Source organism: Mesoplodon densirostris, chromosome 11 (genome assembly GCF_025265405.1).
Source record: "Mesoplodon densirostris isolate mMesDen1 chromosome 11, mMesDen1 primary haplotype, whole genome shotgun sequence".
NCBI lineage: Eukaryota > Metazoa > Chordata > Mammalia > Artiodactyla > Ziphiidae > Mesoplodon > Mesoplodon densirostris.
The window spans coordinates 69,598,343-69,739,687 of NC_082671.1; the positions used below are offsets into that span (position 1 = coordinate 69,598,343).

The 141,345-nt window shown below is 48.9% G+C and overlaps 3 protein-coding genes and 2 pseudogenes across 9 annotated transcripts; 2 read left to right on the forward strand and 3 right to left on the reverse strand.

Annotated features, from left to right (window-relative positions):
* The first annotated feature begins 29,842 nt into the window (after positions 1–29,842).
* On the forward strand, positions 29,843–47,209 carry CBX7 (chromobox 7). Of its 3 annotated transcripts, none has more exons than XM_060113131.1 (6): positions 29,843–29,961; positions 32,196–32,239; positions 39,699–39,764; positions 43,830–43,896; positions 46,261–46,612; positions 47,006–47,209. In XM_060113131.1, exons 1-6 carry the CDS (start codon positions 29,893–29,895, stop codon positions 47,161–47,163), a joined length of 756 nt encoding a protein of 251 aa, XP_059969114.1. In that variant the 5' UTR covers positions 29,843–29,892; the 3' UTR covers positions 47,164–47,209. The 3 variants fall into 3 exon arrangements, with proteins under 3 accessions (XP_059969114.1, XP_059969116.1, XP_059969117.1); XM_060113133.1 differs by having other exon boundaries at positions 47,009–47,209; XM_060113134.1 differs by having other exon boundaries at positions 46,540–46,612.
* Positions 47,210–59,918: 12,709 nt separating this feature from the next.
* Positions 59,919–72,056, reverse strand: LOC132498571 (DNA dC->dU-editing enzyme APOBEC-3H-like). Of its 5 annotated transcripts, XM_060112395.1 has the most exons (9): positions 71,907–72,056; positions 70,396–70,552; positions 68,179–68,458; positions 67,849–67,960; positions 67,374–67,472; positions 62,261–62,417; positions 61,281–61,548; positions 60,868–60,983; positions 59,919–60,149 (listed from the first exon to the last, which is right to left on the reverse strand). In XM_060112395.1, the coding sequence occupies exons 1-9, from the start codon at positions 71,984–71,986 to the stop codon at positions 60,060–60,062; spliced, it is 1,359 nt and encodes a 452-aa protein (XP_059968378.1). In that variant the 5' UTR covers positions 71,987–72,056; the 3' UTR covers positions 59,919–60,059. The 5 variants fall into 5 exon arrangements, 4 of the variants coding, with proteins under 4 accessions (XP_059968378.1, XP_059968376.1, XP_059968375.1 ...); XM_060112393.1 differs by lacking the exon at positions 67,374–67,472 and having other exon boundaries at positions 67,846–67,960; positions 70,456–70,552; XM_060112392.1 differs by lacking the exon at positions 67,374–67,472 and having other exon boundaries at positions 67,846–67,960.
* Positions 72,057–77,303: 5,247 nt separating this feature from the next.
* LOC132498570 (activating signal cointegrator 1 complex subunit 2-like) lies at positions 77,304–79,640 on the forward strand (annotated as a pseudogene).
* A 12,544-nt stretch (positions 79,641–92,184) lies between these two features.
* APOBEC3A (apolipoprotein B mRNA editing enzyme catalytic subunit 3A) lies at positions 92,185–102,503 on the reverse strand. The gene is made up of 5 exons (XM_060114215.1): positions 102,340–102,503; positions 101,478–101,622; positions 100,083–100,362; positions 99,533–99,648; positions 92,185–92,388 (listed from the first exon to the last, which is right to left on the reverse strand). Exons 1-5 carry the CDS (start codon positions 102,501–102,503, stop codon positions 92,185–92,187), a joined length of 909 nt encoding a protein of 302 aa, XP_059970198.1.
* On the reverse strand, positions 92,527–92,651 carry LOC132499627 (small nucleolar RNA SNORA70; annotated as a pseudogene).
* Positions 102,504–141,345: the final 38,842 nt, after the last annotated feature.

A 141,345-nucleotide genomic window follows, 5' to 3' on the forward strand; every position in this document is an offset into this window, starting at 1 on the left:
TTGGCATTTGTTGATTGTCTTTTTTCATTCAGTTTGAGATCTTCCTGGTTCTTGGCATGATGAGTGATGTTCTACTAAAACCTGGTACTAGGTATTATGTTATAATAACTCTATATCTTATTAAACCTTCTGCTTTAGCTGGTTTCCTCTGATGCTGCTCCAGCAGGGGATGTGGGAATGCTGCCTCACTGCTGCCAGATAGGGTTAGAAGTCTAAGTTCCCCACTTGACCTCTAATGATATACGAGGCAATGGGGCTCCTTATTACTGCTTAGGTCAGGGTGAAAGTCCCAGGTCCCTACTTGGCCTTCACCCCCATGGGGAGATTGGAGCACCTACTGTAACCTTTCGAGGGTGGAAGTCTAATTTCCAAACTTGCTCTTTGCTGGCATGGATGGGGCTACAGGTTTTTCTGAGGTGTTTGGCTGGAATAGAGCAATTAATGTCTAATTTTTTTCCATATTGCTAAGCTGCCTCTTTTTTGTTTTTTTCTTTTTTGACTAGAGAGAATAGGCTTTTTGGGGGGATGGAGGGCTTTTATTGTCTAGGCCTCTTGGCATTTCCAGGTTGCTGTCTTTTTCAGCTCCAAGTCTGGGATGTATGAGACAAATTAAAAGAAAGAAAGGAAACAACAGCAACCAGGAAACTCGCCACTGTGTTGTTCCTTGGGTTCTTTGATCCTGAGCTAATCTGCCTTCTTCTCCCCTCCTTTCAGAGTCTCCTTGTGCTTGTTTTATACATTATGTCTATGGTTTCTAGTTGTACTTAGTGGGAGGAATAGGGAAAAGAGTGTGCCTCCTACATCTTCCCAGAAGATGTAAACTTTTAAAATTTAAATTTTTAATTTTAATTTTACCTCAAGTAGAGATTGTTGAAGTAATTAAAATCCTTGGTTCTTAGTATATTTTCATTGTCCATGCAAGGCTCTCCCTTATTTTATATAAAGTATACACATGCGTGTGCATGTGTGTTTGTGTGTGTGTATGTATAAAAAAATCTCTGCTCATCCCTGAACCAACTTCTATTCCCCTCCCTCCAAAAGCTCTGGTGTGTGTATGTGTTTTATTTTATTTTATTTATTCATTGAAGTATAGTTGATTTACAATGTTGCACCAATGTGCAACAAGTGAATCAGTTATACACAAATAGACATTCTTTTTTTTTTTTTAATATTCTTTTCCGTTATGGTTTATGTATGCATGTGTCTTAAGTTTACAAAAATGGTAACATGTCAGACATCCCATTTGATTTATTTCCCTTTTTACCCAAAATAGGTCTTTTTGGTTTGACCCATGTTGTCCTACAGATGGGCTACTTCTAACCACCATGTGCATCCACCACCACCTTTTACTTACCTATTTCCTTAGTTGGGGAAATCTGAGTTGCCTCTGCTTCACAGCTGCTGCAACAGTGTTGCCAGGGATATGTTGGGTGTGCCCCTATGGACCTGGGTGTGAGGTGCTCCAGGGTTTACACTGAGGTGAGGGTGGTTAGTTCACGTGCACATGCTGTCATAGTTGCTCCAAATCCTGGCATATTGCTTCTAGGAGGGCGGTACTTGTTTATGCAACTGCCAACAGTGTCTGAGAAATCCTGTTGGAAAAACTAATTAAAATAGCTTTGAGAATTCTTTGGTAAAGCATTATTTTGGCAAGGTGAACACTGCCCCCACTAAATCATGTTTGGGCTTGTAAATAACTAGGTAGCATAACCCAAGTTTCCCCTGGATTTCCCCTGGTGACAGGGGAGAGTCCTGCTTGGCCAATGGAGGGGGACTGAGGTTTGAGGTGGAGAAACAATTTGAAGCAGGGAGAGACTTGAACCCCCAGAGATCCCGGAAGTTAAAATAGCCGCTGGGAATTTGGCATCACTGGGAGGCAAAGGGGACTGTCCCTAGTATGGGGCCTGGCACTCAGTTAATATGTATCAACTGAATGAATGAATAAATGAAGGAGTGATTGGCCTGTGTCTCTGTACACTTGCTGGGGGTGGGGTCTATTCTTCTGGGAACCCCAAACTTTATTTCCCACATTGGCTCTGCCAGCTGGAGGTGCACACTTGTGAAAGGATAACCTGTGTCTTTGAGGCCACCAAACCCTTTCCTATGATCGCCCTGCCCGTCTCTTCCAGCCTCCCGTCATTCATTCATTCATTCACAAAAAACTCCCAGACACCTAATGGGCCAGTCCTTGCGCTAAGTGCCTGAATGGCACAGTCCTGACCCCAGGACATTCACAGGTTATTGCTCTCCATTAGCATGGTGCCCTCGGGCTGGATACTCCTCCGGAGTAATCTTGGCCTGGCTTTCCCTTTGTTATCTGGGCTTTCTGCATTGATCATCCAGGGTAAACAGCCCCTCCCACTCCCGCATGCCCTGCATTATTCTCCACTGCTTGTCTGGACTTCCCTTTGGGGGCATTTATTGCAATTTGTCCGTGTCCATTTATTTCTGTAATTATTTAAAAAATTTTTTAAATCTAACCTGCTTATTCACAAGTGTATGTGCCTGGCACATAACAAGTGCTCAGTAAATACTGTGAAATGACTGTCAGATGAATAAGGTCTGAAATGAAGGTAGCTATGGCTTTTTGAGGAGGGAGAAACCACCTCTGTCTGTGGCCAGAAGGGAATGCTTCCTGGTGGTGATGGTGACCCCAGAGCAGAGTGTTTACCAACTGGACACAGGAATTCCAGATGGAGAGAACTACATGGCATGTCCAGGGAACCGAGGATAAGCTGGTGGGAACCACCACAGAGGACTTTGGGCAATATAGGTGGAGGGTTTTGTTTTGTTTTAACTTTTTACTGAAGAGTAATCTATGTAAAGAAAAGTGCTTACACTGTTTAAGCGTCCAGCAGGATGAATTCTCACCAGCTAAACCTGTGTAACCAGTACCTAGATCAAGAGACAAAACATTATTGGCACCCAGGAAATCTCCCTTGTGCCTCCCTTCATTCCTCCTTTTTCCCCAAAGATAATCACTGTCCTGATTTTGGTGCAGTTTCATCTGTTTTTGAAGCTCACATAAATGGAATCACACAGTGTATACTTCTTTGTGTCCAGCTTCTTCCCCTCAACACTGTGTGACACGCATCTAATCCCATCCCATTCCATTGTGACGGACATTCAGGTTATTTCTGGGTTGTGGCTGCTTTGAATAAAACAGAAGAAAAACATCTTGTACATGTCTTTCAGTGGACATATGCATGCATTTCTGTTGGATCTATGCCCAGGAATGGAATTGCCGGAAGTAGGGTAGGCATATGCTCAGCTTCAGTAAGACAATGCCAAACAGTTGTTGTACCAAATATGCTCTCTGCAGCAGCAGTGCTCTGAGAGTTCCAGTTGCTCCACATCCTCACCAACACTTGATATTTTCTATGACTTTTATTTTAACAATTTTGGTAGGTATGTAGTGGTATCTTGTGGTTTTATTTTGCATTCCCCTGATGACTAATAATGTTTTCATGTGTTTATAGGCCACTTGGAGAACCTCTCTTATGACAGGACTGTTCAAATCTCTTGCCCATTTTCTACTGGTTGCCTCCCTTTTTCTTACTGATTTGTAGAAGTTCTTTGTATATGCTGGTTATGAGTCCTTTGTCAGGTACATGGTTTGCAAATATTCACTGAAGGATTCAACACCAGGGGACTGATGTGGTCGAACTGTGTTTCTAAAAGCTCCCCCTGGCCGTGGATGCAGGGCAGACTGTCCGTGAGACGGGGAGGAAGGGGTGCAGTGGTGGAGTTGACCAGGGTAGCGGCTGTGTGGCTGGATGGCAGGGACCAGGGTCTAGAGATACTTCAGAGGCAGCATTGACCAGCAACATCTGTCATGTCATGTCATGACAAAAACAAGATATGCGTGGTGACAGAGAGAGGGGGTGTTAAGGCTGGCTTCCAGGTCTGGCTGGCTGGCTGACAAGCTGACGCACTCTGCCCACCAGCCCGATGGCAGCCAAAGGCGGCTTTGTCCTCCCATGCCCCACCCAGGCCTGCTGGTCAGAGATGCTCTGGGGTCACTGTCGGGACACTGGAGAGAGTGCCCAGTATAGAATCTGGGTCTCCCGTGGCAACTGGGGGATAAACACCCCCCAACACACACACACATGGCTGGGCTGGTCCAAGAAGACTCTGAGCCCCAGAGGAGTTGGCAGCTGCAGGATCTGGGCCCAGCCAGGGTGGACAATGGCCCCCTGTCTGCAGCCTTCTCGCCCCTGCTGAGCCCAGGCTCAGGGGATAAGGGTCCTAGTCCAGTCCCTGGGGAAAGAGTGGAAACAGGTCCTGCAAGGTCTGGGCTTCCGATGAGCAGCAGGGACAGCGCTCTGAGTCCCTCCCAGAAAGCCAGGACTCCCACAGGTGTTGCCCTGGTTAATTTCTTGACAAATGCCCCATCCCCACTCCGTTTCTCAGGGTTTACTTGGGGTAGCCCCCCACCCTCTGCATCTTGCAGCATTGGGCTCAGCGGATCATGGCATTTCTGCGGTTGTATGATAATTAACCCTGACAAACTCTTTCCTTCTGTGATATGAGGCATGGAACATTCACCATGTGCTGCACTGTGTCAATTGCTTTACATATGTGATGTAAAGCAGGCAGATTCTTAAGCACTGCGCCACCAGGGAAGCCCAGTATTCATTACGTTTTGTAAATGAGGACACTGACTTGCCCAAGTTCACACAGCCAGAGTGGCAGAGGCAGGATTTGAAGTTATGCCAACTTGGGCCGATTAGACCCTGCAGCCCCCTTCCTCTATCCCCACGGCCTCTGGGATAGTGGGGGTCATGGGGGGATTTGGATGCCCTCCCAGCCAGTGGCCTCACCATCATGTTACTCTGTGCGTGGGAATAGGCCTGACTCATCTGTGCCATGCAGAGAGGGGGAGTCCTGAGAGTGCTCAGCTTTGTACCCTGGCTTTGCCCTGCTTCTCAGGGTGAGTCACTTTTCTCGGGGCCTTCACCTTCCCATCTGAGACAACGAGGTCATCCCTATGCAGCCTTGCTCCTGGGCTTCTTGGGTGAGCCAGGTAAGGGAGCACCCAGCAGAGCTGAGCCCAAGTGGAAGGGGCTGTTTGTTTCTGTCACATGCTACTTGTTTGGCTCTTTCCTGGTGCCTAAGCTGACCTTTTCTGTTCCCTTTTTTGGTGTTAGGGAAGAGTCAGATCACTTCCCCACCCTAGGCCTCTCCAGCCTGCACTTTTCCAGCTTAATTAGTCTCCAGCTGCCCAAGTGTCCCAGGCAGGCCCTGGGTTCCAGCCAATGGTGGCTGTCCCCATCCCAGGGCTCCAGGCTGGCCAGATGGGCAGCTGGTACTGGAAATAGCCTTGATGGGAGATTCCCCCCCGCCTTTTCCGGTGCTCAACCACTTCCTCTCTGACAGAGCACGCAGTCTCCAGAAGGTTCTGCTGGGTGGACGGAGGGACCTGCGTTGGGCCCTTGTCCGTTGTTCTCCAATGTCCTGTAGTAGCAGACATTGGGGGGCTTCCTCTTGGCACCCAGTCCCTTTCCTCCCTGCTGCCAAGACCCCACATTTTCCAGCCCATGGCTGGTGGGGTAGACAGCATCCCAGCTCCAAGTGGGCCCTGATTGGTTTAAGCCAGTTACTACATTCCATCCCGTGGCTGCTGTGATTGGTTCAAGGATAGACCCATGACTGAAGTCAGGCCAATCACAGCAAACGCCTCTCCCTGAGGTCTTTGGGAGGTAGACTTTCTCTCCACTGGACCTGAAGAGAAACAGGGAGACCCAGATCTGATTGGGGGACATACTGAGACCCCCAGGGGAGAACAGCAAACGTGAGAATGCCGAGCTGAGAGACGGAGGCAGAGAGACCAGGTCCCATCAAGCTGTTTGCATGGCTGGATCAAGCTTTGCCTGAAACCTCCAAAACTCCTATGTTTTTCAGTTACTACACAGCCCATAGATTTTAGTTTTTAAAGCCACCTTAAGTTGGATTTTCTGTTCCTTGGAACCTAGAAATCCTGAACAAGGCCTATAGCATGACAAGGACCAGGCCTCAAGTCCTTTTCCTCATGTCCTGCTCACAGGATGGAACCCAGGGCCCAGCCCAGTGCCTGTTCAAACCGCAGGCAATGCTTGTGTGGAAACAGGACCAAAATGTCCCTGTCCCATCTTTAGTCTCAGAGCCAGAAGACCACTTAGAGGCCTTAAGTCCAAGGCCCCCATTTTTCAGATGGGAGCACTGAGGCTTACCACTCCCCACCCTTTTTCCAGTCTACTGGCCGAGGCCTCAGGCAGATGGAAGGAGCTGAGGATCCAGCCGTACCCAGAGTCTCCAGGCCTTTCCTGCCCCAACTCCAGTTCCTCTGAGGATGGTGGCTGTATTCTATATTACTAAAACCAGAGTGGGCCTGCGTGTGCACAGAATGTAAGTAGCTCTCACTGGGGTACTCTCAGTAGCCTACAGGGTCAAGACCAAATACTTTATCCTGACATCTGAGACCCAATCCCCTCTACCTTTTCTTCTTCATCCTCTTTAGTCCTCCCTTGAGGCAAGGAGAGGAAACTTGCGGCAACTGCGCAGGCTTTGTCCCTGCAAAAAATGTGTTGGATACAGCTGAACGGAAGGGGTGCATCACTTCCGATTCATGACCATGAATTCTGTGGGTCGTGGATTTGGGAGGGGCTCAGCTGGGTTGTTCCGGGTCTCCCAGAGTGGCTGGGGTTGGAGGATCTGAGCCCTGGCCGGGCATCTCTCTCCCTCCATGGACCTCTCTCCTCTCCATGTGGTCTCTTCCTGGGCTAGCTTGGGCTTCCTCACAGAATGGCTGCTCAGGGCTCCAGCATGGGTGTCCTACAAGGTGGAAGATTTCCTTACGTAGCTTCAGAAGTGTTACACTGTCATTTCCATCCATTCTGTTGGTAATGAGTGAGTCACAATCCTGCCCAGGTTCAAGAGGAGGGGAATTAGACTCCACTTCTTAGTGGAGGGGTGGAAGGTTTTAGAAGAGCTTGTGGGGTGGGAGATGTTCCCGTCTTGGGAAAATGCAGTCGGCCAGAGTGTTGATAGGTGACGCTGCCACAGTTCTCTGGTCCACGTGCTTCCCCTTCCACGTGAGAGGGCTCTTTCACACCTTCTCCTTCCTCTGCAAACATCCAGGGCCCTCTTCCCTTATTTATCACCCAGTGCCTTGATGCTTTGTCACTGTAATAACAGAAGGAATCATGGGCGAACTCCCACATGCTCCTACCACTGGGCCCTGCACCCGCTCACACTGATGCCCCCCAGTCTAGTGAGTGCACTATCTGAGAGTCTCCCTAAGACCCACCTGTCACGTGTGCCCTGGATCCCATCCCTCCTGCAATTTGCATCCCCTCCTACACCACCCATTTTCTCTCTCTGGGATCATTCTTCAGGAGAGAATGCTAACTCTTCTCCCACGTTAAAAACAAAACAGAAAATGAGTTAAACCCCAAAACAACCCTGTCCTCACCCCACCACTCAAGTTCTCTACTCCCAGGTCAGCCTTAACATTTGTAGAGCCTGGGACAAGAACACAGAGGGAGGCCCACAGACTCTAAGTCTAAATACCAAAATGGTATAAACACATTAACCAACTGTTAAATCACATATGCCCTCTCTTTCTACTTGAGAAGTAGATCTCAATGAAGGCTTTGGATTCAGAATTCACCCACTCCTGGAACATGGTGGCATGGGGACAGCCAGCCTTGGCCTTGGCCCTGGCCCTGACCCCCCAGCCCAGCCCCCTTCTTTCTCACCCTTGGCTCCATCCACACCTTGAATGGCCTTGAGCACCTGTGTGTGGACACCCAGCCCAGACCAAGCTCTGTCCACTGCCACCCCACCCCCAGCCCTGCATCAGACAGTTGCCCCTTGGTCACCACCTGGGAGGGCAGTGGGCGGAGGCTCCTGTGGGGCTCTCTGAGCCTCTTGCCTGGGTTTCAGGGCAGCACAGCTGCTCCCCTATTCAGCTACACTCCCGGGAAGCATTGTCTCGACTTGCCCTTTTAACTTCCTTTCCCCTATTCTTTCCCAAACCTTCTCTTTCCTAACAGGCTCACTCCCACCGCTCTGCAGGAACTATATCTGTCGTGTCCCCGTCCACCTCCATGCTGCTGAGCACTGCGCACCTTGGCTGAGGCCCCCTGCTTTCCTGGGCCCGCATCTCCGTGGCTGCTCCTCTCAGGCTCCTCTGCTGGTCCCTCCTCATCTCTCTGACTTCTAAATGTTGAGGGAAGCCCAGGGCTCAATCCTTGGATCTCTTCTGTGTCTACACTCATTCCCAGGGTGATCTCATCCTATCTCATGGGTTAATTACCACCCACAAGCCAATAACACCTAAATGTGTGTCCCCAGCTGGAACCTGAACTTCAGGCTCCGGATCTGGTTGCCTGCTCCACTGCTCCCCGTGGATGGCTCGGATTTACCTCTGGGCACCTCAGCCTTAACTTGTCCAAGCTCAGCACCTGCCCTCTCTGCTGCCACCCATCCCAAACCTGCCCCGCCCAGCCAGCCATGCTCCAAGGGCTGGGGCCCAAACCTTGGAATCAGCTTTCCCTTTCCTTTATCCGTCCCCCTTGCATTCTTTCTTCAGGAATGCCCACTTATCTTCAGAGTCTCTCTCAACCTAACACTGCAGGCTTCTAGTGAGTTGCAGCCTGTTTGCCACTCCTGCTCTGTAGTTAAATGATGCTCCAGACAAAGGGCAAGTCCCCTAATCACTACCCTACCGCACTACCCTGCATTACCCCTTGCCCTCCCTGAAGCCCTTCTGTGAGCAATCACCTCCTCCCTGAAGCCCTCCTGATTCACCCATCTCTCTCTTTCTCTGGTGCCCTCCCAAGGGAAGCCACATTCCACCTGTGTCAGCGTTATCTATGGCTGCTGACTGTCCCACCCTCCGGAGGGACAGTGCACTCACCAGGGATGGCTGAGTCTTGGGTGTTTCTGTAATCCCTCACTCCGCCCAGCCTCAGCACACAGTAGGTGCTCACTCAGTGTTTGCTGACTTGAGTTGAACATTTGGCTTAGTTTTATGGTCAATATTTTCCATTAGGCCTTAGTTTCTTTTATTATATTTTAAATCATGTTTATTTATTTTCTAGTTCATCTTTAAACTATTTTTTATTACCTTAATTCTCCTTTTTCTGATTATAAAACCGACACGTGCTTACTGCAGAAAACATTGAAATATGCAAGGGTATAAAGGAAAGACAAGATTACTCATAATTTAGCAATCTAGAGATAAGCATTATTAGCATTTATTAGCTAATAATCCAGAGATAAGCAATATTAGCATTCAACTTTTTCTTCTGGGCACCCATTTTTTTCTTTTACTAAATCTTATATTGTGACCATTTCTTACGTCATCACTATTCTTCAAAGACATCGTATTTAATGGCTGCATAATATTCCACTGTGTCAGTTTATCATAGTTTATTTCACCAAGCATTTCACACACAAATGTTCATGACACACATACTGCCCCCCTGTCTTCTACACACATACACAACCCCTCCCATCCACCCCCACACCCTGAGAGCACACTGTGTGATAAACACTCTGACACACACTCCCGTGGCTCCCGGTCTCCACAATGGAGGTGATTTCCCAGCATGGGGTGAACAGTGCACTGGTCACGTGGACCCAGCAGGGTGGGGTTCCAGCCTTTTCCGCTTACTGTCCCTCAGACAGACAGCTGTCGGGACAGACACAAGACAGGCAGACAGGGAGAGCAGACAGAAGGCAGAAAGGGGTCAGGGGAAGAGGAGACAATGGCTTTGGGGGTGTCCGGGCTTTCAGGGGGATCAGGGGATGGGGAAGGCGGGGTCGTGGGCAGCAGAGCCCTGGCTGCACTCTGATGGGAAAGCCCCAGACAAGAGCAGGTGACAGAACGGGGTTTCCTCTGCTTAAGACTCTCAAGGGTATACAGAGGGAGGTCACAGAACGGAAAACTTGAACCTCAGAATCCTGGGAGCATGGAGGTTCTGCCCTCCAATGGTCAGTGCAGGCGCTGAGGCCCAGTGCTGGGACCTCTCAGGGCTCCTGATCCTGGCAAAGAGCCTTTTCTGCCTCCCCGTGTGGCCTGGACCAGGTTCCCCTGGTCTCTGTCCCCAGAGCCGGAACGAGCTTTTGAACTGCAAGAAGGCACGTGGAGGGCAGACCACTCAGGAGGGTCTCTAGGGCTGAGCAGAAGGGCTTGGGATGGCCCTTGAGCTGCAGGAGAGAGGGAAGGAGTCCAGACACTGGCGCCCCAGGCTTGACCCCAGATGTGTCCACTCCAGCGCAGCCCCTCCTGCCCCTCCTCCACCGAGCACTGCAGGATCCCTCCGGGTCCCCCAAGTGAAGAGGGCAGCTCAGAGAGAGGCGCAGGGGCCAGTGTCTGGGGTCACTTGCTCTTGGGCGTGGTCTCCTGAGGAGAGGAGGTTTCTGAGGCAGACCCCTGGGGAGCTACCATGTCCCGGCTCCTTCCCAGAGAGCTTGGCTCTCACGGGTCTGAAACCAGAGGCTGTTTGCAGAAAAACATGGAAAAGAACGAACTCAGCTCTGGGTGGTTTGGGGGAGGAACAGCGAATGCATGGGGCCCAGAGCCAGCTCAGTGTGGCTGACTGTGGTATCTTGGACAAGTCACTTCCCTCCCAGGACCCCCAAGGCACACCCATGCAGGAGGCTCTGGAGACTGACCACCCTGGGACTGCACTGTTTCCAGCTCTTCTCTGAGTCTCAGAAGTCTGCAGACCATTGCTACAGATGGAGTTGGCCCTAGATAAACAGTGGAAACCGCCATAACCTGCACAAGGGCAGCCTCGGTGCAGAGAAGGGCTGGGTATCTGCCCTTGATCAGGAGAAGAGGCTCTGCAAAGAGGCAATTACTATACTGTGACACCACAGTGTAGCAATGCTGAGATTGCCCAAAGGAGGGAGACAACACTCCCATTTTGCAGATGGAGCAACTGAGTCTCATAAAGGGAAAGCAACTGTCCCAGGTACCAAAGACTAGAATCTAAGAGCCCTCTGCCTCTCCCCGCCCTCTCCCCACCCAGCCACCCCTGTCCCCTGGCCATTCTCCAGAGCTTCCCTGGGTATGGGGAACAGGCTGGGGAGCCCCACAAGGTAGAACTGAAAGCAGAAGCCCCTCCCATTTTGGCTGACCTCCCCTAGACGCCCCAAATCTCTCCTTCCAGGGCCGGCGTTTGTCTGCTTCTGTGATACCCTGGGGTGAGTGGGACTGGTACAAGAGGGGTCCCCATCACCCCAAGTCCAAGGGGCACCCCAAGTGGGATGCTGTTCTGCCATGCCAGGACAGCGTGGTACTGGGCCCGTGCCCTGGGTAGCAGCAGCTCCAGGCAGCTGGATGGGTTGCCGCCAAGAATGCCAGGAATGCGGAGCGGCTGTGTCCTTCCCGCTCCTCTTCCCCCCCCACTCCAAGAACAGGATATTCCCTGTCCAGGGAAGCCCGAGTCCAGCCCCTTTATGGGAAAACCACAGGGCATGTGGTGGGCACTGCTCCTGCCCTGGGATGGACACTCGGTACAGGGGAGCCTGGGGGTCTGGCACCGCTGGGGAGGACACAGCAGGTCTGTGCAGGTTCGGTATGTGTTGAGGACCTACTACGTGCTAAGTGCTTCATGTGTATCAACACACTTAATCTCACAGCAATCCTGGGAGATTCTCTTTCACAGATCAGGAAATCGAGGCTCAGAGTGGCCAGGGAACATGCCGGAGGGTACCAGCTGGCAAATGGCAAAGCCAGACTTGAACCAGGCCAGACTGATCCTGAGGCCCTTGCTCTTAGCCACTAAGCCGGGTGGCCTCATCTCCACTGTGGCCACTGGGGGCCATCTCCTGGGGTCCCCCCATGACACCTGCTGAGGATGGAGGGCATGCTACAGAGAGGCAGCCCCTTCCGGTTGGCAGTTGGTCTGTTTTGCAGCTAGCAAAGGGTCAAGGTGGGAGGTTTGTCTCTGAGCTACAGGGGCTGGAGGCTCAACTCTGGCCCCTCCCTGGCTGTTCTTGTAGGGGCCCAGCATCGGGGAACCCCGAAGTTTGACCAGGTTACAGGCCACCGGCTCCAGGAGGGGCTTTTTCTGGACCCTCTGCGATGGGCAGGCGGGCTGTCACTTGGTGCGGGCGCAGGGATAAGAGGTAGGGTTCGGGAAGGCTGTAGGGAGATGCAGGGGTTGGGGGAGAGCATGAGCTATACCAGACTCCAACACCTGTGATTCTAGAGGTGCCCCCCACCGCCCCCAGGCTGAGCACCCATCTCTCCCTCCTGAGCCCAGCTTTCTCTGGCCCTTTGTCTGGGCTGCTCCTCTGGGGCACCACCCTGCCGGATCAGGTGCAGCCTTCCCATCCCTCGACCTGGACCAGGCCCTGTTGGTGGGTGGGGACAGACCACAGAGCCTTGGGCTGTGCTGCAGAGGCGGCCCAGACTCAGGCCCACCCAGACCCAGGCCCAGGTGATTGGAGCACAAGAGGCCATCTACACAGGGGGTTGACCCATTAGGAATAGAGGAAACCAAGGCTCAGGGGGCCAGGGGGCCTGCTTGAAGTCACAGAGCTGTCACCCAGAAGAGCTCTGGTGTCCACCAGCCTTCCCAAGGGGATCTTGGCTGGAGCCGCCGGCCCCTCACCTTCCCCTGGCCTTCCCCTTGGTCCCCTAGCCCCTGAGGCCTGGCTGGTTCTGTTCCAGTGTGTTGTCCTGCACTAGCTCCTGGTCCCCCGGGGGGCCAGGGTCAGGTAAACAGGATCCCAGCCAGCACCCCTGACCTTGTTTACCTCCCGAAGGAATGTGAGGGCATTCTTCCCCTTCCCAGGCTGTGAGTCACCCCTCAGCGATGCGCCAGGCTCCCGCCACCGCCTGCCCGGTCCCCATTCACCCCCCCTCAAACCCCGGCCCCTTGCCTCCTCACCCGGTGATGTCAACCCTGTCTCCCCCTCCCCACCCCCGTGGAGCCCACCGGGCCTCGAATCGCCATGGCAACAGCTCACAACAGGAAGCAAGGCCCCACGGAGGCCTGAGCTGGGGCAGAAACACAGGAAGCAGCGCTGAGCACCGTGCAGCATTGTCAGTCCCGTAAAAAACAAAACAGGACAAAAAGATTTAATGAGAACAATTAGCCCAAAGAAAAAGGAAAAAAAAAAAAAAGGCCAAAAAAACAAACAAGGCCAAACAGCCTGAAGGCAGGAGGCTGGCTGAGATCCAAGGACCCCGTGTTTCCCCTCCCGACACAATGTCGGTTAAATAATACTTCCTTCTCAGAAGAAGGCTCCTGGGGGGAAGAGGGGTCCTTCCCAGTGGCTCCTCTGTTGAGCCCCCCAACTTCTGAGGACCAGATGGGCTAGTCCCCCACCCCCACCCCAGGTATTATTACTCCCCAGGTCCTTCACGGGGTGGCATCCAGCTCAGGGGAAGAAAGGCCAGAGGCCTGGGCCACTCAGATGGAAACAACTCCTGGCCCCAGTGCCGGGAGGTTCTGTGCAGCGATGATCTCTCTTGAGCCTCAGTTTCCTCCCTCGTTTGCACCCTCGCTGTCCTCACTGTTGTCAGCATCACCCTCCCCCCGTCGCTGAAGTGTCGTGAAGCTTCAGTGAGTTGGCACATCCACAGGCGCACAGTAGGTGATCGATGCGTGTTGAATGAACGAGTGAAGGAATGAATGAATCAGCGGAAGTTCATGGAGTCAATTTCAGCTCAGTACAAGCTACGAGTCAGAGATGGACAAGATGCCCTGTGAGGGACAGAGCTCCCCGTCAGTGGGGGGGGACGAGCAGAGGTTGGGAAGACTTGGTGGATGTTATAGAGGGAACTGAGCCCTGGGGTAGGGGAGGGTGCAGCAGAGGATCCTCAGGGCTCTCTCCCTCCCACCAGCTGAGGGCTCTGGCCCAGCCGCTCTATCTGGATGATACAGTCTAGTCCTGGACCCTGTCCAGGCACCAGGGGGCCACTGGTGGCTTCCGAGCAGGGCGGTGATACGTGCAATTGGATAATTTAGGGAGGTATCTCTGGACAGATTAGGAATGGTGGGGACACACCAGAAAAGAACAGGATGGGAGATGGGGGAATCTGGGGTCGGCTGACTTGGTTTCTTTTCTTTTGAACTCAATAATAATGATGCGTAGTAAGTGTTCAGTCAGTATTTATTGAACGAACGAGTGATAACCCCCTTATACTGAGATATTTGTTTTGCATACATTGTTTTATTAATTCTCATTACAACCCTATGAAGTAAGCCTCATTCTTCCTAGTTTACAAATGAAGGAATGGAGGCTCAGAGAGGTTGAGGAACTTGCCCCAGGCTGCACAGCATGTAATGGAGCTGGATTCCAGCCCAGCTGACTCCACCTGCCATCTCAGACATGCCACACCGCAGTATTGCCCTGTGCTGACTCCATGCTGGGCCTTGGGGACACATAGATGATCAAGCCCCAGCCATGCCTCTGAGGAGCCCCTGAGTTAGTGGCCTCAGTTTTCCCAGCCATAGACTGAGGGGTGATAGGGGAACGCCCAGGCCCCTCCAAGCTCTCCCACCACCATCCCCAGTGAGGCTCCACGGAAGGGGCAGCCAAATGGGCACCAGGGAGGACAGGGAGGCGGCGTCAGGCCCAGCTTGGGGCAGGGAAGACGGAAGAGGGAAGGAGGACGCCTTCGAGGAGATCAGATAACCGTGGGGTGTCCCTCAGGAAAAGGAACAGAGACCAGGGCTTGGTGAGGGGGAAGGAGAAGCAGATGTGGTGAGAGGCAAGGGCAGGTGCACTCAGGGCCGGGAGGAAATGAATCTCAGTCCCGGCGCCTGGCCTTCGGGCCCTGGGCCTGCTCAGCCGGAAGCCGGGCCCCAAACACAGCATCTGGGGTTTGGGGCTGCACCTGAGGGCTTCAGGTGGGACCCGGAAAGGACTTCCCGCCCACACCTGTCCTCCTGCCTCCTCATCCGGGTGCCCCACATGCACCTGCCCCGGGGCCTGCTGGAAATCCTCCTGGGGGCTGTTGAATGGGCTACAGGAAAGGGGATACAGTCTGTGGGTGGCTTGTGCCCGGAGTGAAGGAGGGAGAGGAGGCTGGGCGGTGCAGGGAGGGGCCCCGGGGGCCCCATGGGAATGAGACGGGTCTCCTAGGACAGGAAGCGACAGAGCGTCATCACGGATGGCTGAGGAAGAGTCCTGTTCTACGTTGGGGGTCTCTGTCAAGTTGTTCCCCTCTGGGCCTCAGGTTCCCCACTTGTGAAGTGAGGGCTCTCATTCTCGGGAGATGCAGTAGGCCGGCCTAGTGTTTAAGAGTGTGTCGGTACCTGGACCATCTGGGCTCAGTCCTGGCTCCGACGTCACGCCAGACAGGCCCAAGGGTGCGGGGTTTTAATAACACAGAATCCAATAGGGTCTGCAGTGTGGAAATGTTCTGGCTCCACCACTTGTTAGCTGTGTGACTTGAGCAAGATGCCCAATGTCTCTGTGCTGTTTCCCACCTTCAAGAAGAAGGTTGTAACAACGCGAACGTCCTGGAGGACCCAGAGAGTTAACACACCTACCAAGGCAGAATAACACTAAGTAGGTTGTAAGCACCCAGAGACCATCCTAAGATGCTTTCTAACTGGGAATCACCGAGACAGCTCCACTTCCAGGCTCTGTGCCCAGCCTGGCCCTCAGGACAGAGGGGAACAGGCAGAGAAGCAGGAAGAGAAAGTGGGAAAGTGTCTGGCCCAGAGGTTGAGGCTGTCTCCTTCAGCCTCTGTCCCCTGGCCCTGAGCACAGTCATCGTGGGGGGCGTCAAGCCCTCGGGTCCTGCCCTGTGGGTCTCTCTCCCTGGACTGGGCAGGGGTTTGGCGCACAGCAGGAGCCCCCAGGAGGCACTGGGGCCTGGGGAAGAGTGCACGGCCTGGGTTTCTCAGTGAGTCACTGAAGACCTCAGTGTGCTCCCTGTAAAGTGAGAGATGGAAGCGCATGTTCCAGGCACGTCCCTCACGTGGGGGCCACTGCGCCCAGGAGGTGCCCCCCATGCTGTTCCTCTTCCTTTCCCTTCCCTTCCAGAACCATCAGCTCCTTCCCTTCCACCAGCTGCCCCATCGCTACCAGTACTCCTCTCACAGCCCAGACTCGTCCTCAATTGTCAGCCCTGAAACAGACAAGCCCCTTGACACCCGGCCCCCACCTCACCCTCTCCCTTGTTCCTTGTGTCCACACCACCTCTGCACCTTTGTGGTCACTCTTTTTTTTTTTTTTTTTTTTTTTTGCGGTATGCGGGCCTCTCACTGTTGTGGCCTCCCCCGTTGCGGAGCACAGGCTCCGGACGCGCAGGCTCCGGACGCGCAGGCTCAGCGGCCATGGCTCACGGGCCCAGCCGCTCCGCGGCATATGGGATCCTCCCAGACCGGGGCACGAACCCGTATCCCCTGCATCGGCAGGCGGACTCTCAACCACTTGCGCCACCAGGGAGGCCCTCTTTTTTTTTTTTTTTAATATTTATTTATTTTTAGTTTTTGGATGCGTTGGGTCTTCGTTGCTGCATGGGGGCTTTCTCTAGTTGCGGCAAGCAGGGGCCACTCTTCGTCGTGGTGCGCGGGCTTCTCATTGTGGTGGCTTGTTGCGGAGCACGGGTTCTAGGCTCACGGGCTTCAGTAGTTGTGGCATGTGAGCTCGGTAGTTGTGGCTCAAGGGCTCTAGAGCACAGGCTTAGTAGTTGTGGCACACGGGCTTAGTTGCTCCGTGGCACGTGGGATCTTCCCGGACCAGGGCTCAAACCCGCGTCCCCTGCACTGGAAGGTGGATTCTTAACCACTGGACCACCAGGGAAGTCCCTGTGGTCACTCTTTAGCCTGACACATCTCTCATCAGTCTTCAGCACCTTCCAAGTCTCTCTCTCACTTGGCTCCAAGGTGCCCCCCTGACGTTCTTCTCCGACCCCTTGGCGTCTCCTCCTCAGTCTAGTTGGCTTCCCCTGCCAGCCTGGCCCCTCCGACCTCCTTCCTGTGCCTCTGCGTCCACCCTCTTTTCTTCTCCCAGTCCTAGCCGTTACATCCACGTCCGATCCCTCCCCAGCAGGACCCACCTCCTGGCTGCGTAATCTTTAGCTACTTAGCTTCTCTGTGCCTCAGTCCCCTCATCTGTAAAATGGAACTAACAGTGGTTCCTACATCATAGGGCAGTGGGGGGGATTTATGAGTAACACAAGTGAAGCGCTCAGAATGTGCCTGCACATAAGCCAGACCCAGCCTAGGAGTACCTGTCACATGGCCAGTAAGTGTCAGAGCAGGGACTTGAGCCCAGGGACCCTGGATCCAAGTCCCGTTCTCTTCCACTGTTCTTGTGACACATCCATCATCCAAGGCGTTCCTCAGTGGTGGGGGTGTGGGGGTGTGGGGGTGGCGGAGTGCGTGCAGTTTGCAGCATAGAGCAGGCATCCCATCCCCAGAGGGTGGAATCTCAGGCACAGAAAAGCAGATGGGGCAGGACCCCTTGAAGACCTGAGGTGACGCCAAGGGCTGGCCTAGAGGAACCCTCTTGCGTTGCTGCTGTGGGACATGCAGGTTCTGGTTCTGGGCTCCTTGGGCCTCTATCCTATGAGGGAACATGTGCTGGGCAGCCAGACGCCTGGGAGCCTGGTGCCACCTGGTGGTCAGAGCGCATCCCACTGTGTTCTGGGGCTTAAGACGAGAACTCTGGGCTCCCTGCGTCCTGTAGCCATCCCAATGCAATTATTTTTCAATCGAGGCTGACTCTTTTAACAGCCTTCCCACCTCCTGCTGTGTAGCCCCAATTTAGTGTCCTCTTCCCCTTGCCTTGCTGAAGGCCAGTGTCTCACTGAGCATTTATTTATTCACTCAACAAATGCAAAACCTCTATTGTGTGCCTGGCCCCGGGCAGAGCGCCAGGATGGTGACCTGAATCAAACCTGTTCCCTTTCTTGGAGGAGGTCCCGGTTCTGATGGGGGTGATGCACACAGACTGACAGCAAATTAAGAGCTGTCACTGAGCGAAGCCCAGGAGGTTTTGCTGGGGCAGATTAAACAGTAGCCCAGGAGGCTTCATGGAGGAGGTAGACGTTTGAGATTCATTTGGAAGGATGGAAACAACAGCGACTGATAGAGGCCCTTAGTAATCAGAGTAGGGACAGGGAAAAAAGTCATGAAGGGAACAGCTTATGCAGAGTATGGAGGCCTTGAGCTGAGAGCCACTGAATGGTGGTCCAGTATGTTTTTCCAACACCACCAAACAATCAGTTCTACCTGGGGATGGTGTCAAATCTCATAGGTTAAGGGCTCAGTCCCACAGGGCCAGCCATCCCTGCCCCGTCCCCCACTTTGGAAGCCAACCATAAGTCAAAGTTGTCACCTGTGCTTCTGTGCCACCAGCTACAAATTGGAGATTCCCACAACCCCTTCTTTGGGTTTGATTAAGTTGCTAGAGCAGCTCACAGAACTAAGGAAAACAGCTTACCTACTAGATAATCAGTTTATTGTAAAAGGATATAACTCAGGAACAGCCAGATAGAAGAGATGCATAGGGCAAGGTACGGGGAAGGGGTGTGGAGCTTCCACACTCTCTCTGGGAGTACCATTCTCCCAAGACCTGCAGGTGTTCACCAATCCAGAAGCTCTCTGAACCCCATCCTTTTGGGTTTTTATGGAGGCTTCATTACATAGGCATGATTGGTTAAATCATTTGCCACTGGCTATTGATTCAAACTTCAGCCTTTCTCCTCGCCTTGGAGCTGAAAGCTCCAATGCTCTAAGCATCTGGTTGGTTCCCTTGAACCAGCCCCTACCCTTAGTCGCTTTCCGAAAGTCACCTTATTAACATAAACTCAGATGTGGTTGAAAGGGGTTTGTTATGAATATCAAGACACCTTTATCACTCTTCTCACTTAGGAAATTCCAAGGGTTTTAGGAGTTCTGTGCCAGAAATGGGGAAACCAAATATACATTTCTTATTATAATCACAATATCACAAGTGGTTAGTAGGGAATGACAGGGTCACTCAGGCTACAAGTGCCAGATGGAAGAGGTGGCAGGGACTGAAGTGAGAGGTGCTGGTGGCTTGGTCTGGGAGGGAGGGTGGTGGTGGTGGTGGTGGTGACCATAGGGGTTGGGAGATGGCATTGAGAGATGGGTGGGAGGTGAGTCAGAAGGAGGGTCTGGGACACCCCTCAGGGTCTGAGAATATGCATTTTTTATTAAAAATATAGTTAACTTTATTATTGATTTAAAAATCAAATGTTAATTCACCATATTAATTAACTAAACAAAGAACACCATACGATCATCCCAATAGATGCAGAAAAAGCATTTGACAAAATTCAACAGTTATAATAAAAACTCTCAGCAAACTGGGAATAGAAGAAAACTTTCCCAGTCTAATAAAGGGTGTCTATGAAAAAATCTGTAGCTAATATCATAAAAATCTGAGTGCTTTCTCCCTAAGATCAGGAAAAAGGTAAAGATGTCTGCTCTTAATACTTCTAGTCAACATTGTACTGGATGTCTTAGCCAGTGCAATAAGGCAAGAAAAAAAAGGCATACAGACTGGAAATGAAAGAAAACTGTCTTTATTCACAGACATGAACATCTACATAGAAAATTTGATGGAATTTTTAAAAAGCTAATAGAACTAATAAGTGAGTTTAGCAATGTTGTAGGATACAGGTCAATATAAAAAATCAAATTTAGTTATATATACTAGTCATGCACAGTTGGAAATTTTAAATTTAAAATACCACTTACAGCAGCATGAAACACTTAGGGATAATTCTGACAAAGATAGGTAGCAACTGCACCCGTGAAACTACAGGACATTGTTGACAATTTCAACATTGTTTAAAAAAATCAAATGAGAACTAAGCATTAAATATTTTTAAATGGAGAGTTATAACTTTTTCATGATTGGAAAATTCAATATTGTTAAGATGTCAGTCATTTCCAAATTGAACTACAGATTCAAAATAATCTAAATAAAAATTCTAACAGGTTTTTTTTGGTAGAAATTGACAAGATGGGTAAGCATATGGAAAACAGTGAACCTGATCCTTTCCTCATATCATATACAAAAATTAACTCGTAATGAATCATATACCTAAATATAAAAGCTTTTGTTTTTTGAAAGACATCATTAAGAAAATTAAAAGACAAGCCATAGTCTGGGAGAAAATATTTGCAAAACATATATCTCATGAAGGACTTGGAATATTTAAAGAATTCTTATAACTTGAAAATAAGAAGACAAACAACCTGGTTTTTAAAATGGGCAAAATATTTGAAAACACATTTTACCGAAGAGGATATATGAATGGCAAATAAGCATATGAGGGGACTTCCCTGGTGGTCCAGTGGTTAAGAATCTGTCTTCCAATGTAGGGGACGTGGGTTTGATCCCTGGTCGGAGAACTAAGATCCCACATGCCACAGGGCAACTAAGCCCGCACGCCACAACTACTGAGCCCACGTGCCACAACTAGAGAGGAGCCTGCGTGTTGCAACTAAGACCCAACAGCCAAAAATAAATAAATAAAAATTTTTAAAAAGCACATGAAAAGATGCTCAATATCAATAGTCATTAGAGAAACGCAAATTCTCTACATTCTATCAGTATACATGCAATAAATAGCTAAAATGGAAAAGACTGATGATATCAAGCGTTGGCAGGGATGTGGAGCAACGGAACTCTCGATGTTAATGGGAAGGTAAAATAGTCCAGCCATTGTAGAAAACAGTTTGACAGGTTCTTAAAAAGTTGCCATTTACAACCCAGTGATTCCACTCCTAGGTTTCTACCCACGAGACAGGAAAACTGCTTTCTAGGCTTTCTGCAACAGGTACGTTCCTGAGGTTTCTTTCCAATGGATTTCTGGATAAATCCCTTTGTTTCATTTCCTACATCTTCCTCTTAGTTTCGCCTTGTAAGAGGCTGCAGTTACTCACCAAAGTCCACGAGCTCCTCTGCTTCCTTGGCGCCTGGGTGGATGACCCAATTCTTTGCACCTGTGCTGGGTCACATGCGTAGTTAGTTCTGGCCAATGGAAAGTGCTTGGAAGGTTTGTTACTTCCGTGAAGACGATGTGCCTTCTTTACTCTCTTCCCTTGCCCTCTGGCTGAATGTCCCTGTGGAGAACTCAGATGAAAGGAGTCCGAGTCCTCAATGGATGTGTACAGCAGCCTCCCCTATCCCTTCCCTGGCCTCAGTAACCCTCACTGAACTCCAAGGTGGTCAAGAAATGAACCCTTAATGTACTTAACTACTGAGACTGTGTGTGGGGGGTGTCTGTGTGTGTGTGTGTGTGTGTGTGTTGATCTAATAGCTAGCGTCACTTACCTGAGTAATACCTCGCCATTCTTGCTGAAGTAGATGCTCAAATAATTTCCTAACAAAGAATGTTGAGGAATTAAATTTTCAGAGCTCTTGCATGTCTGACAATTGTCTTTATTTAGCCCTCACATTTGAATTTGGATAGTGAGGCTAATCTGCTAGTTGCCTGCCTGATATCCATTCTCCCACTTATTTCTTGCCCCTTTTCTGTGTATGGGGCAGCAACGTAATTTGGCTGAATACTTGTTTTCTCAGGCTCTTTGGCAACAAGGAGGAGCTATGTGACACATTTCTGGCAACTGAACCATAAGCAGTTTCCCTGGGTAAGCTTTGTTTTCCTGATAAAATCAGGATAAAAGGGAACATAGGTAAGTGGCACCACCTTTCCTCCTCCTTCTCAAAAGGAACATGGGTGTGATGTCTGGAGCTGTAGCAGTCATCTTGTGACCAGGTGGCAACAAATATAAGGTAAAGGCCTGTGGAATCACAAAGATGCTGGCCCTGATGTCTCTGATCTACCTAAAAAGCAAGCAATGCTTCCTCATCTGGTTAGATGAGAAATGTAGCCTCCTATTTGTTTACAGCACTGTAAGTCATACTTTCTGTTGCATGGAACATTTTAAACTGGCCCAGAAGGCATATAATTTTAGGTTCAAAGTAATTTTCCCTTAGAATTTGAAGACCTTTCTCTGCTGTCTTCTGGCCTCTGTTATTGGTAATCCCAGACTGATTCATGTTCTTTTCTTTGCAATTATTTTTTTAAACAGAAAGCGTTTAAATGAATGTTCTTTTTATCTTGATGTTCAGACATTTGTTAGTGTGTTTAGGTGTTAGTCTTTAAAAATCCATTTTGTTCATCACTTGACAAGTCCTTTCAATTTGATGGCTGTATCTCTGCTGATGTCTGGGAAATTCTTTCCTATTTGGTCATTTCCTGCCCTTCGCCTTCCCTGCCTTCTCTTTCTGGAACTCCTGATACAGATGTTGGACCCTGTAGATCCTTTATATCTCTTGTCTTTTCCTTCATATTCTCCATCTTTTTGTTCTATCTTCTAGAATCCACTAAATCTTCTGTTAATTTTTTAAATTTCAGCAATTTTTTTTTTTTTTTTTTTTTTTAGTACGTGGGCCTCTCACTGTTGTGGCCTCTCCCATTGAGGAGCACAGGCTCCAGACGCGCAGGCTCAGCAGCCATGGCTCACGGGCCCAGCCGCTCCGTGGCATGTGGGATCTTCCCGGACCTGGGCACAAACCCACATCCCCTGCATCGGCAGGCTGACTCTCAACCACTGTGCCACCAGGGAAGCCCCTCAGCAATATTTTTAATGTTCAAGAATTCTTATTTTCTGGTTGCTCCCTCCTCAAAGCATCTTGTTCCTGTTTTTCATATGTGGTATCTCCTAAAATATCTCTGAGGAGGTTTCATCCCAACAGATCACTGAGGGAAAATTACAGCTGAATTTAATTCCTCAACATTCTTTCTTAGGAAGTTATTTGAGCATCTACTTCAGCAAAGTTATCTTATATCCTGAATTATTTTATTTTATTTTGAGTCAGTTTTTTCTATTATTCTTAGTATTTCTCTTTCAGCTGTAATTTTCCCTCAGTGATCTGGTACTTTTTAGGACAAAGACAAAAATCCTCAACACAGCCTAAAAGGCCCTGTAGAGTCCCTAACTACAGTTTCAGAAAGATTTCTTTTAAATTTAATTTAATTTAATTTTTGGATTGTGACATGATGCATACATGAATGTATAAAAGATACGAACATTCAAAGACTAATGATAAAGCTGACACTCACATAAACAACTCTCAAATTAGGAAAGGGGACATCACCAGGAACTGTGTGTTCCCCTGCATCCATACTCACCTCTCTCCCCAAAAGGAAGTCACTATTCCAGTCTCTGCAATAATCATTTCCTTGTTTCCTCATGAGTTTTTACCATCTACACCTGCATCCCTGTACAAACTAGTATTTAGCTTTGCCTGGTTTTGAACTCTATGTAAGTGGCACCATATGGTTTATATTCTTATTTCCATTGCTAAACCTTATTTTGAAAGACTCATTTACGCTGATGTGCATCATTATAGTTTGCTCAGTTTCAATGCTGGATAATTATCCAGTGTGTGAATATCCTGGACTTTACTTGCCCAGCCTACTGGAAGTGGGGGCTGTTTCCAGGTTCAAGTTTTTGCAAATATTGTTCCCGTGAGCACTTTAAAACAGGTTTTCTGGTGCACATGTGCAAGAATTGTCCTAACGCGTGTCCCTAGGAGACAAATTACTGGCTTCCAGGTGATGTGCAGGTTTCCATTTACTCAGTAGCACCAAACTGATTTCCAGAGTGGTTGAGTCCACTTTTTTTCTCTTTCTTTCTTTCTTTTTTTTTTTTTTTTTTTTTTTTTTGCTGTATGCGGGCCTCTCACTGTTGTGGCCTCTCCTGTTGCGGAGCACAGGCTCCAGACGCGCAGGCTCAGCGGCCATGGCTCACGGACCTAGGAGCTCTGCGGCATATGGGATCTTCCCAGACCGGGGCACGAACCCATGTCGCCTGCATCGGCAGGCAGACTCTCAACCACTGCGCCACCAGGGAAGCCTGGTTGAGTCCACTTTTGTTCTCACCAGAAATATCTGAGAGTTCCTGCTGTTCCACCTTCTTGTCGGGACTTGCCATTATCAGTCTTTACAATTTTGGCTTATCAGGTGGGAGTGAAGCTGTATCTCATTGGGGGTTTGTATTTGCATCACTTGTGAGGTTGAGCGGCTTTTCATTTTATTGGTCTCTTGTGATTCCTCTTTACAAGTGCCCGTTCCAGTCTTTGGCCCACCTTCTCTGCTCCTGCGTTTTTGTTCTATCCTCCAACTGATTCACAAGAATTCCTGACAAATTTTCCTTTGTCAATTTATGGTGTTTTAAATATTTTCTTTATCTTTTCACTCTCTACATAGTCTTTTGATAAAGAACATTCATAATTTGAATGTAGCTGAAGTTATTGATTGTTTCCTATGTGACCTATGTTCTGTGTTTCTTGTGTAAGAAATTATTCTCTACCTCATGTTAATAAAGATATTTTAAAATACCATCTTCTAAAAGTCTCAGAGTTTTGCCTTTCACATTGAGGCTTAGAGTTAATTTGGGAGATGTAGGAGGTCTAGTTTCATTTTTTTCCACATATGGAGAACTAATAATCCAGCACCATTTATTGAAAAGTTCATACCCACTGACCAGCATCTCAGTCCCTCTCTCCCTCTCTCTAGATAGACCGATCTGTTTGACTGTATCTATATTCCTCTGAGCTTTCATTTTGCTTTCATTGTCCTATTTGTCTGTTCTCATGTCCACAGTTCACTATCTTATTTGCTTTAGCTTTATATTGTCTTGGTATCTGCTAGGGACAATTCCATTACCTCCATCTCCTCTCCCTTCTCCTCCTGCAGGTGTGCCTTGGCTTGCCCTAGCCCTTTGCACTTCCATATAAATTTTACATTCAGCTTATCCAGTTCCAAAAAATACCTGTGGTGATTTTGATTAGGTTTGCCTTGACTCTATAGACCAGTTTGGGGAGAATCGCCATGGTTCCAGGACTGGGTCTTTCAACCCATGAACATGGCTTAACTCTCCATTTTTAGATAGTCTTTAATGTCTCACAATAAAATCTTATGATTTTATTCCATAAGGACCTAGATGTATAAATCAGTAGATTTAGGTACTTTACATATTTTTATTATACTTAAGGGGTATCTTATTTTACTTCATTTTCTAATTATTTACTGCTGGCATAGAGGAACACAAAACACAAGATTTTTGCATATTGACTTTTTTAATCCAACAATTTTGCTAGCTTCTCTTATTAATTCTAATAAACATTTTGAAGAATTTTTGGATTTTTCTACACAAAATCAGAAAATGACAGTTTTGTTTATTTATTTCTAATCCTTTTCCCTTTGTTTCATTTTGTTTTCTTACTGTCTAGGTCAGCATTGTTCAGTAAAATCTAATGTAAGTCATAAATGCAGACCACAGGTATATTTTAAAATTAATAGCCACATTAAAAATTAAAAGAAGCAGATGAAATGAATTTTTATAATACATTTCAAATAACCCAATGTATCAAAATACTATTGCTTCAGTATGTAATAAATATACAATTATTAATGAGACATTTTATGGTGTGGGGTTTTTTTTTGTACTAAGTATTTAAAATCCAACATGTATGTAATTTGACTCTTACATCTCAATTCAGACTAGTCATATTTCAAAATCTCAGTAGTCACAGGTGGCTAGTGGCTACCATATTGGATAACACAGGTCTAGAATATTCTGTGCCCTGTTTAATGAAAATGGGGATTGCAACCATCCTTGCCTTGTTACTGATCTCAAGGGGAATGCTTTCAACATTTCACCATTAATTAGGATATTTGCTGTAGGATTTTTGTATATACTTTTACCAGGATAAAGACATTCCCTTGTATTCCTAATTTGCTACAAGTTTTAAAACATAAACAGTTATTGACTTTCCTGGTATCTTTTGTGCTAACAATATATCTCTCTCCTTTAACTTTTAATGTGGTGAATTACGTTGTTTTTTTGTTGTTGTTGTTTTGTTTTTGCTTTTGCTTTGCAGTGTTTATTGCTAATGAGTGGTAGCATTTTCCCCAAGATTTTTAAATTGAGATATAACTGACATATAACATATTATTTTCAGGGGTACAACATAACGATTTGATATTTGTATACACTGCAAGATGATCCCCACAGTAAATCTAATTACCATCTGCATATTGACTGACTTTCAAATGTTAAGCCAACCTTGCATTTCTGGATGAGATCTGATTTTGTCACAATGCATTATCATTTTTATATACTGCCTGATTTGGTTTGCTAATGTTTTGTTTAGGATTTATGTATTTGTACTCATGAGTGACATTGGCCTATGATTTTCCTTTTTTGTTATATCCTTTTCATAAAAAGAATTGGGAAGAATTCCCTCTTTTTCTATAATGTGGAAAACTTGGGGCAGGACTGAAATTTTTTCTTCTTTAAATAATTCATAGATGAAGACCCATTTTCAGTGAAGCTGTAATTTTCTTTGTGGGAACATTACTGATGATTGGTTCAACTCCTTTAATGGTTGTGCAGAGGTCTGATGTTCACTGGTGCCACGGAACGTCAGACTGCTAAAGTGCTGAAATAGTTTCATACCAGTTGGTACATACCACCACTCCCAACCCTCTAAGTGCAACAACCCCTCCAAGGCTGCCCCAGATTCCCCAGACCTTCTAACAAATAGATCTGCTGACAAATAGATCAAAGAATGAATCCCTGCATAGCCAGGGGGCTCTTGGGCTCTGTTCAGTGTTAGGGTTGGCACCTGTTATGAATGCCCAGTGCCTGGTTGTTAAATCCTGTGGTACTATGACCAGGGATGGTGATCATTCAGGTTTCCTCTTGAGTTAATGCTGGTAAATTATATTTTTCTAGGAATTTGCCCATTTCATTAAAATTTGAAAGCTATTGTAATCAAGTTATTCACAATTATCTTTATCTTTTCTTTTTTTCGGTGTCCACATACTCTTTAGCTTTTCATTCTGGATATTGATTAATTGTGCCTTCTCTCTTCTTTCTTGATCAATTTCACCAGAGGGTTGTCAATACAACTAGTGTTTTCAGAGAAATAATGTCTGCTTTAGCTGATCCTTTTCATTATTTTCTGCTCTTAACTTTACTCTGTCCTTCCTTTTGTTTTCTTTGGTGTACTGTTCTTTTTCTAGCTTCTTGAGATGGGAGCTTACTTATTACTTTCAGCCTTTGCTCTTTTCTAATACAAGCATTAAAGGCCATAAACTCCCCTTTAAGTCGTGCTTTAGCTGTAACCTACAATTTTTAATATGTAATATTTCCATTCTCATTCAGTTAAAATATTTTCTAATTTCCATCATGAGTTCTTTTTTGATCCATCTCTTATTTAGAAACACACTTCTTAACTTCCAAACATATGGGGCTTTTGAAGTTATCTTTTTGTTATTAATCTCTGGCTTATTTGTGCTTTGGTCAGAGAATGTACTCTATATGATTTCAGACTTTAGAAATTTCTTGAGTTTCAAGAAATTTGTTTTTGTAAATATTTCATAAGTCTTGAAAAGGAGAGTATTCTGCAGATGTAGCCATGATGTTCTATAAAAGTCCACTAGCCAAGTTTCTTAATATTATCCTTATTGAATATATTTCTGCTTATTCTGCCAATTACAGAGGGATGTGTTTTTAAATCTCCCCTTATAATTGTGGATTTGTCTATTTCTCTGTGTAGTTCTCTTCTTCATGTTTCTTATATTTTAAGACTATGGTATTCACATACAAATTTGAAATTGTTCTATCTTTCTGGTCAGTTGGACCATTTTCATTTTGAAGTGACCTTCTTTATCTCTAGTGATGTTTTTGTCTGATACTAAAATACCTGCACCAGCCTTCTTTTCGTTAGCCTTTTTTTACCGTACATTTATTTTCACCCTTTCAGTATCCTCATGTTTTGGAAGTGTCTCTTGTGGATGTCTCTTGTAAATTGCATATAGTTGGATTTTTATCCAGTCTGATAATCTTCTTGTTTTAACTACAACATTTAGTCCACTTGCATTTATTGAATTATAGTACATTTGAATTTATAACTGTCATTTATTTGTCCCACCTGTCTTGTATTTCTTTTTCTCTCCATTCTTGCTTGCTTTAGGATTGATTGGATTGATGTTCTCATTCTATTTTCCCCCTCTAATAATTTGGCTAAATATTATACACTGCATTTTCATTCTTTTTGTTTACCCTGGTAATGACAATGTGCAGTCTTAACTCATCAAAGTCTAAGTATATTTGATATCTGTTTTCGTTTTCCTCCTGAGGAATAGAAGGATCTTGGAACACTTTAATCCACTCACCCAAGTTCTGTGCCATTGTTGTTGTGTATTTTAATTCTATTTTTATCCAAAAGACATTGTTATTGTTTTATATTATCAATGTTCTTCATTGTTCTTTATTCCCTATTGCATCAGACCTCTGTCTGTGATCACCTTCCTCCTGCCTTTAGTCCCTCCGTTGGAATTTCCTTTAGGGAGGGTCTGCTAGCGTCAAAGTCTTAGTTTTTGTATTTGTAAATGTTATTTCCCCTCGTTCTGGAAAGACATTTTCATTGGGTACATAAATCTCGAAATAAAATTTCACTAAATTTCTCTCAGGGCTTTGGATATATCATTCTACTGCCTTCGGGCTGGCTTCCGTTGCTCCTGATAAAAAGTCAGTGTAAATCTATCTATCTTTTTTTTTTTTTTTCCACCTGTACGCCCGACAGAGGCGTACAGGGGAATAGGAAGCTGTGGAAGGTTTTCAAGCACTAGGGTGACCCAGTTAGATGTGCATTTTAGAAAGCGCGCTCTGGCACTGTGGACACGGTCTCAGAGGGGATGGCAGTGAGAAGGTTGTTGCTGCGATCAAGAGAAAGGACAAGGGGTGTAGAGGGGAGGAAGTCAGAGAGGCAGGACTTGGGGTCCACGCAGGCAGGCGGTGGGAGCCGGAGGGGCACGGATGACTCGGGTTCCTCCTAGTGAGGATGAATGGTGGCGCGGTAGAGAAGACAGAACGAGGTTGGAGTGGATGGGGAAAATGAGTTGGTCCCGGACCTCAAGATCCATTCATCCCACAAACAGTCGAAAACCTACCAAATGCAGAGCGCCTAGCGCGTGTGACTGGGGACTTGGGGCTGCGTGGCAGCGAAATCTGTCCCGCTGTGCACCTTAGATCCGCCACGGCCACACCTGCCGCCAAGTACTGCCTAGCCGGGGCCCTCGAGGCAGCGGCCGCGCGATCCGGGCGTCTCAGCACGACCGCCTACAGACGGACGGAAGGACGGAAGGATATACGTGGAGGCGCCTGCTCAGGGCTGGCAAACCATGTCGCTCCGGAGCCCGGATCTAGAGAGACCACTGTGCTGAGACGCCCGGACAGCTTGGGAAACCTTAGCCGTCCCCGCCCTCCTGCCGCCCAAGAGTCCGCGCCGCGACCCCGTCTATCCTTTGTGGGAGGTGAAGCAAATGGCCTCCCGCTCTGCCGTGTCCCCATCTGCCCAACCGGGGCCATGCCGTTTCCGGCCCCTCAGAGTCACTGGGAGGACTTTAGGAAACGCGTCTGTGTATTAAGATTTCGTCCCACTCCCGCGCCGACCGGCGCCGGCGCCAAATAAGTCCCGTGGGCTAGCGGATCCCGAGAGCCGCGCGCTACAGACGGCCCAGGCGGGGCGGAGCTCCAGAGAGGGCGGGACCAAGCGGGGGGCGGAGCCGATGAAGGAGGGGCGTGACCTGCCCGGCGAGAGCCGAGCCCCCGCTCCGCCCCCGCCCCGCGCGCTCGCTCGCCGACTTGCGCGCGCCGAGGAAAACGTTGCGCAGGTTCAAAAATGGAACGTCGGCGGCGTGAGGGAGCGCGAGGGGGTGTGCGCGCGTGCGCGTGCGCGTGCGCGCCCGGGCGAGGGTGACTGGGACCCCGCCGGCCCGAGCATCGCGCGCCGCAGCCGCGGCCCCGCAGCTCCGCCCCCGGCCCGGCCCGGCCCGGCCCCGGGCCCGCTCGCCCGCCGCTCCGCATGGAGCTGTCAGCCATCGGCGAGCAGGTGTTCGCCGTAGAGAGCATCCGGAAGAAGCGCGTGCGGAAGGTGAGGCTTCCCGGGGGTGGCTCCCAGGACCCCTGTGGAGTCCCCTCCTGTCCCCAGCACTGTCCCCTCCGCGCTGGAGGCGAGGGAGAAAGTGGAGTGGGGGTGGGGGTGGGCAGGCAGCCCCGCGCTGCCGGGATCGTATCCCCAGCCCGTGCCTCAGTTTCCCCCGCCACCTTGTAGAAAGAGTAGAATAAAAGTTGTCGCCCTAGGATGCTGAGGGCAGCTGAGTCCGCCAGAGCTAGAGGTTAGGATCGGACTGTAGGGGTCCTGAACGCCATCCTTTCTCATCCTCCCCTCATTATAAATATGGGGAGACTGAGGCCCGAGTTGAAGAAACGGCTTGCCTAGTGTGTTCGCGTCGGAGCTGGGTCTCGAACTCAGGACTCTGGACTCTTGGTGCCAAGTCCTTTGAAGTTGGAGGCGGAGCTTTGGAAAAGCGTCCTCCCAACTCTTAAGTCTAACTGCTGGACTTCGATCCCCTCCACGCCCCCACCTCCACGTCTCTCCCCCACTTCCAGTGCACACCCCTCTGTCTTCCCCTCCCCAACTCCCAGCCCCGCCCGGCCGGCTCCGTGGAGCCGCCTACGGCGCTGGGGCATCCTCAAAGCTCCTCCCCCTTTGCCTTCGCCTCCAAAACATACACCCTGAAATTTAAGGAGGCGTCTGTTCTGCTAGGTTCGGTCCCCGCGCCTCGGGCCTGGACTTTGGCCGTGCACATTTCCTGTGCACACGTCTGCAAAGTGGTCTGGCCCCAGACTGGAGGTTGGAGATGGAAGGCTTTGGGGAAAGTTCCTGTCCCGGCACTCACCACTATCCTTTTCCCTTATCTCCTCCCTGCAGCCCCATGGGAGGCTCTAGCGGCAGGGCTGGGAGGGGTCTTAAGAGTTCACCTCCTCCCATTTGACGAAGGCACAAACTGAGGCCCTGGCTGGGGAAGTGACCTGGTCAAGGTCACACAGCAAGTTAGGGATGGGTGTAGAGCAGGAGCTCAAGTTGGCTGTTTGCCAGCTCATCTTTCAAGAGAGAAAACTCAGTCCCGGCATCTTGGGCTAAGGGTGACAGTCAAGGTGGGCCATGACCTTCTTTTCTTCCCCAACTCCAATGGGGTTGAGCTCTGTCTTCAGCTTGGGGCTGCCCCTCCTCCTCCCTTTCCTCAGGGTTTCCTCGATTTGAATTTGTTCCTCAAAGCCCAATGTTTTCCACACAGTGTAGCCTCAGTAGGTACAGTAATTACCCGCTTCTACATGGGGCCTGAGGGGTAGTGCCAGAGAGTGAGAAGTTATCATTCCTTTTGCCATTCATTCAAAATATATTTATTGAGTATCTCTGTGCACCAGGCACCATCCTAAGCCCCGGGGAGGGAGCTCCTTCCCTCGTGGAGCTGCCATTTTGGCAGCGGAGACACACAGTGAAAGAGGAAATAAATACAGATGCTTTCCAAGGGGGCTGTGTGCCACACAGAAAGAGAACTACTGGAAGGCGGGAGGGAGGGTGTTGGGAAGGGTGGGCAGGGCAGGCCTCTTTGAGGAGGTGACATATCTTGGTCTTCAAGTTCCAGTGTGGAGGGGTATCACCCATCAGATGGGGTTGGACTGGGAACTTTTAAAGGCCCCTGTCACCTTTGAGGAAGGGAGGAACCTGGCTCTATTTTCTAGCTACTGGAGGGGCGATCACCCTTTCTCAAGGTGGAGACTTTATCAGCCTTCTCCGGGGTCCTGCCAGGGTCTTTTGACTTGAGAGTGAGTTGAGAGTCTTGGAGTCACTAGCCTGTCACCTCTGGCCCAGAGGCAGCCTCTCACAGGGAGGGGGCTGATGGGGCTAGAGCCATGTGGGACACGCCAGGGAGGAGTATTCTAGGACTTGGAGAGTCTTCTAATCGAAAAAGGAAAGAGAATTATGGTCTTAGCACCGGGACACTGGACACTGGATCTTTGGCCATGCACAGCCCCACGTGGTCTCAGTTTCCCCACACGTGACATGGGCTCCAAGCTTCTGCCACAGGAGCCCCAGAGGTGTTTGGGGCCCAGTGCACTCCTGTGTTCTAGTAGGGAGGACCGTCTGGGGGGGTCAGCTTGAGGATCTCTGGTTGATGGGGATCTTGTGGGGGGCGTCCCTGACAGTGTGTATGTGTTGGGGGACTTCTGTCTGCAGAGGGGATTGGGCCTTATTGTCGTGCAAGTGGTCGTAGGGGCATCTGTGTATCTCACTGTGTCTACTTCTCTCTTTCTTCCCAGGGTAAAGTCGAATATCTGGTGAAGTGGAAAGGATGGCCCCCAAAGTAAGGCTTCTTTGTGTGTGTCTGTCTGCCTACCTGTACATCCTTCCATTCACCTTTTACCCTTTCTCCTGCCTCACTTTTCACTCCAGCTGCTCTGGTAATTGGCCAGCAGACCTTGATTAATCATCCTCTTCTCTGGGCCTCAGTTTCCCCTCTGCCAGCTGAGGGGCTTGGAGCACATGAGGGTGAAGGTGGGCCCCAGCTTCTCTTCTCGTGGGCCCCATTCACCTTCTGGTGGGACCCTCTGCTCCCCTGCTTCTGGCCTTTCCCGGCCCCTAGGAGGTGAAGGCCCAGCATCTTGGCTTCAGAGATGGCTGCCTGCAAGGTGGAGGGGCACTCAAGCTGCAGCAAGTACAGTGCCGGGTGGGGGTTTGTGGGGTTGGGCAAGACAAGTCTAGCCAGTGGGGCACGAGTCCTCCGTGCCATACAGCTAGGGACAGAGCCCGCCTTTGGACAGCACTCTCCAGTCTACAGAGCAGGCTCCTGTACAGCCTTGTGAGGCAGCTGTGGTCCTGATCTATAAAGATGAGGAAACAGGCTCAGAGAAGGTAAGCAGCTTGCCTTAGGTCACACAGCAAGTGGAGGCAGAGTTGAGAGTTGAACTGGGCCTCTCCATCTTCAGGTATCTCTTCTGTGCCTCCTCCATCTCCCAGGTTCCGGCCAGGGAGCTGGGTCTAGGACCTCTCCCAGTTGCCCCACCTCTCCGCTGAGGCCCAATCAGGAACCTTCTCACCAACCAATCACCTCCCAGCAAGGAGTTGTTGGGGGAGGGGAGGGAAGGAGCAGGTCGTGGGGCCTCCCCATTGGTCTGTGGGTGCCCCACCTCCCAGCCCTGCCTCCTAGAGACTGACTCCTGGAATCCCCCTCTGTCCAGAGACCCTGCTGTCTGTGCCAGGGGCTTTCTGCTGTGCTGGTGTTGGGGGCTGACCTGGTATTTGGGTCCTGGGAGTGTCTTGGACACGCGGTGGTGAGAGACAGCAGAGAGGAAGACAGGCCATGCTGCCTCAGCTTCTCTCTCTGCAAAATGGGTTCAGTAGTCCAGGCCCTGCTCTCTTCCCACAGGCTCCTTCACTTTGTGGGGTGAAAGGCCTGGGGGTTTGTTCAGGATGGCCTGCAGGCATCCTGATGATTAGGGTTGGTGGCTGGTTAACCAGGTAATGCATTCATCCATTCCTGCTGCCCCTTCCCAAACCCCCTGGGACTGAAGGATAATCCCCTCCTCCACTGGGCAGATGAAGGTGGGCTTCTGGTCTGGGTGAAGGGGCTGGTAAGAGGAGGTGGAAAGCTAGAAAAGGAAGATGTTCAGGGTGGGCATACTCCCTGGGTACTCACTCCCCTCTTAGCTTCTGCGCCAGAAGGCATTGCGTCCCAGTGAGACACCAGCCTGTTGGCCTTCAAGGCACCATTGGCTATTTTTCCTGCTCTGTAGACTCCCTTCTCTAAACAGAGGTTTTTATCTATTTAAAGTTCCTTCCCCCACTTTTATTAATCCTGAATGAATACGTCGGCCCATCAGAGCTTCAGTCAGGGAAGGACCTGGCATTCCAAGAGCAGTCCCTCCATGGTTCTCTGGCCTGTGCCCCCCCTGAGGCCCACTTGTTTCCTAACATGCTGAGACCACCAGATGGGCCCTCGTGACTGCTTTTTGTGACACGCCCCCTCCAAGGGAGTTCTGGAAGACCTGTTTGGCCAGATGACCTGGGGCATTTCTGGCTCCCCTATACTTTGATCCTGGGTTCCTGGCCTGGCTCACAGCTAGACAGCTAGGAGCCCTTGAGCAAGTCCCCAACATGGCAGGACCTCTGCTTCCATCTCCAAATTGGAATAAATCCTCCAGTACAACAGTGTTGTGAGGATTAGATGATGGATATAGAGTACCTGATGCGTGCTTAGCCCAGACCAAGCACTTAGTGAGCGTTTGCTATTAATAGTAAGTTACACAGCTCAGGCTTCTAGGTCTCCCCCCAGCCGGGAGAAGGGTCTGGGGGCGTCTACTCCTCACAGGAGCCCAAAGTAGCCTTAGCAATCATTGAGATCAGTCCTCTCATTTTTCAAATGGGGAAACTGAGGCCCAGAGAGGGGAGTTATATACAATAATATAACTGCCAACCCGGTGCAGCATGGTGCCCACTTTATGTCATCCACTGTGCCACCCCGCTTCACTTGGGGGAAAACAGGTTCAGTCACAGGGAGAATCAGGAGAACCAGGGCTCCTTTGTAACCCACTTGGTCTTCAGTCTCTCCTCCTCAGGGGGCCTTGCTTGAAGAAGAGGCTGAGAAAGAGGGTGGGGAGTAGGTAGTTGGGCAGGTTGCTCGCTGCAGGCCTGGGAGCCTCGGCTAGGGCAGGGCAGTGATAGCCTGGGTGGGAGGGGAGGCAGATTCTCCTGCTCCCCAGCACCCTCCGCCCCCTGGGCAGGGAAGCTCATGTTAGTAACAGAAGCCATGATTTAAACGGACACTCACTCTGTGCCAGGCCCCTGTTAAACCTTTGGGTGCTTTGCCTCTTTTCTCTCTCCAACAGCAGACAAATGACTGCCCTTCCTCCCCAGCAGATGGGGTAGAGGAGCTACCTTGCTTGTTCTGGAAGGAACAGCAAACGGCGCAGGGAGGGGCTGGGGGCAGAGGATGTTAAATAATCAGCTACATGCCGTCAGCACCACAGAGATACTCAGATACCCCACTCTCACCTCAGCCTGCCCAGGACCCTGCTGCTCCTCTTTGGAAACGCTTTCCTTCCCTCCGTTCTTACCCACTTGTGAATGCTACCCCATTTGTGGGGAGGACCGCCTCCATAGAGCTTCAGTAGTGATATTATCAGTGTATCAGGGTACAGCAATAACCAGGCTGCCTATGACTAAGCCCCTATTAAGATCAGGCATTGGCCCATGTAGTTGCCTAATGGCAACTCATTGTACAGATGGGGAGACAGAAACCCTCAGCAGAGGCGTCCTTGCCCCAGGTCATAAAGGTGGGACGATTTGAACTATGGGCACCTCCTGTAAAATGGGGCCCTAGCCTCACGGAGCCCTGTGGAAGGCTGCCTGAGACAAGAAAGGGTTCGTAACAGTGCCAGACGCAGAGGAGGCTCTTCTTTCTCTTCCAAGGCCAGGTTGAGTAGTGGCAGCACAGAGTCCTCGGTTTGGCCCTGGCAGCTGTGTGTTTGCGCTCTCCAGGCTTTTGATACTGATTTAATAAATGCTTGTTTGCTTTTATTAGGTACCACACTGCTCTAAGTGCTTTATGTGGCTTAACACATCTAATCGTCACATCACCCCTAAAAGACAGGGACTATTGGTAGGTCCGCTTCACGGATGAGGAAACGGAGGCCCGAGCAGCGGAGTCACTTGCTCACCGCCGCCTTCGGGAGCCCGCTGCGCTGCTTCTCATTTGGGCGACTCTAAATCGGAGTCGGGGGCTGGGGCGGGCCTGGCTCTGCAGGGCGCCCCGCCCCCGGCCCGGCGGGGGCCTGCGCGGCTGGGCCCAGGAGGGGCGGCCGCGAGCCTGTTTACCCCGGCTCCAGGGTTGGGGGGGGGTCGGGGGGCGCGGCGGAGGTCACGTGGTCGTGTTTACCTCGGAGTCGGCGCGCGCCGTCCCCGCCCCCGCCCCCCCATCAGTAGGCTGGGTAATCTGGCGCGCACGCCCCCGCGCTGCGTGCGTGCGTGTGCACGCGCGGCTGCCCGATTCCGGGGGGGCGGGGCGCAGGGCGCTGTGCTGTGGAGCCTTCTGTCCGCCACGCTCGGTTCCCGCCCAGCCGGCGGGCCGGAGACCCAGCCCCCGAAGTCTCAGGCCGCGGGCCTCGCCGGCTGCGCCCTCCTGTCTTGCCTGTGCCCGGCTGTTCGCAAAGCGTGTTTGCCCTCGCTATGGCCTCTGGCTCCCCACACTGCGGAGGGCCGCTGATGGCCTCCTGTTTAGGAGGGCCGGAATGTCCGAGAGGCTGAGGCGCCTGTGCAACCACGCCCCCCCCCCCCCCCCCGCCGCCCGCCTTTCCGCAGCACCGAACGGGGCCAGGCCTCCAACTGCCAAGTCTCCCCCTTTCTGTGCACTCGCTGTGTGCCAAGCCCCGGGTCAGACACTGAAGACGTGGCCAATCAGACTGTGCCCCTCTCCTATGGTCGTTACAGCCCGGTGGGGGGCCATTTACCTCGACATGTGAGATATCCAAAGGGAGAGGGTGGCCAAGATTCAACTGAGTTCTGACCACAGATTGGCCACTTACTGGCTTGCTGATCTTGGCAAGATGCTTAACCTCTCTGCCCCAATGTCTTCATTTGTAACATCTGTAACCTACCTCATAAGGGTGTTATAAGGAATGGATGCGTCCTTGCAGTAGTCTGCTCTGGCACCTTGCTGTTATGGTGGTGGTGGTGGTGATTCTTAAGATGAGGAAACTGAACTACAGAGAAGGTTAGGGACTTGCCAGAAACCACAGAGCAGCTACATCAACAAAAAGTGGGCAGGGCAGTGGGGAAGTGGGCAGGGCAGAGAGGACTAGAGCACTGAAGAGAAACTTCCACAGCTAGAGAAAAAGGGAGGGCCAGGCAGAGGACACTGGAGGAACACAAAATTCCCCCTCTTCTTACTAGTTACAGTCGAGGAAATTCAACCTTTGTTAGGGGGAGGGGAGGAAGGTTTGAAGTCTGCCAGCTTCTGGTTGCTTTCAGTTTGGGCTTTACCCAAACTATAAAAAAATCTCAGTTTCACTTTCAGCATTTCTCCAGGGTGAGCAAAACTCTTCAGTGGCTTCTGCAGCCGTTCCCAGAACACCTGGGGGCTGGGGGCTGGGCTGGGCACTCTGGCGAGGCCTTACAACCGGCCAGCCAGGACACCAGCTTGATTCACCAATAAGGATGATTCACCAATAAGGATGGCAGGTGCCAAGTGTGATAGTAAGGCCCTGTAGAGCAGCTGAGGGGAGGGTTCATTCTGCTGGGAGTAGGACGGCTAGGAGAGGATGTCAGGAAAAGCTACAAGGACCTGACTCTTAAAGGATGAGGAGTTCACTGGAGGAAGGGGGCCCTCCAGGAGGAGAGCACAGCACGTGCAAAGGAAAGGAGCTGTGATGGTGCCTTCTCAGGCTGGGCGTGTGGCACTTAGGGGGCCCTGAGTCCACAGGGCCCAACACGAAGTAAGTGTGCAGAAGTGTCAGTGAAAGAAAGGAAAGAAGTGTTTTGTCTTTGGGCAGCTTGTTGTTTAAATATTGATTGGACTACTTTTAGGTTTCACAGTAACCAGGATGGTTGAAGATGAAGGTTTAAACTTGGCTGGTAGAAGGCAGCAGGGGCAGGGGCTCTGCCTGGCCTCTCTCTGCCTCGCAATACCTCCCTAATACCTACTCACCTCCCTCTTTTATTTATTTATTTTTTGGCTGTGCCACGTGACTTGTGGGATCTTAGTTCCCCAACCAGGAATTGAACCCGAGCCCTTGGCAGTGAAAACTCGGTGTCCTAACCACTGGACCACCAGGAAATTCCCTCACCTCCCTTCTTATCCAGCAGTCCTGGGTGCAGTCTTGGCCAGAATCACAGTCCATTGCTTTGGTTTTGTTTATATACACCCATGTACATACATATACATATGTATGTATTTTTATGATTCTATGTGTATTTATATGCATGCATATATATACACCCATACATATATATATATATATATATATATATATATATATATATTTATTTATTTATTTATTTAAAACAGTTCTCAGGACTTGGACTGTTTTTTAATGATTTTCTTTCGTTTTTTAAAATAAATTTATTTATTTATTTTTGGCTGCGTTGAGTTTTTGTTGCTGGGCACGGACTTTCTCTAGTTGCAGCAAGCGGGGGCTACTCTTTGTTGCAGTGCACGGGCTTCTCATTGCGGTGGCTCCTCTTGTTGCAGAGCACAGGCTCTAGGCGCGCAGGCTTCAGTAGTTGTGGCACATGGGCTCAATAGTTGTGGCTCAAGAACGCAGGCTCAGTAGTTGTGGCGCATGGGCTTTGTTGCTCCGCAGCATGTGGGATCTTCCCAGACCAGGGCTCGAACCCGTGTCCCCTGCATTGGCAGGCGGATTCTTAACCACTGCGCCACCAGGGAATCCCCATATATATGTTTTTAAATTAAAATTTTTTTATGTATTAGCATCTGTTTATGATGAGTCATCCTGGTTTTTCCACTTATGGAAGTCATAAAGAGTTTGCTTTTAAAATAAAGTGTTTTTAAAAAGCAAGCTAATTTTTTTAATACATAAATTTATTTATTTATTTATTTTTGGCTGCGTTGGGTCTTCATTGCTGCGTGCGGGCTTTAGTTGTGGAGAGCGGGACTACTCTACGTTGCGGTGCGCAGCCTTCTCATTGTGGTGGCCTCTCCTGTTGCGGAGCATGGGCTCTAGGCGTGCGGGCTTCAGTAGTTGTGGCACTCGGGCTCAGTAGTTGTGGCTCGCGGGCTCTAGAGCACAGGTCCAGTAGTTGTGGCGCACGGGCTTAGTTGCTCAGCAGCATGTGGGATCTTCCTGGACCAGGGCTGGAACCCGTGTCCCTTGCATTGGCAGGCGGATTCTTAACCAATGCACTACCAGGGAATTCCCAAGTGAGCTAATTTAAAGGCAGATACTAAGTAAATAATCGTGCAGGTGGAAGGAGGATGGCTGAGCTCTGGAAATGCCCAGGTCTGTGCCAGCAGGGAATGCTGTCTGGCCTGGGAGTGGTGGAAGATCCCTTGTGGAAAGACCTAGGGGCCTGCTGTAGGATCACTGTACCATTCAGTCGCTGACCATTTGCCAAGCTCCTGCTGTGTGCCAGGCCCCACCTGAGAAGGGAAGTTCAGACCTGGCCTTGATGGTGCAGATGTGTTCCAGGGAGGGAGGGAGCAGCTCAGCCTGGGCAGCGGGCCCACTGGGGCTGGGGCATCAGGGGGGCTAGGGATGGTGACAGTAATAAGCACAGAGCACTTCCTGTGCACCAGGCGCTGCTCTAAACACTTAGATACATGAACATGTTTAATCAGCACAAGAGACCTTTACAGATGGGGAAATCAGCATAGGGACACTGAATAAATTGTTTAAAGTTGTACAACTAGCCAGGGCAGAGCTGGGGTTTGAACCCAGGCAGTCTGGCTCCCGAGCCGCTGCTCTTCACCACATGCTCTTGAATCTCATAGGAAGGGAATCCGGGGACATATGGGGCCTGCCCTCTTCACCTGAAGTGAACATGGGGATCTAGTCCGGAGTTGGACGCAATCACTTACAGGGTGGTGTGATCAGCGCTCAGAATGAGGGGAGTTCTGGTGTCATGCAAGCCCCCAGGAGGCCTCCAACCTACCCTGTTAGCCAGGGACAGTTCATGGGATTAGGCGACAATTCCACTGGATCAGGAAGGGGCCAAGTCCTGCAGGCACGTGGGCCCTGGTGGAGCGGCTGCGGCCTCTGAATGGGGGGGTGGGGGGCACGTCAGCTCTGACCCCTTGTCTCTCTCCCCAGGTACAGCACGTGGGAACCGGAGGAGCACATCCTGGACCCTCGCCTGGTCATGGCCTATGAGGAGAAGTAAGGGGCTCAGCCTGCCAGGGGCCTGGGTGGAAGGCAGGCTCTGAGGTTTCATAGGGAGCTGCTGCTGGCTTGGCTCCGAACAAGGGTCACTGGGGGCAGGGGTCTGGCAGGGACTGCTGGGTCTCGTCCGCATTTGGGGGAAGGTGCTGGGCACCAGGTCCCAGGGCAGCCGAGGGCCCTGTCCCTTTCCTGCTGCTGGGTGATGTCAGCCACTCCGCTAACAGCCCCAGGCCTCTGTCTCTCTGCTGTTGTAGGCCACCCCCAACAGCACCTGCCCCGATTTCCCCAGAAGGCAGGGGGTTCAGTTGCCGTGAAGAAGGTGAGAATGGGTGTAGAGATGCTGTGCGTGCGAGGGGCAGCAGTATCAGTCATGCCCAGTGACGGGCCAGAGGGAGGTTCCCCCCTACAGATCCTCTCACCAAGTTTGATGAAGCTCTCAAGAAAGGCCAGGGGAGGAAGTGTGGCTTTGGAGCCAGGACAGCTGGATTCCGGTCCCTCCTGCTTGGCTGCCTCCTAGCTGGGAGGCCGTGGGCAAAGCTGCCTCCAGGTCTCAGACTGCCGTGTCTGCCAGTGCTCTGCTGCAATTGCTCTTCCAAGGGTTGGTTAGTGATTGGCAGCTCATCCGATGGGCCGTGACGGCACACCTTAGCGGGGAGCTTCTGCCAAAAATGTTGTTTCTCCTGGTAGGAGGGCCTTTTGAGCATAATCTAGCCATTCCCTTCTGCATGAGCCCCAGTGTTACTGGCCTCCCTGCCAGCAGGCTGCCCAGTCTTTCTGCCTCTCCCCAACCCATCGACCCTGTACAGTGCGGGACCGTTTTATAAAATCATTTTTATCTGGTTCCTTTTAGTAACCGCCTGAGACAGGGATGAGGGTCTCATTTGACAGATGAGGAGACCGAGGCTCTGAAGAGCTAAGGGGCTTGTCCAGGATCCTCACAGCTGGGAAGCAGCCCAACGAGGACTTAACCTGGGTGGGGCTCCTGAGTCCCAGTGATGCTGTTCCTCTGCCCCTCCTCGCCCCCTTCTGATCGCTTCTCCCACAGGAGGTCTCCCGCTGCTGATTCAAAGGAAACGTTCCCACTGCTCTTTCCTTTAAAAATCACAGGGTTCCTGTCCCACAGCTTCTTTCTGGTTCCCAAGTGCTGGTGGGGCCTTGATCCAAAAGGGTTTTGACACTGAGAGAGCCCTGTGGAATGTCCTGGACTGTGATAAGGAGAGTATTGGGCAGGTGTCAGAGGCCTGGATCAAATCCTGGCTCTTCCACTCACCAGCTGTGAGGTGCTGCACAGGACCTTTTTCCTCTCTGAGCCTCAGCTTCTCTGTCTGTGAAATGGGGAGAACAGTGCTGACCTCAAGGGCTCTCATGGGGAGGAAAGGCGTGTGAAAGCACTCCGCAAACCATTAGGTGTGGGCACACACGGGCAAATGTCTTCCTGATGGTAATTAGGGGTCAGCTAGTTCATTCTTTCATTTGTTCAACAAATCTTTATTGGGGTCCTACTGTGTGCCAGGCACTGTTACAGGGACTGGGGCACAGCAAGGAACAAAACCAACAAATGTCCCTGCCCTCATGGGGCTTACATTCCAGCGTGGAGACCTGCAGTGAAAAGTACACCAGTAAATGTATAGATGCCAACGTGCTGACTGCTGCACAGACAGGGTCGGGACGGGGCTGCTGCTTTCAGTGGGATGGTTAGGTGGTGGCATTTGACCAGAGACCTGAGCTAAGTGAGGGAAGGACCCCAGTAGGTATTTTAGAGAAGACCATCCAGGTGAAGAGCACCCAAGAAAGTGATGCAGAGGCCCTGGGCTGAGGAACTGCATGGAGGCGAGCGTGGCTCTGAGTGTGGCCAGCTGGAGTGGTGTGAGCTGGGCAGGGGTGGGGCATCTGGGGGAGGGGCAGGGGCAGCTGAAGGAGTGGGCGTGCAGCTCAGGGAGGACCCCGTGAGTCCTGGTAGAGGATTCAGATACTGCTTTCAATGAGTCAGAAAAGTCCGTAGTTAAGGAACAAATGAGGAGCTTGGGGATTTCTACAGACCCACTGTGTGACTTGACTTCCTCTTTCTCTCTGGGTCTTGGTAAGAAGGAGATGGAAGCGGGGTGATGACCATTTTAACACCTGCTTTGCAGGGTTTTTAAGAGACTGAGAAGGAGTCGGGCCAGGGGGCTCTAATGGGGAGTCCCTGCATCCCGGGAGGGGCCAATGGGGCACTGAGGGCTTGTGGGACCACGATCCCCACAGCCCTGGACACTGATGGGCCCTGGGTAGGTAAGGACTGGACAGAATGGAAGCTCCCCTCCCCCCCCCCCCACTCCCATGGTTGCAGGGCAGGAGCAGGGGTGCTACAGATGAGAAGCCAGGTCATGTGGCCTGGGCTAAAGGCCTGCCCCCACGGCCCTGACTGGGCCCCCAGGCCTGACCTCGCCAGGCCTGGAGCCCAGAGCTCAGCATCTTCACCAGTGGCAGAAGTTGTCAGAATTGTGGCATCGGGCAAATGACTTAACCTCTCTGTGCTTTAGCTATAAAATGAGGATAGAAACTGTGCCTCTCTCATAGGGTGGCTGTGAGGGTTAAAGCATTGAGAGCAGTGCCTTGTACAAAGTGTGCAGGACATAATAATAAAAATAATAATAAATAACACTTATACAAATATAATAAAGACATATTATTCTTATTCTTTTCCCTCAAGGCCCTTTCCTTTTTCCCTCTCTCTACTTCCTCCTTCTCTTCCTCTTTTTTTTCCTTCCCTCTCTTCCTCTTTATTATTTTAGTCTTTCTACCCCCCATTTTGAGAAATGCCGGGCACCTCTCTCGCTCCTCCCAGGAGCCCCGGGGACCAGCTGAGAAGGGAAGCTCTTGCTCCAGACTAGAAAACTGAGGGCCAGAGAGGGAAAGCGACCAGCCAAGGTCTCCTGTGGGTCAGGTAGAGCTGGGCCTGGAACAGGGTGTCCTGGCGCCCAGCACCAGGCTCTGAGTTAAGGTTCTCACCCTCCAGGGCTTGGGAGGGCTGTCTTGGTGTGGGTATCCCATGCCCTGGGTGCTTCTCTTGAATGCTGGTTCTAGGGCCCCATGGCAGACCTGCCGAAGCTGACTCCGTGGGGAGGGAGGGAGAGCCCTCCCCACAGCGTCCCTGGAGTCTGATGTCTGGAAGGGGGTGGCAGCCACTGCCTCGAGGAGGGACCAACAGTGGAAACAGGCTCCACGGATGCACTGGCTTAGCTTGGCTCAGACTGAGAGACTGGCCCAAGGCCACAGACAGCATGAGTGGAATGAAGTGAAACAGAATGAAACTACTTTGAATTGTCCCATCACTTCCAGCACATTGTTGGGGTCTCTGGTGTGTTGTCTTGTGTGTTGTGTGTGGCTTTGTCTGCGACCTCAGGTTGTGCCTTGTGTGTTTGTGATGTGAGGAAGGCATCCGGCAGAGAGTCTGGCATCTACTGGGGACTAAATGCAGGCTAGTTTTTCTCCCCTTCCCCAACCAGACGATACCGACAAATGGAAGCCTGTCCTCCCCACCAGGTCCGTGGAGATGCCCAAGTTCTGCCCAGATCCTCCTGGGCAGACCCCCTACGGGGGGAGATCTGGGCAGAACTTCGCATGCAAAAGGACGCGTGGCCATTCTCCTCAGTCCCCCTGGGGCATTTAAGGCAAATTGAATTGACAGGTTTCTATATACGTCTCCTAAGAGTGGAAACTGGAACTACATTGTTTTGGGGGCTGTTCCCAGTGCATGTAGGGAAGAGGTCTGGCGTGACCCTGGGGCCGTGAAGACCCACATATTTTTGGAGATGTCCCCCGAGTCCCACCTCTAGCAACTGGGACCAGTCGCTGTGCCCTCACCTTTAGTCAGGTGGGAAGATGCAGCCCTGGGTGTTGAACACATGACCCCATTGTTATGGTCTAAAGTGAGGAGCCCTACCCCAGGATTGGGGGGTGGCCTGTGGAGGGTGTCCCCCTCCCCCATAGACAGCAGAGAGCTGGGTGGAGCGGATGCCTTACTTTCCCTTAAATGTCAACAGTGTTTCCTTTTGTTCTGCCATCTGCTTTGCACCCCAGGGAGGAGAGAGACCGAGCATCGGGGTATAGGAAGAGAGGTCCGAAACCCAAGCGGCTTCTGCTGCAGGTAACCCCACCAGCTCTGGTGCCCGCCCACAGGGCCCCCTGCTCCTCCCACCAGCCCCTGCCCATCCGTGCATTTGCACTGGATAGTTCTGCGGAACCACTAACCCTCCTCGGCTCCACCCAGGACACTGTGGGGTGGGGTGGGCTGCTTAGTGGGTAAGTTTCAATGGGAGGAGTTGGGAAAAGTCAGAATGTGGGGCTGGTGCCCCTGGAAGACACCGTGGGTGGAAGGTACTGTGGAGGGAGGGAGGGTGGATGTATAGCTTACGGGATCCTAGAATTTTGAAAGCTTAGAATCTTGATGCTCCAAGTCCCCAAAATACAAAATTGTAGTATTTGAGAATCTTAGAAGCATAAACTTTAGAATTGAGGAAACAGGGGAGTCTGGAATTTTAGAATCCAAGAAAAGGAGATCCATAGAATTCTGGAACCATAGCCTTGGAATGGTCTAGAAATGTGTCATTTTTTAAATTATTTAAAAATTTATTTATTATTGTTATTTTTGGCTGCGTTGGGTGTTGGTCGCTGCACGCAGGCTTTCTCTAGTTGCGGCGAGCGGGGGCTACTCTTCGTTGCGTTGCGCGGGCTTCTCATTGCGGTGGCTTCTCTTGTTGCGGAGCACAGGCTCTAGGTGCGTGGGCTTCAGTCGTTGTGGCACACGGGCTCAGTAGCTGTGGCTCAGGGGCTCTAGAGCGCAGACTCAGTAGTTGTGGTGCACAGGCTTAGTTGCTCCGTGGCATGTGGGATCTTCCCAGACCAGGGCTCAAACCCATGTCTCCTGCATTGGCAGGCGGATTCTTAACCACTGTGCCACCAGAGAAGTCCCTAGAAATGTGTCATTTTGAGTGAGAAGAAGCCCTCTGCCACAAGACTGGCAGCCCGTGTTACCCAGGTCTTGGGGGCACTTTGCTCCTTTCACTGGTTCGCACTGAAAAGAGGATGGAGTCTGAAGTGGTGTAGTTATGTGATTTGAGGCAGATCTCTGAGCTTGAGTTTTCTCATCTGTAAAATCGGGATGATAAGAATACCTGCTGTCCTTAATTTAATAAGGCCCACCCGGGAATTTGAAGCCAGAAAATAAGGCTTCTTGGTCCATGTGCAGTGTGAGCCATTTCCAGCCTCCTGTCCATTCCATCCAGAGTCACACAGCTGGATTAAAACCCAGATCTGAGTCCTGATGCTCCTGGACCTGTTAGTTAGTAACTGTAATTCTCTCATGGTGAGGTAGAGAAGGACAGAACTGTATGAGAGTTACTAGGCCTGTGATGGTGTATGAGCCAGGCTAAAGGGGTGGGTTTTGATAAAGCTGCATATGGGATAAGCCCTCTTAGCACTGCAGTATCTTCAGTCTCCTCCCAGTTCAGCTCTCCTCCCATCACCATGACAACCTGCACCCCATGCTGAGTGATGGGGCTTAGCTGGTGGGACTGAGGAATGGAACTTGCACGTGTGATCTCTGCCCCCAGCTGGAGATGTTTGACCTACAGGTCCTATCTGCTGGCCTCACTCTCTTCCTGGGAGCTCTTGGCCTCTGGTGACAGGTAGCAGGGGAAGCTACTGTCCCAGAGTGATCCAGGCCCCCCCAACATCTTAGCACCTAGGATCTTCCTTGGGTTTGTATAAATTTCCCCCAAAAGTCAGTAAGACAAATGCACAAATTATAAAACTTCAGTCTTTGAATGGCAGAAGAATGTGCCCTCCAGCCCATATAAGCAAGAGGGAGGCAGGGCAACAGACGTCTGGCCCCAGAGAGGGCCACCCTGCGGCTCAGAGCCCAGGAGAGTCCTGGGGGAGTCAAGGGGTGTCTGCAGGCTGCTGGCAGACCTTCCTGTGGCTGGGTGACATGGTGCACCCCAGTGCCATGTGTACCCCTGGATAACTTGTCCCAGGAAGCTTCAGAGCCCTGTGCCTCACACCATTTTCCTAGCGAGCTGGCCGTTTCAGCTTTTGGGGGTTCTTTAGAAGCAAAGATTCCTTCCCTGTAATGAAGAATAACTCCTTAATTTATCTGCCTCATCAATGCAGGTGTGTTTTTTGTTGGTCAGTTTTCATTTTGTACCGCTTGTGTGCCTCTGCCATGGACCAAAGGAACGTGCCCTGGGGCCCCGTCCCTGAGCCACTTACAGGGCCCTGGGAGATGAGGCCGCACTGTGAGGCCAAGAGGAAGGCTGAGCTGGGCCAGGCCCCGGGGCTGGGGCTGGTCAGGGGGAGCGCTCTGGGCTGGGGTGAGGGGCGGGATGCTGGCTGGCTCTGAGCCCTGAAACCCGGGGAAGAGGACCCCGGGCAGGAGGACCAGCATGAGCAAAGGCGCGGCAGAGGGTGGGAGGGCAGGGCTGATCCGCCGTGCCCTGGCTTGCCCCCGCAGCGGCTGTACAGCATGGACCTGCGGAGCTCCCACAAGGCCAAGGGCAAGGAGAAGCTCTGCTTCTCCCTGACGCGCCCACTCGGCAGCGGGAGCCCCGAGGGGGTGGTCAAGGCGGGGGCACCCGAGCTGGTGGACAAGGGCCCCTTGGTGCCCACCCTGCCCTTCCCGCTCCGCAAGCCCCGCAAGGCCCACAAGTACCTGCGGCTCTCACGCAAGAAGTTCCCGCCCCGCGGGCCCAACCTGGAGAGTCACAGCCATCGACGGGAGCTCTTCCTGCAGGAGTCACCGGCCCCGGACGTCCTGCAGGCGGCCAGCGAGTGGGAGCCTGCTGAGCAGCCCCCTGAAGAGGAGGGTAAGGCAGCCCAGCCCCGAGGCTCAGACCCAGGGACCCTCAGAGCTGGAAGGGTCCCTTGAGTCATCAGGTGCAGCTGGTCCAGTGCCCAGAGAGGGCCTGGGTGCTCCCGAGGCCACATAGCCTGCAGGGACCCTGGCACCAAGCTCAGAGCTCTTTCCGTGGTCCCACTCAGGATGAGTTCGTGTCCAGCCAGGGAAGGTACATGTAGTGAAGTCTTCCTGTGTGTCCAGCCTTGAACTAGGCCCTGACTTGGCTGGAGACTCAGAAGAAGAGCAGGTGTTGGGGGTGGGGTGGGAGGTGGTCGACAAGCTGCCACCCACGCCCACCTTCCCCACCTTGTTTCCAATGCTGTCCCCCGTCTGTCTGTGTGTCTTTGTCCCGTGGCTACAGCAGATGCAGATCTGGCCGAGGGGCCCCCCTCCTGGACACCCACGCTCCCCTCCAGTGAAGTGACAGTGACCGATATCACCGCCAACTCCATCACCGTCACCTTCCGCGAGGCCCAGGCAGCTGAGGGCTTCTTCCGAGACCGCAGCGGGAAGTTCTGAATCACCATTTTTACTCTTCTTCAACTGTTTTCTTTGGGGCTTGGGGTGGGGACTTCCAGAAATGGGGAGGGGTTGGGGTGGGTAATTATTTTATTTAAAGAAACATTGACGAGGAGAAGGGGGGAAGATCCCAACACTCTCCCAACGCCCCGCCCCTTTCTCTGTGCGGACGTTTACAGGGCAGCCTTGGGTCTGTGTCAGGGCTGGGCCTGGGGTGGCCTGGCACTGCTCTGTCACTTGGGGTACCATCTCCAGGGTAGGATGGGGACAGGACCAGCCTCCCCCAGACACCTCCATCACCATTCTTCTCTAGAGAGACAGCAGCTGGTCCCCAGGACTAAAGGAGGATGGGAAGGCCTGAACCCTCCCCTTTAGCAGCCCACCCCAGCCTTTCTGGTTGGTTTCCCCTTTGCCTTTTTGTGTGTGTGTGTGTTTGGGGAGGGGTCTTTATCTTTAACTTTCCACTCCAGCTTTGCGGGGGGATATGGAGGCTGGCTTTGACCAAAAGTGATTGCGTCACAGAGCTAAGGGGCTGGGAAGGGTTTGAGATTGCTGGGCGCGTCCCACCCCTTCAGAAAGGTCTCTCCTTTCCCCTGGGGGCAGCTGCCAGCTAAGCCCCTTTCGCTGAGAGCTACGCACCCCAGCTCCATCACCTGGCCCGTGCAAACCGCTCACTTGCACACCCAGCCCCACAGGTGTGTGCACACCACCCCTTGCGCCCTCATGACTGCATGCACCGGTCCACAGACGTGTGCAGTGGGTCTTGCAAGCCTCCTGACCAGGTGGACGGGGAGGGGTGGGGGGGGTAGTGATTCACAGCACAGAAGAGCTTGCTGTAGGCAGCCCCGCTCATCCCACCTTGACAGGACCTATCCGAGTCAGCGTGGATAGCTGTCAGTGGAGGGCAAGGCTCCGGCCAGGGGGCAGCTGGATGGCCTCCGACGCTCCAGGCGTGCAGATGCAGTCTTGTGGTGTCACCTGGGCAGCCACAGGCGTGTAAGCGTGTGCATGTGTGCTGCGCACTGGCGCGAGCTCTGAGGCACTTGTGCCCTGTCCCCCCACCCCCGGGGCTCCTGTTCTCTCTGACTCAGGTGACTTTCCAGCCCTTCTGTCCCCTCTTTTTCTGCCCTCCCCTTCAACTCAGCCAACCAGACGTGGGCGTGGGTGGTCAGGGAGGGAGGAAGCGTCCCACCACCTTCTCAGGGCAGCCCTCAACTCCTGACACCCTTCCTCCTTCCATTCTGGGTCTCCCCACCATCCACCCTCAGTGCTGCAGCTGGGGCTAACCTTGTTTCTCTGCGGTGGGACCTCTGCCATGTCTTCCTGTGGTCGGGCTGTAGTGGGTGATGGGTCGGGCTGCGCACGAGCCCCCCACCCTGGCAGGGGCCTGTGTCTGCCAGAAGGGGGCGCTCTGCTTCTGGTTCGCACAGACGTGCCCTGTGGACTAGCGGCTCCCCTGGCAGTAAGGAACGACTGCTCCCCTACCCTGGTCCTGCAGGGGAGAAAAAGCCAGATTGGGGGTGGGCACCAGGGGAGCAAGTGAAAGGCGGGCCCCCTCGCCTCTGCCCATTGTTAGACCAGGCGCTCAGGTCCCTCCTCCAGGGCTGTCTCCATGCTCTGCTTTGTCCTGAGGAAGTTTGCAGAATCCTGCTGAGGCTCGACTAGGGCAGTTCTTCCCCCAGACCCCTTCTTCCCAAGTTCCCAAACCAAAGACAGCCTGCACCCCATTTTTGTTTGGGGTGCCTTGCTGGCAAGATCCCAGATCCCTGAGTGTCTGTCTCCCCTTCCTCCTTAATCCTTTGTTGTCCAGGGTCAATTCAGTGCTTCCATTGGGGGATGGCTTCCTCCCCGCACCCCATGACTTGATTCACCCCCAGGCTAGGGGGTTGTGTCTAGGGGAGTCTGGGGGTGGACCAGGGAAAGGAGGGGCAGCGGGGAACCTGCCCAGCTATGGGACCCTGGGGAGGGGAAGGGCAGCCTGAGTGGGAAGCTGTCCCAGATCAGGGGCTCCCGGCAGAGGGGAGGGTGGTGGGCAGGGGTGTCGCGCTGACAGCTGTGGGCCCTGGCTTTGGACTCGGCTGGCAGCTTCCAAGAGAAGTCGCACGCCCCAGCCCCCAGGGGACATGTGGCCTCCTCCTGCCTCACTTTGAAGAGCTGTTTGTGTAGTTTGCGGGTCTGGGGGCTCTCTTGTGGGATGAGGCAGCTGCCGCAGAGGAGCACTTCTAGCCTCTCTCTCAGCCCTTCACAGCCCGCAGGGCGCCCTGCTCTCTGGAGGGCCGGACCTGGGAGTGGAGGCTCCCTGGGGGAAGGGCTGCAGGGTGTTAGGACCTTCCTGCCCAGGACCCAGGACGGTGACCTCTGTGAGGGGCTGGAAGTGGCCTTGCAGGACTCCTCCAGCCCTGAGCGTCCCAGCGGGCCTTGGGGTGAGAGGGGGCAAGGGGGGCACGACCTCCCACCCTACTGCCACCTGAGAAGGCCAGTACTCACTTGGGGGTGGGCGTTGAAAAAGTTGGACCACCTGCCTTTCCTTCCCCCAGCCCCACCTGTTTTGAATGTAGAGAGACCGGTTGGTACTTTTCTTTTGCTGTGGGGTGGGGCGAGGGGCATATTCTCTGCCCCTGGTAATGCTACGGGCCACTCGGGGATCACCTGCGCTCTTAGGATGGTGGTCCCTCCACCAGCTTCCCCCTGGCTCCTGCCCTGGGGGAGGGCGCTTGGCTTGTCAGGTGGTTTCGCTTTTGCTTTATAACTGGCCAGCCTGGCCTCCGGGTCTCAGCACAAGAACGCTTCCTTTGCACAGAATGAGCGTCGAGCTTTGTTCAGACTAAATGAATGTATTTGGGAGGGGTTGGGGGCGTGAGTCAATTCCAAGCACACGCTGTTTCAGAGTGAGTGTGTGCGGGGAGAGCTAGAGCAGATGCAGAGCGTGGTTTTATTTTTGTACTGATATTGGTAAGAGACTGTATAGCATCTATTTATTTAGATGATTTATCTGGTAAATGAGGCAAAAAAATATTAAAACTACATTAAAGATGATTTTAAAAAAAAGCTCTCGGGCATTCGATCATTGCTTGTGATGGTGTCACAGCTGTGCCGAGAAAAGAGCTGCAGCCCTGGGGGTGAGCCCTCCAGACCTCCCAGACCCCCCAGAGCCATCTTGGCAGTACACAGGGCTGGCGCCAGGTGTCCTTGTCAGCTTGCCAAATCCCGAGACGTGGAGATGCTCTCATGTCCATACATTCTCCCTGTCTGGTTAATTTTCCCCTCGAAGTCGCAAACCCTCATACCCAGCCCCACACGTGTTCTTGACGCTCCTGTTCCTGTGTATCTGTGGGTCTTGCAAGTCTTCCGGTGGGTAAGTTATTTCCTCCTGGGTCAGGAGTGTGCTCCCCTGCCTGGTCAATGCTGGGAAAAGGAGAAGGAGGCGAAGGTGAATTGAGAAGGAAACGTGCGATCTTGAGGAGTATCTGCCTCAGGTGAAGCCCTTACTTGGTCACCAGGTCGTCAGCCGTCTTCTGATGCCAGCCAGAGAGGTCAGGGGATTCTGGTGGTCAAGTTTCTTGGACCCTTTATCCCTAATGTTTTCATCCCAGGGCTTCGAGTTCTGCTTCTTCCCTGTTGGCCCTCAACTTAGCATAAGAGGCCCATGAGGCTGTGTGTTCAGTCTCCTTTGCAGCTCTTTCTCTCTTACAACTAAATATCAGGCCCCACGGCCAGCAGGATATGCCCCGTGGCTGCAGGAGATCAGGGGCTCTTTAAACACTCTCATAAATAAAATACAAAAAAATATATACACTTGATATACATACATGGAATACATACATACATACATACCTTCCAAAACAAAAAAAAACCTAGAAGAGGGCTTCCCTGGTAGCGCAGTGGTTGAGGGTCGGCCTGCCGATGCAGGGGACGCGGGTTCATGCCCCGGTCCGGGAAGATCCCACATGCCGCAGAGTGGCTGGGCCCGTGAGCCATGGCCGCTGAGCCTGCGCGTCCGGAGCCTGTGCTCCTCAACGGGAGAGGCCACAACGGTGAGAGGTCCGCATACCGCAAAAAAACCCCAAAAAACCTAGAAGAGGCCTTCTGGCTTTCACAGCATGGCCTGAGCTGATAGTGGGCTGACCTAGGGCTGCCATTCCCTTTATTTAGGCTTTTACACTGAGCCGACTCTATATTCAGGGCTAGAGCTGTTGTGTGTCCAGTGGTTCATCTGCAGCCCGTCCCAGTGCACAGGTGTGGTGAGGCCGCAGCATGTCAGGGATTATCCCAGGGTCCCTGTTGCTGTCTGGTGGGGGATCGGGTTGCACATCCCACCCTAAAGATCCGTCTCTGAGACCCACGTGCAGGACCTCCGTCTTAGCTTCGCTTTCTCTTATGGGTTGAATTGTGTCTCCAGAGCCAGCCTCACCTCCCAGAATTCATATGTCAAAGTCCTAACCTCCAGTGCTTCAGAATACGACTTCATTTGGAGATTGAGTCTTGACAGAGATAATCAAGTGAAAATGATGCCATTAGGATGAGCCCTAATCCAGTGCAACTGGTGGCAAATTTTGGCCCAGAGACGGACATAGAAGGAAGGTGATAAGAAGAGACATGGGAAGAAGATGGCCATCTACCAGCCAAGGAGAGAGACCTGGAACAGATCCTTCCCTCACAGCCCTCAGAAGGAATCAGCCCTGCCAACACCTTGATCTTGGACTTCCAGCCTCCAGAACTGCGAGAAAATTAGTTCCTGTTGTTTAGGCTGCCCAGTCTTAACTTTGTTACAGCAGTCCCCGCAAACTGCTACCATGTCCATGAGAACAAGAGTCTGGGACTAGGCTTGGGTGCAGGTCTGAGACTTTATTTTGGAGGTGGAGTAAGGACTAGGGACATTATAAGGACTCCGACATTATTTTTCAAATGGAAGCCCGATTGCAACGCGGCACAGCTTGTGTCAGGGTTCTGTTTTCCCCTCCCATCTGCATTGTATCCCCTTGAATGGTTCCTTAAGCTTAGATCAAGGTGAATGGTGGACATTTGAACTCTAAGAAATAACAATCAAAACATGTCGTTAGTAATATATTTTCCTTTCCTTAGAACCTTAGTATATTAGATTTAGGGAGAGCCTTAGTGATCATAAGATAAAGAAATTGAGTTCTGAATGAATATAGTCAGCTGACTCAGTGCTCTTGTTTTACAGATGAAAAAATTGACAGCTGTAGTTGAACTCGTTTTATAAGAGGAAAATATGGCCACATTTTAAATAAAAGTAAAGTTGAAAAAGAAAAAAAAGTCCTTACTCTGCAGGGAGCTGGAGTAAGCACTGGGGAGAGAGGGACAGGGAAGGAGGAAAAGCCAGGATAAGGTGTGTCACTGAGATTGATGCCGTGGGCAACAGGGGCTTGATTCCACTTAGACTTTGTGAGAAGCATTCCAGTGCCCCCCCCCGCCCCCTGCAGATTGTCACCCCGAAGGACCGGAGACGGGAGTGTTTATCTGCAGGCTCCTGTCCCTCAGTGGCAAGGGTCCCGGGGCACTGACTCCCTTGTACCTAGGAGCTGTGTTCTTACAGAGGTCAAGGGCACCAGAGGAGTCCGCGGGGCAGGAAGTGAAGATGGGCCATCTACCCTCCACGGCTAAAATCAGAGAGGAGGGCGAGAGGACAGGAGCTGAGCTGAGCTGAAGGAAGAAAGATGATCCAGTCAGTTTTTCATTCTGAGTTTAAAGTGTTGGTGGACACATAAGTGATAGATAAAGCCACAGGGGTGATGGCAGGGGTCCAAGGTCAGGGTTGGTTGGGAAGAGGCGAGAAGGCAGTGGGTGGGTGAGCTCCTGCTGCCTCTTGGTTCCTGCCCTGGGGAGAGTCTGGCCTCTTGCCTGGCAGCTCCTTGATAACTCCAGTTAGAGACTGGAAGACTTAGCAGGCCTTGCCCTCAGCTCTGAGCCTTGACCCTGATTCTGGGTCCCCAAGAAAAGTCGCATGGGACCCTGGTACAGATGCGCAGCCTGACTCTCAGATGTGTTACCTGAGCACAACCTTCTGCGGTGACACCATTCCTGCGCCCACTTTTATGCGTGGGACAAACAGAGAGGGTGTGGTTAGCTATACACATCCGCACAGCCAGCTCGCAGGGAGCCAGGAATTTGAGCCTGTGTCTCAGTATTAATCTCTCCACAAGCAGTTCTCAAACTTTTTGATGTCAGGACCAGTTTACAGTCTTAAAAATTATGGAGAAGCCCACAGAGCTTTTGTGTACGTGGGTTATATCTTTCAATATTTACCGTATTAGAAATTAACATGAAGAAACATTTTAAATATACATTAAAAAATATTGACCTATTACATATTGATATAAATAAAATTTCATGAAAAATAATTACATTTTCCAAAACAAAAAAAATTAGTGAGAAGAATTGGCATTGTTTTACTTTTTTTTTTCAAATCTCTTTCACATCTGGCTTAACAGAAGATAGCTGGATTCTCGTATCTGCTTCTGTATTGTCTGTTGCAATAGCCCATGGTATGTAGCCTCTAGAAAATTCCACCATACACTTGTGAGCGCATACAGTGGGAAAGACAAACAGTATCTTAAACATTATCATGAAAAGCTTTTGACCTTGAAGACCCCTGAAAGGGCCCTGGGGACACCCAGGGCTCCTTGGTCCATGCCTGAGAGCCGCTGCTCTTCTTGTGAGCTCTGTGGTGGACGTCTGGGCCGAGGTCTGGTTCTGACTCTTCCATGAAGTCATGGGGGCAGCCTCGAGGTTTCTCCTGGTTGGGGCCTTCAGAGAGCTCACTGCGAGTGACTTTTCTAGAGGTCAGCTGTCAGCATCCCACCTTCGTTCCTCGCTGCCTTCTAAAAGGAAAAGCCAAAGAACAAGAAAGAAGGCGAGCCGAGGAGGAAGAGGAAAGATGGACAAGAGAGGAAGGATTTAAGGCAAGTGGGAGGAACAGCAGGGGGGCGGATGGAGCCCGGGAACAGAAGGGGTGGCAGCCAGGGGAGAGGGCGGCTGGGAAGAAAGGAGGCCACCGACCTGGAGAGGCCATGTAGAGAACCACAGGGCCAGCAACTGTGAAAAGGAAGAGAAAAGAAGACCCCCCAGAAGGTGGGGGAAGTGAGAGGGCCCTTGGAGGGGCAGAGGGACACCGCCCTGGCCTGGGACCGGGCAGCCAGTAGCCTTTCTGGCTTTCTGAAGCTTCCCAGCTATCCTTGGAAATGTGAGGGGAAAGGGGAAGAGACACTGGCTCCCAGCGTTGGGGGCTGCAGCCCCACGTGCCCCCGGGTCAGGCCTTCCCCATCCAACCCCAGCACCGCAACCCAGGGCCTTCAGTCTTTTCCTGGATCCCACCCTTTAGTGGAATCAGGCGCATCTGAGCCTGGGTGATCCTAACACCCATACACCCTAGTGCCCTTCCCTGGAAGTTTGATATCTCTTCAGTCTCTCTCCCCGCTGGGCGCATTCTGACTTTGGGAGGCTGGGAGTGGGATGGGAGTCCCTGCCTACCACAGAGAGAGAGGAGTCTTGCCAAGGAAGCCGTGTGGCGGGGTGGCGGGGAAGCCTCAGGGCAGCCAAGGACGGGGCAAGGTCTGGTTGAATAACCAAGCACAGCAGGCAACCTGCCCCCAGGAGCTGTCCGCCCGCCAGCCCTCAGTTGCCGGAGTGAACATTTTTCATCTGCTCAACCATTCGTTCACTTTTCTCTTGATTCTTTCATCTGTCCAATCATTCAGCCAGCACAACCCACACCTCTGGTTCAAGATGGCAAACTGACCCCAGGCATTTATTTTTTCTCCCTCCTAAAATCCCAGGAAAATGACAGTCAAGCAACCAATCAAGCTGAAACTAGAGAAAGATGGATAGCAGGACTGGAAAACAGGAAAGGAGGCATCCAACAAAGGAGAAATGGTGAGGAATTTCCAGAAGGTATCAAAGTGACCGAGGTCAGAGTAGCATGGGGACCAATCAGAGCTGATAGGGCAGCAGGTAGAGGGCGCACTCAGGAGGACAGGTAAGGGGTGGGGACAGGTCTCCCAAGCAACAAAGAGTCTAGTTTTTCAAACAGTCCTCGAGAACACTCCCACTCTGGACATTGTGACATATGAACAGAGTGCTCAGCTTTCTAGAAATGACCAGCCAGGTTGGCTCCTATGGGGGTTGGGGAGGGCTTTCCCAATAGGCTTCTGACGTGGACGTCAGGGTCAGGGCACGCAACAGGGAAGAGGGAATAAAGTGTTTCCAACAGCCATAAAGCACCCTCCCAACCCCTGCTTCTGGAGCTTTGTACCCACTTCTTGCTGAAGAAGGGCCCGGGTGGGCTGACTGTCTCCTGAGTCCTGCCCTCCCCAACCCTGCTCCACACCGAGGTTGGCACTCTTACTTGCTGCATTAGTGTCCTAGGGCCTCCAGAACAGAGGACCACAAATAGAGGGTGGGGCTTGAACAGCAAACATTTATGTCCTCACAGTTCTGGAGGCTAGAAGTTTGAAATCAAGGTGTCAGCAGAGTTGTTTCTCCTGAGGCCTCTCTCTTTGGCTTGTAGATGGCCGTCTTCTCCCCATGTCTTCACGTGGTCTTCCTTCTGTGGGTGTCAGTGTCCTCATCCCCTCTATAAGGACAACACTCATACTGGATTAGGGTTCACCCCAGGACCTCATTTAATTAATCACCTCTTTAAAGGCTCTATCTCCGAATGCAGTCACATTCTAAGGTCCTGGGGATTAGGTCTCCAAAATGAATTTTAAGGGGGGACACAAATCAGCTCATAACAGTTGCCTCCCGACACCCAATTCGTCTTCCTGCTAATAGAACCTTCATCATTCAGGAGGAGAGGAAGTGGCAATTATCCAACGAAACACTCGTTTTCCCCGTTCCCCTCCCCAGCTCCCTTCAGCTAGGAGTGCTATATGACCAATGACAGGTAACTGAGCGGTCTGAAGTGTGCCCCTGAATTTGGGCTCATCTGATGTTGCCTCATGTCGATGAAAATTCAATTAACTATCAAGTTAAGAAGAAAAAGGGGAATTTTATTTGAGCCAAACTGAGGATTATAACCTGGGAAGCAGATTCTCAGAAAGCTCTGAGAACTCTTCTGCTTGTTAATTAGAAGTCAAAGGCACAGTCATATACATTTTCGAGACAAAGGATCATACATTGAAATGACATACTGATATTTTACTTAAAGTTCACCAAGGATACACAGTCCAGGTAAGCCTAGACAAAGCAAGCAGCAAGTCACCATGACCCCCTACAGCGCTGGGAAAGAAAGCTATTCTTTAAAAAGTTACGTTGCTAGCATCAGAAGAAAGGGAAAAGTTGATCTTTATGGCCAAGTAGGCACTCCATCTTTGAGGAGCTCTGGCTAATGTGTAATGCAGATGCACACCGCACACTAGGGAGAGAGGGAGGGAGGAGGCCCAAACGAACACGCAGAGAGAGAATTTTATGTTTAATTTTTCTTGTCCTGCCTTAAAATATAAATTTTATTTCATCACTTGTGATTAGATTCAGGTCATGCATCTTCAGCAGGAATATCACAAAAGTGATGCTGTGTTGTCATGGTACCCCATCCGGGTATGATTACTCATGTTGTCCAGTTTGATTATTTGATTAAGATGGCATCTGCCAGGCTTCTCCACTGTGAAGTTACTCTTTTTGTTTTGAAATTAATAAATATTTTCTGGAGGAGGTATAGGTGTACCTTGGAGATATTGCAGGTTTGGTTTCAGGCTACCACAATAAAGTAAATACTGAAATAAAGCAAGTCACACAAATGTTTTGGTTTCCCAGTGCATATAAAAGTTTTCTTTACACTATGCTGTAGTCTACTAAGTGTGCGATAGCATTATGTCTTTAAAAATGTACATACCTTAATTTAAAAATACAAATTGGGCTTCCCTGGTGGTGCAGTGGTTGAGAATCCACCTGCCAATGCAGGGGACACGGGTTCGATCCCTGGTCCAGGAAGATTTCCACATGCAGTGCAGCAACTAAGCCCGTGCACCACAACTACTGAGCCTGCGTGCCACAACTACTGAAGCCTGCGTGCCTAGAGCCCATGCTTCACAACAAGAGAAGCCACCACGAGTAGCCCCTGTTCACTGCAACTAGAGAAATCCCATGCTCAGCAATGAAGACCCAAGGTAGCCAAAAATAAATAAATAAATAAATTTCTTTATAAAATAAAATAAAAATACAAAACGAAAAAGCCCAATTAGAACAGTAACATCAAAGATCACTGATCAAAGATCACCATAACAAATATAATAACAATGAAAAAGCTTGAAACGTTGAGAGAATTTCCAAGTGACACAGAGACACAAAGTGAGCAAATGTAGGAAAAATGGTGCTAATAGACTTGATCAATGCAGGGTTGGCACAAACCTTCATTTTGTAAAAAGCACAGTGTCAGGGACCTCCCTGGCTAAGACCCCGTGCTCTCAATGCATGGGCCTGGGTTCGATCCCTGCTCAGGGAACGAGATCCCACATGCATGCCACAACTAAGAGTTTGCATGCTGCAACTGAGGAGCCCACGTGCTGCAACTAAGACCTGGCGCAACCAAATAAATAACTAAATAAATATTTTTAAAAGACAAACAAACGGGGCTTCCCTGGTGGCGCAGTGGTTGAGAGTCCGCCTGCCGATGCAGGGGACACAGGTTCGTGCCCTGGTCCGGGAAGATCCCACATGCCACGGAGCGGCTGGACCCATGAGCCATGGCCACTGAGAATGCGCGTCCGGAGCCTGTGCTCCGCAACGGGAGAGGCCACAACAGTGAGAGGCCCGTGTACCGCAAAAAAAAAAAAAAAAAAAAGGTTACTTTCTATTTACAGTTATTACAAAATATTGGCTCTATTCCCCGTGTTGTACAATACATCCTGGAGCCTATCTTACACCTCCGACTCCCCCACTCCTATATTGCCCCTCCCCCTTCCCTCTCCCCACTGGTAACCACTAGTTTGTTTCTATAACTGTGAGTCTGCTTCTTCTTTTTTTTTTTTTTTTTGTGGTACACGGGCCTCCCACTGTTGTGGCCTCTCCGGTTGCGGAGCACAGGCTCCGGACGCACAGGCTCAGTGGCCATGGCTCACAGGCCCAGCCGCTCTGCAGCATGTGGGATCCTCCCAGACCGGGGCACGAACCCATGTCCCCTGCATCGGCAGACGGACTCTCAACCACTGCGCCACCAGGGAAGCCCTCTTTTTTGTTTTATTCACTAGTTTGTTGTATTTTTTAGATTCCACATATAAGTGATATCATATAGTATTTGTTTTGTCTCACTTATTTCACTTAGCATAATGTCCTCTAAGTCCATCCATGTTGCTGCAAAAGACAAAATTTTGTTCCTTTTTAGGGCTGAGTAATATTCCTTTGTATATATATGCCACATCTTCTTTATCCATTCATCTGTTGATGGACACTTATGTTGCTTCCATATCTTGGCAATTGTAAATAATGCTACTATGAACATTGGAATGCATGTATCTTTTCAAATTAGAGTTCTTGTTTTTTTCCACATATATACCCAGGAGTGATATTGCTGGGTCCTATGATAGTTCTATTTTTAGTTTTTTGGGAAACTTCTGTGATCTTTTCCACAGTGGCTGCACCAATTTACATTCCCACCAACAGTGTAGAAGGGTTCCCTTTTCTCCACACCCTCGCTAATGTTTGTTATTTGTGTTTTTTGATACTAGCCATTCTGATAGGTGTGAGGTGATATCTCATTGTGGTTTTGATTTTCATTTCCCTGATGATTAGCGATGTTGAGCATCTTTTCATGTGCCTGTTGGCCATCTGCATTTCCTCTTTGGAAAAATGTCTGTTCAGTTCTTTTGCTCATTTTTATTTTATTTTATTTTTTTATAAATTTATTTTATTTTTATTTATTTCTGGCTGTGTTGGGTCTTTGTTGCTGCACAGGCTTTCTCTAGTTGCCGCCAGCAAGGGATACTGTTTGTCGCAGTGCACGTGCTTCTCATTTTGGTGGCTTCTCTTGTTGCAGAGCACGGGCTCTAGGCACGCGGGCTTCAGTAGTCGCTGCACGCGGGCTTTCTCTGGTTGTGGCGAGTGGGGGCTACTCTTCGTTGTGGTGCGCGGGCTTCTCATTGCAGTGGCTTCTCATTGCAGTGGCTTCTCTTGTTGCAGAGCACAGACTCAAGGTGTGCAGGCTTCATTAGTTATGGCACTGAGGCTCAGTAGTTGTGGCTCATGGGCTCTAGAGCACAGGCTCAGTCGTTGTGGCGCACGGGCTTAGTTGCTCTGCTGCATGTGGGACCTTCCTGGACCAGGGCTCGAACCTGTGTCCCCTGCATTGGCAGGCGGATTTTTAACCACTGCACCACCAGGGATGTCCCTATACTAGGAATTCTTAAGTAAATTTTTCCTTAGTGCTGTAGTATGAAAGTTCTTTATACTCATCTTTTTATTTTATTTTCTTTTTTCTTTTCTTTTTTTTTTTTTTTTGCGGTACGCGGGCCTCTCACTGTCGTGGCCTCTCCTGTTGCGGAGCACAGGCTCCGGACGCGCAGGCTCAGCGGCCATGGCTCACGGGCCTAGCCGCTCCACGGCATGTGGGATCTTCCCGGACCGGGGCACGAACCCGTGTCCCCTGCATCGGCAGGCAGACTCTCAACTACTGCGCCTCCAGGGAAGCCCTACTCATCTTTTTATGAAGGAAAAACCTGATTCTCCTTTCAGAAAGTAACCCAAGTTTTACAGACTTTCAAATTATCTTTATTTTTTCAATTATAAAAATATTTACCCACTTAGAAAAGAAAGGAAAAAAGAAGAATGAAAGAGGAAAGAAAGGTCTCTGGACTTGGGCGAGGGTCAGGGGTGACCGTGGAGCTTGCTACTTGCTCCTAAGAGCCAGCAGTTTATGAAGCAGTGAGATGCCCCAGGACCTGTCATCTTGAGTCACTTCTTAACGATGAAGGGGATGGGGATCCAAGTCTCAAGTCTCTGAAGGAATCCTCTAAATTATTCCAATTCGAGCGCTGTTGAGAGAGAAATGAGAAAGCTTCGGTTGGCAGGAAACTGAGGGAGGAAGGGGAACAGAGGTGAGGCTGAAAATGCCAGGACAAGAAAAAAACTGGGTCAAGGCAGGCCAGGGTTGCCTTAAGAGAAACAGAAAGCTAACAAGAGTCTATGAAGAGGGGCTTTCCTGATGGTGCAGAGGTTGAGAATCCTCTTGCCAATGCAGGGGACACGGGGTCGAGCCCTGGTCCAGGAAGATCCTACATGCCGCGGAGCAACTAAGCCCGTGTGCCACAACTACTGAACCTGCGCTCTAGAGCCTGCGAGCCACAACTACTGAGCCCACGTGCCACAACTACTGAAGCCCGCACGCCGAGAGCCCATGCTCCGCAACAAGAGAAGCCACCGCAATGAGAAGCCAGCTCACCACAACAAAGAGTAGCCCCTGCTCGCCACAACTAGAGAAAGCCCGCGTGCAGCAACAAAGACCCAACACAGCCAAAAATAAATAAGTAAAATAAAATGTATTTTAAAAAAAGTCTATGAAGAGAGAGAGAAGGAACTGGGAGCCCCTGGAAGAGGGGACCTAAAGGGGGTGTCATGAGAAAAGAGGAAGCAGTGGGGGGCAGTGGGGAGAGAGCAAGGAGAGGATTGACAGACAGAAGTGGGGCTGAAGCTGGGAAGGGGGTCGGCGGGGCGTGGAAAGGCCAGGGGCCTGCAGCGGGGAGAGCTTCTCACCGACAGGATCTTCTGGAGCCGACGGCTTATGCTTTCACTGTATTGCTCCAGCTTATCCCAGGACTCGAAGGGCATCCCCTGGTTATCCACAAATTCTTCCCAGCAGTCTTCAAACTCTGAGATGAGAGAGGGAAACGGAGTCAGGCTCCAAGGGCAGGGGAGCAGCAAGCTTGCACCAGCAGGGCCACGGTCCCTCCTTCCTTTCCCCTTCCTTCTCTTCCTCTCCCTGGAATGAGTCTGTCCCTGGAATTTTCCCTTCAGGTGGTATCACACCTTGGGTCTCAGCTGGGCCGCCGTCCTTCCTGTACAGCCTCGCCTCCCCCCAACTCCCACTCAGTGGCTTTCGCTCTTGGAACCGCAGATCCTCCCGTCCGCCGTCCGCCGTCCACCGACAGCTCTGTCTCTCCTCCTACCTGAGCGGGTCATGACAGCCACTGAGACCTGGGCTGCCTGTAGCTGCTGCAGCCCCCTCTGAAACACCTTGATCCAGTGGAAGTACAGGCGGGAGGCAAAGATCTGCAGGCTCAGGTGGTCCTGACCGTTGATGAAATCAACCAGTTCCCTGGCACAGGTAGGGCAGGGGCTCCACGTGACATAGCAGATGATTTTGTAGCTCTGGTTTGGGTCGAGATTCAGCGAGGTGATCTTGTCAATAAAGCGAATTTCTGCATGTCGCTGTTTCTGGAGAGGTTCTCAGAGAGACGGAGGGTTGGTTAGAAGGCAGAGGCCAGAGGTCACACACCAAGGGTGAAGAGCGGGATGAGGGCCTCTGTCCTGTGAACTTTCCAGTATGTGAACTGCCTATAGCACAAGGAAAGAACCTCCTCCTTTCCTTCAATTATTCATTCCTCACTCATCCATTAATTCCACACTCCCCAGGCACCTGTAACTTCATCGGAATCAGATCAGGGTCCCAGTGCCCAGAGGAGACGGGTTGTAGAACAGACACCCCCAGGGCACAATCCTGAATACTCTGTGACCTGGCTTTTGGACATGTCCAGGAGGTTGTCTGGAGATGTTTGAACCTGAGGGTACCAGGGAGGTCAGGGAGGGAGGGAGCGGGGACGGGACAGGTAGGAAGATGGCAGAAAGGCAGAAGTGTGATGGAGATCTTGTAGGTGAGGTTAGGTGCTCAGTCCTTGGAAGAGCGCTTGGCTTCCCCGAAGTGGTGACTGAGCTGAGATCTGGAGGATGAGGAAGCATTAACTTCTCAAAGAGGGGCACCAGGAACATTCTGCTGGAGGGAAGGGCTTGTGTGGTGGCCCGCGGATGGGAAAGAATGTGGAGAGCTCCAGGGAAGTGGAGCTCACTCAGACTCTGCGAAGCCTCAGGATTTTCCCTGCCTGGTGCGGTTGCCCCTGCTTGCCCTTTGCCCAGGGAACCCACTTGGCACCTTGTTTCGGAAGCAGCCTTTGTCAAGCGTGACACCATCGAGCTGCTTCAGCTGGTAGCACAAATAGGTCTTCCTCCGGTAGTGGGGCTGTGGGACACGGTGCTGGTTGCCAAACTGTTGTTTGAATATTTCTTTTTTTAGCAGATTCATTGTGTTTCTGTGCAACAGGAAGGAGAAAATCAAAGATGCAGAGAGTGTTTTCTGGTGTCACCCTAGCCTCTGTCACATTCTGAACCCAGTTCCTTGGGTTCACCTAGGCCCCTAAGGGGAGGTAAGGGAGGGTCTCTTCCTTCTTTGTTGGCCAGGAGTACTGGGAGGGAGAGGGAAGAGGGTGAGCTCCCCGCCACCTCACACATCACCACCCCTCCAGCCCACGCTAGAAGCCATTGCAGGCAGGACGCCTGGGCTGAGTGCGGGGGCCCCCCACCCCGAGAACTGGACACGGCATGTCCTTCCTCGTCTCTCACATCTTTGTCCTGAGCCCCAGACCCCTCTGTTAAGGTCCCACAAGCACCTCAACCCTGTACCTAATGTCAGGACCCTTCTCTTTGGGGAGTGGGAAGGGGGATGGAAGTTAAAGAGCTTCCTTTAACTCTGTGCCGTTGGCCGAGGTGTGTGTATCACAATTTTGTCTGTACAAAGAGCACAGAGGCATGTGCACAGGAAAAACTGTTGTCACCAAGGGAGTGTTGTGACAGAGACTTTTGGCTGAAGGGCTTACATAGCTTTTTCTCCCCCTAATTATGACTGTACTCTATAGAGTATTCCATTTTGTATCTTGCTTTTTTTTCATTTAATATTATATTGCAAAGTGGCCCAGCCCATGTGGGGATGCAGAACCACCAGGTTCTTTTCAATAAGTGCTGTTGGCTGTGCACAGAGCCAGGTAGGTGGATGTAACCAGGAGCCTTCCTGCCGGGCCCCACAGAGGCGCATGAAAGCACCCTCTGGCCGGAGCCACACTGAGCACGCACGTGGACACCCATGACCCAGCAGATGCCAGTCTGAACGAGCTTGGGAGGCTTGATGGCCCCAGCCCATTGCCCTTCTGGACACTCCACCCAAGGTAATGTCACTTGGTTGGCCACCGAGTCAGACTCAGATGACCTCAGAGCCTCAGAATTGGCATCTGGACACAGGAATCAAGCCAAGGGTGCCCTCACGGCCCAGACCACAGGGCACAATACTTTGTTCCTGCAAGGCCAGAGAAGTCTCGCCATATTTCCAGCCAACTCATTGAAACACCACCAGTTCCACCAATGAAAAACCATTTCTGATATGTTATGCTAATTAACAAAGCCACAAACTTCATCAATGGAAACCTATCTCTGACGTCCCTTGTGTTAATTAGTAAAACTTTAGATGGATTTGGGTAACGACTGCTGAAGAGACCATCTCTGGACTGTGGCCTTTGATTACTGGCCAATGATCTCGCCTGAAGTTCATACTCCCCATGAGGGCAACTGGCCACCCTCAGGGTAAGGATTAGAAGGGAAACCCCATTCATAGCACACCTAAGATAACCACTGCCCCGTTTGCCCAGAATCTTCCTGATTTTAGCCCTGAAGTTCCCATGTTCTGGGAAACTCCCCAGTCCTGGGCAAAGCCAGACACTCAAGGCTGAGATATTTCACATTTGAGACAAGAGGACTTATCTTCATAGCACAAATGCTGCACCTTGCCCTTGAATAGCTAAAACTGTGGGTACAACAGAAACAACTTGTAAGAAGTACTTAAAGACCAACTGAATTTTTTATACTTGGTCGTGTCTTCATGGGAAACGAGTTTTCTTCTTGTCTTGGAGAGTTTTCCCTCCACAGAGCAGAAACGAGAATATTCTCTGCAAAACTGTGCCTTGAAAATAAAATTTACAAAAACGCTTTTATAGCTGACTCCAAACATCGTTTCACTCATCCTTGAACCTAAAGTCTAGGACTGAGGGTGCACAGAGAGCTTTAGGAAGACCCAGTGGCTATGCCTATGGGATATGGCCAGGGACACAGAGAGACAAGTTGGGGCAGAGGCAGGGCTGGGAGGCCTGAGGCAAGAGAAGGAGCAGAGAAGGAGCCAGAGAGGGAGGGAACCCAGGGCTGGGCGCAGAGCCCGAGGCAGCGAGGAGGACCGGCACCACCTGGCCCCTGCAGCTGGGCTCCAGCCTCCTTGGCAAACAGTCCCAGCTTGCCCTGGGCACTGGGATCTCTGGCTTCACCTGCCTCTCACAAGGCTGCCCTTGGCCTTGGGAAAGTCCCTTATCTGAGAGCGTTCCCCGACAGCTCTCTGAGCGGTAGATGCCCTTCCTGCCTGGGTAAGCCGAGGTGGGAGGCCTAGTGTGGTTTTTGTCTCTCGGACCCAACCTCTTTCCTCCTCCTGGGCTCTGCACTTACCTGATCCCAGGAGTCCAGATGCAGTCTCCTGGCCTAGGAAGGCTTGTCCAAGCCCAGCCCTTTATCATAGGCACTCTGCCTCGATTTCCTCTCCCAGGACCCTCTCTTTATCTTTAGGACAGCCCCCTATCTGAGAGCGACCTCTCAGGCCTTCTCAGCCGAGGCTCCACCTCCTTCCTGCTTTGGCACCAGGGGTGGGAGGGCCCTGGGGTGGTTTGCTTCCTCAGGCTCTGACCCACCTTCTCTTGGGCCCTCCCTCTTGGCAGAGGTCGGTCTCTGATGCAGCCGGACCCCTCTGTGCAGCAGGACCCGAGGTTATTGCAAAGGGAAAGAGAAAGTAAAGATGCCAGAGAGAGGGGGATGGGACAGACCCTGGTGGAAGAGAGCAGGACAAAGGCCTGCTCCCATTGGGGGAGGGGCGGGCTGGAGCCCTCTCCACCCTACTCCTACTTGGCACTTAGCTTTTATTCAGTACCCTGACAAGACTCTGGGTAGGATGGAAAATGAGGCCTGGGGGTCAGTACTCCAGATCTTCATCTCCAGCCCTGTGTTGAGCAGATCCAGTGCACCATCTGCTACCCCCAGCTCCCCAGTAGCATCAAGCGGGGAGGAGCATTATCCTGACATTTTAGATGAGGTCCCAGCACAGAGAAGTTAAGACACTCTCTTGAGGTCACACAGCAAATAAACGGCAGAACTGGAAAGCTGTCCAGGAAGCCTGGCCTGGTTCCCTCCCCTTGCTTCCTCATTGTTCCATGAAACGGAGTGGGGGAGGGAGCACAAGAGAAGGGGTAAGCTGTCTGCTTATTTTGTCACGTGGCCACCAAGACCTCCAGATGAGACAACAGCCTTGGGGAAAGTTGAAACCTAGGGAGGAGGTCTTAGAGCAGTCACGGCCACCTCCAGTCCAGACCGCACACAAATGCGATTCTCAAATGAACTTTTCCCAGCTTGTCATCCCACTGCTCCCCCCGCCCCCCCTGCACACACCGCCTTCTCCCCCACATGCCCTGGTACAGCCTTGGGGGTAACAAGAGCTTGGGCAGGAGGTTAGAGGATCCACAGGAATGGTGTCCCCTTCACCCCCATCTGTCCTAATGCCCAGGGCCACAGCCAACAAAAGATTCTAAAATGAGCTGGGTCCTTCTGGGAAGAGTGAGCAGATTTTTTTTTTTTTTTTTTTTTTTTTTTTTTTTTTTTTGCCACAGCACGTGGCACGCGGAGCTTGCCCAACCGGGGATTGAACCTGTGCCCCCAGCACTGGAAGCATGGAGTCTTAACCACTGGACCACCAGGGAAGTCCAAAGAGTGATCAGATTTGTACACTGAAGTGTTGGTCAAACTCAGAGAGCTAAGTCACCCCTGGCCTGAGAGGCAGGAAGGATGGACAAGAAGGCTGAAACCCTTTGCTGGCCTTTCCCTAATGAGAGCAATCCTACAGCCCCGGCTTGGAGATTCCTGTGAGCCACCTGAGATGGGCCAAAATGCAGGTGTGCCAGGAGCGGGATATTTTAAGCTGGCCACTGTGGCCCATTTTAATGCCTGAGACAATCAGGAGGTACGTCATCCCCATCCATGTCCCTCTGTGCCTCCCTCCTTGAAGGAAACACCGACAGGGAGAGCATCAAGGCAGAAGAGCCGAAGCAACCAGAGACCCCCCTGGATTCTGCCCAAGAACCCCAGGCAGCAGTGCAAACAGGAAGGGAGAGTAAAGGGACAGGTGTCTGCTTCCACTGACAATTCCCACCCAGACGGCCGAGATCAGTGGGACCCCAGACCTTCTCCACAAGGACTTTAAGGACAGATTCCAAACCAACAGCTTCCCACTTGCCATTCCTTCCTCTGCATCTGCCTGCCCAGAATCCCACCTCATCAGGCTCTTCCTCATTTTTGGCCCTGCCACAATCCCGGCCACCCTTTCTGGAACCTCCACTGAGTTCCTTCCCGGTGCGTTCACATGGCAGCTGGCTCGGTGGACAAAGGGCCAGACGCTCGCTTCCTGATCTACCTTGAGCAACTGAGCTGTGGTCTCTGACCTGACTCTTGGCAGCCCTTCCACTTTCTATTCTGCTTTTTGAAAAAGCTCCAATAATCTCAATCCTCACGTCCCCAATCCTACTTTTTTTTCTAAAAACTTAGTTAAATGTAAACTTAACCATTATTTTTTTTTTTCCTTGCCCATTCTCCATCACCATCCCCAGAGTTTCATCTCTGGCAGCAAGTTGGGAATGGGATGAGGGATGAGCAGAGTGAGGACGGGGTGTGATGATGACAAAGTGGAGGTGGGGTGGCGGTGGGGTTCTAGGGACACCAAGGTCTGGAATGGAAGCAGAGGAGCCAGGGTCAAGGGGGCATAACCAGGAGAGAGACCCACAGGACAAGGGCCCTGCTTTCACTGCAACTGCTCAGCTCAAAAAAGCCTTTGGTCATCGTACGGGCTGAACCGTGTCCCCGCAAATCCATATGCTGAAGTCCCAACCTCCAGTTTCTCAGAACGTGACTATACTTGAGATAGGGCCTTTAAAGAGGTGATGGTGTTAAGGGAAGCTCTTAGGGTGACCCTTAGTCCAATCTGACTGATGTCCTTATGAGAAGAGGAAATTGGGACACACAGAGGGACACCAGGGGCTCCCCAGGGGTCATGCACAGAAGAAAGACCATCTGAGGACAGAGCGAGAAGGCAGCTGTCTGCAGCCAAGGAGGGAGGGTGCAGGAGGAGCCCAACCTACAGACTCCTTGATCTTGGACTTCTAGCCTCCATATCGGTGAGAAAGTAAATACCTGTTGTTAAGTCACCCAGTCTGTGGCGTTTTGTTGCGGATATCCCAGCAAACGAATACCATCATTCCCATCAAGGAACCTCGTTCTCTGATAAGTCAAGTCTGTCTTCAAGGATGTTTTTCAAATCTCATTTTCACACTTATACATATTCACGCCCATTTATGTTCAGTTCAATAACAAGGTCTGGTCAGTGTGTGAGATGGGAGGAGGTGGGGCTCGCTTGCTGGGGGAGAGGGAGATCTCACAGGGGGTTTAGGGGGAGACGCTGGGGGAAGAAAGGAGAGAGGAGCTGAGGGAGGGCAGGGGCAGCCCACGGGCAGTGGCCCTCTGGGGCCAGGGAGGAGAGGAGGCTGAGAAGGGAGGTGGAAGGTACTCGGAGATAAGGAGGAGGTCGGGGAGGGAGGCTAAGGAAGCCCTCACCCGAGAATTTCCTGAAGCTTTGCCACCAGGAACTGATAATTTTTACGCAGTTTCTTCCAAGGCTTGAAGGGCATTCCCTGATTGTACACAAAGTTTTTCCAACAGTATTTAAAGTCTGAGATAAAGAGGAGAGAAAGCCATCAGGTCCGGGCCCTGGGAGGCCTTTCTCTGTTGACCATCCTGTGCCCTGCCCCCTCCTGCCCCCTCCCTGCCATGTGCCCTCAGTCCTGCCTCCTTTCCCAGGTTCTCCGCCCACTCACCCTCCCGGGTGGAGGTCCGCCCCCATCCCTCCCACCGCCCCGCCCACCAGCCCCCAGCCCCCTCTGCTCTCACCTCGGAAGGACATGATGCGCACCCAGGCCCTCTGCTGGTGCATCATGCGCAGCCCGTGCTGGCACTCTGGTTTCCAGAAGTAGTAGAGGCGGGCGGCGAAGATGCTCAGCCTCACGTTCCTGTTCTCCCTCAGGAACGCAGCCACCTGCTCTGCACATGACGAGCAGGGGCTCCAGGATAAGAACCAGGTGATGCGGTACTGTTCATAAGGGGACAGCTTCTTGGCGCAAAACCAAGAGAGGAAGCAGAGTTCCGCGTGGCAGGGAGTCTCGGGATAGACCTGGGAGAGATGGAGGCGGAAAGGGGGCGTTCTTGGCCGCCAGAGCAGGCAGTGAGGCCGGGCTAGGGAGCTGGGGAGGAGGGGTAAGGGGGGTGGGCATCCCAGAGGCAGGTTGTTCATGAGTTATCCCTTCTTTCCATCTCTCCCCTCCTTTCTTTTCTTCTTTAGTCATTGACTTCCCTCATTCATCGACTCACCCATTCATTCTAACGTCCATCCTCCCATTCATTCATTCTACAAGTAACCTGAGTGCCTGCTTTGGGCCAGGCCCTGTGGGGTCCAGGCTTGGTCCCTAGGTGCTGTCTGCTGGGAGGCCCACAGAGCTGCCCTGTCCGTCGGCAGAAACACCAACCACACATGTCTACAGAGCACTTGAGATGCGGCTCGTCTGAAGGGAGGTGTGTGGCAAGTGTAAAAATACACAGTTCATTTCAGTGACTTCGTATGAAGAAAAAAGAAATGTAAACTATCTCATGAAGAAGTTTTATATTAGTTATATATTAGAAAATACATCTAATTGAAATAATAGATTAGGTATACAGTCAGTCCTCTGTATCTGAGAGTTGCTCATCTGCAGATTCAACCAACCACCTATTGAAATTATTCAGGAAAAAAAAAATTCTAGAAAGTTCCAAAGCGCAAAACTTGAGAATTTGCCAGGCTGACAACTACTTACATAACATCCACATTGCATTTACAACTATTTACATAGCATTTACATTGTATCAGGTATTATAAGTAAGCTAGAGATGATCTAAAGTCTATGGGAGGATGTGGGTAGGTTATATGCAAATGCAATGCCATCTTACATAACGGAGTTAGCATCTTCAGATTTTGGTGTTCGTGGGGGTCCTGGAACCAACCTCCCCACCCCCATATCTAGGGATGACTGTGTTGTCTAACACAGTGTCAACATTAATTTCATCAGTTTCTCTTAACTTTTCTTTTTCTTTTCTTTTTTTTCTCTCTTAACTTTTTGAACACTGGGTAGTAGAAAGAGTGAGATGCTACCTGTGACCCAGATTCGGTTTTGATGGGATAACACTGCTACAGTGCACACCCCGCCCCGCCCCTTCAGCACACAGGTTCTGAAAAGGCTGCCCTCTGGGTGGAGGAGGGCAGGCGGGTGGGGGGACATTTCGCCAAGCCCGATGACAAACTCAGAGACCCACCACCAGCAGACTCGCTAAACAAGGCTTGGTGCGATGAAGTCAACTGCCATCATGTATCCGGTGCCAGGACTTAAGAAAATGTGTGGGAAGATGCATCCGCCACTGAGAACCCCCAAATGGCACTGGACTTATTACCATTTTTTCCACATCCTCTGCTGGCTTATGTGAACCTGTGTAACACCTCTGACATGAAGGACACCATTTGGGGGCTAAAATTTCATCCCATTTTTGAAACAGACACCAGATTTGAACTATTACACTGGGTAAGGGCATAGGACAGAGCCTGTCACTGCTATATCCACATTCTTTTTTTGGGGGGGGGGCGGGTGCGGGCGACATGCGGGATCTTAGTTCCCAGCGCCCCCTGCATTGGGAGCACCCAGTCTTAACCACTGGACCGCCAGGGAAGTCCCAATATCCGCATTCTTGATTAAAAACTGGACACACTGCGAAAGGGATTTTCCTAGTACCTGACATAATATACTCTGAAAACCAATGGATTACTATTGTAATTATATCTCCCAATCATAATATTGGGAAAACAACTTGTGCAAGCATCCTAAACCTTCCGCAATTTGCCAATACCTGCCCCCACCCCAGCTTTTTTCCCTTTGGCGGGACACAACGCAGGATACACCTGAATCTGTGCTCCCCGCATTGCAATTCTAAGGCACCAAATAAATGCTTTTGTGTCTTTCGGCTGCACCTCTTTTCTGGGTCGACACTTAGCTCCCGCCTGCGATGAGAGTGTCCTGGGGCCCATACCCGGTTTTGAAAGACCCCCCAGTCGGAGGAGTCAGGTGAGCAGTGCTTCAGTCTTTCCACCTGGTAGCAGAGGTAGGAGCAGTTCCGCCCATTGGCAAATCTCAGGTTGCGAAAGTGGAAGGAGAAGGTTTGGCGATCTAACCACTCCACTGGGTTTCTGGGGCAAAAGAGAGAAAAGGGAAAATGCAGAGAGCGCCCCCTGAAGTTACTCCCGGCTGGTCTCTCTGGAGCGCAGCCCCCTGGACGCCCTAGGCGCTGTGCCTCCCAGCAACCCGCCTGGGCCTTGAGAATTTCCTGCTCCTTTCCAGGCAGGAAGGTTGGGGGAGAGGGAGAGGAGAGGGTGCTGGGACAGCAGGGATGGGTGATGTCTCCCACAGGGGCCCTGGCTCTGCTAATTCCAATAGCACATCCTGCCACCTCCACTCCGGTTTTCCTGCCCACCCATCCCCCCAATCATTAGAAAAATAAAAAAGAGTAACGAAAACCTCTCCACTCCAAAATAACATTTTAGTTATTTTAGTTTAGGTAGTTTAGTTTAACATTTCAGTTCAATTCCTTCCTGACTTTTCACTTGCGCATGTTTGTTTGTTTTGTTTTTTAATGTCGGATTAACACCTAAATTCACAGGCTTGGGCTATGGTTACAAGTGCTTTCTGTATCTGAACTCACCTACTCTCCAAATGCTGCGGCAGCCATGCCCATTTTATAGAGGAGGAAGCGGGGACGCAGAGGGGGACAAGTAGCCTGCCTAAGTCACAGAGCTGGACGTGATAGAGCTGGGTCCCCTGACCAGGCCAGGCCATTTCCAGCTCTTCCATTATGAGACCATGCAGCTGTGTGAAGTCTTGGGTGTGGCTTTCTTTTCTACTTAATTTTAAAATAGGAGCGTCTCTCCTGGTCTTTCCTCCAGTTCCATTATAGCTGTTAGTGGTACAGTTATAAACGTGAAGCATGGTCACCTGGGGTGTGGCTAGGTTTGTGAATGGTGTGCATTTATTTTCCTGCTCAGAGTTGAGATATCCTTGGAAGAGATGATTTATCTTCTTGCCTCAGAGAACTATTCTCACACTGTGTTTACAATGGTGTAAATACTATAGAAAACTGATCAGAGTGCTTTAAAAAAGTCACCAGCTGCGTCAATCATCCTTTCGCCAAATTCTAAGCGTTAACAGAGCACAGATATTTCAGACCAATAGAGGGTGCAGCCCTGCACAGGCAGGGAGGGGACGGCCTAACCCGACAGACTTTCAGACTGAGAGCTGGGCCACGAAGACCCCCAGAGCTGGGTGGAGGTTTGGGAGGGGCCAGTTCAGAAGCAGTAGTGGGGCACCCCCAGAACAGGGCAAAGACCCCAGATGGGAGTGGGCCCTGCAGAGAAGGAGCCCAGAGAGGGAAAGGAACAAGGCTGGGACGGCAGGGACTGCAGGGGAGAAGCAGGCCAAGGACAGAGGCACAGCCCTAGAGAGGGCTGGAGATGGGGCCCAGTGGGACAGAGCGGACAGCAGCGGTACCTGATCCGGGGCCTCTGGCTGCAGCCTCCTTTGCTGGCTAGTCCCATCCCTGCCCTTTGTCTCGGGTGCTGGGGCTCCATTTCCTCTCCCAGGGCTCTTGTGTAGAAAACCCCCTTATCTGTGAGCGACCTCCCAGGCCTTCTCAGCCGAGGCTCCACCTCCTTCCTGCTTTGGCACCAGGGGTGGGAGGGCCCTGGGGTGGTTTGCTTCCTCAGGCTCTGACCCACCTTCTCTTGGGCCCTCCCTCTTGGCAGAGGTCAGTATCTGATGGAGCTGGACCTCCCTGTGCAGCAGGACCCGAGGTTATTGCAAAGGGAAAGAGAAAGTAAAGATGCCAGAGAGAGGGGGATGGGACAGACCCTGGTGGAAGAGAGCAGGACAAAGGCCTGCTCCCATTGGGGGAGGGGCGGGCTGGAGCCCTCTCCACCCCACCCCTGCACCCAGCCCAAATCTGCACGTGGCTCTACACTTGCCTGTTGAATGAATGGAGGCAATGAGAAAGTATGGACCTTGGATCAGGACTCCTTATTTTCTCCTGGCACAGCCAGAAGTGAGGGGACAGATGTGTTTTGAATTCCTACTTCTGTGCTTGGTCCTCAGCAAGAGTCCCCTCAGCCTTCGCGTGGCAGAGAGAGGGCATGCTTGCACGAAGGCTCTCTTTATAAGGACACTAATCCCCTCGTGGGGGTCCCATCCTCATGACCTCATCTAAACCCAATCACCCAAAGGCCCCACCTCCAAATTCCATCACACTGGGGGTTAGGGCTGTAACAGAGTAGAACAAACCTGACTTCGTATTGAATCTATTCCTTTACCTCTAACCTCTGTGCTCTGTTGCCTGTGCTTAGTCATGCTGGCTCTGCACCTTTATAAAAGTGTGTTGCCTAGAACCTCCCATGGATTCAGGCTCTGGGTCCCACTCTTTAGAGCAGGGGTGGCAAATTATGGCGCCAGGCTAACCACCTGATTTTTTGTAAATAAAGTTTTATTGGGACTCAAAAAAAAAGGGGAAGTCAGGGAGTTCCCTGGTGATCTAATGATTAGGGTTCAGCACTTTCATTGCTGTGGCCAGGGTTCAATACCTGGTCGGGGAACTGAGATTCCCACAAACCTTGTGGTGTGGCCAAAAAAAAAAGGGAAGGGGAATCAACCAATAAATATTACTTCAAACACACACACACACACACACACACACAAAAGAATGTTGCCTAGAGCCTGGAATATATGTGATAGCCCATTCTCTAGCCTCTGACCTTTAAAGGCACACTTTTCCATTCATATAGAGATAAAAAGTTGCAGAACAGGGGCTTCCCTGGTGGCAGAGTGGTTGGGAGCCCGATGCAGGGGACACGGGTTTGTGCCCTGGTCCGGGAAGATCCCACATGCTGCGGAGCAGCTAGGCCCGTGAGCCATGGCCGCTGAGCCTGCGTGTCCGGAGCCTGTGCTCCGCAACGGGAGAGGCCACAACAGTGAGAGGCCCACGTACTGCAAAAAATAAAATAAAATAAAATACAAAGTTGCAGAACAGAAAATAACAATTATCTTGTTGGAGGTTTATGGGAACATTGTGACCAGACCTACCTGGACAGCTGCAAGAACAAACGATTCCTGCAACGATCAGCCACACCCCCTCCCATTTTATTTATTTATTTAACTTATGCTTAGTATTCAATGGTAATTTAAATGTAAGTACAATAAAAAGTGAAAACCTGAAAAAAAAAAAGAATTCCATTGTGTATATTTACATAATAATGTATGTTATCTATCACTTCAGGAGCAGATTTAAGCTGTCATCACTCACATCCTTGAGCTAGATCCTAATCCTAATCCTAATCTTTACATCCTAAGTCTTTGAGCACCTACTTCATTGTTTCTCTTTTGTTCTCAATGTCCTGTCTAGGGAATCCTTTGAAACCTATACCCTTAACCACAGTATTAAGATCCTCCAATAGGCAGATAGAATGATGGGACTGGATGTGTAAGAGAATTTGGAGGGAAACACCTCTAAGGGAACAATGGGGAGGGAGCCAGAGCAAAGGGGAGAGCTGGTGATGGTAAAGGAGTGGGGAAGAAAGGAAGTTGCAATAGAAAGCATCTTGGAGTGCAATGCAGTTTAGGGCATTTTCTCTAGGTCAATGGGGAAACCTCAAGCCAAAGTTACCTGTCAGAGGAGTTTCGTGTCTCACAGCAACAGGCCTGCCATACTCCCCAACTCCTCAGTCAGTGGCTGGGAGCAGCCTGGAGGAAATGTGGTGGATTCATAACGCAGCAGTCCAGGCTGTCAGGATTATGCTTGGAGATCTGAGATGCACGTTCTCATGGCTGCCACAAACACCATCTGTGCTTTACAAAAACTTGGTACTATTCATTCCTTGATTCATGACACATCGAGGGCACAAATAGAGTACAATGTGGTGCTTACATTCTAGTAATTGGACTCAGTTTGAGTGGATCATCACAAATAATTTTTTAGAAATTAGAAACAGAAATAGATTTCCAGACTCTTGAGGAAGATCTTCAAGGTATGGCTTCATTATCTTGTTTGAAATTATTTTTCAGGTTCTAAGGTAAATTCAAAGCTACATACTAAATGGGGTTTGAGTTCCTCCTCACTGCGTAGACCCAGTCCTGTATTCATATCACGTGATGCAGATAATCTGGGTGAGTTTTACATAATAAATTAAAGTCTAGAACCTGAAACAATAACTGCCATTTCTAAAAAATGTTTGAGAGCGAGAACACCCCCTCCTCTTTTGGTATTAAAGAAGCCTGAATTCTAACTTGGATAAGATGGTCCTTTGGGACACTAGTCCACCATCTTCTCAGTCTGCTGGCTTTCCAAATAAAGTCACTATTCTTTGCCCCAACACCTCATCTCTCAATTTATTGGCATGTCCTGTGGCGAGCAGTACAATTTTGGACTCGGTAACAGGGCTTCCACATACAAATCTGCACACAAATGTTCATTGTGCACAAGTGACACAGACTTTCAGCCCACAGCAGGCCATGACCAACAGGATTCCTTTGGTTGCCTCCTGGACTGATGATTTATCACTGCTCTCAGCAGCGTCGGTGCTGCCTTACACCCAGAGCTGAAACTCTGGTGCATATGCCTTTCCAGAGGTCGTGTTCACTGCTACCTCACGGGAGGGCCAGAATGTGGGTAATTTTAGCTGGGCTGTTACTGCCCTTAGCAGGATCTAGATCTCCTAGTGGAAATAAAACGACATACTTGGCACTCGCTGCCAAATTGCTTTCTAAAGCTTTTGTGCGAACAGACACCTCCAGGAGAAATAAAAAGTGTTACCATTTCCCATATCTTCACCAATACTGGTATTATGAGAACTCTCATTTCCCAACCTTCTGGAATGTGAAAAGCTATCTCATTGAGGTTTTATTTTATTTTATTTATTTTATTTTATTTTTTTTTTCTTTTTGCGGTATGCGGGCCTCTCACTGTTGTGGCCTCTCCCGTTGCGGAGCACAGGCTCTGGAGGCGCAGGCCCAGCGGCCATGGCTCACGGGCCCAGCCGCTCCGTGGCATATGGGATCCTCCCAGACCGGGGCACGAACCCGTATCCCCTGCATCGGCAGGCGGACTCTCAACCACTGCGCCACCAGGGAGGCCCCGAGGTTTTATTTTATACTTTCCTGATTTCTAGGGAGACCAAGTGTCTTTTCTTTCTTTTCTTTTTCTTTTTTTAAAATATATTTATTTATTTACTTATTTGGCCGCACTGGGTCTTAGTTGCGGCACGTGGGATCTTTGCTGCCGCGTGCAGGATCTTCGCTGTGGCATGCGGGATCTTTTAGTTGCAGCGTGTGGGCTCTTAGTTGTGGCATGCATGTGGGATCTAGTTCCCTGACCAGGGATCAAACCCGGGCCCCCTGCATTGGGAGCTCGGAGTCTTAACCACTGGACCACCAGGGAAGTCCCCCAAGTGTCTTTTCATATTTTTCTGTCCCTTCCATTTTCTTCTTTTATAGAATTGCTGGCTGCATCCTTTGTATATTTTTCTAGTAGGAAGTTTGGCTTTCCTTATGGCTTTATAAGAATTTTTTGATATTCTGCATAGTAATCCTTTGTCAGTTATATACATCTCAAATACTCTCTTCCAATCTGTGATTAGGGTCTTAGTTTGTGAAGTCTTTCCATGTGTAGATGTTTTAATTTTTAATGTTTTCAAATGTAACTATTTTTCCATGTACTTGTTTGATATAACGTAGATATTTAATTTTTAATTTTGTATATGGAAAGCCAATATAAGAACAATTTAATGAATATCTATCCATGTCCTCCTGTCCTATGTGTAATGACGCAAACTTATTTAATGTGTGTGTGTGTATAGGCTGTCTCTGAATTCTCTCATCTGCTCCATTGTCTAAGCCTGTGCTACTACCATATTGTTCTCCTTATGTCTTTCTAGTACTCTTATTATCTGATATGGAGATCCATCTTGCCTTCTTACTCTTTGAAATTGTATTGACCCCTTATAGATCCATATGAATTTATGGACAAAACTTTTCATGTTCCATGAAAAATCCCAATATCAATGGGGAAGGATAGACATCTTTGTGGCATTGAATCTTTCCATCCATTAACATGGTATGTACCTCAATTTATACAGGTCTTCTTTGATGTTTTCCATAAGCCTTATACTTTTTCATAAAGATCTTACACATTTTGTCAGGTTTATTTCTAGTAAACTTTTTTGGCGATATAGTAGACTCCATCTACCTTTATACTTTTGTTTGTTGCCAGTATCTGGGAACACGATTCATTTTTCTAAATTGAACTTGGATCTAACCCAACCTTGCTAAGAACTTGCTTACTATTTCTAGTAGTTTCTGTTCTTTTCCAATCCCTGAAGCTCTTATTTCTAATTGTGGTCCTGGGACACTGGCTTGGACCACAGTACAGCACTGAGCAGCAGCAGTCATAAGGGGCATCCTGTGTCCTTCCAGTTTAAAGAAAATTCTTTTTTTTTTTTTGGCTGCTGCCATGCGGCATGTGGGCTCCTTAGTTCTCTGACCAGGGATCAAACCCACGCCCCCTGCAGTGGAAGCGCGGAGTCTTAATCACTGGACCACCAGGGAAGTCCCAAGAAAATTCTTCTGAGACAGGGAAATAAAAATTACAAGTCCTGTATTCTTTAAGTCTTCCTTGGCTTGAATATTTGTTTGCTAACTGTTTAATTATGATTTTTTGCATCTATGTTTATAATAAATATGGCTATAATTTTTCTTTCTCATGTTCTTTGTATTCAGTTTTAAAATCAAGATTATTGTGGACCCCGGAAGTGCCGGCGCTGTGGGAGCTGTCACCGTGGACCACGGCGGCGGCTGCGGCAGTACAACGCCGGCAGTGGAGCCGCCGGGGAGGGTCAATGCAGCACAATGCCAGCTCTGCCCCTGGACCAACTCCAAATCACCCACAAGGACCTGAAGACAGGGAAGCTGAGGACTTCACCAGCGCTGACCTGGAAGTGGGTGGCTTGTGGTTGACAACAGCTGAGACGCAGCCTGGCCTTCTTCCTGTTATCACCGCCACCCCCCTACCCACCGCCGGAGGAAGCAGCCCTTATGTAGTCAGAGGAGAAAACTGAGCTCATCTTCTGTTCTTGGTGAACAAACACCCCGAGCAGAAGGCAGACCGGTATTCTGTATTATACAAACCGCCCCCTACATTCCCACCCTAGTGGAGGAGTACTTGGAACGCACCACCTTTGTAGCCAGTGACCTCGACTGGCTCCTGGCCCTGCCTCACGATAAATTCTGGTGCCAGGTTGTCTTCGACGAGACCCTGCAGAAGTGCCTGGACTTCTACCTGCACTGTGTCCCCCGAAAGTTCAACCAGTGGGTGGCCTCAGCCCCTGAGGTCATTGACATGGAGAAGTGCCTCCACCGAACTGTTTTTCTCGCCTCCCTTTGTGTGTCCACTCACAAGGAATCCAAAGATCACTTCATTTCCCCCTCTGCTTTTGGAGAACTCCTCTACAACAACTTCCAGTTTGACATCCCAAAGATCCTGGACCTCTGCATGCTCTTTGGAAAAGGCAACTCCCCGCTGCTGCAGAAGATGATAGGAAACATCTTTATCCAACAGACAAGTTACTATAATGACCTGGGTGAAAGCATGCCCACCATCCTTCAGGTCTTCAGCAATATCCTCCAGCACTGTGGTTTGCAAGGGGACGGGGCCTGCGCCACACCCCAGAAGCTTGAGGAGAGGGGCCGGCTGACCCCCAGCGACATGCCTCTCCTGGAATTAAAGGACATCGTTCTCTACCTTTGTGATACCTGCACCACACTCTGGGCCTTTCTGGATATCTTCCCTTTGGCTTGCCCAACCTTCCAGAAACACGACTTCTGTTACAGGCTAGCTTCCCTTTACGAAATAGCAATTCCCTAACTGGAGTCTGCAATTAAGAAGAGGAGGCTTGAAGATAGCGAGCTGCTAGGTGACCTGTGGCAGAGGCTCTCTCATTCCAGGAAGAAGCTACTGGAGATTTTTCACATCCTCCTGAAGCAGATCTGCCTTCTCCCAGTCCTAGAAAGCAGCTGTGACAACATTCAGGGCTTCACTGAAGAGTTCCTTCAGATCTTCAGCTCCTTGTTGCTGCAGAAGAGGTTTCTCCGGGACTATGATGCACTCTTCCCTGTGGCCGATGACGTCAGCCTGTTGCAGCAGACCTCGTCAGCCTTGGACGAGACTCGGAACGCCTACATCCTCCAGGCAGTTGAGAGTGCATGGGAAGGGGTGGACCGAAGGAAAGCCACCGATGCCAAAGACCCACTGGTAGCTGAGAATCCTAACGGGGTCGTGGAGGCGGCGGAGGCGGTCAGGAGACCGTCATCACTTCCCCGAACTCGGAGGAAGAGGAGTGCCTGGGGGCAGCGGCTGCTCCAGTCCCCACTGTGTGCGGCGTGGAGCTGGACTCATTCATCTCCCAGGTGAAGGACCTGCTGCCAGACCTCGGCGAGGGCTTCATCCTGGCCTGCCTGGAGCACTACAGCTATGACCCGGCGCAGGTGATCAACAACATCCTGGAGGGGCGGCTGGCCCCTGCCCTCGGCCAGCTGGACCGCAGCCTAGACAGACAGGTGAAGCCAGACCCGACGCCCCTGCTGACGTCTCGTCACAACATCTCCCAGAATGTTGAGTTGGACGTGTCCAGCAGGGACTCAGTGGACCTGAGCCGGGTACACAAGGGCAGGAGGAAGGAGGAGAGCGCTGAACGGCAAGCGGGAGGTGGCGGCGCTACGAGCAGTACGGCATGCTGGCGGAGGCGGTGCCAGTGCAGCCCGGGGAGGACTCGCCTTACGACCACGAGGATGAGTATGATGCCACATGTGATGGCAGCCAGGTGGGCGCCAGCGACGCAGACTCAGATGATGAGCTCATCAGCCGCAGGCCCTTCACCATCCCTCAGGTGCTGAGAACCAAAGTGCCCAGAGAAGGGCAGGAGGACGAGGCCCCCAAGCCCGACCATTCTGTGCAGGACCCTGCAGTGCTGCGGGAAAAACAGAAGCCAGGCGCATGGCCTTCCTGGCCAGGAAGGCGAACCGGCATGACAGCTCAACGGCAGTGGCTGGCAGCCCCTGGGGCCACGGGCAGAGCCGAGAGACAACACAGAAGCGCAGGAAGAAGGAAGCCAGCAAGCCACACGAGCCAACCACAACCGGAGAGCCATGGCTGACCGCAAAAGAAGCTAAGGCAGGATTCCATCCTGAGGCCGCTGCGCCAGGGCCAGCCGGACCTGCCAGGCTGAGGTACCATAGCTTGGGGCTTCCTCGCCAGTTGGCCCCCTGCCAGGCCCCAAGTTCAAGTCCACCCCTCGACAGCCTCAGCTTCGCAGCCCCTGAGAAGGTCGCCTCGTTGTCTGTCAGCCGGCCGTGAGCGCCTTCCTGCAGAACACAGAGTGCCTTTATCCACGGTGGAGGAACCATGCGGCCAGCGCGCAGGTGCAAGGGACGGGGTTGGAGCCCCAAGGCCAGTCCCCAAACCTCGTGCAGCCAGACACCACGTTCCTTTCTCCCTGGACGGCTGGAAACCTGTGTATTCAAAAACAAAAACAAAAAACACACAAAAAGCCCTGCGAATAAAGTTTTTGACCCTTTCAAAAAAAAAAAATCAAGATTATTGTAACTGCCCAAAATCAGTTGGAGGAGGTTTACGTTCTTCCTATTTCTTGAGAAACTTTAGTTCTGATCCTTATAGGGTTGATTGAACTCAGCATAAAACCTACTGGGCTGGTAACATGATATGGTTGTTTATGTGGACATTTTAACTAATAATTGCATTTCTTTAATGGTTTAGGGTTAACGCATATGTTTTATTTCTTTTTTTTAAAATAAATCTATCTATCTATCTATTTATTTATTTATTTTGGCTACATTGGGTCTTTGTTGCTGCGTGCAGGCTTTCTCTAGTTGTGGTGAGCAGCCGCTACTCTTCATTGCGGCGCGTGGGCTTCTCACTGCTGTGGCTTCTCTTGTTGCGGAGCACGGGCTCTAGGCGCGCGGGCTTCAGTAGCTGTGGTGCGCAGACTTAGTTGCTCTGCGGCATGTGGGATCTTCCCGGACCAGGGCTCGAACCCATGTCCCCTGCATTGGCAGGCTAGGATTCTTAACCACTGAGCCACCAGGGAAGTCCCTGTTCTATTTCTTTTGGTATCATTTCTATTTTTTTTTTCTAGAAAGTTGTTCTTTCTACCTAATTTTTCAGATTTATTGGCATAAGTGTGTTCATAGTATTCTCTTCTGACTTTTTACACCTCTATAAAAGGTATGGAGACTTTTTACAGTGTCTATAGTTATGATCCCATTTTATTCATAATGTATTTTTGCTTTCTCTTTTTTTGCAGAGATTTTTCAGCTTCATCTGCTTCAAAGTACTAGGTTTCGACATTAATCCTTTTGCTATTCCCTTTTCTTGACCTGATCACTTAAGCTTCAAATATCAATTTTTTTCTTTTCTAATACATGCATATGACACAAATTTTCTCTTAAGTACTGTTTTAGTTATATTCCACAAATTTGCTTTCTATTGTTTTAAATAATCAGTGAGTTCTAAATATGCCCAGTTTGCACTACAATTTTGTCTTTAGCACATGAATTATCTGTCAATGTGGTGGTTTAGGTGAAAGCAGGGATCTGATTCAAATCCTGATGACTTAGCTTGAACCCACTGGAAATCAATATCCAACTGTCTGTGGGTATGAGGATCAATCAGGGCTCAGCCTTCATCATATCCCCAAGAAACAAATACATCTCGCACAAAGCAGAAAGAACATTAAAATTTTACTAATATTCTTGGAAAGATGAAGGAGGAGAGTAACACTTCAGGGATGCATTAGTCAGGGTTCAACCAAGAGTCAGAGCATCTACGATATATACATTTCATATAAGGACTTCTCTTTTCTCCAGCTTTATTGTGGTATAATTCACAAATACAATTGTATTTATTTATAATATACAACATGATGACTTGATATACATATACATTGTAAAATGATGACTACAGTCAAGTTAACACATCTGTCACCTCACAGAGTCAACTTTTGAATGGTAAGAACTTTTAAGATCTACTCTTAGCAAATTTCAAGTCTCCAATACAGTATTTTTAACTATAGTCACCATGCTGTATATGAGATCCTCAGAACTTACTCACCTTATAACTGAAAATTTGTACCCAGTGACCAACATCTCCCCATTTCCTCCACCTCCCAGCCCCTGGCAGCCACTATTATACTTTCTGTCTCTGAGTCTGACTTTTAAAAACTTTCACATATAAATGATACCATACTTTGTTTTTGTTTTTCTCTGTCGGGCTTTACTTCCTTTTTAAAAAAATTTTATTTAATTAATCAATTTATTTATTTTTGGCTGTGTCGGGTCTTCATTGCTGCATGCGGGCTTTCTCTAGTTGTGGTGAGTGGGGGCTACTCTTTGTTGTGGTGCATGAGCTTCTCACTGTGGTGGCTTCTCTTGTTGCGGAGCATGGGCTCTAGGTACGTGGGCTTCAGTAGTTGTGGCACGTGGGCTCAGTAGTTGTGGCACACGGGCTTAGTTGCTCTGTGGCATGTGGGATCTTCCTGGACCAGGGCTTGAACCCGTGTCCCCTGCATTGGCAGGTGGATTCTTAACCACTGCGCCACCAGGGAAGTCCTGTCGGGCTTATTTCATGTATCATAATGGCATCCAGCTTGTCACAAACAGCAGGATTTTCTTCTTTTTCATGGCTGAATAATATTTCATTGTGTGTTTATATATATATATATGTATATGTATATGTATATATATATATGCAATATCTTCTTATTCCCCTCATCCATTGATGGGCACTTTGGTTGTTTCCATATCTTGGTCATTGTGAATAATGGTGCACTGAACATGGGACATATCACAAAGCGATCTCTCTCTCTCTGACATTCTGATTTCCTTTCCTTACAATATACACCCAGAGGTAGGATTACTGGATCACACGGTACATATAAGGGTTTCTTACAGGACTCTGACTTTCTGCAGTTGTGGGGGCTAGTTAAGCAGTCTCCGTCAGGTGTTGTCTTATGTCTGATGCTGAAGTCTGCAAGAGAGCAGTTGGGAAGGGAAGATGGATGTAAAGTGTGTGAGAGTAAGAATAAGCTGGAACCCTCAGGACAAGCTGTGGAGCACACGAGGGTAGACAGAAACCCATACAATCATTCTTGCCTCTGACTTTAGTGGTCTGGGTGTCCTGCTGAGGCCCTTCCTCTGGGAGCTAAAGACACAGTATGATGCTGGAGGGGGATGTGGGGAAAGTCCTGGAAGCTGCAGGCCCGGTTGCTGCTTCACACCAGGGTGGTGAGTTGGGACAGCACACCAACAACACTTGAGCACCTAGAAAAGGTGCCGGAGGCCTGGTCTAAAACTACTGGGAAGGGAACTCTGGAAAATGTCGTTCGGCCTGGCCAAGCTCACACATTACAAAGCTACCACAAGGGGGCGGGATCCTGAGAATGTGGTTGGGTTGGCATGGAATCTATAGGATTGACATTTTAACATTAGTGAGCCCTCCGATCCACGAACACGGTACGTCTCTCTATGTATTTAGGTCTTCTTTACCTTCTCTTAGTGGTGTTTTCAGTGTATGGGTCTTACGCACCTTTTCTGAGCTGATGTTTAATGTTCTGTTTTCAGAGACAGATTTCTAGTAATAGATCAGCAAACACTTCTGTACTGCTTACTATGGGTCAGGCACTCTTCATAATACACGTAGATATAAATATAAACAAACTCACTTGAGCCTCACAACCACATATGAGGAAGTTCTACTACTGTTTCCTTTTTACACTATAGGACTGAAGCACAGAGGGGCTAAGTAACTTGCCAAGTGTCATAATCCAGCAGGTGGTGGAGAGAGGATTGGAACCCAGGCAGCTGGCTCCAGAGCCCCGACTCCCACCATTACGCTGTGCTACTTGGTAGTAGCTAGCAAGGTTCACACAAGAGTCCAACAGCAGAGAAAACAAAGCTGACACTCTGAATGGAAGATTCCATCTTATGTTCAGATTTGTTGAACTAGCTCTTTGAACTACTTCTATGACACGGCAAGGTCTCTCTCTCACAACTGCTGTGGGGGGAGGGATGTTTTCATCTCTGTCTTACATTATTCTGTATTTATCAAGATTAGCAAATTTTTCAGAACAAGTCCATGGAACTTCATCTGTAGTGGAAAAGCCAGTCGCAGGTTGGTCGAGTCAACTTTTACAGGAAGAAAGGGAGTGAGAGGTGATAGGATTTCACTTAAAAAAGAGTTTAAAGCAAGCATACTGTTTTCATCTTGTCCCTAGTGTACTGAGCAGGACCATCCCCATACATACACACCAGCCATGTCCTCCACCTGCCTCTTTCTCATCTGTAGAAAATCTTTAGCCTCCTAGGTCTTTCCTGAGTTCCAAAGAATAAATTTAATCAGAGAAGTGAGAAAATGCAGAAACAAAGGAAAACAGTCAAGCAAGATCAAATAATATAATAGTTTAACCATTAAACAAAGTCAAGGACGTTTAGTTCCTCCTCAAGGGCTCTAGATAATATTCTGAACCATATCCTTTGAGCTGTTTTTGCAGATACTGAAACCCCCACCAGCGAAAGACGTTAATTTCATGCTGACCACAGGCACGTAGACCCCATACTGTTTGGAACCAGAAGGTTAAGGGTGTTGACTCCCAATTACTTCACCACCCACTAATCAGAAGAATATCTACAAGCTGATCACACACTGCATCACTCCCCTCCCTCACCCGATCTTTAAAAAAATTTTCCCTGAAAGTCATTGGGGAGCTGGGGGGTCTTTTGAGCACTAGCTGCCTGGACTCCTTGCTTGGCACCTGCAATAAACGCTGCACTTTCCTTCACCACAACATGGTGTCAGTAGACTGGCCTTACTGTGCGTGGGTCAGTGAACCTAAGTTTGGTTTGGTAACACTAGTAATCAGGGAAATACAAATTAAGACCAATACAAGAGCTCCTTCCCACATCAGATTGGGAAAGATTGACGAGATTCTTTGAGTGGACTCATGAGCAATGTTCTGGGGGAAAGAACACAGTTCTGATGAAGCAGAGCTCAGATGGTCTCCGTTCCCCTCATACCCATCATGGCCTCCTGAGCTCAGCCATGGTCACTGTGCCTCTAGCCAATGTCCATCACCAACATAGCTGATGAAGAACCCAGTGGGATTCTATGCAGCAATGAGAACTGATGATAAGAAGCAGAATGGATGAACCTCAAACATGATTGAGTGACAGAAGCCAGACTCCAAAAGTTCTGGTGTGTGTGAGTGCGTTTATACAAAGCACAGAAAAAAGACGAACCAACCTATTGTGTTAGAAATCAGGAGAGTGTTTATCCTGGGGGAGACAGGGAGAGGGAGTGAGATGGGGCAGAAGGTGGGTCCCCAGGGGCTTGACTTTTCTGTTTTATGATCTACCTGGGACATTCATTTTGGGAAATTGTGCCTTTAGCTGTCTGTGCATCACACCTTAATTAGAAACTTCCTTATAATCCCACTGCAGGTGTGTTTCCATGCACATCTGTCCTTAGTTCATGGAGAAAGGTCTGGACAGGTACACTGGACAACCGTACCAGACAACGTGTCTGGAGAGGGCTGGGTAGGATGAACACAGGGAATGGAAGAAGAGGAGATTTTCTTTCTAATTTTCTTGATTATAAGTTGCTTGAGTGTTTTACTAGAAGCCTATAATTTGGTTCATCTGTATAAAATATTTTTAATACACAAGAATGGAGTCCCAATAATTTTTATTTTTGTGGTAACTAATATACCCCACCATTATTTTAAGGACCGCACCCCCCAAACCCCGAGCTGAAGTGCAAGGACACAGCCTGTGACCAGAGGAGCTGAACCAAGGGCCAGATGGGCTCAGAGATGGAGTGAGCAGCCGTGTTGAGAGCAGGGTCTCAGGCCACTCTCTCAACAGACGTTCTGTCTTTCCCGAGACGGGCTGGCTGGTTATCAGAGTGCCAAAGGACTGGGGCAGCTCCTCCAGTAGCAGCTGAACATGGGCTTTCAGCACTAAAGGAGCAAAGATGAACAACAGACTCCAAACTCTGTGGAAGCAGGGGGAAGGACAGCAAGACACAGGGGGACATTTGCTCATCTGCCTTGACCCAGGGTCCAGGGTGGCATTTCCAAGAAAGGCTTTTTCAGGCTATGGTCATGTGAGATGACTCATGCTGGGTCATCTTGGAGATGAAAGTCCCAGAGGGTGGAAGACGCTAAAGGCCTTGATTCATGCTGGGTCTGAGACAGACAAAGAGAAATGAAGCCTAATAATTAGGGAGGAACCTGGAAGGGAAGAGGCAGCCATGAGGGAGAAGAGGAGGAAAGTGAGGGGGAGAGGAGGAAGATAAAACATGCTGGGCAGATGGAGAGAAGCAAAAGGGGCCCAAGAGAGGAAAGAATGGAGGCAGGGAGGCTGAGGGAGGGAGGGAGGGACAGGGAAGAGGGGACAAAGCAGGGAGTGAAGCTGAAGTGGGCGCACGGAGGACAGAATTGTCCCAGCTAAAAACTAGTTAAAAACTGTTTCCATCCTGTTGTGTTCCGTTTTAACTCACTCACTCACTCCATATTGCTTTTCACAAATGATTCCTTTCTTGTTAGATTCGTATCGTGCACCTGCTATTTTTCTCTTTTGAAACACTCCTTAACACTCCCTTCCTTTGTGAGCATTCTTCATGCCAGAGAGAAGGTCACAGTATGATAACCTCGGAGACCACCAGAGCCCGTCACGGGACCACCGGATGCCAACCGTGATGGTTTTGAAATGTTCCGTGGATGAAGAAGAAGGCAGGCCCTGCACCTACCCTGTTCCTTATCGACAACCCTGTTCCTTGAGGCTGATACTGTAAGACTCCTCACTTCCCCCTCCAAAAGGAGGACACAGACTTGAAGGCATTAGCCCGCCATGGCCTCCTTCGCCTGACAAAGCAATAAAGCTATTCTTTTCTACTTCACCTAAAACTCTGTCTCTGAGATTCAGTTTGGCGCTGGTGTACAGAGGCCAGGTTTTGGCTACAGCAGAGAGGCTGCAGGAGCTTTGCAGAGAAAGGAAAAGCTACAGAAAGGAAGGTCTCCCCAGAAAGGGCGGAAGGTCCAGTGATGGGTAACCTGGTAAGGAGGGAGGGGCCAATGGGGAGGAGGGCGGCTCACCTTGGGCGTCCTCAAGCATCTGTGTGCAGACTGGGCCAGGATCAAAGGCCTTCCCTGGGGGTCCACTAAGTCTTCCCAGCATCCCACAGACTGTGATGGCAGAGGAGACAGTCAGTTTCCATGAGGGGAGCAGAGGCCCTCTCTAACCCCCGCCACACAGACCCCCCTCCAGTGCCTCACCCTCACCCAGAGATCCTTCCGGGACTCCCCTGGTGGCGCAGTAGTTAAGAATCCGCCTACCAATGCAGGGGACACGGGTTCGAGCCCTGATCCACGAAGATCCCAACTGCCACGGAGCAACTAAACCCGTGCGCCACAACTACCGAGCCTGCGCTCTAGAACCCGCGAACCACAACTACTGAGCCCGCGTGCCACAACTACTGAAGCCCGTGCGCCTAGAGCCTGTGCTCTGCAACAAGAGAAGCAACTGCAATGAGAAGTCAGCACACCACAACGAAGAGTAGCCCCAGGCTTGCTGCAATTAGAGAAAGCCCGCCGCAGCAACGAAGACCTAGTGCAGCCCCCAAAAATATGTCCTTCCCACGTGGACTCCGAATCTTGTCCCCAGTGTCACCTACAGTCCTAACCCAGGCCCCTCGCCCACGCTCCCCCTGAGGGCTGGCTGGGCCTTCCCACCAACCCCCACGGGGCAGCTGACCCCGGAGGCCCTGATCCTGTGAGGCCCAGCCCTGCACACGGTCCCAGCTCCTGCCATCTGCTGGGATGTCGCTGTAGTAGAGCTGGGGCTGCAGAGTCCTCAGGCCACGGTCGCTGTGCTCATCAGGAACGCAGTTGGGGTCTGAGCACATTCAGAACAAAGGCTCCAGGAAATGTACCACGGGACCCGGCAGTGCCTCGTTGCTTCCAGCTTCTCCAGAATGTTCGAGGAGAATATGAAACATGTCTCCACACAGTGAGATTCCTATCAGATGGAAGGCCACCTGGCTCAGTCTTTTGGAACCCTGTTCTCTCCCACAGGGAAGAGAAGGCTGGTTCATTCATTGATTCCCTCACCTGTTCAAAAATAGCTCACTGAGCACCTACGCGGGGACACACTTCAGGCAGGAACCTGGGATACTAGGGTGGGCCAGGCACAGTCCTGCCCTCAAGGCAATCCCAGTCTGGATCCATAGTGACCCCCACCCTCTCCATCCCACAGACCCCCTCCTATATCTGCCTGTAGACACAGCAGCCTGGACTTTTGCCCCAGCAGCTACGTAGGGGTGTCGCCCTGACACCTGCAGTCAAGTTGGGGTGGAACCGGGGGTAGTCATCAGTTAGCCATTAATAAATAATAAACTGTAAACTGCCTTCACTGATCGAGCTCGCTTTAATTGTTTTTACAAAAACTTGCATGTTTTTGTAAGCTTAACATAGCCTAAACAGTAAAATGTTTGCCCAAGTTGTTTTTTTAGGAACTTGGAGTCAGCAGTGTCCAGTTTGAGCTCAAGCCAGTTAAAATTGGTTAAGACCACTGACCCTCCAATTGGGCATGTGTGAGTGTCTGCTGGGAGACCTTTTCTGTTTTGTTTTGTTTTGTTGTTTTGTTTTTTTTTTTTGTTTGTTTTATAACAAATTTAATCAGTTATACATATACATATGTTTCCATATCCCCTCCCTTTTGCATCTCCCTCCCACCCTCCCTATCCCACCCTGGGAGACCTTTTGACATCAAAGGTGATGCCGAAAGCTCGGACTCTGTACACTGGTGCTGAATCAAATCTCAGAGACAGAATTTTGGGTGAAGTAGAAAAGAATAGCTTTATTGCTTTGCCAGGCTCCTGCCCTCGAAAATGTGTCCCAACCCAGGAGGAATTGGTGAGAAGTTTTTTTTGTTTGTTTGTTTGTTTGCATTGGGTCTTCGTTGCTGTGCACGGGCTTTCTCTAGTTGCATCGAGCAGGGGCTGCTCTTGAGCAGGGTCTACTCTTTGTTGCCGTGCGTGGGCTTCTCACTGCAGTGGCTTTTCTTGTTGCAGAGCACGGGCTCTAGGCATGTGGGCTTTAGTAGCTGTGGTACACCAGGGAAGTCCCTGATGAGAAGTTTTACACCAGTAGTTCAAGGGTGGGATTGCTGACAAGATTAGGGTATGTGCAGGACCCGCTCCTTCAATTTGGCCTCAGGTAATCTCGAACAAGGACCCTTCCCCAAGGCTGCACTATTGTTTCTTGACTGCTCCTCCCTTGTCTCTGTATCCCCTCCCTCCTCTGATTAGCAACTGTTTGAACCTGCCCTTTGGAATTCAGTGAAGGTCATGGAGGCTGAACAGAAAGGCTCCTGTGCCCAGGAGCCCCACAGGGTTCCGCTTGGTTTCAGAGGGTCAAAAACTCCACCCTCAGTGGGAGCGGGTGCTGCCATCTTTGGACACTCTCCCCATGAAGACCCGGTAGCTTAGCTGCAGCTGTGCAGAACGACAATTACCTCACCTTCTTCTTATCTCCAATCACCTTTCCCCATGCTCCCCATGCCTCAGCTTTATCTCATAAATACCCCAAGCCTTCACCATTTCTCCCGTGTTCTCTCTTGGATGCCTCCTGAGTAAACCTTTTCTCTGCTGCAAACCTTGGCATCTCAGCCTTTGGCTCACTGTGCGTGGGGCAAGCAAGCCTTGTTGGGAGGCAACCATGCCCAGGGACAAGGCAGGACAGAAAGGGGGGGATGTACTGCAGGTGGCCATGGTGGCAGCTCTGCTCCAGGGGCCAGTGGGAACCTCTCTGGCTAACTCGTGGGCTGGTCTTGGCCACACTAAGCATTGTGGAGTGTTCTGAGGGGCACCCCAGGACTCAGGTTTTCATCTTTGTTGTCTCCACCCAGCTCCACACTGCCAGCATCTTTGGTAAACTTAGTGGGAGGAAAGGTGTACAATCAAGAAAAATCTCACCCAGAGTTTCACCTTTGACCCTGTGGGTCTCCTGGGCATGAGCTTTTCTGTTTAGCCTCCATGACCTTCCCTGTGTTCCGAAGGGCAGGTTCAAATAGTCACTAATCAGGGAAGAGAAGGGATGCAGGGACAAGGGAGGAGCAGTCAAGAACAATAGTGTAGCCTTGGGGAAGGGTCCTGGTTCCACATCAAGGGATACACATAACAATATCTTTGAGCTTTTTTACAGAACTAAGACCTCCAACAAATGGAAGATGTAGCGTTCTTCATTCCAGGGATGACCACCTGAGGCCAGATTAAAGGAACCAGAGAAATTAATCAAAAGATTACCTGAGAGCTTCCCTGGTGACGCAGTGGTTGAGAGTCTGCCTGCCGATGCAGGGGACACGGGTTTGTGTCCCGGTCTGGAAAGATCCCACGTGCCACGGAGCGGCTGGGCCCGTGAGCCATGGCCGCTGAGCCTGCACGTCTGGAGCCTGTGGTCCGCAACGGGAGAGGCCACAACAGTGAGAGGCCCACGTATGGAAAAAAAAAAAAAAAAAAAAGATTACCTGAAACCAGATTAAAAGGGGTACAGGCCCTGCACACTCCCTAATCCTTATCAGCAACCCCACCCTTGAACCATTGCTATAAAAATCCTCACCAAATCCTCCTGGGTTGGGATGCACTGTTTTGAGGGCATTAGCTCACTGTGGCCACATTTGCCTGGCAAAGCAATAAAGCTATTCTTTTCTGCTTCACCCCAAATTCTGTCTCCAAGAATTAATTTGGTGTCAGGGTACAGAGGCCAGATTCATCTTCAAATTTGGTGCCCAGTGTGGGGCCGACTTGGGCACAGCCCCAGGAGGGTCCCCTGGCTTGATCGGATGCTCTGAGGTTTTCTCCACGCCATCCTCTTTCAAGAGAGCAGAGGGCTGCAAAATTCCTTTAGAGGCCAGATCACCTGGGACCCTTGCCTGGAAAGGCCCAGCCCTGGTCATACCCCTTCCACCATCCCAGCAGTCAGCACTCCAAGTCAGGAGTGGGCAGCAGAAGAGGGACCACCTTAGCAGCTGCCAAGGCCACTTTTGCCTTGAGGACACTCCCTTCTTCCTCCTGCCTGCACCAGCCCGGATTTCCTACACCAAGGAGTTATTTGGGGGAAGGAGAAAGATAGTGTCTTACATTGAGACACCTCTGCCAGAATCGGGGTAAGTCCCCTGGATGTGCACTCTGGGACTCCTTCAACTTTGTCCCTCTGAAGTACATTTGGCTACATCTGGGGAACATTTGGTTTCCATCTGGGGATTTTCCGTTTTGGAAATCCCACGTGTAAGGCACTGCTTGGACTAAGGTCACTGGCTTAGTGGGACTTGGAAGCAGCCACTCTGAGCTTTGTGCTGTCTGATTTTTTCAAATTTTGTTTTTTGTATTTGTTTTCATTTTGTTTCTGGTGTAAGTTCTGTCTGCTGGTGAGGGTTCTGGTTTGTTTCCAGTCCCTGCGTGAGTGTTTTTCGATCGGATATGGAAAGCATTTCCTTGATTCCATCTGATAATTTTCCCTGGGGAAAATTTTGGCAGCTTGGTCTACCTATAGTGATAAACCTATGACTAAGACAAGAACGCAATTCTGTTGTAATGCTGTTTGGCCAATGTACATTCTTGAAAGTGAGGAAAGGTGGCCAGTGAATGGTAGCCTAAATTATTATACTATTTGTCAGCTAGAACTGTTTTGTCACAGGAATGGGAAGGCTGGGACTTCTCTCCACTCCATGTGGGCTAGCCACACTGGGTTCAGTCCCTTGTGGGAACTGAGCCACTTTGGGCTCCCTGAGAGCCAATTCTGGGTTTGTTCTCTTTTAAAAACTGAGCCAGTCTGTTTGGAAGCCTATGTCTGTGAATGGAAGTGGAATTTTTAAACTATATTCCCTCTGATTTTCTGTCTGTGCAGCCGTAGCTTATCTGTTGTTTGTGTTTTTTCGTGTATTATTTTAGGGTGAGCCACTCCGGGAAAATTCTACCTGCTCATTGCAAGCCACTTTGAGACCTCTGTCTGGGAGTAGAAATGGAATCTTTGGGTTATTTATCGATTGCATTGTAATCAGATGTTTAACCATGCCCTTTTTAAGTCTGTCTGTCATTTATAGATAGTTATTATTGTACTCTGATGCCTTTGCAAAAGTGCTTCATCTTTAAGAAGATTTATGTGAAGGACCATTTTGACAAGTACAGGTCTCATAAACTTCATATCATACTGCTGAACTGAGTAAGAAATTAAAAATCTTAACGGAGAATCTGATAGCTTCATAAAAAGTTGAGAAAGGATTGGTCACTGAGTGAACTGGTGAATACAGTTATAATGTTTATGGGGTTTTGTTTTTGTTTTTGTTTTTGTTTTTGTTTTGCGGTACGCGGGCCTCTCACTGTTGTGGCCTCTCCCGCTGCGGAACACAGGCTCCGGGCGCGCAGGTTCAGCGGCCATGGCTCACGGGCCCAGCCGCTCCACTGAATGTGGGATCTTCCTGGACCGGGGCACAAACCCATGTCCCCTGCATTGGCAGGCGGACTCTCAACCACTGCACCACCAGGGAAGCCCTGTTTATGAGTTTTTTATTACTTTTTTTTTTTTTTTGGACGGGAAAGTAGGATTCGTTGGTGGGCATGAGTAAGGAAGAGACAGTGCCAAGGCTCTCATGAGTGCAGGGCCCATCATTTATCCAGGGAGCCACGATTAGGGATATATTTGACTCCACAGCCATCCGGGATGAGCTGCTTTTCTGCTACCATGTTTTCAAATTCATTCGCATTAAACTTAGTAAATCCCCACTCCTTTGAGATGTGGATCTTCTGGCGGCCAGGGAACTTGAACTTGGCCCTGCATAGGGCCTCAGTCACATGATCCTTGTTCTGCAGCTTGGGGCAGATGGACATTATGACTTGGCCAATGGGGGCCCTGGCCACTGTGCCCTTGGTCTTTCAAAAGACTGTGCATATCCCTGTCTGGAGCCTAGATTGGGCACAGCATGCCAGTCATGAATGTCCACTGGAAAGGGCTATCTCTAAGGTCCCTTAGGGGAACACATACAGGCAACAGGCTGCATACACTACCAAGGAGGCTGCTGTTTGCAGCCATTGTACACTGGGGAAAAGAGCATGGTAGGCTTAATTGACTGCAGATTATTACTGGTTTTTTGTTTGTTTGTTTTGGTTTGGTTTTTATAAATTTATTTATTTATTTATTGACTGTGTTGAGTCTTCGTTTCTGTGTGAGGGCTCTCTCTAGTTGTGGCGAGTGGGGGCCACTCTTCATCGCGGTGCACGGGCCTCTCACTAACGCGGCCTCTGTCGTTGCGGAGCACAGGCTCCAGACACGCAGGCTCAGCAGCTGTGGCTCACGGGCCCAGCTTCTCTGAGGCATGTGGGATCTTCCCAGTCCAGGGCTTGAACCCGTGTCCCCTGCATTGGCAGGCAGACTTTCAACCACTGCGCCACCAGGGAAGCCCTATTACTGGTTTTGATCTGTGTTTTCCAGACATAGAGAAGCCCTTCCCCTCAAGCTACTTATGACTTAGAGCAATTGGATAAATTACATCTCTGTAAGAAAAATTGAAATATTCTTTTTTTCTCTCTGCCTGGTCCCTCCAGAAATTGGAGATTCTTGTGTTCTGAGCAGCCTTATCAGGTGAATGGGAAAGACTGTCTCCTGGCATGTGTAGGAATCTCGATATTTCGGCAACTTCTAGAAAGGAGAAATCCACTAAGGCAGAATGTGATGGCAGGCTTATGTTTCAATAGATATGAAATGCTAGTTCTGTTCATTGAAGTCTGTATTTATGAAAGTTATTGTGTTAATCACACTTTTGCCCTGATGTTTAGGAGGAAAAGAAAATTACCTAGTGAAGTTATCAGAGTGTAATTACTCATGATTTATCACTGTTTGCTTTAGGTCTACTGCTAAAAGTGTATATACAATGCTTGTGTGACAATTGGGTATAAATGATAAAATGTATGACCTATAAAGCATTTCTTTATTAACATACCTCTGAGCTTGTTCACAATACCTGATAAATTTTTCCCCAACACGGATTAACTAGGCAAATACAAAGGAGGCCTAGCTGCTTTATTGACAATATCAAAAATTTGGAAACTACCTTAATGTGCTCCACTGGGGGTGTTGCTTGGATCAAATAAATCAGGAAGTATCCACACATAGAACATTATATGGCCTTTTGAATATTGATGCATTTGTTTCTATATTTGAATGTTATATATTTATGATGAATCTTTAAGACTTGAGGAAATGTTTATGACATGCTATGGGAGGAAAAGCAGGACTCCAACTTGAGGGCACAGTATGGTTTCAAGCACAGTACAGTTCATGACCTGGGGGCCAGAGGCATGCCCAGTTCCCAGGGCTGTGCCTATACTCATCCATTTAATCCTTTTCCTACCCTGCACCTAGTGCTGAGGCACAGAGGGGGTTAGTCACTCAGCTGAGGTCCACAGCTAGGAGGAAGAGTTGCCGGGAGTTGAACCCAGGAAATCTGTACCCACAGCCCATGACTTTGACAGCTATACTCTATCATCTTTGTTGTAAATATATTGGGCAGAAGAAAAATCAGGCAGAAGAAACACAAGAAATGTTGCTAGACTTACTTCTGAGCTAGAAGTCAAGCATGATTGATTTTCCTGAATTTTATAGCTGGAGGGAGATGGGGGGAGGGCGGTGACGGGCTGTTTTGTGTCTATTTCTTAAGTTGGGGAGTGAGCACCTGGTGTTCACATAGTATCATATTTAAATCTTATCAATAAAAGAATTTCTATATTGAATATGTACTTAAACTTTAAAAAAGGCATTTTAGTGGTGCACTTATACTTTGCAATGGGAGTGATTTTGACTGTAGATTTTGGAAAGTTCTGTCTGTGAAATTCAAGGACAAATTGACTTCCTTTCTGAAAAGTAATAGTTTCCTAACAGGAAACTGTATAACCACTTCTTCCTTTACAAGGAAGCTTTTTAAAAAATTTTATTGTATCTAGATAAGGATATTTCTTGTAAAATTGCATAAATCTTTATATTAAAAAAATCTTGGCTATTGATTTCAGACTTTCTTTAATCATCCCAGGCTAAGTGTTCAAGTACGTGGGCTAAGAGGTGCCAACTGGTTCAGACCACCTCTGCTTTGTTACCTCTGACCCTGAGACCCTCAGCTTCCTCGCCTGTGCAGTAGAGGTGAGGAACTGATCTTCACTGCTGGGCTGGGTGGAGGTTTAAGTGAGCCACTCATGCCTGTTCAGGCATGAGGATGAGAATGTAGTGGACAGTCAGCACTCAGTAAGTGTTGCTTATTTTCACTTATTTCTGCTTCAGATTAAGTCCTAAGTTTATAACACAGGAGTGTCATGATGACCAAGGGTCAGCTCCCAGGTTATATGATTGCACACATTCAAGGGCCCACAGCACCAAAGACAAAAACGGTAGGCAGAAACAGCAAGAATGTGGAGGAAGGGACGAGAGAGTCAAGGGTGACCACAGGGTCCAGCCCAGGGGACTGCAGGCATCCAGCTAAGCTGGGTCATCATATAGCAGGAGAATGAAAACCCCAGGACCCAGGTGATACCTCTCAGATATGGCTGCTCTGACAATTTTCTTTCTTTTTTTTTTCTAATTTTTAAATTTAGTTTAATTACATAGATGAGATCATATTTAATGATATTGAAAATGGCAATTAAAAATCCCACAACATGGGCTTCCCTGGTGGCGCAGTGGTTGAGAGTCCGCCTGCCGATGCAGGGGACATGGGTTCGTGCCCTGGTCCGGGAAGATCCCACATGCCGCGGAGCGGCTGGGCCCGTGAGCCATGGCCGCTGAGCCTGCACGTCCGGAGCCTGTGTTCCGCAGCGGGAGAGGCCACAACAGTGAGAGGCCCATGTACTGCAAAAAAAAAAAAAAAAAAATTCCACAACAGCCTGGTATGTTCATAGACCCAGTGACATCTGAATACACATGTAAGTCACACCTGCTTCCTGCACACCGCACTGCTGAGCAAGGGGGTGCCGAACTGCTAGGGGTCTGGGACCCCCATCCAGAGTTCTGGGCTCACAAACATCCAGGCACATTTGAAAAGTTAAATATCATGTTAAAAAATAAAGGAGAGCCATTAAAGATGAATAAATGAGATATTCAAGGGACATCATTCAGAGATGAAAAATAAAAGTGTATTCTTGAGGTAAATTTTATGTTATATGTGTATTATACCACAATTTTTAAAAGTATATTCTTTTTTTAAAGGTATAATTCTCTGTGCTATACAGTAAGACCTTGTTATTTATCTATTTTATATACAGTAGTTTGTATCTGCTAATCCCAAACTCCTAATTTATCCCTCCCTTCCCCTTTCCCCTTTGGTAACCATAAGTTTGTTTTCTCTGTCTGTGAGTCTGTTTCTGTTTTGCAAATAAGTTCATTTTTATCATATTTTAGATTCCATATATAAGTGATATCATATGATATTTGTCTTTCTCTGTCTGACTTACTTCATTTAGTTTGATAATCTCTAGGTCCACCCAAGTTGATGCAAATGGCATTATTTCATTCCTTTTTACGGTTGAGTGGTATTCCATTGTGTGTGTGTGTGTGTGTGTGTGTGTGTGTATTATCCATTTATCTGTCCATTTAGGTTGTTTCCATGCCTTGGCTATTGTAAATAGTGCTTCTATGAACATTGGGGTGCATGTATCTAATTTGAATTAGAATTTTCTCCAGATATATGCCCAGGAATGGGATTGCTGGATCATATAGCTTTTTTTTTTTTTTTTTTTTTTTTGCGGTACGCGGGCCTCTCACTGTTGTGGCCTCTCCCGTTGCAGAGCACAGGCTCCGGACGTGCAGGCTCAACGGCCATGGCTCACGGGCCCAGCCGCTCTGCGGCATGTGGGATCTTCCCGGACCGGGCACGAACCCGTGTCCCCTGCATCAGCAGGCGGACTCTCAACCAATGAGCCACCAGGAAAGCCCGATCATATAGCTTTTTAAGGAACCTCCATACCGTTCTCCATAGTGGCTGCACCAATTTACATTCCTATCAACAGTGTAGGAGGGTTCCCTTTTCTGCACACTCTCTCCACCATTTATTGTTTGTAGGCTTTTTAATGATGGCCATTCTGACCAGTGTGAGGTGATACCTTTTTGTAGTTATCATTTTTTTTAATTTTTTAATTTAATTTAATTTATTTATTTTATACAGTAGGTTCTTATTAATCATCAATTTTATGCACATCAGTGTATACATCTCAATCCCAATTGCCAATTCAGCACACCACCATGCCCACCCCACCGTGGCTTTTCCCCCTTGGTGTCCATACCTTTGTTCTCTACATCTGTGTCTCAACTTCTGCCCTGCAAACCAGTTCATCTGTACCATTTTTCTAGGTTCCACATACATGCGTTAATATACGATATTTGTTTTTCTCTCTCTGACTTACTTCACTCTGTATGACAGTCTCTAGATCCGTCCACGTCTCAACAAATGACTCAATTTCGTTCCTTTTTATGGCTGAGTAATATTCCATTGTATATATGTACAACATCTTCTTTATCCATTCGTCTGTCGATGGGCATCTAGGTTGCTTCCATGACCTGGCTATTGTAAATAGTGCTGCAATGAACATTGGTGTGCATGTGTCTTTTTGAATTATGGTTTTCTCTGGGTATATGTCCAGTAGTGGGATTGCTGGATCATATGGTAATTCTATTTTTAGTTTTTTAAGGAACCTCCATACTGTTCTCCATAGTGGCTGTACTAATTTGCATTCCCACCAACAACAGTGCAACAGGGTTCCCTTTTCTCCACACCCTCTCCAGCATTTGTTGTTTGTAGATTTTCTGATGATGCCCATTCTAACTGGTGTGAGGTGATACCTCATTGTAGTTTTGATTTGCATTTCTCTAATAATTAGTGATGTTGAGCAGCTTTTCATGTGCTTTGGGCCATCTGTATGTCTTCTTTGGAGAAATGTCTATTTAGGTCTTCTGCCCATTTTTGGATTGGGTTGTTTGTTTCTTCAATATTGAGCTGCATGAGCTGCTTATATATTTTGGAGATTAATCCTTTATCCGTTGAATCGTTAGCAAATATTTTCTCCCATTCTGAGGGTTGTCTTTTCATCTTGTTTATGGTTTCCTTTGCTGTGCAAAACCTTTTAAGTTTCATTAGGTCCCATTTGTTTATTTTTGTTTTTATTTCCATTACTCTAGGAGGTGGATCAAAAAAGATCTTGCTGTGATTTATGTCAAAGATTGTTCTTCCTACATTTTCCGCTAAGAGTGTTATAGTGTCCGGTCTTAACATTTAGGTCTCTAATTCATTTTGAGTTTATTTTTGTGTATGGTGTTAGGGAGTGTTCTAAATTCATTCTTTTACATGTAGCTGTCCAGTTTTCCCAGCACCACTTATTGAAGAGGCTCTCTTTTCTCCACTGTATATTCTTGTCTCCTTTATCAAAGATAAGGTGACCATATGTGCATGGGTTTATCTCTGGGCTTTCTATCCTGTTCCATTGATCTATATGTCTGTTTTTGTGCCAGTACCGTACTGTCTTGATTACTGTAGCTTTGCAGTATAGTTTGAAGTCAGGGAGCCTGATTCCTCCAGCTCCGTTTTTCTTTCTCAAGATAGCTTTGGCTATTCAGGGTCTTTTGTGTGTCCATACAAATTGTGAGATTTTTTTGTTCTAGTTCTGTGAAAAATGCCAGTGGTAGTTTGATAGGGATTGCATTGAATCTGTAGTTTGCTTTGGGTAGTATAGTCGTTTTCACAATGTTGATTCTTCCAATCCAAGAACATGGTGTATCTCTCCATCTATTTGTATCATCTTTATTTCATCGGTGTCTTATAATTTTCTTCACACAGGTCTTTTGTCTACTTAGGTAGGTTTATTCCTAGATATTTTATTCTTTTTGTTGCAGTGGTAAATGGGAGTGTTTTCTTAATTTCACTTTCAGATTTTTCATCATTAGTGTATACTGTAGATTTTTTTTTTTGCAGTACGTGGACCTCTCACTGTTGTGGCCTCTCCCGTTGCGGAGCACAGGCTCTGGATGCGCAGGCTCAGCAGCCATGGCTCACGGGCCCAGCCACTCCGCAGCATGTGGGATCTTCCCAGACCGGGGCATGAACCCCTGTCCCCTGCATCAGCAGGCGGATTCTCAACCTCTGCGCCACCAGGGAAGCCCTACTGTAGATTTCTGAATCCTAGATTCCCTTCCTACAAGATTTAGCTGATTTTTACTCACTCCATCAGCAATTAGTGTGACCAGTATACCTCCACTCCACCATGAATCAGATCCACTACAAAAGAGAAAGGCATCTGCATGTTTGCAACTTTTAATAAACTACTTGTAGTTCATGATACATTTACTGAGGAAAAAAATTCAGTGGAAGATTCTTAATATTTCATTTTATTGCTTTGGATTTAAAATCAATTAAAATATCCATTTCTCTAAAAATCAAAAACTATTCTGATAATATTGAATAGAATCTTACTGATGTAGATTTGGAACATAATATAGATTTGAATGAAAAGTAAATCTACCCAGATTGTTTTTTTTAAAAACTATTTCTTATGAGCCATTTGCCTTTCACTGGTTTCTTTGGATCAATCTGGAGACGGTAGCAAATGGCATGTTTATATTTCTCAAAAGAAGCTTTTTTTTTCTGCTGTTCAACAGAGGTCTCCTGACTTCTTTCGAGAGGTTGACGTCCATCCTTCAGTTTTGCTGCGTCTAGGACGGAAGCAGGGAGTGAGACAGTTGGAAGATGAAACAAAAACCGAGAGGAGGTCTGGGGAGTGTTACAAAGATGGGGAATGAAGGAGGGACACAGCAAGTGAGAAAGTAGAGGGACCGCATGAGAAGGGAAGGAAAGGATGGAGCTGGCGCCCCAGGAGGGAGCAGGTCACCCAAAGGAGGCTCTGAGAGGAGGAAAAAGGCACAGGGAGAGGAGAGGAGAGGAGAGGATGGAGGAGGTCCAGGGAAGCAGCAGGAAGGAACTCTCACCGGGAGAATCGCCTGCAGCTTCTTACATAGATGTTGACTCTCTTCTTCCAGCCCATCCCAGGGCTGAAATGGTCTTCCCTGGTGGTCAACAAATGTTTCCCAGCAGTGCTCAAACTCTGAGATGGAACAGGGAAGAGAAAGGTGAGCTCCAGTCTGGGGAAGGGTTGGGGCCACAGGTCTGAAATGACTGTTCAGGACAGACTTTCCCCATCATAATTTCACTTCCTCTTCTCTCCTTCCTCCTGGGGACTCAATAGCTTACCCCTCCAACTCTTTCTTGCAACTGGAATTTGAGCCAGCCCAATTCTCCCTTCTGGAAGTCCCCTAGTCCTTCCTGCATATCCATCCACTCCCCTTCTTCCCCTCCCCGAACCAGCTCTGTTCCCCTGAACTCTCTCTTCCCATAGACTCCTTCCAGAGTCTAGCATCACCTCTCAGGCAGCACACAAAGGCCTCTCCACCAGGGATTCCCACCCTTCCCTCCCCTTTCTAGCAACTTCCCACAGGCCTCTCCCTGCCACCGCCCCGCCCCCAGGAGACCCATGCTGACCTTTAGAGGTCATGATGGCAATTTGGGCCCCAGCCTCCTGCAGTGTGAGCAGCCCAGCCTCATAACCGGGGAAGCTATGGATGCGGGAGGCAAAGATGTGCAGGCTCACGTGGCTGTTCTCCCCCAGGAAAGTAGCCAGCTTCTGGGCACAGTTATGACAGGGGGTCCAGGAGATGAAACAGGTGAGCCTGTAGTGCTGCCCCCGGTCCAGATTCCAAGAATGGATCCGGTCCAGGAAGTAGAGCTCCGCATGGCAGCGCTTCCCTGGTTGGTTAGCACCCTACATAGAAGAGGAAGAAAAGTGGATGGGGTTGGGGGGAAGACGAAGCCAGAGTAGGCAGCTGGGTGAGGCACTGGCCTCCAGCGCTAAACTAGAGCGGGGGCAAGCCTCAGCACCAAGTGAATAATATTTCAATGCAGCATTTATATGATCCAAAGTCACGCAAAACTCCATGAGAGACACAGTATCAGTGTTTTACAAAAAGCTCGGTGAGCAGTGATGTCTTGTTATTGGCCCTCGGCTCCCTGTGGCTCTGCACTGAAACTGATCAGTCTTCATGCAAATGTTGATCTTTCTTTCATCATAGAATTGTGTTAATTTTGATTTTTAAACTATTGCCTTAAAATGTGACTCATCTTGATTTCTGAGTTTTCTGGAGCGCCTCTTATTTTGTGCCCTAGGTAGGGCCTTCAGGAGCCTCACCTAGTCCAGCCCTGCAGAGCAGAGGCCAGGGGAGTTCCCACGCTGGCCTCCTGCCATGGAAGTGGGTGTTTCCTCCCTGGAGTGATTCACCCTGCTCTCCAGCTCCTCCTCTACCCCACCCAACATGTGCACCAAAACTTCTACAAGCTTCTACTCTGGGCCTCACCCTGTGCTGAGCCCAAGGCTGAGGGGCGTCATTGTGTTAAGGACAGCTGGAAGTGGGGTTGCAGGGATCAGTGCCCTTGGCAAGATCTCTCAAGCAGTGGGCAGGGGTCCTGCCGGGCCCGCCTAAGTCCATAGTGACTGAGGAAGAAGTCAGGCTCTCTAGCCAGAGCCTTACCCCGGGCAGAATCCGGGGAAGAACCTGGCCCCTTGTCCAGATGCCTTTCCCTTTGTCCCAACCCCTCCCCAGAGGCACAGCAGGAGAGGAGTAGCCGAGTCCTAGAGCCTGGGGTGACATCGGGCTGGAGGTACCAGGCCCTGGATTGCTGTGACTGGCTTCTGACATGTGGCTCAAAGCTGCCAATCACACAGCAAGGGTCCTCACCTGATTCCAAGCAGAGCAGTGGTAGCAACAGCAGGAACCAGAGGTGAGAGAGCTGTGGGACATCCTGTGTGCAACTGACAACCTACTACCCTGAGTGTCCCACGATAGGGAGGCCCTGCCTGCTGCAGGCAGGCTGGTCAGTCACCTTGTTGCGCACGAAGCCCTTGTTCTCGTCCAGAGGGACCCTAGCGTCACCATCCAGGATCTCCACCTCGTAGCACAGGTAGGTCTTACGAGCCCTTTTCTGATTCATGAAGTTCTCATTGAAGGTGATTTCATCCAACAGACATCTACGGTCAAAGGCGGGAGAAGCCCGAAGACACGGGGCTCCTTCTGGGACTGCCCAGAGCTCCTCTCCTCCCTACACACCCCTTCCTTCTGCACCCCACATCTCTGCTGGAGCCACGAGTCCTCCCCCTCTGACCCCCGCTGGGGGCTCCCAGGGAATTCAGGGTCTCCCCCCAGGAGCAATGCAAGATGCTCAGAGCCTCAGTGAAGACCTGGCCCTCTGCCCGAAGTCGGACTGGGTCACGGCCTCTCCCCACCGTCCCGCCCCTGTCCTAGCTCCCACTGCCCCGCTCCCCGGTAGCGTGGTACCTGGTCCTGGGCGCTGTGCTGGCCTCCATGAGTCAGTTTCTTCACCGTCCCTGGCTCTGAGTCTTCTGTTTCTGTGCTCGGTCACAGCCTGTAGCCTCCTACCTGAAGCTCTTCAAGCACCAGGAGCCTTATATACAATCAGAGCCCTTGGGAACCACGGTGTCAGCAGAGTTGGGTCTCACCCCTTCCTGAACTCTGGCCACTCGTGACACCCGTGAACTGCTCTGCCCAAACGTCACACCCTCACGGAGAAGTTTAAGTTTCCTTTTCCCTGTTCTGACAAAGGACTGACTTGGATGCCACCAGGACTGACTATGAGTCAGTGAGGTCTGTGACAGTGTGGTCATCTGGGCAGCAGGGACCAGCAAGGCAGGCGGTGAGGGGACAGATGAAAGGACAGGTGTCCGTACCCTGGAGGACAAGCTCCATGGCGGCCCATCGCTGAGTCTCCTGCAGCAGCCAGCGCGGGCCGTGGCCTGGCGCAGTCTCCCCGGGGCCCGCTGGGCTGAGGGACCCACAGGGCACTCAGTGGGGAGGGGAGAAGCTGCTCGGATAGGCAGGCAGCCGCCTTCATCCTTGGGGAAGGGGAGAAACCTGGGCCGAGCTCTCCTTAGGAGCCCCCCGTGCAAGGCCAGCGGACTGGACATGGAGCATTTTCACTCCATTACACAGAGGAGAAGAGAAAGACTCCCGGAAGGACCAGGCTGGACCAGGACCACACAGGGACACATGACTGTGGGATGTACTTCGGCCTCGGAAAGCGTGGCCGCCCAGGCTCTTCCTGTCCCCGTCCAGGCCCAAGGAATGTGGGGACTGTGTCTTCCAGCCCCAAGTGTGACCCTGGCCCTAGCTGGCCCTGTTTGTCCCCGAGGGGCGGCCCCTGTCCCACTGACTCCCCACCCTGCTCCTCTTAGAGCCCCTGTCCTGGCCCAGCTCTCCTCCCAGGGGAGCTGGCTACCCGCCCTCCCCGCCCCGAGGCCCAGCCTGGCCGCCTGCACGGGAACCAGGCTGCTGACCTACATCCTCAGGGAGGAAACTCAGCACGATGTCCCCTCCTTCTCGGGTGGGTGCCCCTCCTCATGGAGGGTGCCCTCCACCCCGCCCCCACCCTGGGCTGGGGCCCCTCTGTCCCCTCTGCCCTCTAGACCTGGTCCCCTGGAGAGTAGACACTGTCCCCCGGGTGGTGGCTCAGCCCCCATTTTTGTGGCAGGTGGTTTCTGGGTGAGAACGGCCCTGGGGTGTGGGGTGTACTGAGCAGTACCCACACTTCCCAGGTCACAGTCTGCACACCCAGCAGAACTCCGCACACCCAGCAGCCTCCAGTCCTCTTGAGCAGGAGATGGGGTCTCTACAAGGACCGGGGTTACAGCGACCCGGCTGGGGTCCCTGAGAATCTCCCCAAAACCACCCCCCAGCTCTTGCCTTCCAGGGAGGGAGGATGTGGTCCTGATCCAGACCAAGCTCTCCTCCCGCACCCCTACAAAGTCTCCTCGTCACTCAACCCACTAAGTTCTTCTGGTTCCCCTGTGCCCCCACAGATTTCTGAGGGAGGGTCTCTGGTTCAGGAAGCCCCGTGCTGGGGGCAGAGGGTAACCTGAGGATTCTGGGGCTCCTGCTGCTAAGCACCTGTGCCCTGGGGCACCTTTGGAGTACTGAGCCCCTGAGCCTGCCCCGCCCCTTCCCAGCTGATTCCAGCAGCTGGAGCACCAACATCTTACTGGGCTCAGCCCCACATCGCTTGCCCCTCAAGGCTGTGCTGGAACATTTTGTGGGGAGACCAAGGAAGGGGCTCCACTGCAGGGAGATGCTCCCACATCTTCAGGGGAGGTTTCCCCGCCAGTCTAGCTCCTCATCCAGTAGCTCTGAGGTGTCCTCTTCTGGAATGGTCTCCAACACCTCCTCCTTCCCTGGTCCCCATACCCCAGCCTGGCCAGTCACCCCTGGACCTTCTGCTCCCTGCTGACTCCTGGCTGTCCCTCTTCAGTACAGACAAGCCAGCCTAGCAGCTTGTCTCCACATCTGGGGGGTCCGTGTGGCAGCGATGGACCAGCCCACAGGAGGCTAAGAGAATCTATGGTCTGTGAAGGTTAGAGGGACATCACATGTGACAGTGTTTTTGACCTTCTCCCAAACATTTTAAGTCTTGAGTCACCTGAGTCACAGTGGGAAGGGACGAGAGGATGAGTTGCTAACTCAGATCTGGGTGGGCCTCACCCCTCTCTTCTCCTCCTGCCCCAGCGTCTTCCCACATGCTCTCCCCAGAGCCCGAGGCCCTCGGGGCAGCAGGGTCCCAGGGACCAGTCTCCCTGAGGCCAGGGAAGACATGGTTTGGTAAAGGCATCAATAGAACCTAGTGATGAACTCTGGGTCCAAAAGTAGCGCCCAACACCACTGATGTGATGATGAGATGAAAGTGTGCAGCTCACCTCAGTCCATCAGGTAAGAAGAAAGAAGAAAAGAGGTCTTGTCCTTTCTGGGGAATGACAGCCCCTCCCCTATGTCTGCCTCTGTTACGTAGAGTAAAAATGTGGGGAAATTCCTACACCCTGCTGGAGTTCTCCACCAAAGTGTGGGAAGGTCCCAGAAGGGAAGGCAGGACCTAGTCCCCCAGTGAGGGAGGGTGCGTGTGGGGAGAGTGGCCCTCTGAGCAGGTGCAGAATGTGCTGGGATATGCCCCGTTCCCCCGTTCCTCCATCAGGAAAACTGGGAACAGGGCTGAATGCCCCAGGGGAGCCCAGACTGGGGTCAGAGAGACAGACAGGGCCAAAGGACCCTGGGGAAGGGGGTGGGGCTGCTCAGCCTGAGTGCCTCAGGGACTGGAGTGAATGGTCCTGAAGTTTCTAGAGTCCTGGCCAGGCTGCTCTGTGCAAGGTCTAAGCTCTGCCCTCCTGAGAGTGCCCTTTGCTCCCTAGAGCAGGATGGAGGACAGGCTGCCTGTGCCCAGCCCGGCTCTCGGCAGTGTCCCCAGGCTGTGTCATGTCCCAAGCACCTCAGGGTCCCTGTGTCATAGGCGAAACTCTGAGATCAGGGCCTGGGGAGAAGGGCCCCTGGGGATGGGGGCCCTGGGGTGATGGAGGCACATCTGCCAGGAACCTGCCCTCTGACAGCACGAGGTGGGGGCCCTTCTTCCAGTGTAAGCCCACCTGTCCACTGGGTTGCACCCGTTGCCCAGAGGGCGTATACTTTGTGGATTTTTGGGTCACTTCAAGGAATGGAGTGGGGAGACGGGGAGGAGGGGCTGCTGTTGGAGCCCAGAAACCAAAACCAAAGGAGCAGATTTGGTGATGAGTTTCTTCCCAGAAACCACCCTTGGAAAGTGTCGACATCCTCTGATCTTCGTCAGAGCTGAGATAGTTTGGGTGTGTCTGGGGAACCCGAATGGGTTTCCTTTTTGTCAAGTCACTCTGTGTGTGTGTGTGTGTGTGTGTGTGTGTTTGTGTTCCTTGTGGGTCAGGACAATGGTTAGTTCTGTGTGCTCAGGCACAGTTGTGTGCCAGGCCTGATCTTTGTCATATATGTGGTACCTGAGGTCCCACAGGACATCCTGAGCTGGGACCATCAGCTGTAACCAAGCAAATAAGCCATAAGTCCCAGGGAGGAAGCGGTGCAGAAGGCCCTGGGACAGACACAGCTGAGCCAGGCCCGACTCCTCTGTGGTCTCAGCACTGTGGTCCGTGTCTGCTCCCCGAGCCTCCTGCCCCAGGACTGCAAGCCTCCTGGTGGCTGCTCCCCCTCCCTGCCCCTCTTTCTGGGCACAGCCCTGGACACCCGTCCCTTCCCAGGCTCCTTCCCCAGGAACTGGCCCTATCCTGGGTCTCAGCCTGACCGCTCTGCTGAGGCTCCCTGTGCACCACGTCCTCTGGTGGCCAGTTGCACATGGTGTAAGCCAGAACGTAGGAGGCTGGGTGGATTATTTGTGGATTGAGTGATACACTGAAGGAGGGAGTACCTCTCCTTTTCTTAAAAATAATACCATCACAATTTGTTGAGTAAAGCTATTTCAGACAATGTCTTAAGACACTCACATGGTCATTTAACTGTTACAACAGCTACCACGGTCGGTCCCTGTCCTTGCCTCCGTGTTTCACGAGAGAATCCCAAGGCCCAGAGGTGAAATCCTGTCCAAGGTCCCTGAGCATGAAGGGAGCCAGACCCAGGGTCAAGTCCTCCTGACTCTGAGGCATCCCCATAGAAAGGCTAACGCAGCTGCTCAGATGCTGAGGACACAGGAGGAACCTCGGGAAGGAGCGTCTGCCCAGGAGTCTGGGTGGGGCTTCAGATGAGGGGTACGGCCACAGCAGGACGAGACCCAGAGAGAAAGACCTGGAGAGAGGAGAGGGTGGGGCGCCAGGACTGGGGATGCCCAGAGGGAGGGGCAGGCAGGCAAGAAGTCCTCAGGGAGGGAGCGGGACAAGCGGGGTGCAGACCGAGGCCACCTCTTCCAGAAACCACCTGCCACAAAAATGGGGGCTGAGCTACCACCTGGAGGACACTGTCTACTCTCCAGGGGACCAGGTCTAGAGGGCAGAGGGGACAGAGGGGCCCCAGCCCAGGGTGGGGGCGGGGTGGAGGGCACCCTCCGTGAGGAGGGGCACCCACCCGAGAAGGAGGGGACATCGTGCTGAGTTTCCTCCCTGAGGATGTAGGTCAGCAGCCTGGTTCCCGTGCAGGCGGCCAGGCTGGGCCTCGGGGCGGGGCGGGCAGGTAGCCAGCTCCCCTGGGAGGAGTGCTGGGCCAGGACAGGGGCTCTAAGAGGAGCAGGGTGGGGAGTCAGTGGGACAGGGGGCAGCCCTCGGGGACAAACAGGGCCAGCTAGGGCCAGGGTCACACTTGGGGCTGGAAGACACAGTCCCCACATTCCTTGGGCCTGGACGGGGACAGGAAGAGCCTGGGCGGCCACGCTTTCTGAGGCCAAAGTACATCCCACAGCCATGTGTCCCTGTGTGGTCCTGGTCCAGCCTGTCCTTCCGGGAGTCTTTCTCTTCTCCTCTGTGTAATGGAGTGAAAATGCTCCATGTCCAGTCCGCTGACCTTGCATGGGGGGCTCCTAAGGAGAGCTCGGCCCAGGTTTCTCCCCTTCCCCAAGGATGAAGGCGGCTGCCTGCCTATCCGAGCAGCTTCTCCCCTCCCCACTGAGTGCCCTGTGGGTCCCTCAGCCCAGCGGGCCCCGGGGAGACTGCGCCAGGCCACGGCCCGCGCTGGCTGCTGCAGGAGACTCAGCGATGGGCCGCCATGGAGCTTGTCCTCCAGGGTACGGACACCTGTCCTTTCATCTGTCCCCTCACCGCCTGCCTTGCTGGTCCCTGCTGCTCAGATGACCACACTGTCACAGACCTCACTGGCCCATAGTCAGTCCTGGTGGCATCCAAGTCAGGCCTTTGTCAGAACAGGGAAATCAAAACCTATTCATATTAGAATCGGCCAAACTGAAGGGCAGGGGGGAGGCGTGGCTGACCGTGGGGGAGTGGCGGTGTGGACCTAGTGATGATTGTCCTCGTGGGTAGACGGCTGCCTGAGGATGGACAGGTGGTGGGAGGCAGTTTCCTCACTTCTCACAAGCACTAGGCTTCAGTGAGCGTCGGATGAACTCCACAAATATAATACGGAATGAAAGATGTCACATATGAAGGAGTTCATTCTGATTCCATCTATACGAAGTTCAAAATCAGGCAAAGTCAATCTATGATCATAGAAGTCCTAATATGTGTTCTCTCTGGACGGGGGACAGCAGGGAGGGGACACGAGGGATTCCCCACCTGGGACTCTAGAAGTAGCCCCACCTCAGTCTGGGTGGTGGTTACACTGCCTAGAAACCTAAGATTCTGCACTTAACTGTAAGTTATACCCCAATTTTTTAAAAAGTTACGAAGCCTGTATTTTTAATAAGGAAAATGTTTTACTAAAAGACTTAAATATAATATCCCAAATAAATGGATAGAAATGCAAAACAAATACAAACAGAATAACCATGATTGTTCTCAGGGTTTTTGGTTTTCTTTTTAATGAGGAAAAAAAGGGCTGTTTATGTCCAAATGACAGACTAAATGTGGTTGAAAGTGAAGAAGTGAGAGAGAAATGAGGAAGTGAGGCGGTCCTTGCAATATACTAAAAACTAGAAAAGGGATAAAGCCACTGTCATCAAAAGAGTGTGATGTCAGCCAGAACCCAAAATAGACATGAGGAAAACACTGCAAAGAAACACATACAAGTATATCTGGGAACCTAAATGATGACAAAGGTGGAGTGGAAATGTGGTGGGGGCAAGGTGGGCATCATTCATTTCATATTGTCAGCTGAACAAGAAATAAATCCTCATGGCGCCTCCACCGTGAAGCGAGATTCTCCTACACCGCTGCTCCTATTCAACTCTCTCAGCCCCCATCCATCCCCACCCCAGCCTTCCCCGAACCAACAGAAGAAGAAAGGCCCCCTCCCTTCCCCTCCCCATCTAGAAACCTGTCTCCCTCGGTACTCACATTCATTCACCCAACACAAATTTTATTGAGCACCTACTAGGTGCCGCATGCTATCCTAGGGGCTGGATGAACTTTAAGCAAAAGAGACAAGATTCCTGACTCCATGGTCCGCCCATTCAAAGTCCAGCCTTCCATCTGTGCTCTGGGGCTCACACCCTCTCTCTTCCAGTGGGTTTCTCTTCTGTGGTTTTCCGCATCATGCCCAGCACTACTGGATCATTCCCATCAGCAAACCACATGCTCAGGTACCTCCCACCTTTAAAAACAAACACTCTCCTTTGAGTCACATCTCCCTCCATTCTCTTCACTCCTTCATGGAGAAAAATAGATGTAAATAAATATACTTCTATCAGAAAGTTTTATGCATGTTCTATTCTGCATGTTTTGCTTACTGCCCACCTGTCTGCTTTCCTCCCATGACATTCCCTCTCCCCACCACTCCAGAGAACCTGCTCTTGACAAGGTCACCGATGATCCCTGTGTTGCCAAAAGAAAGGGATAGTTCGGGACTTCCCTGGTGGTCCAGTGGTTAAGACTCCGTGCTTCCACAGCAAGGGGCGCAGTTTCGATCCCTGGTCAGGGAACTAAGACACCATACGCCGCACAGCACAGCCCCCCAAAAGAAAGAGAAGAAAGGGATATTTTTCAGTGATCCTCTTGCCCCTCCACCCAGCAGCAAGTGACATAGCTGAACATAACCTCCTTCCTAAGACATGCTGCTCCCCCACTGTGGTGACCACCCTGTCCCATGGTTTTCCTCCTCTTTCTGCTCACCTCCCAGCTTCTCTCTTCTCCTGGGTGATCGGGCCCCTACCCCTGTGCATCCCACCACCTCCCTAGGAGACTCAGCCTGCTCCCCGGGCACACGGCCCACGCCTCCCGTCCTGCTGCTGCCCCGAGCTCCACACTCAGGTACCAGCTTCCTACCAGACATCTGCCCTCGGACATCTGACGGGCACTGCACACTTAACCTTCCCCACAGAACTTTTTGTGAGGTATTTTCCCCCAAAGCTCATTTTCCTCAGATTTCCCCAGCGCTATAAAGGATATCACTACTTACCCAGCAAGTGGTGAGCTTGATCCCAAACCCAACGGCAGATCTTGATTCCTCTTCTCCGTAACATCTAATCCATAACCAAGTCCTGGTGATCGATGTTGCCGTCAAACTCACTGTTAATCTCCATCCCCACGGCCTCCGCTGTCACCTCTCACTGGGCTGATGGATGAAACTTCCAGCTTCCATTCTTCTTCCCTCTATTCAGTGTCCTCAGAGGTGCTGGAGGGAGGCTTTAAACAGGAGGCAGGGCACCTTGATTCAACTCCTTACCCCCTCAAAACACACACACACAGTCTTTTTTTTTTTTTTTTTTTTTGCCGCACAGCATGCGGGATCTTAGTTCATCAACCAGGGATCAAACCCATGCTCCCTGCAGTGGAAGCGTGGATTCTTAACCACTGGACCGCCAGGGAAGTCCCACAGAATCTTGTACTCAGCATATGATCTAAACTCCTGCCTATGACCAGCTGCCACCACCTCCCTGCCCCCAAACTCCCTGCTCCCCAGACACACCTCTCTTTTCTGCTTCCTTCCTGCCTCAGGGCCTTTGCACTTGAGTTATCTCTGCCTGGAAAGCTCTTCCCCCAAGGTCCTCCCAGGGCTAACTTTTTCTCATCCTTTCTGTCCCGGTGCAGAAGGCACCAGCTCTGTGCACCCCATTTAAACAGCTCCCCACCATCTGTTCGTCTCTATTACAGCATCCTGTTTATCCCTTCCGCAATTACCTCGATCTGGAATTATCTTATCCGTTCCCATATTTTCTTATTTCCTTTGTGTCTCCCACCGTCATGACATCATCCCCTTGTGGTCTGGAGCCCCCTGCACCTTACTCAAGTTTGTACCCAGCACCTTGGACCAAGCCTACCTCCCCAGTAGGTACTCAATTAATATTAGTCAAAAGAATGAACACACAAAAAAATGAATAAATAAAGTGATGGGGAAATGAGATACACATTTTTTCTTCCTCCACTGAAGAGGGAGATTAGAGAGGAGGAGGATTGGTGATGAGAGAGAGGCTCTAAGCTTTCCCGTGAGATATCTCTGTACTACTTGACTTGTTGCATTAAGCAAACACTTTGTGAATCATTAAATGCTAATAAAGTCGCTGCGGAAGAAGAGGTTTCCAGGCTGATAAAGGTAAGGAGAGCCAGGTTCAGGCTGCCAGGGCCAAAGTCCACCTGGGCATCAAATACCGCCTGTAAATACATGGCTGGGAGAAGGAATTCTGGTCCAGAGACAACTGTCAGCGCCCCACATAGTAAACAAGACAGTAAAGCATTGCTTCACCCGGTGTGATAGAATAAACCTCTCTCCTGTCCCCGGGTTATGAAAAGAAAAACAAAACAACACAACACAGTGAAAGGAGAAAAGATAGTGGGAGATGAGCCCCTGAAAACTGGACCCCAAATGATGACAAGTCAGGATTTGTTAGTTGTCCCAGCAAAGGGTTTTCAGTAAAACCCAGATTAAATTCTGAGCTCTGGAGAGCGTTTCCATGTTAGCATGTCCAAACTCCCTACTCTCCGCCCCTCCCTGTGGCTGGTCCTCCGTGCAAGAAGAGGCAGGGAGCAGGAAGTTGCAAAGAAGGGGAGGTAGGGGTTATGTATTGGATGTGTTGTAGATTGGATGTTACGTAGAAGGATGTGGCCAAGGATGAGGAATCCACGGGGAGGCCCGGGTCCCCCTCCCCATCCTCTCCGGGCAATGTCATCTTTTCTCTGCTTCCCGGGTTTCCCAGGTGGTGAAGTTGGCTCCCTCCCCCGAGAGCTCCTCCTCTCCTCCTGGGCTCTCCCTGGATCTTCTCCAGAACAGCCCTGGCCACCTGCCCTCCCTCTGAGCTCTTTCCCCCAAGGAATGGGCCCTGTCCCTGGGGCTGGCTGTGACCGTTCTGTTGAGGCCCCCAAATCGGCTTCTGCAGCCCAACCCCCTCCAGGCTCCTGGCCTGGGCTTCGTGTCACCCTGGATTCTTTTCTGCCTGCAGTGCCAAACCCTGTCATTCCCGCCCTTGTAAGGGCTCTGGGGCCTCCAGTATCTCTGTGGCTACTGGACAGACGTGTCCTTACCTTCTAACTTCGTAGGCAGATTTCAGGGCTTTCGGAAACCCTTGGACCTGCTAACCTTTCAGAACGTTGACTGAGGTGGAACTAAAACTAAATCGAAGTGGATTTAAAAGTTCACAACATGTTCAGAGAGAATGTCCTTATTTCAGATCTTATGACCAAAAAGCCAGGTAGCCAGGCAAGGGTACACTGGTTCCTATGATGACGCTGTCAACTGTAAGAGCATCTCATTCACTCTTAAGTCCTGCTTACTGATTATTTCTATTGTAACTACAGCCTATGTGAGCAATGTTTAAAATATAACTCTGTCATTAAAATGACTCATTCAAAAAAAATAAAAAATAAAAAAATAAAATGACTCATTCAATAAGTATCTGATAATACAGAAAATGAGCAAAGTGAAAAGAATCGGAAATGAAAATCGTACTCAAGAAGTCATTGCAGAAACTGAAAAGGAAGAACACATGAAAGGAACTGTACACATCCACATCTGCAGGATTCCATTCCTAGAGCACTCCAATATTTCTCAAAATTTCTCAGTATAGCTTGTCTTTTAGACACAACTGTCAGCCATTTGGTTTTAGCATTTGATACAGGTTTTAAAACATCGTTTCCTTCAACAATGAAAACACTCCTTCCGAGCCTCTGGGGAGACCAGAGCTGTGCCTTTCCTCCTGCTTCGTGATCCCCAGATCTGTCTAAACTGCATTTTAGTTACGGCTCCTGCATTTCCTCTCACCCCATCTTTACTTTCACAGCCTAATGCACTTACTTTACAAGGTTACAGGGCAAAGGCAATAACACAGTGGTGTGCACCCCACTGTAGAGATGGAGCTGGCATTTCTGCAGACAACTGGGCCTGTGTTGGCTGCCATTCTAAGGCCTTGGTTACAGCAGTGACACTATGGCCAGGACCCTTCTTTCATATAATCACAGTGATGAATTCTGTACAAAGGAGTGGCAGGCCCACCTGAATACAGCAAAATGTCAATTTCATAATTAAATGAAAAATAAGTGATGGAGAGGTGGATAGATGATAGATAGATAGATAGGTAGATGATAGATAGATAGATAGATAGATGATAGATAGTTAGATAAGTAGACAGGCAGATGGAAGATGGAAGACAGATAGATAGATGATAGATAGATAAACAAGTAGATTAGACAAACGGATGGAAGATAGATGATGGATAGACAGGTAAACAATAGAGATAAATAGATGGAAGATAGATGATAGATAGATGATTGGTAGGCAGAGAGAACTCAATTATTAAAGCAAATGGGGGAAATGTTTACAACAGGTGAATTTGGGTAAAGGGTGTGTGGATGCTCTTTTTTTTTAACATCTTTATTGGAGTATAATTGCTTTACAGTGTTGTGTTAGTTTCTGCTGTATAACAAAGTGAATCAGCTATACGAATACATATATCCCCATATCCCCTCCCTCTTGCGTCTCCCTCCCCCTCCTTATCCCACCCCTCTAGGTGGTAGCAAAGCACCGAGCTGATCTCCCTGTGCCATGCAGCTGCTTCTCACTAGCCATTTATTTTACATTTGGTAGTGTATATATGTCAACGCTACTCTCTTACTTCATCCCAGCTTATCCTTCCCCCTCCCCGTGTCCTCAAGTCCATTCTCTACGTCTTTGTCTTTATTCCTATCCTGCCCCTAGGTTCATCAGAACCATTTTTTTTTTAGATTCCATATAAGTGTGTTAGCATATGGTATTTGTTTTTCTCTTTCTGACTTTCTTCACTCTGTATGACAGACTCTAGGTCCATCCAGCTCGCTACGAATAACTCAATTTCGTTTCTTTTTATGGCTGAGTAATATTCCATTGTATATATGTGCCACATCTTCTTTATCCATTCATCTGTCGATGGACACTTAGGTTGCTTCCATGTCCTGGCTATTGTAAATAGAGCTGCAATGAACATTGTGATACATGACTCTTTTTGAATAATGGTTTTCTCAGGGTATATGCCCAGTAGTGGGATGGCTGGGTCATATGGTAGTTCTATTTTTAGTCTTTTAAGGAACCTCCGTACTGTTCTTCATAATGGCTGTACCAATTTACATTCCCACCAACAGTGCAAGAGGGTTCCCTTTTCTCCACACCCTCTCCAGCATTTATTGTTTGTGGATTTTTTTTTTTTTTTTTTTTTTTTTTTGCGGTACCCGAGCCTCTCACTGTTGTGGCCTCTCCCGTAGCGGAGCACAGCCTCCGGACGTGCAGGCTCAGCGGCCATGTCTCACGGGCCTAGCCGCTCCACGGCATGTGGGATCTTCCCGGACCAGGCCACGAACCCGTGTCCCCTGCATCGGCAGGCGGACTCCCAACCACTGCACCACCAGGGAAGCCCTGTTTGTGGATTTTTTGATGATGGCCTTTCTGACCGGTGTGAGGTGATACCTCATTGTAGTTTTGACTTGCATTTCTCTAATGATTGGTGATGCTGAGCATCTTTTCATGTGTTTGTTGGCAATCTGTATATCTTCTTTGGAGAAATGTCTGTTTAGTTCTTCTGCCCATTTTTGGATTCGGTTGTTTGTTTTTTTGATATTGAGCTGCATGAGCTGCTTCTATATTTTGGAGATTAATCCTTTGTCAGTTGCTTCATTTGCAAATATTTTCTCTCATTCTGAGGGTTGTCTTTCCATCTTTTTTATGGCTTCCCTTGCTATGCAAAACCTTTTAAGTTTCATTAGGTCCCATTTGTTTCTTTTTGTTTTTATTTCCATTTCTCTAGGAGGTGGGTCAAAAAGGATCTTGCTGTGATTTATGTCATGGAGTGTTCTGCCTATGTTTTCCTCTAAGAGTTTTATAGTGTCTGGCCTTACATTTAGGTCTTTAATCCATTTTGAGTTTATTTTTGTGTATGGTGTTAGGTAGTGTTCTAATTTCATTCTTTTTATTTTTTTTTTTGCTTTATAACAAATTTAATCAGTTATACATATACATATGTTTCCATATCCCCTCCCTTTTGCGTCTCCCTCCCACCCTCCCTATCCCACCCCTCCAGGCGGTCACAAAGCACCGAGCTGATCTCCCTGTGCTATGCGGCTGCTTCCCACTAGCTATCTACCTTACGTTTGGTAGTGTATATATGTCCATGTCGCTCTTTCACTTTGTCACAGCTTACCCTTCCCCCTCCCCATATCCTCAAGTCCATTCTCTAGTAGGTCTGTGTCTTTATTCCTGTCTTACCCCTAGGTTCTTCATGACATTTTTTTTTTCTTAAATTCCATATATATGTGTTAGCATACAGTATTTGTCTTTCTCTTTCTGACTTACTTCACTCTGTATGACAGACTCTAGGTCTATCCACCTCATTACAAATAGCTCAATTTCATTTCTTTTTATGGCTGAGTAATATTCCATTGTATATATGTGCCACATCTTCTTTATCCATTCATCCGATGATGGACACTTAGGTTGCTTCCATGTCCTGGCTATTGTAAATAGAGCTGCAATGAACATTGTGATACATGACTCTTTTTGAATAATGGTTTTTACATGTAGCTGTCCAGTTTTCCCAGCACCACTTATCCAAGAGGCTGTCTTTTCTCCATTGTATACTCTTGCCTCCTTTATCAAAGATAAGGTGACCATATCTCTGGGCTTTCTATCCTGTTCCTTTGATCTATATTTCTGTTTTTGTGCCAGTACCATACTGTCTTGATTACTGTAGCTTTGTAGTATAGTCTGAAGTCCAGGAGCTTGATTCCTCCAGCTCCATTTTTCTTTCTCAAGATTGTTTTGGCTATTTGGGGTCTTTTGTGTTTCCATATAAATTGTGCAGTTTTTTGCTCTAGTTCTGTGAAAACTGCCATTGGTAGTTTGATAGAGATTGCACTGAATCTGTAGATTGCTTTGGGTAGTATAGTCATTTTCACGAAGTTGATCCTTCCAATCCAAGAACATAGTATATCTATCCATCTGTTTGTATCATCTTTAATTTCTTTCATCAGTGTCTTATAGTTTTCTGCATACAGGTCTTTTGTCTCCTTAGGCAGGATTATTCCTAGGTATTTTATTCTTTTTGTTTCAGTGGTAAATGGGAGTGTTTCCTTAATTTCTCTTTCAGATTTTTCATCATTAGTGTATAGGAATGCAAGAGATTTCTGTGCATTAGTTTTGTATCCTACTGCTCTACCAAGTTCATTGATTAGCTCTAGTAGTTTTCTGGTAGCATCTTTAGGATTCTCTATGTATAGTATCATGTCATCTGCAAACAGTGACAGTTCTACTTCTTCTTTTCCAATTTGGATTCTTTTTCTTGTCTGATTGCCGTGGCTAAAACTTCCAAAACTATGTTGAGTAATAATGGTGAGAGTGGGTAACTTTGTCTTGTTCCTGATCTTAGAGGAAATGGTTTCAGTTTTTCACCATTGAGAACGATGTTGGCTGTGGGTTTGTCATATATGGCCTTTATTATATTGAGGTAAGTTCCCTTTATGCCTACTTTCTGGAGAGTTTTTATCATAAATGGGTGTTGAATTTTGTCAAAAGTTTTTTCTGTATCTATTGAGATTATCATATGGTTTTTATCCTTCAATTTGTTAATGTGGTGTATCTCATTGATTGATTTGCGTATATTGAAGAATCCTTGCATTCCTGGGATAAACCCCATTTGATCATGGTGTCTGATCCTTTTAATGTGCTGTTGGATTCTGTTTGCTAGTATTTTGTTGAGGATTTTTGCATCTATGTTCATCAGAGATATTGACCTATAGTTTTCTTTTTTTGTGACATCTTTGTCTGGTTTTGGGATCAGGGTGATGGTGGTCTCGTAGAATGAGTTTGGGAGTGTTCCTCCCTCTGCTATATTTTGGAAGAGTTTGAGAAGGATCGGTGTTAGCTCTTCTCTAAATGTTTGATAGAATTCGCCTGTGAAGCCATCTGGTCCTGGGCTTTTGTTTGTTGGAAGATTTTTAATTACAGCTTCAGTTTCAGTGCTTGTGATTGGTCTGTTTATATTTTCTATTTCTTCCTGGTTCAGTCTCGGAAGGTTGTGCTTTTCTACGAATTTGTCCATTTCTTCCAGGTTGTCCATTTTATTGGCATATAGTTGCTTGTAATAATCTCTCACGAGCCTTTGTATTTCTGCAGTGTCAGTTGTTACTTCTTACTCATTTCTAATTCTGTTGATGTGAGTCTTATCCTTTTTTCTTGATGACTCTGGCTAATAGTTTATCAATTTTGCTTACCTTCTCAAAGAACCAGCTTTTAGTTTTATTGATCTTTGCTATTGTTTCTTTCATTTCTTTTTCATTTATTTCTGATCTGATCTTTATGATTTCTTTCCTTCAGCTAACTTTGGGGTTTTTTTGTTCTTCTTTCTCTAATTGCTTTAAGTGTAAGGTTAGGTTGTTTATTTCAGATTTTTCTTGTTTCTTGAGGTAGGGTTGTATTGCTATAAAGTTCCCTCTTAGAACTTCTTTTGCTGCAACCCATAGGTTTTGGGTCATTGTGTTTTCATTGTCATTTGTTTCTAGGTATTTTTTGATTTCCTCTTTGATTTCTTCAGTGATATCTTGGTTATTTAGTAGTGTATTGTTTAGCCTCCATGAGTTTGTATTTTTTACAGTTTTTTTTTTCCTGTAATTGATATCTAGTCTCATAGCGTTGTGGTCAGAAAAGATACTTGATATGATTTCAATTTTCTTAAATTTACCAAGGCTTGATTTGTGACCCAAGATATGTTATATCCTAGAGAATGTTCCATGAGCACTTGAGAAGAAAGTGTATTCTGTTGTTTTTGGATGGAATGTCCCATAAATATCAATTAAGTCCATCTTGTTTAATGTGTCATTTAAAACTTGTGTTTCCTTATTTATTTTCAGTTTGGATGATCTGTCCATTGGTGAAATTGGGGTTTTAAAATCCCCTACTGTGATTGTGTTACTGTCGATTTCCCCTTTTATGGCTGTTAGCATTTGCCTTATGTACTGAGGTGTTCCTATGTTGGGTGCATAAATATTTACAATTGTTATATCTTCTTCTTGGATTGATCCCTTGATCATTATGTAGTGTCCTTTTTTATCTTTTGTAATAGTCTTTATTTTAAAGTCTATTTTGATAGATATGAGAATTGCTACTCCAGCTTTCTTTTGATTTCCATTTGCATGGAATATATTTTTCCATCCCCTCACTTTCAGTCTGTAGGTGTGGGTCTGAAGTGGGTCTCTTGTAGAGAGCATATATATGGGTCTTGTTTCTGTATCCATTTAGCCAGTCTATGTCTTTTGGTTGGAGCATTTAATCCATTTACATTTAAGGTACTTATCAATATTTATGTTCCTATTGCCAGTTTCTTAATTGTTTTGGGTTTGTTATTGTAGGTCTTTTCCTTCTCTTGTGAGTCCTGCCTAGAGAAGTTCCTTTAGCATTTGTTGTAAAGCTGGTTTGATGGTGCTGAATTCTCTTAACTTTTGCTTATCTGTAAAGGTTTTAATTTCTCTGTAGAATCTGAATGAGATCCTTGCTGGGTAGAGTAATCTTGGTTGTAGGTTTTTCCCTTTCATCACTTTAAATATGTCCTGCCACTCCCTTCTGGCTTGCAGAGTTTCTGCTGAAAGATCAGCTGTTAACCTTATGGGGATTCCCTTGTATGTTATCTGTTGCTTTTCCCTTGTTGCTTTCAGTATTTTTTCTTTGTATTTAATTTTTTTTAATCATAATGCTCCAAAGGTTTTTTCCTTTTTGTCCTCTTTATTTATTTACTTATTTGTTGTTGTTGTTGTTGTTGTTATTGGGGGTAGGAGTTTTATTAATTAATTTATTTATTTTTACTGTGTTGGGTCTTCGTTTCTGTGCGAGGGCTTTCTCTAGTTGTGGCAAGCAGGGGCCACTCTTCATCGCAGTGTGCGGGCCTCTCACTATCACAGCCTTTCTTGTTGTGGAGCACAGGCTCCAGACGCGCAGGCTCAGTAGTCGTGGTTCATGGGCCTAGTTGCTCCGCGGCATGTGGGATCCTCCCAGACCAGGGCTCAAACCCATGTCCCCTGCATTAGCAGGCAGATTCTCAACGACTGTGCCACCAGGGAAGCTCTGTATTTAATTTTTGATAGTTTGATTAATATGTGTCTCAGCATGTTTCTCTTTGGGTTTATCCTGGATGGTACTCTCTGTGCTCCCTGGACTTGATTGACTATTTCCTTTCCCATGTTAGGGAAGTTTTCGACTATAATCTCTTCAAATACTTTCTCAGACCCTTTCTTTTTCTCTTCTTCTCCTGGGACCGCTATAATTCAAATGTTGGTGCATTTAAGGTTGTCCCAGAGGTCTCTGAGACTGTCCTCAATTCTTTTCATTCTTTTTTCTTTATTCTGCTCCCTGGCAGTTATTTCCACCATTTTATCTTCCAGCTCACTTATCCGTTCTTCTGCCTCAGTTATTGTGCTATTGATTCCTTCTAGAGTATTTTTAATTTCAGTAATTGTGTTGTTCATCACTGTTTGTTTGTTCTTTAGTTCTTCTTGATCCTTGTTAAATGTTTCTTGTATTTTCTCCATTCTGTTTCTGAGATTTTGAATCATCTTTACTATCATTACTCTGAATTCTTTTTCAGGTAGGTTGCCTATTTCATCTTCATTTATTTGGTCTTGTAGGTTTTTACCTTACTCCTTCGCCTGTAACAGATTTTTTTGTCATTTCTTTCTTTTTTTTTTTTTTTGATGAGTGGTGCTGTATTCCTGTCTTACTGGTTGTTTGGCCTGAGAGGTCCAGCACTGGAGTTTGCAGGCAGTGGGATAGTGTTGCGGCTTGGTGCTGAGATGAGGACCTCTGGGAGGCCTTACTCTGATTGATATTCCCTAGGGTCTGAGGTTCTCTGTTAGTCTAGTGGTTTGGACTCGGAGCTCCCACCACAGGAGCTCGGGCCTGACTTCCGGCCTGGGAACCAAGATCCCGCAAGCTTTGTGGAGTGGTAAAAAAAAAAAAAAGGAAGAAAGAAAGAAAAAAAGGAGCAGTACAATATCAAAGAATAAAAAACAAAATAATATTAGAAAGATAAAAAATATATTAGGAAAAATAAAACTATAATTGAAATAACTGCAACAAGGTAAAATAAAACCACAACAGAAAAATGGGGAAAAAAAGGGGGGGGGGGGAAACAAGCCAAAAGGAGAGATCATTAACAAAGCATAAAGAATAAAATAAAATTAGAAAAATAAAAGATTTATTAGGAAAAATGAAAATATAAAAGAATCAACAACAATGAATCAACAAGGTAAAACAGAACCCCAATCTAAAAGAGGAAAAAAGAAAAGAAAAGAAAAGAAAAAAGTCTTGGATATGGGGGCGGAATTTAGGTGGGAGTGGAACTTAGGCAGGGGTGGGGTTTAGGGTGGGGCGGGACCTAGGCGGGTAAGGGGGTGACGTTTGAGCGTGGGGCAGGGCCTTTGCTTAGGACCTGTGCAGAAGGGGAACGGCAGCACCGAGAAAGAAGGGCCTCTGGGGTGTGGAGTTCCAGAGTTTGGAGGTAAGGCCCTGAGTGAGGGTGTGTGGGTGGGGTTTAGGCCCAGCTTCTTGGACGGGGTCTCCGAGTACAGAGGTAGGGCCCTGGGTGGAGGTGCAGGGGCAGGGTGTGGGCTCTGCACGGCAGGAGGGAGGCTCCGAGGGCAGAGGATTAGGCCCGGGAGCCCAACTGGCTTCCCGGTGCCTAAGTGGACAGGGAAAGTACTGGCCCCATTCCCTTCTGTTCCTTTGTGCCCCTCCCCTGACGTCTCCCCCAAGGTCTCCCCCCTCGCCACTAGACCCCTAACCATGGGTGGGTCCCTCTGGGTGTAGGAACTCCTCCCCTCCCCCCAGCCACCCCTCAGGGGTGCTGGTCCCAGAGGCCCGTCCTTTACTTTTGCTCCCCCTTCCCTCCCTCCCACTCCCTCAGGACCCACGCGGCTGGAGGGGGCCTCGGTGGGCAGAGGATCAGGCCGGGAATCTCAACAAGCTCCTGGGGTCCCAAGTGGGCAGGGGAAACCTGGCCACGCTCCCTTTTGGTCCTCTGCCTGCCCAATGGTCCCTCAATTTACCCCTTCGGGCCTGGGATCCCTTCCCCTCCCCCAGCCGCCCCTCAGGGGTGCCAGTCCCGTCCCGCCTCCACTTCTCCTCCTCCTTCACTCCCCCCACGCCCCACGTCCTACCCGGTCGCTGGGGGTTCCTCCCGCCCCCTTCGGTGTCCGTGGTCCCCCACCGGTGCCTGGTAGGTGCCCTAGTTGTGAGGAGACTCGAATTCTGCGTCCTCCTAGTACGCTATCGTGACTCCACCCCACTGGATGCTCTTTTTTTTTTTTTTTTTTTGCGGTACGCGGGCCTCTCACCGTTGTGGCCTCTCCCGTTGCGGAGCACAGGCTCTGGATGCACAGGCTCAGCGGCCATGGCTCGCGGGCCCAGCCGCTCCGCGGCATGTGGGATCTTCCCGGACCTGGGCACGAACCCGCGTCCCCTGCATCGGCAGGTGGACTCTCAACCACTGCGCCACCAGGGAAGCCCCCTGGATGCTCTTTATATGCAACTTTCTGTAAGTTTGAACTAAAATAAGAAGTTTAAACATAAAAAGTAAAATTAAAATGCTCACTCTCTCTAGGTGGTAATATGAGTCATTTTGTGTCGCAAATTATCTCTGCTTTTCAAATTGCCTACAATGAGTGACTGTTGTTTATATAGTCACAGAAGTTATTAAGAAAGAAAAGTCTCGAAGCCATCATTTCTCCACAGGCCCTCTCAAGGATGGACCTTGTCCCAGGCACAGTCTAATAAGGCCCCACCACGGGAGCCACCGCTTCAGTCTACAAAGAGCCCGTCAGGGAGGGTAGGGGCCAACCCTCTGCAAAGTGCTGCCCCGGGACCAGGTGGCGCCTCCCACGGGCTAAGAAGAGACAGAACACAGAACACAGCTCCTCCAGGTAAGCAGCCCATACATGGGCTGCAGGAGCCAGAAGTTGAAGGACTGAAGTCACGTTCACCTAGAGAGAGCGCTCTCCTTTTTTCTCCCTCCTCGGATCTTTTCAATCAAGACGAATTTTGCTTCTGCTTTTAATACCTCAAAGCCTAAGGACTGAGTGTTACCAACCTGTGCTTCTGGCTGCAGTGACTGATGGGTGATGACAGCCCAGTCTTGCTGGACGCTGGTCCCTTCAAAACCAGGGGTCAACAGTGTCTAATTTTGCCAGAATCCAGGAGAAGAGATGGGCCTGGCTTAGCGCCAAATTTCACGCTTCATGACTCTATATTCTTTAAACTCCGTATCCCAAGATGGCATGGTTTTCTGTTGTTTTAATCTGTTTGGGCGGCTATAACAAAGTATCATAGACTGGATGGCTTATAAATAATATAAATTTATTTCTCACCATGCTGGGGACTGGGAGTCTGAGATCAGGATGCCAGCATGGCTGGGTTCTGGTGAGACCCTCTTCTGGGTGGCAGACGGCTGACTTCTCGTAGCCTCACATGCCTGAGGGCAGGGAGGGACTCTTTGTGGAACCTAGGGATCTAGGTGGAACCTAGATCACGAATGGATTCCCAAAGCTCTGTGGGGACTCTTATAAGGGCACTCACTAGCCCTCATGACCTCAGCTAATCTTAATTACCTTCCAAAGGCTCCACCTCCTAATACCATTACATGGCTGGTGGGGTAGGGGGGTTGGGGGCGGTGTTCAACATAAGAATTTTAGGAAAACCCAAACATTCACTTCATAACATCCTTCAGGACTTCCCAGGACCCTGACGCCTGGACAGACTGGAGCCTCGCCCCCTCTGCGCTGGAAGTGCTGTGGAGGGGAGTAGGCAGGCAGGGCGTGAGGCTTTGGAACCACGGGGAAGTTTGCATCAGAACCGCTAGGGCCACACAGGTCCAAGGTGAATGCCAAGAATTCCAGGGGCCCCAGAACCTGCCCAGGCACGTTCTGACTTACTGAATACCTAACTGCAGATAAAAAGGGCGGGGCGGGGCGGGGCTTCCCTGGTGGCGCAGTGGTTGAGAGTCCGCCTGCCGATGCGGGGCACACGGATTCGTGTCCCGGTCCGGGAGGATCCCGCGTGCCGCGGAGCGGCTGGGCCCGTGAGCCATGGCCGCTGAGCTTGCGCGTCCGGAGCCTGTGCTCCGCAAAGGGCGGGACGGGGGTGGAACCTAGATCACGAATGGATTCCCAAAGCTGATTTTCATGAGGCTGTGATTCCCGACTGTCTTCTTCCTAATTCAGAAAGATGCGGCAGGGCGGGGAGGGCCGGGGTTGGACCAGGTGAAGTGGAAGAGAAAGGCACTGCAGACAAGGAGCCGAGCACAGCAAAGATGCAGAAGCAAGTAGAGGCAGGGGTAGGAGGGGTGTGGTCAGAAGTACAGCTCCCTGATGCCGCTGGGAGGTGACCTGAGGGCTAAGGGGTTGAGCTGGCAGTGAAGCCAGGACACAGAAGGCCTTTTTTGAAATTGTGGTGAAATATACACAACATAAAATTTATCTTTTTTTTTTTTTAATCTTGTAGGGATCTTAGTTCCCCGACCAGGGATTGAACCCAGGCCACAGCAGTGAAAGCACCAAGTCCTAACCACTAGACCACCAGGGAACTCCCATAATATTTACCATTTTTAAGTGGACAATTCAGTGGCATTAAATACATTCACATTGTTGTGCGACCATCACCACTGACCATGTCTAGAATGTTTTCATCTTCCCAAACTGAAACTGTGTACTCATTAAAAACTAACTCTCCATTCCCCCTTCCCCTCCAGTGGCAAAAATGTCACCTGTTTACAAAACATGTAGGACAGTTTCTACTTCATGTCTGCAAGTCTTAATTTACAATAACAAATTATTTTCTGTTTTTTTATTTGGAAGGCACTTAGGACTGCAAAATTCGCTGCCCAATTTCACTCAGCCACCACACAAAAAACACAAATGACAGTCCCAACACTGCAAATTTTGAAGGATTGAGATAGTTTGTGTATAGTAATTTTGGCTTTTCTAGCCTGAAATTTTTGGCTGATTCTCTTAGGAAAAACAAATCTGTTTGGGGTCTAACTTTGCTAAATGGGGCTCCAGAAGCATAGTGAACAAGAACCACAAATTCAAAGTGTGACAACTTTAAAGTCTTCTGTTGTTTATATGAACAGAAGACTCCAGAATTTTGCGAGTAGCATAAAGACAATTTTTTTTTGATTTACAATGTTGTGTTGGTTTCTGGTGTACAGCAAAGTGAGTCAGTTATATATATGTTATATATTCTCTTTCATATTCTTTTCCATATGGTTTATTATAGGATATTGAATATAGTTCCCTGTGCTATACAGTAGGACCTTGCTGTTTATCCATTCTATATATAACAGGTTGCATCTCTGAGTCCCAAACTCCCAATCCTTCCCTCCCCCACCCCCTCCCCCCTTGACAACCACAAGTCTGTTCTCTATGTCTGGGAGTCTGTTTCTGTTTCATAGATTAGTTCATTTGTGTCATATTTTAGATTCCACATATAAGTGATATCATATGGTATTTGTCTTTCTCTTTCCAACTTCACTTAGCATGGTAATCTCTAGGTCCATCCATGTTGCTGCAAATGACATTATTTCATTCTTTTTCATGGCCGAATAGTATTCCATTGTATATATGTACCACATCTTATTTATTCATTCATCTGTTGATGGACATTTAGGTTGTTTCCATGTCTTTGGTATTGTAAATAGTGCTGCTATGAACATAGGGGTGCATGTATGTTTTTGAATTATAGTTTTGTCTGGATAATATGCCCAGGAGTGGGATTACTGGACCATATGGTAACTCTATTTTTAGTTTTTTGAGGAAGCTCCATACTGTTCTCCATAGTGGCTGCACCAATTTTCATTCCCACCAGTTGTGTAGGAGGGTTCCCACCAACTGTGCAGGAGGGTTCCCTTTTCTCCACACTCTCTCCACCATTTGTTATTTGTAGACTTGTTAATGATGGTCATTTTGGCTGATGTGAGGTGGTACCTCATTGTAGTTTTGATTTTCATTTCTCTAACAATTAGCGATGTTGAACATCTTTTCACATGCCTATTGGCCATCTGTATGTCTTCTTTGGAGAAATGTCTATTTAGGTTAAACACAGTTGTTTGTTCAATGGAATTGAAAAAGTCCTGACCCAAATGACACTACTTAGCCCAAATGACCAAAGACTATTTTATAACAAATTGTAATTTTTGAGAGATGGTTAACATCAATACTATGCATATTTTATGTGTCAAATTAAGAGTTCAAGAGTATATAAAATAGGGTCATGCATTACTACCTCTAAGAAGATCACGTACAAGGTAAACCCCAAGTGCTTATGACAGCATTTCAGGTGGAAGCAGTCTTATACAAAAACAATCTAGTGTCTCTGCTGTGTGGGTATATATCTTAAAGAAATTTGAGGGATTACTGAGAGAAAAAAATCTTGGTCCATTAAAGATGGATAGAAAAGGTCAGTCTGTGGGATTTTCAATGTTTGATTTTTTTTTAATCCAGAATAAATCACTTTCTGTACAAAGAAAAATTGCAGACTTCTGGATGACCATATATGTCTGATCGCACACACTAGATGATTTAGAATGAAACTGTCTAAAAGCTATTTTCTACTTGACTTTTTCTTCTTCTTCTTTTTTTCTTTTTTTAAAGATTTCTTTCTTTCTATCTATCTTTCTTTCTTTGGGTGTGCCGGGTCTTAGTTGCTGCAGGTGGACTCCTTAGTTGTGGCATGCACGTGGGATCTAGTTCCCCAACCAGGGATCGAACCTGGGTCCCCTGCATTGGGAGTGTGGAGTCTTACCCAGTTACCCACCAGGGAAGTCCCTTGACTCCTTCCTTTAACAGCATTAATTTGTGAACTAAAGTTCATCTTTAGTTCAGCTACATTTATGGCTTAAGACCTCATTTCCAAACCAGTGGTACCAATTTTCCTTAAGTGTAACAGTGCTCAATTTTTAGTAGCAACTATATTTTTAGAAGGTTAACAACTTGGACAAAAATATTTTAGCCATATTTATTTTTTACCTTTTTATAAACTATCAGTTGCAATAGTTGCAGAAAGTTTCATCTACCTACAGGATGATCTTTCTCACTTTCCCATCCCACACCTTATTCAAAGGATTTTCCTCCTATCTCATTTCCAGCCTGGTTGGGGGAAGTGCAGGAATTTCAGAACAGGTACCTGTGTATTTTGGATAGGATTCTAGCTTTCAAGTAAGTATAAAGGTAGAAATAAGACAAAAAATCCTTAATTCAGAGCACATTACAGTGCCCCCAAAATTAGTTTGTGAGAAATAGTATCTATCAAGAACTTTGAGGGCTTCCCTGGTGGTGCAGTGGTTGAGAATCTGCCTGCCAATGCAGGGGACACGGGTTCGAGCCCTGGTCTGGGAGGATCCCACATGCCGCGGAGCAACTAGGCCCGTGAGCCACAACTACTGAGCCTGTTCATCTGGAACCTGTGCTCCGCAACAAGAGAGGCCACGATAGTTGAGAGGCCCACACACCGTGATGAAGAGTGGCCCCCGTTTGCCACAACTAGAGAAAGCCTCCGCACAGAAATGAAGACCCAACACAGCAAAAATAAATTAATTAATTAATAAAATTCCTACCCCCAACATCTTCTTTAAAAAAAAAAAAAAAGAAGAGCTTTGAGAAGAGGGAGCAATCTAAGGTCCCTCTCTGTGCAATCTGATAGGTCTGCAACAGTGGGCCAGCAAGAAACTAACCTTGCAAAAGGCACTTAGTCAACGAGTCTTGGAGACAACACTGACAGCAAGTAGTAAATACAACTTCTGATGAAAACTGCCTTTTGTTAACAACACCCCCCTAAAGGTCCCCAGCTCTGTAGAGTTGCACTTTGTGTTAAATTGCTCTTGCGTTATTAAAGGAAATAGTCATAGGAGGTAGCTAGTGACAAAACACTAGTTGTGAAAACAGAGGCAAATGAGTTGACAAATTCTTGAAAAGAGCAAGTGAAATCATTTGCCAAAATAAATACTGCACAATACAACACCAGTCCAAATCTGCAATCTATGAATTAAGATGGTGACCCTACGAAACAAGTTTTGGAATTGATGGAAATTTCTTGAGGCCCAAGAATGAGCATTTTCACCAGTTCCCCCCATAGGAGTGGTGAATATGCAAGTGCTATGAAAGAAAACAAGGGGAAATGTACCCACAAGAAAGTGGATCTGACTTGGAGAAGCCACCATTAGAAAACAAACCACAGGCTGATGTCAAATGGACCCCCCAAAATTGAATGCTGTGAAGAAAATGACACTCAGAAAACACAAGGTGGTGGTGAGGCACAGTTAAGACACATAAACATTTTTTTAATCCACATGGCTTTGGCCTATTAAAATATTTTACACTTTTTTTTTTAAGAGGATTTCAAAGCATCTGGGAAACGTGCAAATTGTTTGAAATCCCGGCATGGCAAATTCGTTTGCAAGTGTCATTCAGATGTTTGCCAAGGATAATAATAAAGCCGCTTCTCTGGGCTGACACTGTGCACGGTGTCGGATGCTTACTCTCCTCTTACACTCGGTGTAACCCTGAGGTCTGTGCAGAGTCGCAAACAGACGGTCTGCAGGAAGGGGGCGTGGCGTTTGCATAGCTCGAAAACAACTCAGCTCTCGCTCTCCAGGTTTATGGGAACTGTGATTGCATCTTCCACGTGGAATCATTCTCCCCTTTGCCATATTCACAGAATCTCTCCCAATCTTCTCATATTTCAGTGACGGTAAGAACATAAACATATGTGCTACGCTGCGTTTATGGCATAAGATTTCGTTTTCTAAACCGTGGCCCCTATTTTCCGGCAGTATAACAGCACTCAATTTTTAGCGGCAATCCTATTCTTAAAAGGTTAACAAGTTGGAGTCTTGGTGCCGCTCAAATCTGCCCAGGCGTCTCCCTAGTTTTCCTCTGACGCCAGCCTCTTCGTAAACCTGCCTTCCGACAGCCCAGCCAGCCTCTCGCAGCAGCTCCATCCTCCCTCCAGCCGCGCGGTCTCGGGCCTGGAAGCGGTGCCAGGTCCCCCACTCGCTGCTGCTCCGGCCGCCGCTCGAGGCGGGGCGATGGCGAGTCGGGGGCGCGGACGTCGCGCGGAGGCCGGCCAGGTGGGTCCCTGGGGTGCGCGGGGGCCGGGGTGGGCGTCCGCCTTTCTCCAACGAGCCCGGGCCGCAGCCGGCCCCCCGCCCCGCCTCCCTCCCCGCGCCCTGCGACATCCCCACAGCTATCTGGGCAGAGCGAGGCTCGCGCTGGGCGCGGCGATGCCAGGGACTCAGCCGACTGCGCAGCAGCGCCGCGCACCGGAAACCTCTAAATATTGCACAGGTCCTTGTATTTTAATTACCACGGGAGACTTCAGGCCCAACATTAGCTTCAGTTTTTGTAAAAAAAAAAAAAAAAAACGCTGTTGAGATTCTTTTTGCTTGATGAAAATCCATACCAATAAAGTGATGTACTGAGAATATTCCTGATTTGGGGTGTGTGATTGGCAAACAGAAAATGAAAGAATGGTGACTAGAATAATGAAAGCTTGAAAATATAGGAGTGTGCGTCTCTGTAAAACAGAAGGCCTTGGAGAGTCGGGGGTGGGGGGTGAGGGTAGACCCGCTCATGGGATTCTGCGGGGCACCAATCAGGGGAAGCTCTCAGCGAACCTGGCAACGGAATCCATGTTCCTTATTTACTTTTTTTTTTTTTTTTTTTTTTCCATTTAGGATGAGAGGTTTTTTTTTTGTTTGTTTTGTTTTTGTTTTTTGTGGTACGCGGGCTTCTCACTGCTGTGGCCTCTCCCGTTGCGGAGCACAGGCTCCGGATGCGCAGGCTCAGCGGCCATGGCGCACGGGCCCAGCCGCTCCGCGGCATGTGGGATCCTCCCAAACCGGGGCACGAACCCGTGTCCCCTGCATCGGCAGGCGGACTCTCAACCACTGCGCCACCAGGGAAGCCCCATGTTCCTTATTTATATGCGCACCCACCTGTTTGGGTCAGAAGAAGCTAGTTATGCTGCAGGAACAATCGATCCTTGAAATCTCAGTGGCTTAAATCAGTGAAGTATTATACAGATGGCCAAGAGGCACATGAAAAGATGTTCAACATCACTAATTATTAGAGAAATGCAAATCAAAACTACAAGGAGGTATCACCTCACACCAGGCAGAATGGCCATCATCAAAAAATCTAGAAACAATAAATGCTGGAGAGGGTGTGGAGAAAAGGGAACCCTTTTGCTCTGTTGGTGGGAATGTAAATTGATACAGCCACTGCGGAGAATAGTATGGAGGTTCCTTAAAAAACTAAAAACAGAACTACCATATGACCCAGCAATCCCACTACTGGGCATATACCCTGAGAAAACCATAATTCAAAAGGACACATGTACCCCAATGTTCTTTGCAGCACTACTTACAATAGCCAGGACATGGAAACAACTTAAATGTCCAATGATAGATGAATGGATAAAGAAGATGTGGCACATATATACAATGGAATATTACTCAGCCACAAAAAGGAACGAAATTGGGTCATTTGTAGAGATGTGGGTGGACCTAGAGTCTGTCATACAGGGTGAAGTAAGTCAGAAGGAGAAAAACAAATATCATATATTAACGCATACATGTGGAATCTAGAAAAATGGTACAGATGAACCTATTTGTAGAGCAGGAATAGAGAGGTAGACGTAGAGAACGGACATGTGGACATGGGGGGAAGGGGAGGGTGGGACGAACTGGGAGATTAGGTTTGACATAAATACTCTACCATGTGTAAAACCGATAGCTAGTGGGAACCTGCTGTATAGCACAGGGAGATGAGCTCGGTGCTCTGTGATGACCTATATGGGGGGAGGAGGGAGGTCCAAGAGGGAGGGGATATAGGCATACATATAGCTGATTCACTTCACTGAACAGCAGAAACTAACACAACATTGTAAACCCATTTTACTTCAATTAAAAAAAAAGATTAAAAAAATCAGTGTAGGCTTTTTCTTTCTTCTGTTCACCATGCGTGGTAGGGGGTAGGGAACACTCTATCCCACCATCCTTGCCAGCCTCCTGGATGCAGGCAGTTGCCACCGCGCCTCCACCTGATCACTTAGGAACCTGGCAGGGACACTGCACATTACTCTCCCGAACTTAAAGCTTCTGCCAGGAAATTATGTGTCACTTTTGCTAACATCTCATTGGCCAAAGCAAATTACATGCTCACACCTAATCTCAAAGGTGTCGGAAAGTGAAACTTCACCAAGGGCTGGAAGAAGGATAATGGGAATGTTCTAAAGTAGCCCTGATGGCCATCACATTATCGTATCACTGTGCTTAGCCAATATTTTTAAAAATTTTATTTTATTGAAGTATAGTTGATTTACAATGTTGTGTTAATTTCTGCTGTACAGCAAAGTGATTCAGTTATACATTCTTTTGCATATTCTTTTCTGTTATGGTTTACCACAGGATATTGAATATAGTTCCCTGTGCTATACAGTAGGACCTTGTGTTTTATCCATTCTATATATAATAGTTTGCTTCTGCTAATCCCAAACTCCTAATCCATCCCTCCCCCAGCCCCCTTACCCCTTGGCAACTACAAGTCTGTTCCCTATGTCTGTGAGTCTGTTTCTGTTTTGTAGATAAGTTCATTTGTGCCATATTTTAGATTGCACATATAAGTGACATCATATGGTATTTGTCTTTCTCTTTCTGACTTACTTCACTTAGTATGATAATCTCTAGGTCCATCCATGTAGCTGCAAATGGCATTATTTCATTCTTTTTTATGGCTGAGTAGTATTCCATTGTATATATGTACCACATCTTTAACCATTCATCTGTCGATGGACATTTAGGTTGTTTCCATGTCTTGGCTATTGTGAACAGTGCTGCTATGAACATAGGGGTGCACGTATCTTTTTGACTTATAGTTTTGTCTGGATATATGCCCTGGAGTGGGATTGCTGGATCATATGGCAACTCTATTTTTAGCTTTTTGAGGAATCTTCATACTGTTTTCCAGAGTGGCTGCACCAATTTACATTCCCACCAACACTGCAGGAGGGCTCCCTTTTCTCCACACACCCTTCAGCATTTGTTATTTGTAGACTTTTCAATGATGGCCATTCTGACCAGTGTGAGCTGGTACCTCTTTGTAGTTTTGATTTGCATTTCTCTAATAGTTTAGCTAACTTCTTTGTGAAAGTCTGAGCCAATAAATAAGCCCAGGAAAGGGGAAGAGGTATGATAATTCGAAAGAGGCTACATTTGTCAACACTATTTCTAGATTATTTTTCTATCGTAGCTCCCCTTAAAAGGACAGAGGCCACAGCCTGGCAGAAGTTGGCATCAGTGTCCCAGCTCAGCCCAGCATAGGCACAGAGCATGCACCTGCCTGGCGTGTTCCTTACACACCTTACCTACCAGCCACCTCCCGGCCAATGAAAAAGCAAAATGTTTCTAGAGAAAGGTGAGAACTGAGGGAAAGAGACTTCAGACAAAGTATTAATCGTCTCTCGATCCTGATATATTTGTTCAAAGGCTTGCCTGCTCTCACTCATCTGCTTCCACCCCCACCCATCTCTCTCACTCTCTCACACACACCAAAAAAATGCCATTGTGAAGCTTCAGAACATCAGGAACAAAAATAAAATCTTAAAAGCTACCAGTTAGAAGAGATATATTGCCTAGAAAGGAAAGAGAATCAGACTGGCAGAGGGCTTCTCACTTGCAAGTTGTTTATATTTGCTATTTTTGAATTTCTATGGTTACTGTTATGTTGCATTTTATCTCCATTTCCCAAAAATGGATCAATGCCTTGAAAGAGGTTCTTCAAAATGTAAAGTAATGATGAAATGGCAGCATAAATCATCAGAAGAACACAGTAAGCATAATGAATAAATAGTTCTCCAGTGCATCTATGAAATATTAAACTGCGTATTCTAAGACAAACAAATTCTGGGGCAATGATTTTTACACATGTAGCCATAAATGAAAATTGTGAGTATAAGTTCAATGAAAAAAAAAAAAAAATATATATATATATATATATATATATATATATATTTTTTTTTTTTTTTTTTTTTTTTTTTTTTTTTTTGCGGTACGCGGGCCTCTCACTGTTGTGGCCTCTCGCGTTGTGGAGCACAGGCTCCGGACGCGCAGGCTCAGCGTCCATGGCTCACGGGCCCAGCTGCTCCGCAGCATGTGGGATCCTCCTGGACCCGGGGCACGAAACCGTGTCCCCTGCATCGGCAGGCGGACTCTCAACCACTGTGCCACCAGGGAAGCCCCAATGAAAACTATTTGAAAATTTCATTTACTGGACAAGCAGTCCATTGCTCCTAGTCCTCAACGTTACCATTAACATTAAAACTTTGGTAAACAGTAGTCTGAAGCCATAAAAAGGGCTCCATTATCTTCCCTCAAAGAAACCAATCCAGTTTTTCCAGAACAAACACAAAATAATGCTTTCTAATGTAAGATTAATTATCCTTGTTACTAAAAGTGCAGAGGAGACCAAAGCTACCGAGGGATCGCTCTAAGCTGCTGCCCTCCTTTAAAAATGCACATAAAATGCACATAAAAATCAGTCACAAAATTACCAAGAAGGCTATAAACCAGCTGCAAAAACAATGATAAAGACTATTCTTGGAGAGAGAGCCAAAGGGACTATTGACAAAATTCCTTTATCAGATTACATTGTTAGACATTGCATAACATTAAGAATACACAAAGTAGAAGAGGAATTAGTGCGTACACATGCCAGTGGATACTTTGCTTTTCAGCAAGCCAAAACTGCTCACGTGTGGGGTATGAAGCAAGCCCTTGGCATATATGGGGTTCAAACATGAAGGAAAAAATGCTGCCTGGCTTGTCATTTTGTTTGTCGTGCCAAAGTATGATAAGAGGTTTCTCAGTTATAGATTATTTACTTTGTGAGTCATGTGCTAGAAATGGCACTTTGGGATCGGTGCCAGAGTTGAAGCAGCCATGGCTGCCATAAGCAAGGACACTGCTCTGTGAATAACAGAGGCTGCTCTTTTACACGCTGCTTTATTCACAGAAAAGCATTTATGGTGAACAAAATGCAGCTGGACCTTGATTCAGGGTTATAGGAAGTAAAAAACAAAACAAAAACAGATATCATCTAACCCCAGTGAAGTTAAATGCACATCTATTCTGCATACTGTGAGAGAAAAAAACAGTATACAGGTCAGTATGCTTTTAGTCAGGGCCGACAGAAACCCAATTCCAAGTGGATTAAACAATAAGTGGAACTAATTAGATCGTTTGTGATGTCAGGGCTCTGGCTCCATTTCACTGCAGGTGCCTTGGCTCTGTCCTCCTCCTTGTATTGGCTTCTTTTCAGGCTAGCTTCCCTTGTGGTAGAAAATGGTTACAACAGAACCAGTCCCCACACGTTCAACCCACAGAGTCCAGACGAACAGAGTAGCTGTGTCTCCGAATTCCCAGAAAAAGTCCTGAGGTTCACAGTGATTGGACGGGCTCAGGTCACATGCCCACTTCTAAACCAATCACAGTGTGGCTGGGGGGTGGAAACCACTGATTGATCCACCCCTGGCCTAAAGACAAAAAGCCCGCAAAGCACAGCGGGAAGGGCAGGAAGGCGATCTTACCGATATGCAATTATTCTTAACGTTTAAAATACTGTTTTATCTTGTAATTTAAAATCACTGATGAAACTCTGCTTTTATTATTATTTTTTAATACTACAAATTGGTGATGTGTGGTGTGAAACCTTTGAGGAACTGTGCTTTAAAAAGATGCTTCGCGATTCCCTGGTGGCGCAGTGGTTGAGAGTCCGCCTACCGATGCAGGGGACACGGGTTCGTGCCCCGGTCCGGGAGGATCCCACATGCCGCCGACCGGCTGGGCCCGTAAGCTATGGCCGCTGAGCCTGCGCGTCCGGAGCCTGTGCTCCGCAACGGGAGAGGCCGCAGCAGTGAGAGGCCCGCGTACCGCAAAAAAAGAAAAAGAAAAAAGGATGCTTCAAGGATCTAATACCTAACAACATCCCTTGCAAATCCATGTTCTCCTAAGTGGCAAATGCTTAAACAATTATTACAAATTCATACCCCCTAATAAAACTCTCCTTCACCCGTTCCCCTCATTGGGAATGGAGTCAGCAAGTGGCAGGGAGAGAGCTGGAAGCGGCAGGCCTGACTTTCCACTATGCTGTTATTCCGAATTCTGGGCTGACCTGGCACCAGCCCTACAGTGTCAGTGTTCCCTGCAGGCTGTCCTCCCCAAGTCAGCGCCTCTGTCCGCCTCGTCCTTTTCTGTTTCTGCTTCTCCTTGTGCAGTTCCTTCATTCCATCCCTCATCAGTGTGGTGTCTCTCTCTGCACAAGGACTGCCATGCCTGTCCCAAATGGCCCACACAGCCCCAGGGCTCTCTGACCTTCCAGGTCCAGCAGCCAAAGCTCACGTAGGAGAACCACTGCCTCTTAAGTCTAAGTCTCCAGAAGGGAGAATCTGATTGGTTCTGCTTACATCAGGTGTCCACACCTGGTCCTATTGGCCATGCAAGCCTGCGGTTCTCACCAATGTGGGGGAGGAGGGAAGATCACAGCAAAGGGGACACTGGCTCCATAAGTACTTGAAAGCTTGTCTATAGATCCTTTGGAAGACAACCTCACATCCTCCTCTAAGGGTACTTTTCGCAGACAGTTCATAGGGCAGCACAGTCCATGCTTAGTGGAATAGCAGCGCTGGTGGAGGGCAGCACTCAAGTGGACCAAGTGTAATCAAGATAAGCTCCCTGTAGGCTAGAAAAAAACTCCATTCTCTGGTGACATGAGGAGAGAGCTGGCCTGACACGGATCCAGAGTCGGCTGCACCTTTGGATCTGATTGAAGTCTGGGTGACTGCCAAGATGATTCATCCAGGAGCTGGAGAAAACCACCTGGCTGTAGCTTAGACCAAGCCTCATACCACATCACCTGATCCATATCTTGTTCCCCTGCCAGATCTGTTGTGTCTTTATTGGCTCTCCTAATGACTTCTGTCATTGGAAGTTACTCATTACTTTTGCTGTCCAAAGCTGGAACATGCATGAGGCATTGAGATAGGGGAAAACCCTGGGCCCTGCTGAGGGTTGAGCCCATACTCTCCCCCAGCCCTAGACCTAAGCTCCTGACCCCAAACCCCGATCGGCAATAGTCGCCATCACAAAACCAGCTCTCTAACCTTTCAACATGATCTCCAGACATCAAACAAGATGCCTGTACAGACTGCAAGCCCATTTTTCCCTTGTGGAATTTATGTCTCTCTCCTTGCAAAAGAAGAAAGTAGCCAGTGATGATGGGAAACACATGGCCTTTGGAGTCAGCAAGACCTAGGTTTGAGCCCTAGACTCACCCACATAGGAGCAATGGGATCTCATTCAGGAGGCTTGCCTCTATGAGTCTGATTCTTGACTGGGAAATTCGTGATAAATCTCTCATGAGGATTAAACTAAAGAACCTAATATCAAATGGCTGAAATAGCTGAATCTCAAATGTTAGCCCCTTTGCCCTCCTTCAGGGCAGGGATGAAAGCAAAACTTATTCTAAGTATCTAGTTCACACTCTTTCTCTTACACCCATCTTATCAATTCCACCAACACCTGCCATATACACTGGCAAGGCAATAAGGGAATCCAGCATGAAACCTGAACTCCAGGAATTCACAGTCCCATGTCTCTATCCTCATCTATAAATTTACCATCAGTGGGAAATGGTGGGGTCATGTGCTTCCCAACTTCCCAGATGTCTTGGTAACTGTAAAACTTGTGAATGACAGTCACAATAGTCCCAGTTTCTTCTCTCTGGAAATGTCTCAGCAGCAGCATTCTCCAAAGGGCTCAGTGTGTTTTTTTCCCTTCTCTCTATCTCTTACATCCTTGCTCACTTGATTCCCAGTCCCTGGGAGGGGTTGAACAGGAGTCACCACTGCCCCAGTGGAAGTGGAATAACAGCGCAATAAAGACCAGCAGCTGTGGTTCAGGACCACGAACAGCGCCAGATGGGTGCCTCCTGGTCCAGACAGGTGAGTCCTGTGAGCCCAGGGCCTCACTGTATACAACAGCCATTCTGACGGCAGAGCCTCCCTGCCTCTCATAGGTGTGGCTCCAGTTGCTGGAGTAACTGGATGGACACCAGCACTCGTGCTGTGACTTATGACAACCCTCCTCTCAGGGCTGAAAGATGGCTCTGAAAACCAAAACTACCCGGGAACACTTTCCATTTGGACCCATGTATGAGAAAGGGGAGCTTCAATTGTCAGCTTCTAGGGTAAGCAGATATAAAAGGATGGGACATCTGTGGATTTCCCTGAGAGCAATTCCTAAGCCAAGTCACATTGCTTTTCTGCTTTAAGCCTCCTATTCACGTTAGTCAATGACTTTCAGGTACAGGAGTTCATGGAGGAGTGCCCCAGCAAGGGACACCCAGAGCCAAACACAAAGCAGGGCTGAGCCTTTTCTGCTGGCCTGTCTGTTGCACCTGGAAGGTGAGATTTCCCTCCCCGAGAGTTCGCTTTTAGAGCAATGCCCCTCATAGCAAAACTCCTGGACTGACATTCCTTCCTCCTCCTCCTACCCCCTCACTGAAGGCCTTGACAAACACGAAGTCTTGGCCACTCTGTTGACTCTCTCCCTGTCCTCCTTTCCTTCTGTCTCCAGCCTCAGGTCTCACCTCCCTATCTTCGCCTCCAAAATCTGCTTCACCATCCTGGTTTCTTAAACTCTGGTCCCTGAGGCTATAGCCATATGGAATCACCTTTGGATCTTCCTCTCCTCTGTTATATATGCTAGTGACGACATTTATCCTTTCTTCAGAAAAATCTCTAAATCAACCATTCATCCAAAATCTGTGTAGGCTGAAGAATAGGGTTTTTAATTGTTTTACAGACTGCTCATTGAAGTCGATGAGGTGATCACACACATTCAGCCAATTCCCCCCTGGAGACCCCTCCAAGATGACAGTAAAGAATAAGAAGGGAATAAACCCATACTTAAGAAGAGAATGAAAGAGAGAGCCTAGGGAAGAAAATAATCTGAAAGACTGAAAATAGATGGAAAAGAAAAAACTGATGATGCTTAGAGTATGCACAGAGGGAAATGCAACCAAGAAATGAGCTGATGTGCCCCCAAGGACTGCTCACAAAATGGAGGGGAGGGCCCAGCCTCACTGTTTGAAATCTTGGATCTTGGGTGGATTGTCCCCTGCTTGTGAAAAGAAGGTCTGGAAGCTGGTGGGGGGGTACAGGAAGGGAGATAGAAACCTTATGACCAGGGGCTGTGCTAACTTCCCACTGCTCTGTCATTGGATCAGTCATTGCCCAAAGTAATACCAGAACAGTAACCACCCCTGAGCTACTGGTGTGAAATGGGATCAAGGTTGGGGCCTCAAAGACCCAGCAATTGAAAGATGCTCACAGGGAGGACTATCTAGAGGGAGAGAGGGGAAAAAAGAGAAACAGAGGGGCTTCCCTGGTGGCGCAGTGGTTGAGAGTCCGCCTGCCAATGCAGGGGACACGGGTTCATGCCCTGGTCTGGAAAGATCCCACATGCCGCGGAGCGGCTGGGCCCATGAGCCACGGCCGCTGATCCTGCGTGTCCGGAGCCTGTGCTCCACAATGAGAGAGGCCACAACAGTGAGAGGCCCGCGTACCGCAAAAAAAAAAAAAAAAAAGGAAGCCAACAAAATCAACACATGAAGTCACTACAGATTAAGTAATCACAGAACAATATGACAATGGCTTTAAAGAAGTAAATATATGGAGAAGAGTCAAACACCTGGATGCCTGCACGGACTCAAGACTGGGAGACACTGCAGAGAAGTTTCCTCTGGGATTTTCGGGAGGTGAGATTACTGACAGACACTACCCTTGAACTGGCACTCATGGTGTACAACTTCTCTGCCTTTCACCACTTGCCAAACACCTAGCTTTGAGAATATTCCAGCAGGCTTCCCAAGGAGGGTAACTGAGGCACCCCTGCCACCAGAGGAAGGAAGATCAAGTTGGACAATTAGAACACAAGCCTAGTGTGGTAGGCTGAATAATGCAGCCCCAAAAGATGTCCATGTCCTAATCTCAGAACCTATGAACATGGTACCTTACATAGCAAAAGGGACTTTGCAGGTATTATTAAGCTAAGGATTTTAAGATAGGAGAGTAGACTGGATTATCCAGGTGGGCCCAATAAAATCACGAGTCCTTATAAGAGGGAGGCAAGAGGTCAGAGTCAGAAAAAGGAGATGTGGCAACAGCACCAGAGGTTAGAATGATGTGCTTTGAAGATGGAGGAAGTGGCTGTGAGCCAAGGAATGCAGGTGGCCTTGGGAAGCTGGAAAAAGCAAAGAAGCAGATTCTCCCCTCAGAGCCTCCAGAAGGAACCAGCCTGGCTCACACCTTGATTTTGGCCCAGTGAAACTGATTTTGGACTTCTGATCTCCAGAACTGGTAAGATAACAAATTCATGTTGTTTTAATACACTGAATTTTTGGTAATTAGTTACCGTAACAATAGGGAACTAATATACCTAATGAAATAGAATCCAAGTGGATCTCATTTTTAAAATTACACACACACAGGGCCTCCCTGGTGGCGCAGTGGTTGAGAGTCCGCCTGCCGATGCAGGGGATACGGGTTCGTGCCCCGGTCTGGGAGGATCCCATATGCCGCGGAGCGGCTGGGCCCGTGAGCCATGGCCGCTGGGCCTGCGCATCCGGAGCCTGTGCTCCGCAACGGGAGAGGCCACAACAGTGAGAGGCCCACATACCGCAAAAAGAAAAGAAAAAAAAAATTACACACACACAGGATTTCTTGGAGCATAAAACATGGTTTTCAACTAAAAAAAGTTCAACAGGTAAATTGAAGATTACTGATACCCAGTTAGCAACCCTGAAGGTGACATACAGGAAATATCTCAAAAACACGGAGAAGATCATCCCCACCCCACCCCCAAATGTAATTTATGAGGGAAAGCAGAACAAAACCAGTAGATCTAATGGACAAATAATAGCTGTTCCAGATGGAGACGAATGCAAACAGATGGCGAAGAAGTCATAATTAAATACTAGAAGAAATTTTTCCTGAGCTGGGGAAAATACGCCTACCAACTGATTTAAAGGCTCACTGAATTCTGTCTGGATTGATGAGAAAGTCACACATGAGGACACATCCTGGTAAAATGCACGCTCTTAGAAGACAAAGAGAAAATCTTCCAGGCTACCAAGCAGAAAGAACAACTTGAAAGGATGGAGTTCTAACTTACAGGATGCAGTTTATTCTTTGGGTTAGAAACTGATATATGGTGCTTTCTCTCTCATTGCCAGAATATATGAGTCTAAGAATTAAGGGATAGAAATAGGAGTGGGTCCTCTCACTATTACACCTAATAACCTGCTTGCAGAACTTTTGCTTCCTTACCCCACAACTCTGAGCTCTGTGGGTTTGAAGGTTGCGGTTCCCAAGAGTTGCAGCTGCTACCAGCCATTTTGGGTCTCCCTGCCACTAAACCGAGACAGGAATTACTGCCTGGGGTGATTGATCTTGGCTACGAGGGGAAACTGGTTTGCTACTCTACTGTGGAGGCAGGGAGAGTGATATCTGAAACCTAGAGGATGTTCTGGGATGCCCCTTAGTACTTCATGTCCAATCATAAAAATTAATGGAAAACTACAGCAGTCAAAATGTCACGGGCTTCCCTGGTGGCGCAGTGGTTGAGAGTCCGCCTACCGATGCAGGGGACACGGGTTCGTGCCTTAGTCTGGGAAGATCCCACATGCCGCGGAGCGGCTAGGCCTGTGAGCCATGGCCACTGAGCCTGCGCATCCAGAGCCCGTGCTCCACAATGGGAGAGGCCACAACAGTGAGAGGCCCGCGTACAGCAAAAAAAAAAAAAAAAAAAAAAAAAATGGGCAGAGGACCTGAATAGACACTTTTCCAAGATAACTTTTTACTCATACAGTGCTGTACTATCAATTATATCTCAATAAAACGGGACAAAAAAATAATGCAAGTGAGAAAAAATAAATAAATGGTGACTTTTATGTTATGTGAATTTTATAGCAATTTATAAAAGGCAAGGATTTGGCAGATTTGATATAAAAACAAAATCTAAGTTGCAAAGTAAACAGATAAAAAATATATACTGGGAAAATACCCAAAGAAAGCAGGTGTACATATTTTAATATTCAGAGGGGGAAAAAAAGGGATTTCAGGGCAAAAATAAATAAAATAACTAATGACACAGTGAGTCACTTTATCTTTGATGCAAGTGATACAAGTTTCATCAGGAAGATAGAAAAATTCTAACCTTCATTGCCAACGTAGCTTCAAAATATATAAAGAAAAAATTAACAAAACTACAAACAGGAATTGACAAATCACTGTCAGAGTGAATCATTTTTACACACTTTTCTCCATCCAATCACGCACTCATTCATTCAACAAATATTTTTTGAGTGCCTACCGTATGCCAGGCACAATTCTCAGCAAGTCCTATATATAGAGAGTGATCAGATCATCTGTAAATAATGGCAGCTTTGTTTCTCCTGTTCCAATTTTATGTTCTTTATTCATTTTTCCTGGCTCTACCATACTTCAATGTTGAATAAAAATGGTGAAAGTAGGCATCTTTGCCTTGTTCCTGATCTTGACATTTTATCACTTACTAACATGTTCAATTAATGTTTTTTTAAAAAAACATCTTTTATTAACTTAAGAGAATTTCTATTCCTAGTTTGCTTGGAATTTTTAAAGATCATAAATGGAGGTTGAATTTTATCAAACATGTTTTCTGCATTTATTGAGATGATCATATGGTTTTTATCCTGTTATCTGTTAATGTGATGAATCACATTGCTTGATTTTCTAATGCATTGCTGGGACAAATCCAACTTGGTCCTGATGCATTATCTTTCATATGTATTGTTGGATTCGATTTGCTGACATTTTGTTTAGGAATAAGATTGGCCTATATTTCCTTTCTCCAACAGTCTTTGGTTTGGATACCAAGATTAAGCCAACTTCATAAAAAATAAGTTAGGGAGTATTGGTATTTTTTCTGTTCTCTGGAAGAGTTTGTATTAGATTGAAATGACTAAATCTTTAAATGTTTGGTGAAACTCCTGATTTCTTTGAAAAGTTCAGTTCTGATATTCTTTAATATAAAGATTTTTGGTAACTAATTCAATTTTTTCTTTATTGTTTTAAAGCTTTTTTTGATGTGGACCATTTTTTTTAAGTCTTTATTGAATTTCTTACAGTATTGCTTCTATTTTATGTTTTGGCTTTTTGGCCACGAGGCATGTGGGATCTTAACTCCCCAACCAGTAACTGAACCCGCACCCCCTGCATTGGAAGGCGAAGTCTTAATCACTGGACCACCAGGGAAGTCCCTCAATTTTTTAAGAGGTTACAACATTGTTCACATTTTAAATTCCTTCTGGAGCCAAATTTTATTACTTGTAAGTGTAGAAAATTGTGCACACTCGATTTAAATTTTCAAAATTTGATTTGATTTAAATTTTCAAGATTACTGGCCAAAAAGTGCTCCTAATATTCTTTTAACATATTTAAAATTTATTCTTCGTCTGAAGTCATGTTTCCTTTCAGTTCCTCTCAATAGTTTATGGGTGCCACCTCTCTTTCCTGTTTAGACTGGCCAGAGGTTTGCCCGTTTTCTTAGTCTGTTCAAAGAACCAGAATTTGGCGTCATTAGTCACATCTACCTTATGGATGTTCTTTGTTTCATTTATTTCTATTCTTATCTTTTACATTTCCTTCTTCCTACTTTCTTTGAGTTTATTCAGCTGTTCTCTTGCTAACTT

Bases quoted from the DNA above. Each gene is read 5' to 3' on its own strand.
- CBX7 (XM_060113131.1), top strand. From the start codon at position 29,893: ATGGAGCTGTCAGCCATCGGCGAGCAGGTGTTCGCCGTAGAGAGCATC. The intron at 29,962-32,195 runs GTGAGGCTTCCC...CTTTCTTCCCAG, and splicing joins GGAAGAAGCGCGTGCGGAAG to GGTAAAGTCGAATATCTGGT. The intron at 43,897-46,260 runs GTAACCCCACCA...TTGCCCCCGCAG, and splicing joins CCAAGCGGCTTCTGCTGCAG to CGGCTGTACAGCATGGACCT.
- LOC132498571 (XM_060112395.1), bottom strand. From the start codon at position 71,986: ATGGAGCCCCAGCACCCGAGACAAAGGGCAGGGATGGGACTAGCCAGC. The intron at 67,961-68,178 runs GTGAGAGCAGAG...TCTTTATCTCAG, and splicing joins GCGCATCATGTCCTTCCGAG to ACTTTAAATACTGTTGGAAA. The intron at 60,150-60,867 runs GTGAGAAGCTCT...CTCTCTCAACAG, and splicing joins GGCTCCAGAAGATCCTGTCG to CGCTCGAATTGGAATAATTT.
- APOBEC3A (XM_060114215.1), bottom strand. From the start codon at position 102,503: ATGAAGGCGGCTGCCTGCCTATCCGAGCAGCTTCTCCCCTCCCCACTG. The intron at 101,623-102,339 runs GTACGGACACCT...CTTTGACCGTAG, and splicing joins CATGGAGCTTGTCCTCCAGG to ATGTCTGTTGGATGAAATCA. The intron at 92,389-99,532 runs GTGAGAGTTCCT...ATCTGCCCCAAG, and splicing joins AGCTGCAGGCGATTCTCCCG to CTGCAGAACAAGGATCATGT.